Source organism: Oncorhynchus masou, chromosome 25 (genome assembly GCF_036934945.1).
Source record: "Oncorhynchus masou masou isolate Uvic2021 chromosome 25, UVic_Omas_1.1, whole genome shotgun sequence".
Taxonomy (NCBI): Eukaryota; Metazoa; Chordata; class Actinopteri; order Salmoniformes; family Salmonidae; genus Oncorhynchus; species Oncorhynchus masou.
This window is the reverse complement of record NC_088236.1, coordinates 38,267,167-38,409,675: the sequence shown is the minus strand read 5'-3', so window position 1 is coordinate 38,409,675 and position 142,509 is coordinate 38,267,167. Positions and strand designations below refer to the sequence as shown.

General features: G+C 42.8%; 7 protein-coding genes, 2 long non-coding RNA genes and 1 pseudogene across 13 annotated transcripts; 5 read left to right on the top strand and 5 right to left on the bottom strand.

Annotated features, from left to right (window-relative positions):
- Positions 1-3,908: 3,908 nt before the first annotated feature.
- On the bottom strand, positions 3,909-23,725 carry LOC135514287 (long-chain-fatty-acid--CoA ligase ACSBG2-like). 2 transcript variants are annotated; one of them, XM_064937655.1, is made up of 15 exons: positions 23,462-23,725; positions 18,991-19,065; positions 18,555-18,829; positions 14,159-14,430; positions 12,937-13,025; positions 12,396-12,516; positions 11,741-11,821; positions 11,240-11,389; positions 10,797-10,964; positions 10,419-10,600; positions 9,567-9,800; positions 9,122-9,339; positions 7,643-7,782; positions 7,208-7,451; positions 3,909-4,773 (listed from the first exon to the last, which is right to left on the bottom strand). In XM_064937655.1, the coding sequence occupies exons 2-15, from the start codon at positions 19,053-19,055 to the stop codon at positions 4,688-4,690; spliced, it is 2,325 nt and encodes a 774-aa protein (XP_064793727.1). In that variant the 5' UTR covers positions 19,056-19,065; positions 23,462-23,725; the 3' UTR covers positions 3,909-4,687. The 2 variants fall into 2 exon arrangements, with proteins under 2 accessions (XP_064793727.1, XP_064793728.1); XM_064937656.1 differs by having other exon boundaries at positions 18,555-18,765; positions 23,462-23,724.
- Positions 23,726-25,165: 1,440 nt separating this feature from the next.
- On the top strand, positions 25,166-31,826 carry LOC135514288 (uncharacterized). 2 transcript variants are annotated; one of them, XR_010451653.1, is made up of 4 exons: positions 25,166-25,406; positions 30,351-30,404; positions 30,616-30,745; positions 30,855-31,826. It is a non-coding gene; the product is annotated as an uncharacterized LOC135514288 (long non-coding RNA). The 2 variants fall into 2 exon arrangements; XR_010451654.1 differs by lacking the exon at positions 30,616-30,745.
- Positions 31,827-39,306: 7,480 nt separating this feature from the next.
- LOC135514286 (uncharacterized) lies at positions 39,307-42,186 on the top strand. The gene is made up of 3 exons (XR_010451652.1): positions 39,307-39,427; positions 40,677-40,853; positions 41,123-42,186. It is a non-coding gene; the product is annotated as an uncharacterized LOC135514286 (long non-coding RNA).
- A 149-nt stretch (positions 42,187-42,335) lies between these two features.
- emb (embigin) lies at positions 42,336-51,215 on the bottom strand. Of its 2 annotated transcripts, XM_064937654.1 has the most exons (9): positions 51,010-51,215; positions 46,312-46,380; positions 45,846-46,029; positions 44,847-44,932; positions 44,173-44,300; positions 43,686-43,971; positions 43,335-43,368; positions 43,120-43,200; positions 42,336-42,970 (listed from the first exon to the last, which is right to left on the bottom strand). In XM_064937654.1, the coding sequence occupies exons 1-8, from the start codon at positions 51,077-51,079 to the stop codon at positions 43,140-43,142; spliced, it is 918 nt and encodes a 305-aa protein (XP_064793726.1). In that variant the 5' UTR covers positions 51,080-51,215; the 3' UTR covers positions 42,336-42,970; positions 43,120-43,139. The 2 variants fall into 2 exon arrangements, with proteins under 2 accessions (XP_064793726.1, XP_064793725.1); XM_064937653.1 differs by having other exon boundaries at positions 42,336-43,200.
- Positions 51,216-52,146: 931 nt separating this feature from the next.
- LOC135513570 (complexin-4-like) lies at positions 52,147-54,904 on the top strand. Its single transcript, XM_064936459.1, has 3 exons — positions 52,147-52,316; positions 53,268-53,355; positions 54,049-54,904. Exons 1-3 carry the CDS (start codon positions 52,252-52,254, stop codon positions 54,274-54,276), a joined length of 381 nt encoding a protein of 126 aa, XP_064792531.1. The 5' UTR covers positions 52,147-52,251; the 3' UTR covers positions 54,277-54,904.
- A 1,510-nt stretch (positions 54,905-56,414) lies between these two features.
- On the bottom strand, positions 56,415-64,693 carry LOC135513636 (mucosa-associated lymphoid tissue lymphoma translocation protein 1-like; annotated as a pseudogene).
- Positions 64,694-85,231: 20,538 nt separating this feature from the next.
- On the bottom strand, positions 85,232-107,343 carry LOC135514283 (zinc finger protein 462-like). Its single transcript, XM_064937649.1, has 11 exons — positions 107,184-107,343; positions 96,342-96,410; positions 90,150-96,139; positions 89,727-90,007; positions 89,412-89,530; positions 88,666-88,818; positions 88,165-88,405; positions 87,747-87,883; positions 87,340-87,566; positions 85,812-86,772; positions 85,232-85,677 (listed from the first exon to the last, which is right to left on the bottom strand). Exons 2-11 carry the CDS (start codon positions 96,349-96,351, stop codon positions 85,526-85,528), a joined length of 8,271 nt encoding a protein of 2,756 aa, XP_064793721.1. The 5' UTR covers positions 96,352-96,410; positions 107,184-107,343; the 3' UTR covers positions 85,232-85,525.
- Positions 107,344-107,727: 384 nt separating this feature from the next.
- On the top strand, positions 107,728-115,028 carry coq2 (coenzyme Q2 4-hydroxybenzoate polyprenyltransferase). 2 transcript variants are annotated; one of them, XM_064937650.1, is made up of 8 exons: positions 107,728-107,835; positions 108,641-108,983; positions 110,467-110,633; positions 111,150-111,271; positions 111,442-111,527; positions 114,019-114,152; positions 114,326-114,514; positions 114,737-115,028. In XM_064937650.1, the coding sequence occupies exons 2-8, from the start codon at positions 108,692-108,694 to the stop codon at positions 114,878-114,880; spliced, it is 1,134 nt and encodes a 377-aa protein (XP_064793722.1). In that variant the 5' UTR covers positions 107,728-107,835; positions 108,641-108,691; the 3' UTR covers positions 114,881-115,028. The 2 variants fall into 2 exon arrangements, with proteins under 2 accessions (XP_064793722.1, XP_064793724.1); XM_064937652.1 differs by having other exon boundaries at positions 107,780-107,830.
- Positions 115,029-115,385: 357 nt separating this feature from the next.
- On the bottom strand, positions 115,386-117,196 carry mboat4 (membrane bound O-acyltransferase domain containing 4). The gene is made up of 3 exons (XM_064936502.1): positions 117,075-117,196; positions 116,599-116,823; positions 115,386-116,310 (listed from the first exon to the last, which is right to left on the bottom strand). Exons 1-3 carry the CDS (start codon positions 117,194-117,196, stop codon positions 115,386-115,388), a joined length of 1,272 nt encoding a protein of 423 aa, XP_064792574.1.
- A 3,437-nt stretch (positions 117,197-120,633) lies between these two features.
- gldc (glycine dehydrogenase (decarboxylating)) lies at positions 120,634-141,510 on the top strand. The gene is made up of 25 exons (XM_064937648.1): positions 120,634-121,055; positions 121,232-121,310; positions 125,127-125,262; positions 125,708-125,872; positions 126,053-126,130; positions 126,233-126,380; positions 131,021-131,217; positions 131,427-131,523; positions 132,271-132,376; positions 132,598-132,737; positions 133,165-133,245; positions 133,406-133,503; positions 133,853-133,937; positions 134,083-134,124; positions 134,610-134,752; positions 135,049-135,124; positions 136,522-136,647; positions 136,897-137,046; positions 138,696-138,808; positions 139,110-139,251; positions 139,457-139,568; positions 139,674-139,769; positions 140,046-140,218; positions 140,705-140,785; positions 140,959-141,510. Exons 1-25 carry the CDS (start codon positions 120,768-120,770, stop codon positions 141,097-141,099), a joined length of 3,093 nt encoding a protein of 1,030 aa, XP_064793720.1. The 5' UTR covers positions 120,634-120,767; the 3' UTR covers positions 141,100-141,510.
- The last annotated feature ends 999 nt before the right edge of the window (positions 141,511-142,509 follow it).

Genomic DNA, 142,509 nt, shown 5'->3' with positions numbered 1-142,509 from the left:
GCGTCGATTTGTCGCCGCTTGTTCGGTCTGCGCGCAGACTAAATCTGGGAACTCTCCTCCTGCCGGCCGTCTCAGACCGCTTCCCATTCCCTCTCGACCGTGGTCTCACATCGCTTTAGATTTTATCACCGGACTGCCTTCATCAGCGGGAAGACAGTTATTCTTACGGTTGTCGATAGATTCTCTAAGGCGGCTCATTTCATTCCTCTCGATAAGCTCCCTTCTGCTAAGGAGACGGCTCAGATCATTATCGAGAATGTTTTCCGAATTCATGGCCTTCCGTCTGACGTCGTTTCCGACAGAGGCCCGCAGTTCACGTCTCAATTTTGGAGGGAGTTTTGCCGTTTGATTGGGGCTTCCGTCAGTCTCTCGTCCGGCTTTCATCCCCAGTCTAACGGTCAAGCCGAACGGGCCAATCAGACTGTTGGTCGCATTTACGCAGTCTTTCTTTTCGTAACCCTGCGTCTTGGTCAGAACAGCTCCCCTGGGCAGAGTACGCCCACAACTCGCTTCCCTCGTCTGCTACCGGTCTATCCCCTTTTCAGTGTAGCCTCGGGTACCAGCCTCCGCTGTTCTCATCTCAGCTCGCCGAGTCCTGCGTCCCCTCCGCTCAGGCTTTTGTCCAGCGTTGCGAGCGCACCTGGAAGGGGGTCAGGTCGGCACTTTGCCGTAATAGGTCGCAGACTGTGAGGGCCGCTAATAAGCGTAGGACCAAGAGTCCTAGATATTGTTGCGGTCAGAGAGTATGGCTCTCCACTCAGAACCTTCCCCTTAAGACAGCTTCTCGCAAGTTGGCCCCGCGGTTCATTGGTCCGTTCCGTATTTCCCAGGTCATTAATCCTGTCGCAGTGCGACTTCTTCTCCCGCGCTATCTTCGTCGCGTTCACCCGGTCTTCCATGTCTCCTGTGTTAAGCCCGTTCTTCGCGCCCCGCTCGTCCCTCCCCCCCATCCTTGTCGAGGGCGCACCCATCTACAGGGTTCGTAAGATTTTGGACATGCGCCCTCGGGGCCGTGGTCATCAGTACCTAGTGGATTGGGAGGGGTACGGTCCTGAGGAGAGGAGTTGGGTTCCCTCTCGGGACGTGCTGGACCGTTCGCTGATCGATGATTTCCACCGTTGCCGCCAGGTTTCCTCCTCGAGTGCGCCAGGAGGCGCTCGGTGAGTGGGGGGGGGTACTGTCATGTCTTGTTATGTCTGTTCCTGTCCTTTCTCTTCATTCTCTCTCTCTGCTGGTCTTTTTAGGTTACCTTCTCTGTCTCTCATTCCTCAGCTGTTCTACATCTGCCCTAACTAGCTCATTCTCTCTTTCCCCACCTGTTCTCTCTTCCCCCTCTGATTAGGTCTCTATTTCTCTCTCTGTTCCTGCTACTTTCAGTGTCTGATTCTTGTTTGTGTTTTTTGATGCCAGAAGCAAGCTGTCGTCTCGTTTGCTTCCACCTTGTCCTGTCCTGTCGGAGTCTGCCTGGCAGGAGCAATCCTGCACTTTACTAACGTTCTTTTTGTTCCGCTGTCAACGTTGGAAGAGGATTTATGCCATTCCTGTATTTTCATTAAAGAACTCTGTTTTCTGTTAAAACCGCTTTTGGGTCTTCACTCAAGTTCATAACACAAGGACTGTCTCATGACGCCTGGTCCTGTCTGTGCCCCTGGGGGCGTGCCAAGGACTTAGTGAAACTTTTTAGGAAATTGGAGTTTCCTTCATTAAAGAGTTCGAAATCACATTACACAATTTTACAAACAGTATCATCCTCACTCATTCATCTTATACAACAATTAGATGTAAACCTCATATCTGAGGCTATTATATGAACAGAGTTATGGTAATGTCTCCCATGAGGTTCACAAAATTGTACCAAACGGACCAGTTCATGGCTGGATTCTTAACCAATCTTTTATACTTTCTCCAGAACATAAATGTTGTTCGGTTCTCCAGTTCTGTGAGGTGGAAGAAATTCCTTTGTTCTCTATGAAAATTCACTCCGTCTCTATACTGTGGCCATGAGGAGATAATCTCCTCCAGGAACTTACGACCTCTCTCTGACCACAGCAGCCTGGGTGTAGGAGACAGGGAGAGGGGGTGGGGCTTGCTGTACCCAAAGAGGGCAACGTCATGACAGCGCTCAGGACCTCAGACTGGGGGTGAAGGTTCACCACCCAACAGGACAATGACCTTAATCACACAGTCAAGACAACGCAGAAGTGACTTCAGGACAAGTCTCTGGATGTCCTTGAGTGGCCCAGCCAGAGCCCAGACTTGAACCCGATCGAACATCTCTGGAGAGACCTGAAAATAGTTGTGTAACGACACACCCCATCTAACCTGACAGAGCTTGAGAGGATCTGCAGAGAAGAATGGGAGAAACTCCCCAAATACAGGTGTGCCTAGCTTGTATTTAGCTTGTAATTTGATTTAACCTTTATTTAACTAGGCAAGTCAGTTAAAAAAAATCTTATTTAAATGACGGCCTAGGAACAGTGGGTTTACTGCCTTGTTAACAGTGGGTTAACTGCCTTGGCATAACAACATAATTTCACCTTGTCAGCTCAGGGATTCAATCTAGCAACCTTTTGGTTACTGGCCCAACGCTCTAACCACTATTCTACCTGCCACCCCAGGATCTCTCTGTACTTTGCTCCTTTCATCTTTCCCTCGATTCTGACTAGTCTCACAGTCCCTGCCGCTGAAAAAAAATCCCACAGCATGATGCTGCCACCACCGCCCTTCACCATGGTGCCAGGTTTCCTCCAGACCTGACGTTTGGCATTCAGGCCAAAGAGTTCAATCTTGGTTTCATCAGACCAGAGAATCTTGTTTCTCATGGTCTAAGAGTCTTTAGTTGCCTTTTAGCAAACTCCAAGTGGGCTGTCATATGCCTTTTGGTGAGGAGTGGCTTCCGTCTGGCCACTCTACCATAAAGGCCTGATTGGTAGAGTGCTGCAGGGATGGTTGTCCTTCTGGTTGGTTCTCACATCTTCACAGAGGAGCTCTGGAGCTCTGTCAGGGTGACCTCCAATGCCTTAGAATATATTTTTTGCTACCCTTCCCCAGATCTGTGCCTCGACACAATACTGTCTTGGAGCTCTGCTGACAATTTCTTCAACCTCATGGCTTGTTGTTTGCTCTGACATGCACTGTCAACTGTATAGACAAGTGTGTGCCTTTCCAAATCATGTCCAATCAATTGAATTGACCAAAAGTGGACTCCAATACAATTTTAGAAACATCTAAAGGATGATCAATGGAAACAGGATGCACCTGAGTTCAATTTTGTGTCTTATTGCAAAGGGTATAAATATGTATGTAGATAAGATATTTTTTTATTTTTTTAAACTTGCAACAATGTCTAAAAGCCTGTTTTCGCTTTGTCGTTATGGGGGTATTGTGTGTAGATGAATAAGGAATTATTTGTATTTAATCCATTTTAGAATAAGGCTGTAATGTAACAACATTTATTTATTTATTTTATTTTACCTTTTTTTAACCAGGCAAGTCAGTTAAGAACACTTTGTTATTTTCAATGACGGCCTGGGAACAGTGGGTTAACTGCCTGTTCAGGGGCAGAACTACAGATTTGTACCTTGTCAGCTCGGGGGGTTGAACTCGCAACCTTCCGGTTACCAGTCCAACGCTCTAACCACTAGGTTACCCTGCCGCCCAAAATGAAGAAAAAGGGAAGGGGTCTGAATACTCTACCAAAAGTGCTTCAACAAAGTACTGAGTAAAGGGTCTGAATACTTATGTAAATGAGATATTTCCCTTTTTTTTTAATCTAAATTTGCAAAAATGTATAAAAACCCAAATTTTGCTTTGTCATTATAGGGTATTGTGTGTAGATTGATGAGAGACAATTCAATCAATTTTCGAACAAGGCTGTAATGTAACAAAATGTGGAAAAACTCAAGGGGTCTGAATACTTTCCAAATTTACTGCATGTAGCTAGTATAAAGCCTCTTCACAAATGGTTTCTATCAAGTCATAGCTATCACATCACTGGCACCGTTCTCTGATGAGGAGATTTTTAATTGTTGTTCCAGTGAAAAAACAGACACTAACTTGGACAGCAGCAAGTAAGGTGTGTGTGAGATACTACCAAAGTTACTTTTTTTGTCCAGAAGAGCTTGTTGGCTTGAAATCGTTCCTGATTTTATTGATCAAGTTCATTTAACACATAAACATTTACATTTCAATATTTCTTCATGTACACAGAAAAGCATTGGGTAAAATTCCAAACAATTGTTGTGATTCATAGTATTTTTATGGAATCAAAAACATAACATTAATGATCAAATAATATGTTTCAGTATCATTGTCCTTTACTTAAAGTGATGTGTACTATATTGTCCTTGGTATGTCCTTAGAGTCGCATTGAGAGAAAATGAGTGTTTTTTTGCAAACATATATTTTACAAATAATAAAATAAAAGTCTATGACAGTGATACGACTTTGAAAGTATTGCTACGGTTGCAATTAGAGTTATTTATTTTTTTATACCATGCTTGCACAGTTGTGGACACTAGATTTGGCAATGATGATTATATGGTTTATTTACAAAAAAGTGCTAATATCGTTGCTGTGTAATCTTATGTGCATAAAAACAGCTTAAATATTGACATAGAGCAGATATATTTGATAGGTCAATAACTACAACAGTCCAATGTTCTCCAGTCCTGTTTGAGTGCCTCTGTTACTCTTGTGCCATTCCATAAATATCATTGATTTTCTCCTGGAACATTTTGACAACAACCCCCCTCTTTAGCTTCAAGGTAGGTCCTGGAGAGAATATTGAAGAAAGAAAGGATATTCAACCAGACTTATTGTGCTCTCAAAATGAGTGTCCCCTCTTTCCTGTGCTCCCAATCACATTTGATGTACTCAACAGCTTGGAAGAAAGATTATATAATGTAATGGTATTCAGAGGAATGTTGTTTAGTTTGAAACAGTCACACAACTGCCTTGTCAGATACAGTATGTGTTAAACATTACTGGTAAAACATTCATTTCAGATACTGTATGTGATTAACTTCAGATATTGTGCGTGTTAAACATTACTGGTAAAACATTCATTTCAGATACCGTATGTGATTAACTTCAGATATTGTGCGTGATAAACATTACTGGTAAAACATGCATTTCAGATACCGTATGTGATTAACTTCAGATATTGTGCGTGTTAAACATTACTGGTAAAACATTCATTTCAGATACCGTATGTGATTAACTTCAGATATTGTGCGTGTTAAACATTACTGGTAAAACATTCATTTCAGATACCGTATGTGATTAACTTCAGATATTGTGCGTGATAAACATTACTGGCAAAACATTTACTTCTCTCTCAACGTTCTTTGTAAAAGCGTGTCAAATTCTGAAAAAGCTAATTATCTATTAATTATCTATTGAAAATTACATACAGTAACATCACAAGAGTAGCTTTAGTTTAACAATCTAAGTTAGTTTAATATACAGTACTATCAAAAGTTTGGACACACCTACTCATTCAAGGGTTTATCTTTATTTTTAGTATCTTCTACATTGTAGAATAATAGTGAAGACATCAACACTATGAAATAAAACATATGGAATCATGTAATAACCAAAAACGTCTTAGACAAATCAAAATATATTTTATATTTGAAATACTTCAAAATAGCCACCCTTTGCCTTGATTACAGCTTGACACTCTTGGCATTCTCTCAACCAGCTTCATGAGGTAGCCACCTGGAATTCATTTCAATTAACAAGTAGCCTTGTTAAAAGTTCATCTTAATGTGTTTGAGCCAATCAGCCAATCAGCCAATCAACATCAACTGTTCAGAGGAGACTGTTTGAATCAGACCTTTATGTAATTAACCTTCATTTAACCAGGCAAGTCAGTTAAGAGCAAATTTGTATTTACAATGATGGCCTACCCAGGCCAGGACAATGCTAAGCCTATGGGACTCTCAATGACGGCCTGATGTAATACAGCCTGGAATAAAACCAGGGTCTGTAGTGATGCCTCTAGCACTGAGATGCAGTGCCTTAGACCACTGCGTCTGTCACGACTTCCGCCGAAGTCGGTCCCTCTCCTTGTTCGGACGGCGTTCGGCGGTTGACGTCACCGGCCTTCTCGCCATCGCCGATCCACTTTTCATTTTCCATTTGTTTTGTCTTTGACTTACACACCTGGTTTCAATCCCCCAATTACCTGTTCATTATTTAACCCTCTGTTCCCCCATGTTTGTGATTGTTTCTATGTAGGAAGGTCCGTTATTGTGGGCTCTGTTTTTGTATTGCATTTATTATATGTTGAGTAAAATACGTTTACACCAGTTACACACGGACTTCCTTACAGCGTCACTCGGGAGCCCGATGGTCGAATTGCTGCAAAGAAACCACAACTAAAGGACACCAATAAGAAGAGGAGACTTGCTTGGGCCAAGAAACATGAGCAATGGACATCAGACCGGTGGAAATCATTCCTTTGGTCTGATGAGTACAAATTTGAGATTTTTGGTTCCAACCGCAGTGTCTTTGTGAGACGCAGAATAGGTGAAGGGATGATCTCTGCATGTGTGGTTCCCACCGTGAAGCATGGATAGGGAGGTGTGATGGTGCTTTGCTGGTGACACTATCAGTGACTTATTTAGAATCCAAGGCACACTTAACCAGCATGGCTACCACATCATTCTGTAGCGATACGCCATCCCAGCTTGTTTGCGCTTAGCGGGACTATCATTCGTTTTTCAACAGGACATTGAGCCAAAACACACCTCCAGGCTGTGTAAGGGCTATTTGACCAATAAGGAGAGTGATGGAGTGCTGCATGAGATGACCTGGCCGCCACAATCACCCAACCTCAATCCAATTGAGATGAGTTGGACCACAGAGTGAAGAAAAAACAGCCAACAAGTGCTCAGCATATGTGGGAACTCCTTCAAGACGGTTGGAAAAGCATTCTTCATGAAGCTAGTTGAGAGAATGCCAAGAGTGTGCAAAGCTGTCATCAAAGCAAAGGGTGGCTACTTTGATGATTTTGAAGTGATTTGTTTAACACCTTTTTTGGTTACTACATGATTCCATATGTGTGATTTCATAGCTTTGATGTCTTCACTATTATTCTATAATGTAGAAAATAGCCCCAAAAAATACAAATCCTTGAATGAGTGGGTGTGTTCAAACTTTTGACTGGTACTGTATATATTTCTCACACTGACTGACTCACCCAGTTCTCCCCCGGATATGGAGAAGTCTCTGTCCAAAATGACCCACTTCTGGACCCTCTGGGCGTTGGAGTTGGCCTTAGCATTTACCCGGTCTATGCCCTCCTGGATGGCCTTGTAAATAGCTGGCTCCTCACTGGCTATAATCTCAGAGGCTTTGGTTGCCATGACGCCACGCTGCTGGCAGAACGCCAAGGCCTCTGGGGTCAACTCGTCCGTTGGATCGCCGTTGTCGTCGACTACACACTATGGAAGGAGAGTGGGGTCTAAGGTTAGGAGTGATCCAGGAGTCTTTCTGAACAGAGCCTGGTTCCAGATCTGTTTGTGCTGTATAATTCTATTTGAATTGCTTAATAATTCTAAAGCAATAATTCTAAAGTATGCCAATGAACATAGGAGTTGGCAATACAGTCCACATCTAATGTTTGAGGCCTTACTTTGAGTGTGAGCATCATAGAGAGGAATTTGAGCTTGTCTCCGAGCAACATGGCGTTGCTGATGATGGCGGTCTCTGCTTTCACTGCATCCTCAATGGGCACAGGTGGAATATTCTCTCCTCCTGCTGTTATGATCAGCTCTGCAGGATAAGATATGTCATACTTAGCTAGATATTTAGATCATAGATCTACATGATGTTCAATGATGATTATCTTGTATATCCAGGCTCAAGGTAGGAGATACCCTTCGGTACACAAAATCGACCTTAGATCAGTGTCTTGAGGAAACAGCATCTTACTCATATCAAAACAGAACACTGGCAGGGATGTTGTGTAATGGCTAAATACAGTACATCTAGAAAATAAACTATTTTATTTATTTATTTTTTATTTCACCTTTATTTAACCAGGTAGGCCAGTTGAGAACAAGTTCTCATTTACAACTGCAACCTGGCCAAGATAAAGCAAAGCAGTGCGACAAAAACAACAACACAGAGTTACACATGGAATAAACAAACGTACAGTCAATAACACAATAGAAAATCTGTAAACAGTGTGTGCAAAGGAAGTAATGAGGTAAGGCAATAAATAGGCCAAAGTAGCGAAGTAATTACAATGTATCAATTAACACTGGAGTGATAGATGTGCAGATGAGGATGTGCAAGTAGAAATACTGGTGTGCAAAAGAGTAGAAAAATAAATAAATATGAGGATGAGGTAGATAATTGGTTGGATGGGTTATTTACAGATGGGCTGTGTACAGCTGCAGCGATTGGTAAGCTGCTATGACAGCTGATGCTTAAAGTTAGTGAGGGAGATATAAGTCTCCAACTTCAGTGATTTTTACAATTTGTTCCAGTCATTGGCAGCAGAGAACTGGAAGGAAAGGTGGCAAAAGGAGGTGTTGACTTTGGGGATGACCAGTGAAATATACCTGCTGGAACGCGTGCTATGGGTGGGTGTTGTTATGGTGACCAGGGAGCTGAGATAAGGCGGAGATTTACCTAGCAAAGACTTATAGATGACCAGGAGCCAGTGGATTAGGGAACGAGTATGTAGCGAGGACCAGCCAACGAGAGCATGCAGTTCGCAATGGTGGATAGTATATGAGGCTTTGGTGACAAAACGGATGGCACTGTGATAGACTGCTTCCAATTTGCTGAGTAGAGTGTTGGAGGCTATTTTGGAAATTACATCGCCGAAGTCAAGGATCGGCAGGATAGTCAGTTTTACAAGGGTATGTTTGGCAGCATGAGTGAAGGAGGCTTTGTTTTGCGAAATAGGAAGCCGATTCTAGATTTAATTTTGGATTGGAGATGCTTAATATGAATCTGTAAGGAGAGTTTACAGTCTAGCCAGACACCTAGGTATTTATTGTTGTCCACATATTCTAAGTCAGAACCGTCCACAGTAGTGATTCTAGGCGGGCAGGTGCGGGCAGCACCCGCCCGCCTAGCATCACTTCTCTAAGTACTATACCCTTTATCCTCCCTGTGATGAACAGAAAGTTGTCCTTGTCGTGCTTGCCCAGGTCTCCAGAGTGCAGCCAGCCTTCCTGGTCCAAGGCCTCCTCAGTCTTTTCTGGCTCGTTCAGGTAGCCCATGAACACATGACGCCCCCAGAAACAGATCTCACCATTCCCATCCTCGTCTGGCTTGTCCAATTTTGTCTGGCAGCCATTTATCACCTTTCCACAGCTGAGGACAACATCAAGATATTCTTTGTTGTTGACAGTTTGCTGTCAACTCTTTCTACGGTGAGACCGCAAAGCAAGAGTGTTTTAAATGTCACTTTTATATCTGATGGCTTATCTGTATCAATTCATGTTTTGCTATCACAATGCTAGCTTTGTCAACTACAAAATAATGAATGTAAACAGTCATTAAATATTGTCAGTGGACATCCTAGTTTTCCAGTTGCTGACCTCATGATCTTGAAGTTATTCTCCCAGGAGATGGTGTGAGGGCCGGTGCTTTCACTCATCCCATACAGCTCATACAAGGGGAGGCGAAGGCTCATGAAATACTCCAGGGTCTCCATAGTGATGGGTGCGGCCCCTGTTAAGCAGTTCCTGCAGCGGTCCAGGCCCATGGCCCAGTGAACCTTCTTAAAAACCAGGTTGTTTGCCAGCATGAAGCCCCAGGGCAACAGGTTCTCACTGGAATCCACAACAAACAAGGAGGAATGCCACACATGGTGTAAAAGATTAAAGAGATTCTCTGTTACCTTTGTATACTTTTTAAGCAGTAGTTCTGATAATGACACTCACGAGCCAAAAGCGGTCCCCGAAAATTGTGCACCATGTCATTGCTTGCTGTCTCTCGTTTTGCTGTGTGTGCACCTTGCTAGCTGTCTCTCAAATGGTGAGCGGCTGATTGGCTGAAACTGAAATTGCTCGGGGCCTGGCCCACATGGTGGAAAATGTAGGGAAAATGGCGCTGCAAAGCTTCCAGTGAACAAACTAGGGGTTTTCTGGCTAATTGAGGTAAGACAGTAATTCTGCCAATAGATTATGAATGTATGAACAAAACAAATTGACATATCCAGCCCAAAGCGGGAGGAACAAAAAATATTTACTAGTCGCCAGACTTGGCTGGAATTTAATCTAGTTTAGAATACAAAAAAATGCTATTTGGGCATGAGTGAGGATGTATGTTTTTTTTAAATTGTTATTGATAAGATAATGTCTATGGGTGAAATTTGATGCACTGAAAATCTGCATTATTTCTGAAGTACGGGTTTGATTGAACAACAAGAACCCGAGCTAAATTCTTACCCATTCATGGCACTGTAGCTGGCTTGCAATCCGATGGATTTAGCCCAGTCTGCCACTCTTTTCCTCATACCAGAGGACTTGGCACCAATGGCTTTCATCTTCTCCTGCATCTTCTCCCACACACGGGGAACTCCCAGGAAACTGGTGGGGCGCACCTCTTTCAGAGTAGTCCCCAAAGAGCCCTATGAAATCATAAAGTTGCTGGTTATCAAGTCATATCAAGTTACTCCAGTCCATGTTACTCCAGTCCCACCCTTCCCAACCAAGTCAAAACCAAACTACCACAATTCAATCAATTGTTCCCAATGTAAATAGCATTTTGAATGGAAAGTAATGCACGTCATCAATTTCTGTAGTATAATAGTTATGTATTCTGACCTTCAGGGCGTCTGGTTCTGCGAAATACGTCACCGCTGCGAATCTCATGGCAATCCATATGTCGTTGACCTGGGCAGCTACATGGCTCAGGGGCAGGTAGCTCACCACCACCTCCTCACCATGTTTCAGATCTGGCATGATGCCCACCGCATTTGAAGTCCAGGTAATCTGAGGAGAGAGTCGGTCACCACTTAGAGGAAAAACTTATACGCTACTTTTTTGTTTGTCCTTACCGTGAACAATACATGGACAAAATTATGAATTTTTCACATACTGTATCCAGAGCACAGTGGCCACAGAGCTATCTCAACCATATAGTACTACTGTAATGTGTCTGAGGGAGCCACCACATTCTGTGAGGATGAAGGAAAGGCCAGCTGGTTACTGCAGTACAGTAAATGTAAATGTAAATATAGAGCTTTTTCCTCAATAGGAATACTCACATTGTCATGACTCAGCATGACCCCTTTGGGGTTGCCTGTGGTTCCAGAGGTGTAGATGAGCGTACAACACTGGTTAGCCCTCTGACTGTCCACCACAGCACTCAGCTGTTCATCAGACACCTCCTCACCCAGCTTCATAAACTCAGCCCACTGTAGGAGGACAGAGGTTGAGTCGGTAACACCTGATTCACATTATAGAGCCAATCCGAATCGTACTGTGCTGGCTTAGATATGTTCTATTCACATGATCCTTTTCAGAAGGGCTACTGTATACTATGGTGGTTGTGTTAACAAAGCCAGCCCAGTGCAGCTCGACATGGCTCTGTTTGCTCAGTAATGTGAATGGATTAACAGTCTCACAGTTACAGTGTAGGAAAGGAAATATTCTAGGAAATAATGTGTGCTACTAACAATTCTATCTATTAGGCAAAACATTTGTGTTTTTTTTCCAGCTGGCTAAACTTGATCTTGTTTATAGATATTCTTTTGATGCAAACTTACAGTGTACAAGTTTGGCAGCTTCTGTTGCAGTTCATCTTTGTACTGAACGATAGCTTTCAAGTGTGGAAGCTTGTCCTTAATCTGAAAGGTATGGACAAATTCGGAATTTTAGAACGAATCATTTTGGCACAAAAACAAAAAACATTTTCACTTGATCTACTTACAAATAAAACAGCACAGTAATGGATGAATTCTTTTTTTATGTGTATATTATTTGCATAATTCTGTGCATAGGTTTTATGGCTATTGGTATTTTTCAGTTTTCTCCATATATTATTGTAAACAAAATAATTGACACATTTGTCTCACCCGTTTTTTAAATATATTGCACACCTACTGTATATTACTTGACATGGATAAATAAAGCCAAAATGTATTTCTGTTTTCCTTATGTCTACTGTGTAATTTATTGTGATGTTAATGTGTCATATGTTTTCAACTGACCGGATGTACATGCCTCTAGAGGTTATTTAAGTAGGTGTGTTTCACAGTGGTGTATCACCTGACGAAGATCCAACTCAGATCGAAACATATTTTTTTCTGGGTTTAATAAAATCACAATGGGAGTATACCAGAGTTGTGTACATTTCTTTTTTTTTATTGGCAGACATGACCAGGGGAACCATATAGTTCAGTATGTGTTATGGGGTCTCACCTGGAGGATTTTGAGGAGCTGTTTGTGGTTCTCCACCACAAGGACATTGGCCTCACAGTTGTCTGCTACATACTGACATGCCTCGGGGGAGTTGGTGGTGTAGATGCCTGCAGCAAAACCCCTGGCACACAACACACATCAAACAACTTTCTTATTGAGGCGGTTTAGACTGTGAAGGCGGATTAGACTGCTGAAGCAGCTGGTTGTTCAAGTCACACAGCATTTACAGTATGAACAATAGTGCAGGGTAGTGCATGGTAAGATAGTGCATGCTAGATGTATAATAATAGGGGCGGCAGGTAGTTTACTGGTTAGAGAGGTGAGTTAGTAACCGGAGGTTTGCCAGTTCGAATTCCGGGTCTGACGGGAAAATATTTGGCCTACCGTTGTTCCCTTGAGCAAGGCACTTAACCCCCCACAACAACATCTCCCGGGCACCCAGTGTGGCAGCCCCCCCGCATCGCTCCAAAAACCTGTGTATGTACAGTATGTGTGTCTTTCAGAGGGGTTAAAAGCAGAAGTCAACTGTTGTTATTATTACCCAGCCAAGATACAGCCAACGTCTGAGATGAACCACTCTGGAGAGTTAAAGCCCAGAATACCGACACCATGGTAACGCTCCAGCCCCAACTACAGTAGAGAGAGGAAGAGAAAGAGTCCGAAAGAAACATTTATAATCAATAAGAATGTGGCACACTGCCTCATTTACTGTTGGCTTACGTGATGCTTTGAAAAGTACTCCAGTTTATAGCCTCTCCTTGACACTGGAGACATAACTTAAGCATTGAATCTAACACACCCAAGTGTTGGTTTTCACCAGCACCATTCTTACAAGGAGACAGACATGGCAATGAGAAAAAAAGGAAATTATTTCTGCTGTGTAAAGATTCATCATCCCCTTCCACTGGAGGTAAAATTCTAAATAGTCCATAGCCCAGGGATCATCAACTAGATTCAGCCTTGAGACAATTTTTAAATTAAGCAATAAGGCCCTTAGCCGTGGTATATTGGACATATAAAACAACCCCCTGAAGTGCCTTATGGCTATCATAAACTGGTTACCAACGTAATTAGAGCAGTAAAAATACATATTTTGTAACACCCGTGATATACCACGACTGTCAGCCAATCAGCATTCAGAGCTCAAACCACCCAGTTTATAATGAAAAGTATGACAATGTATGCACTCACTAACGTAAGTGGCTCTGGATAAGAGCGTCTGCTAAATGACTAAAATGTCAAATGTAAAAAATTTAAAATCACAAATAATTTGTAGACCTCAGATGGACTGCAAGAAGCCCAAAAATATATGTTTGACTAAAACATAATAATTTCAAACCTTGCTTACATTTGTATACGATCACGCATCTCTCTATTATCTGTGGGAGATTTCTTTAGTTAATTTCACTTAGGGCTTATTTCCAACAATGAAAAAAGACATATAATACTAATCTACATATATATTTTTTAGCTTAGAAAATGTTGGGGGCCAAATAAAACCACCCACTGGCCAAATTTGGCTCAAATTTGGCAGTTTTCAGTGATGTTAACAGATCTTCATTAGAATTCACTGGCAAAGTTCAAAAATACTCATATGCTCTGTATAGATACAGACACTAAAAAATGCAGAATACATCCTGGTAAAAGTACATCATAACATAGAACTTTGAGAGATTATTTTCCATTAAATTCCACGCAAGCATAGAACAGAGAGCAACTAAAGAGCACAGACACCGACACAACAACTACACCAATAAACAGACCTTGAGGAAGCTCTTGGCCGCCAGTTGGCACTGCTGGAAATACTCCCTCCAGGTCAGGGTGACCCACTGCCCCTCTTTCTTAGATGCCAGTGCAGGCAGGTCTCCGTAGTGCTCCACCGTCTCCAGGAACATCTGGTGGACGGTCATGGGGGCCTTGCAGCCCAGCCCTGTCTCAGTCATCCTCAGCTTGACCGCCTGATGCCTAACGGAGCACCAGAGCTGCTCCGCTGGGGCCAGAGACACATCCGACAGCTTCAGGGGTACCGAAGCACCTGTAGTGAAATCAAATCAAATCAAACGTAATTTGTCACATGCGTCGAATACAACAAGTGTAGACCTTAGCGTGAAATGCTTACTTACAAGCCCTTGCCCAACAGTACAGTTCAAGAAGTTAAGAAAAGATTTACTAAATAAACTAAGAAAAGATTTACTAAATAAACTAAAGTAAAAATAATAAAAAGTAACACAATAACATAAACGAGGCTATATACAAGGGGTACCAGTACCGAGTCAGTGTGCAGGGGTACAGGTTAGAGGTCATTTGTAAAAAAAAAAAAAAAAAAGTAAACCTTTATTTAACTAGGCAAGTCAGTTAAGAACAATTTATTATTTTCAATGACAGCCTAGGAACAGTGGGTTAACTGCCTGTTCAGGGGCAGAATGACAGATTTGTACCTTGTCAACTCAGGGGTTTGAACTTGCAACCTTCCGGGTTACTAGTCCAACACTCTAACCACTAGGCTACCCTGCCACCTGTAGGTAGGGGTGAAGTGACTATGCATAGACAATAAACAGCGAGTAGCAGCAGTGTACAAAACAAATGGAGGAGGGGCGGGGGGTCAATGTAATAGTCCGGTGGCCATTTGATTAATTGTTCAGCAGTCTTATGGCTTGGGGGTAGAAGCTGTAAAGGAGCCTTTTGGTCCTAGGCTTGGCGCTCCAGTACCGCTTGCCGTACGATAGCAGAGAAAACAGTCTATGACTTGGGTGACTGGAGTCTCTGACAATTTTATGGGCTTTCCTCTAACACCGCCTATTATATACAGTGGAGAGAACAAGTATTTGATACACTGCCGATTTTGCAGGTTTTCCTACTTACAAAGCATGTTACAGGTCTGTAATTTTTATCATAGGTACACTTCAAATTCCAGAAAATCACATTGTATGGTTTTTAAGTAATTATTTTGTGTTTTATTGCATGACATAAGTATTTGATACATCAGAAAAGCAGAACTTAATATTTGGTACAGAAACCTTTGTTTGCAATTACAGAGATCATATGTTTCCTGTAGTTCTTGACCAGGTTTGCACACACTGCAGCAGGGATTTTGGCTGTCGCTGGGCAATACGGACTTTCAGCTCCCTCCAAAGATTTTCTATTGGGTTCAGGTCTGGAGACTGGCTAGGCCACTCCAGGACCTTGAGATGCTTCTTACGGAGCCACTCCTTAGTTGCCCTGGCTGTGTGTTTCGGGTCGTTGTCATGCTGGAAGACCCAGCCACGACCCATCTTCAATGCTCTTACTGAGGGAAGGAGGTTGTTGGCCAAGATCTCGCGATACATGGCCCCATCCATCCTCCCCTCAATACGGTGCAGTCGTCCTGTCCCCTTTGCAGAAGAGCATCCCCAAAGAATGATGTTTCCACCTCCATGCTTCACGGTTGGGATGGTGTTCTTGGGGTTGTCTTCATCCTTCTTCTTCTTCCAAACACGGCGAGTGGAGTTTAGACCAAAAAGCTCTATTTTTGTCTTATCAGACCACATGACCTTCTCCCCTTCCTCCTCTGGATCATCCAGATGGTCATTGGCAAACTTCAGACGGGCCTGGACATGCGCTGGCTTGAGCAGGGGGACCTTTCGTGCGCTGCTGGATTTTAATCCATGACAGCGTAGTGTGTTACTCATGGTTTCTTTGAGACTGTGGTCCCAGCTCTCTTCAGGTCATTGACCAGGTCCTGCCGTGTCGTTCTGGGCTGATCCCTCACCTTCCTCATGATCATTGATGCCCCACGAGGTGAGATCTTGCATGGAGCCCCATACCGAGGGTGATTGACCGTCATCTTGAACTTCTTCCATTTTCTAATAATTGCGCCAACAGTTGTTGCCTTCTCACCAAGCTGCTTGCCTATTGTCCTGTAGCCCATCCCAGCCTTGTGCAGGTCTACAATTTTAGCCCTGATGTCCTTACACAGCTCTCTGGTCTTGGCCATTGTGGAGAGGTTGGAGTCTGTTTGATTGAGTGTGTGGACAGGTGTTTTTTATACAGGTAACGAGTTCAAACAGGTGCAGTTAATACAGGTAATGAGTGGAGAACAGGAGGGCTTCTTAAAGAAAAACTAACAGGTCTGTGAGAGACGGAATTCTAACTGGTTGGTAGGTGATCAAATACTTATTTCATGCAATAAAATGCTAATTAATTACTTAAAAATCATACAATGGGATTTTCTGGATTTTTGTTTTAGATTCCGTCTCTCACAGTTGAAGTGTACCTATGATAAGAAATTACAGACATCTGTATCAAATACTTGTTCTCCCCACTGTAGGTCCTGGACTGCAGGAAGCTTAGTCCCCTCTGTAGTGCCATAGGGTCAGATGCCGAGGAGTGCCATATCAAGCTGTGATGCAATCGGTCAAGATGCTCTCGATGATGCAGCTGTAGATCTTTTTGAGGATCTGGGGACCCATCCCAAATCTTTTCACTCTCCTGAGGGCGAAAAGGTTTTGTTGTGCTCTCTTCACGACTGTCTTGGTGTGTTCGGACCATAAATGATCTTTGGCTATGTTGTCACCAAGGTACTTGACACTCTCGGCCCACTCTACTACAGCCCCATTGATGTTAATAAGGGCCTGTTTGGCCCGCCTTTTCCTGTAGTCCACGATCAGCTCCTTTGTCTTGCTCACATTGAGGGAGAAGTTGTTGTCCTGGCACCACACTGCCAGTTCTCTGACCTCCTCCCTATAGGCTGTCTCATCGTTGCCGGTGATCAGGCCTACCACTGTTGTGTCATCAGCAAACTTAATGATGGTGTTGGAGTATTGTTTGGCCACACAGTCGTGGGTGAACAGGGAGTAAAGGAGGGGACTAAGTACACACCCCTGAGGGGCTCCTGTGTTGAGGATCAGCGTGGCAGACGTGCTGTTTCCTACCCTTACCACCTAGGGGTGGCCCATCAGGAAGTCCAGGATCCAGTTGCAGAGGGAGGTGTTTAGTCCTAGGGTCCTTAGCTTAGTGATGAGCTTCGTGGGCACTGTGGTGTTGAACGCTGAGCTGTAGTCAATGAATAGCATTCTCACATAGGTGTTCCTTAAGTCCAGGTGGGAAAGGGCAGTATGGAGTGTGATTGAGATTGTGTCATTTGTGGATCTGTTGGGGTGGTATGCGAATTGGAGTGGGTCTAGGGTATCCAGGAGGATGCTGTTGATGAGAGCCATGACCAGCCTTTCAAAGCACTTCATGGATACCGACGTGAGTGCTACGGGGCGGTAATATTTAGGCAGGTTACCTTTGCTTCCTTGGGCATAGGACAATGGTGGTTTGTTTGATGGTGGTTTGTTTGAAACATGTTGGTATTACAGACTCGTCGATGCACTTATTGATGAAGCCAATGACTGAGGTGGTATACTCTTCAATGCCATTGGATATATCCCGGAACATATTCCAGTCGGTGCTAGTATAACAGTCCTGTAGTGTAGCATCCATGTCATCTGACTTCTTGTAGTATGGGGACAGCAGGGGCAGCAGTTTCCTGCCATCAGTTGTAGTTTATGAAGTAATCTCAAAGACTAGTATTCCCCTGCCCTGTCCCCGGTGGACCACAGGCAGGTACAGAATGAGAATGTGTTCTCAGTGTAAAATAAGGGTTAAATAAAACAGAAGTCAGGGTGTGTGCCTATTTCTGAGAATCAGACTGGACTATCTATATCCCACCCTCCTTCGCTGTCTCAGTGTGAAGCATAACCATTTGAACCCTCTTAACTAGAGCTGGACTGCCTGTATCATATTGATTCAGAGAATAGAGGAAGCTATGGAATGTCCCTGCCTACCCACCAATCAGGTTTGATTGGTGAAACTGGCTCTGATTAAATAGAAAAGGTTGATTGATCAAAATCATGCAATGGGGGACAGGTAAATCATTTTCTTCCTCAAGAGATGAAATAACACATTTCCTCAAAGGTCAGAATAACTGCAACCTTGAACTGATTATGCTATTAGGCACATTTCTGTCAACCTGTTCCACACGTTTCTTTATAACTGCTGTATTATGAACTACAAAACACAATCATGTTTCTCTTATAGGTGATAAACATCTGATCTGCTTCAGTTAATTAAGTTGAGTCCATACCCTATTAAAAAAACATCTTAGCTCTACCTATGATCACCATAAACTGCTATTACCTGAGAGAGGATCCCTTTGAGGTCCCTCTAGTCCGGGTGATCTGGGTGGTTTGGCTGGTGCTTCAGGTATGCTTGCTGGGGTTATCATTGCAGGTTCTACAGCAGCTGTCTCCTGGCTGTCTTTGCCCTCTCCATCTGACTCGGACTCAGAGTTTGGCTGTGGATGGTCTACTACTCCTCCGTTGACAAGGGGACTGGAATGGTTTCTGTTCTGTTGGAGTTTGGAGACTGGTGGTAACTGTTCGGTTTCGCCAAGAGGAATGTCACTCACACAACTAGAATGAAGCACATGAAAATAAAATATGCTTTAAAGAAACACTCAGTCATAAAATACTGTACCATTATTTGGTTAATATTTCGCAACTATAAACTGGTACTTCAACTGTCCTGACAGAATTTGTTCTCCAGCATAGAAGATTACTATAAGTCCACATACCTCTCAGAACTCTTCTCTACGACAGGAACCCCATTGAGGACAATGGAATCCTCTTGTTCAGACATCTTGTAATTGCTTAAATAAAAGACGTAAATTATCTACATTGGACGTGCAGAAACCACTAGATCATGATGAACAAGCTTTACATATCAAATGAATAAAATCTCTAAATAGTTTGTGCAAAGGCTCCTGATATTCTACTGATTCAAGAGAAAAAGTGTAACCTCCTGGATCTTTATATGAGTGAGTATTGCAACATGACAGCGTCTGGGGCAGTGTGTCAATAGCTGCTTAGTTCAATTGATAACAAATGGCGAAATTAAAGGGTGTGTACCAAAAAACTGTAACCATTTGCAGAGCTTTTTCTGACCTTTCACTTAAATATAGCAGGTTACACCAAGACGGTTGATTTTTAAATTAGAAAGTGACTGAGAAAGAGCGGGTATTTCTGCCCGAAAACCCCTTATTTTGTCTTATCTTCAAAGGCAGATCTCAGTCAAGGTCCTGTACAGTAGTTATCTCCACAGGCACACATGGTAAATGTGTTGGTTTTTAACATGTCTCAAATACAACATAGGCCCAAAGCATGTAGTGCACATAGAGTAACATGTTGGGTTACTTGACCATGATACCTCATCATTATCTCCGACATGATGTCAATCAGCCTAAGATGAAAAATGTCAGTGAAATTATGCCATCTTGTGTTTTATCTTGAAATTGAAGACAATTTTCACACATATCTGCTCTAGATTAGCTATGACAATCATAATGATGACATGCCTTGAGTATACCATATTGCCAAGAAGCTGCTAAACATGTATGGAGAGAGAAAAATGGATGAGGTCACTTCAAATTCCAAACAAGTAGCTACAATATTGAGACAGAGCTCATAACAGTGACATAGCATTTTTCTCTGGTTCATGAAGACATTGTTTTGTTTCACCACTTCAACAAGAAAAGAACAGAAGATTCGTCCAGATAGATCAGATAACTATGGTCAAAATGTCTATCTGCAAAAGTTAATCATAATTGCAAAACAATTGCTTAAGTTATGTGGCAAAGTAAACACTGAACTTTTGCACAGAATGCTGCAAACATGAGTGCTTACTGACGTTTCTGCAAAAGAAAAACAATGGATAGAATCTCTATGCTCTCTTAAAGGATCAATGCACGCGTTTTTATCTCAATATCAAATCATTTCTGGGTAACAATTAAGCACCTTAACGTGATTGTTTTAAATTAGAAATGGTAAAACAAAATGAACAAAAATTGCTTCTTAGCAAGAGCAATTTCCCAAGCATGTCACGCCCTGGTCGAAATATATTGTGTTTTTCTTCTTTTATTTGGTCAGGCCAGGGTGTGACATGGGTTATTGTGGTGTGTTTTTGTCTTGGGGTTTTGTGGGGTGTCTAGCGTAGTCTATGGCTGCCTGAGGCGGTTCTCAATCAGAGTCAGGTGATTATCGTTGTCTCTGATTGGGAACCATATTTAGGCAGCCATATTCTTTGAGGTTTTCGTGGGTGATTGTTCCTGTCTCTGTGTTTGTAGTCACAAGATAGGCTGTATAGTTTTTCACGTTTCCGTCTGTTGTTTTTGTACATTTCAGTAGTTTCATGTCTAGTCATTTTTCATCAATAAACATGAGTAACCACCACGCTGCATTTTGGTCCGCTCCTCCTTCAACAGAAGAACGCCGTTACAAAATCACCCACCACAACAGGACCAAGCGGCGTGGTGACAAGCAGCGGTAGCAGGAGCAGCGAAAAGAGGAAGGGACATGGGAAGACGTTTTGGAAGGCAAGGGTTGTTACACTTGGGAGGAGATACTGGCTGGAAGAGATCGCCTCCCATGGGAACAGGTGGAGGCACTTAGGAGAGCAGAGGCAGCCGGAGAGAGGAGCCGGCGATACGAGGGAACACGGTTGGCTAGGAAGCCCGAGAGTCAGCCCCAAAAATTTCTTGGGGGGGGGGGGCTCAGGGAGAGTGTGGCAGAGTCAGGAGTCAGACCTGAGCCAACTCTCCCTGTTTATCGTGAGGAGCCAAGGAGGAGACCAGAACCAGAGCCGGTGTTGGAGGTGAGCGAAACAGAGACTGTGAAGGAGTTAATGGGGAAATTGGAGGAGAGAGCAATGAGGGAGTTGCTGTGTTGGTGCTTTAAATATGGAATTCGCCCAACGGAGCGTGTCGGGGATTTGATGGCACCTGGGTCAGCACTCCATACTCGTCCTGAGGTGCGTGTTAGTCGGCTGGTTAAGATGGTGCCAGCCTCACGCACCAGGCCTCCTGTGCACCTTCCTAGCCTTACACGTCCTGTGCCAGCACTGCTCTCAAGATCTCCAGTACGCCTTCACGGTCTAGCCCATCCTGTGCCACCTCCACACACCAGCCCTCCGGTGGCAGCTCCCCGCACCAGGCTTCCTGTGCGTGTCCTCGGCCCAGTACCACCAGTGCCAGCACCACGCATCAGGCCTACAGTGCGCCTCGCCTCTCCAGCGCAGCCAGAGCCTTCCTCCTCTACAGCGCTGCTGGAGTCTCCCGCCTGTTTAGCCCAGCCAGAGCCTTCCTCCTCTCCTGCGCTGATGGAGTCTCCTGCCTGTTTAGCGCAGCCCAAGCTGTCAGTCTGCATGGAGCAGCCAGAGCTGTCAGTCTGCATGGAGCAGCCAGAGCTGTCAGTCTGCATGGAGCAGCCAGAGCTGTCAGTCTTCATGGAACAGCCAGAGCTGTCAGTCTGCATGGAGCAGCCGGAGCTGCCAGTCTGCATGGAGCTGCCAGTCTGCAAGGAGCTGCAAGTCTGCAAGGAGGTGCCAGTCTGCAAGAAGCTGTCAGTCTGCAAGGAGCTGTCAGTCTGCAAGGAGCTGCCAGTCTGCAAGGAGCTGTCAGTCTGCATGGAGCAGCCAGAGCTGCCAGACTGCATGGAGCAGCCAGAGCTGCCAGACTGCATGGAGCAGCCAGAGCTGCCAGTCTGCAAGAAGCTGCCAGTCTGTAAGAAGCCGCCAGAGCTGTCAGTCTACCAGGATCCACCAGTCAACCAGACTCTTCCAGATCTGCCAGTCAGCCAGACTCTTCCAGATCCGCCAGTCAGCCAGACTCTTCCAGAACCGCCAGCCAGCCAGAACCGCCAGCCAGCCAAAGCAAGAAATTTGATAGGACTGTCTGAGAGTGGTCTCAGTGGGAGGAGGAAACTAAAAACTAGCTGTTATTAGCAGAGAGGATTGGAACTCTTTCTTATTGGTCTATGTATTGCCTGATGATGTCACCAGGGCAGGCAGGTCAACACTCTATCCCATCAAAACAGGCTGAAATTCCGGGCAGTCTTTTCAAACACTAAAATGGCATATCATCAATTACACAATTTCACTGTATTATTCCAAACTCATGGCGTGTAAATATATATAAAACACAGATAAATCACGTTTTTGACTGCACTGGGCCTTTAACAGATTACCTCTAAACAGGTAGCAAATTGACACAAATATACCATTCTGTATCTATGTTCCTACATGAGCAAGGCCTCAACCCATCAAGTAATGAGCTGTCCATTTCAAATATTGAAATATTTTTTAGTATGTGTGTATCTCTCCAGCAGCATCAGCTCTAGAGTGACCCAGGCTAGCACTGTTTGTGTTGGCTTTAACAAGACAATAAAGAATAAGCCTGAGCCTGTTGGCAAAACAATAAAACCAGAGGAACCTGCTTGGTTAAGTTTAGTTCAAACATGTTTTTTGCATGTATGTCCTAAGATGTAGGCCAGGTCATGTTTGTTTGTTTGCTTTGAACACATGTATATATCTATATATAGATTAGGCAACCAATACATGCAGCTATTATAGGTTACCGGTCAAATTCTTTTCACTCTGAACATGCCTCTGCCCCTGAAATTCAAACATTACATTGGATTTATACCGTGAAGGCTACTGTATCAGTACCAGAAAGCAATCTAAAAGTCAAAATCACAGTAACTCTTGGTTATAATGGTTAGACAATTACATGCAATTATAGGCAACTTAACACCTCCCAGTATCAGTCAATGCTTTGCTGTAGATACTGAATAAATAATCCAAAATATTCACCAAGGTTTATAATGCAATAACTGTCCAAATGTATACCAAGACAGACAGACAGACAGACAGACAGACAGACAGACAGACAGACAGACAGACAGACAGACAGACAGACAGACAGACAGACCAATGTATACCAAGACAGACGGGCGAACGGACGGACGAACAGACAGACAGACAATTGACCCTAGTTCTCCACTCTGACATGTGAGCAAGGACTGTAGGAACATGTTGCAAGAGCTGTCTGTGATTTGTAGATTGACGTGGTGGTCTGGCATATGTAAAAATAGCCTATCGTGAAAGAATTGTAAGCACACATAAACAAATGTATTAATTCATTCCAGAGTAGTAATATTCAGCAGAATATTATAATACCTTTCTATTGAATAAAGACAGAGCAGATATCCTACCTTGTTCAGAGACTTTGTTCAGACAGGGATAGACAGAGGCAGGTGCTATATGACATCACCTTGACAGGAGAGAGTGCAGGGAAAACTTGGATGTGCACAACGTGGGACTGTCACCCAGAACAGCAGCTGATAAGCCTGTAGAGGTATGTATGGGGAACAGTACTATCCAACTCAGGTCTGTATGCACTCTTACATAATTTCCCCCACACCCGAGGGTCAAATAGCTAGTTAACAATCCACCAGTAGACTTGAACAAAGGTTACCTTCTGCATCAGTAGGTGCTGGAAACTGACAAGGAGGTTGTGTGGGGGGTAGCAGACTACATTAGAGCCTATGGATCTAAGTTAAGCCTGTGTTGACATTGCTGGGCATGTTTACATCATTGTTAAACAGTTATAAGACACATTTCACGAGAAACATATTTCTGATTCTAAGAATATGAAGTGAAACCATCACTTTAGCTCAAGACACTGGACATTTTGACTGGACTAAAGCAAGCTATTGTGTCAGCCCTTATCAGTTCTAAATCATGGGGATGTAACATTAATCGATATAGTAAGATAACTTCTGAAGGTTTATGAGAAAAGAAGAGACTTTGACCCACATACACAGATCTTTAATCTGTGGAACAAACATTGTGCAACAACAACTTGTTGTAATGTGAAACACCTCTGCATTGAAATAAGTGTAACAAATTAATGTCAACTAACTTGTTTTCTAAGATTAATGTATATTGTTATTGACCCGTATTTAATTTCCAGTGGTTAAATTCTGTATTTTAGATCAAAGTATCAGTCTTATGTTGTGACTTGAGGGGTGTTGGATTGTATGAGGTGAGAACTGCAATAATCTGAAGCTGGACATGGTGTTTTGGTAAATGCAGGTGAGAGTTCAACCACGTGCTCCAGTTATTCTGGGCACCAAGGTCATTTAGTCATACCACCAGTCACACCACACCTGCCCTCACTTATCATTGCTGCAGCAAGTCTGGAGATATGCCAGAAATATTAACAAGGCTACAATATCAAAATTGTACATAGCAACAACTATATATAGGCCAGACTTGTCTATGAAATTGGGTCCTGCTTGTGACATCTAAAAAAAAAATGCTTTAATAAAAAATTCAAAAATAACATTCAAAATATTTGTGTTTATTTAAAAAAAAGTACATACAGGAAAACTGTACAATTACATTAATCAACAGCAGACTGAACACAGCAGTGCAGATCACCTCAAGATAAAAACGTAGTATTCAATATCTTTAAATATTAGCACTTCAAGTACTGGTGGGTAATAACATTCAATCTGGATAACGACACAAAACAAATCATATGGCTAGAGAAATGTATCGACAAAATATTACGAAAACAAGCAAAACCCCAAACATGACGGAAAGTAAACAAGGAGAACCAATCTCCAAAAGAAAACGTGAGTCCTCGATGGATACAGAGGACTTAAAATCAATAAGTTACAAACTGGGAATACTTGAACTAGTCAGTAAAGATATGAAATAATTGTAGGCGAGCCTACAAAACAAACAAAAATAAACAAACAAGCTAAAAGGGACAGTCAAGAAGATTGAAATGGACGTTAAATTAACTTAAAAAGGAGAACATATTTCTGAGAAAAGTCTAACGGCTCGTGTTCACTAACTAGCACGCGATATATTTCCCAGAGTTGCTCGGTTGTGGGTGTGCTGGCAGCATATGGCAGCATATAGCAGCACGTTTGATTGTGCGTCAAGAATTCAGCATAGCAAGTCGGTATGAAGGTCTGGGTATTAAATGGGTAAATAGTTGAATCCTTTCTCAATTTCAGGAATTTATTCACAGGTAAATAATAATATGCTTTAAAACGCTCTGGTGACAAACACACTTTGTTGCCCTGTTTCCAATCGTCCACATGGCTGAATCGTCCACATGGCTGGGAGAACCTATTCAAGCAAGTAAATATATTTTGAAAATGTAAAAAAAAAAAAATGCATTAAATATCACCAGCTGCCTAACTTCATATTAGCTAGGTATCTTGATGTATTTATCACTGTAAAAAATAAATAAATCCAAATGCATTTGTAGGTAGCTAGCTAGCTGTCAAAGTGAGAGAGTAGGCTATTCTGGATAGGGCAGTTACTGTGTGTAGTTTCAGTCCATAGAAGTGATGACGGAGAGAATAGTAACATAATATTCAGTGCGGTCTAATTTGAGTATGATGAAGTCATAAGTCATATTATAAGTCATATGATAAGTCATAAGTCATACATAAAAACATAGCTGATATGGCAGACTTGCTTAAACAAATATGGTTTCTAATGACAATTAAGATGTACAAACTATGGCAAAAGGGGACGACAAGCGGATAAGGGGCAATCCATCATTTCGATTAAGACATTCATGAGAAAGCGCCGACGGACGTAGTCAATAACTCTTTGTTCAGCACTTTTGAAACGTACAGCGTGTGATGAACACGATGGGAGACAGAGAGCAGGTTTCAAGCGCAGGGCGCAGCAGGTGTTTATTTGTAAAGGACCACAGGAGGAGGCAGGTAGCTGGGTCCAGGGGCAGGCAGAAGGTCATACACAGGGGGTCCAAAAAGGCAACAGCACAGGCAGGGAAAAGGCTAGTAACGTCGTCCAGGAGATCAGGCAATAGCTTAATAACAGGAAATACGAAAGGCTAAGGTACAGGCAGGGAATAGGCAAAAGGCGTCGTTAGTGAGACAGGCAAAAATGATCATGCAAGGGAGGATTACATTACAGGAAAAACAGCGCTCCGAATAGAAACAAACAATAGCTCACAATGATGTGGTGCAAAGAACTGAACTAAATAGTGTGTGATCATAACTATTCATCATGAACAGGTGATCGGAATTCAGGTAATTGGGATCTGGAGAGTGAGCTGTGTTCAGGGGATCCTATGTCTTTGAGAGTGTGAGCTGGAAAGTGAGCTGCGATCAGGGAATCTACTGTTTGAGAGTGGGAGTTGGAAGCAGATGTTACACAGCGACAGAATTCAGAACATTGGCCGTTATTACAGTGTGCTCCCTGTACAACAAGTCAAAATAAATGGGGCATATAAACAGACAATGAAAGCTCTTACAATATTCGATGATTACGTTTCTGTAAAACAGGTTATAGGCTATTTGAGCACCACCATATTAGAACAGTAGACGAAATTAAGAGGGGAAAATAGACCAAATTATTAGGGTGAGGCACATTGAATACCGTTTGGGTATTTGGGTGTCAAAAAAGATAACATCATATAACACTATTTGATGCATTAAATAAGCTGTTTTAATAACGCAATTATATTATAGAATGTTGTGTGTGCTGAATTTGCACGTGCAAGCCAAGCACCACAACTTCTCTCAGTAGCACTGTCAAAGTTGTACAAAAAAGTTGCCAAACAAGCACACCAAGTGCCACGAACAATGTGAAAATAGATCAAATTATTCAGGTGAGGCACATGGGCTACCAACAGCTTACTACACAACATGCACTTGGTATTACTTTCTTAGCTACAGTATACATTTCTCCCTTGCATAGCACATCATTTATGTAGCAGCATATGTAAGTGATGTGAAATGGCTAGCTAGTTAGTGCTGGTGCGCGCTAATAGCGTTTCAATCGGTGACGTCACTCCATCTGAGACCTTGAAGTAGTTGTTCCCCTTGCTCTTCAAGGGCCTGAGACCTTGAAGTAGTTGTTCCCCTTGCTCTTCAAGGGCCGTGGCTTTTGTAGTGCAATGGGTAACGATGCTTTGAGTGTAGCTGTTGTCGATGTGTGCAGAGGGTCCCTGGTTCCAGTCCAGGTAGGGGTGAGGAGAGGGACGGAAGCTATACTGTTGCATTGATGCTGTTGACCCGGATCACTGGTTGCTGCAGAAAAGGAGGAGGGCAAAAGGGGGCGAGTGTGGATTTGCAAGTAGATTGTCGACTAGATGACAACTGATAATGACTGCTAGCTTAGATTTTGAAAGTAAGATGTTGACATGATCAGTCCTTGTGATGTCACTGTATACGTCATTACCTTCTACGCTTCAGACCAAGCCCATGCATACACAGCTCCATAAACTTACAAGAGAGATACAATAGTTCCAGTGTTTCTAAGGCCTTGGCAATAAATGTCAACTTCCCAAACTTGATTTATTGTGGAATGTCTGACTAGTCTCTTACAGTGCCTTGCTAAAGTATTCGGCCCCCTTGAACTTTGCGACCTTTTGCCACATTTCAGGCTTCAAACATAAAGATATAAAACTGTATTTTTTTGTGAAGAATCAACAACAAGTGGGACACAATCATGAAGTGGAACGACATTTATTGGATATTTCAAACTTTTTTAACAAATCAAAAACTGAAAAATTGGGCGTGCAAAATTATTCAGCCCCCTTAAGTTAATACTTTGTAGCGCCACCTTTTGCTGCGATTACAGCTGTAAGTCGCTTGGGGTATGTCTCTATCAGTTTTGCACATCGAGAGACTGAATTTTTTTCCCATTCCTCCTTGCAAAACAGCTCGAGCTCAGTGAGGTTGGATGGAGAGCATTTGTGAACAGCAGTTTTCAGTTCTTTCCACAGATTCCCGATTGGATTCAGGTCTGGACTTTGACTTGGCCATTCTAACACCTAGATATGGTTATTTTTGAACCATTCCATTGTAGATTTTGCTTTATGTTTTGGGTCATTGTCTTGTTGGAAGACAAACCTCCTTCCCAGTCTCAGGTCTTTTGCAGACTCCATCAGGTTTTCTTCCAGAATGGTCCTGTATTTGGCTCCATCCATCTTCCCATCAATTTGAACCATCTTCCCTGTCCCTGCTGAAGAAAAGCAGGCCCAAACCATGATGCTGCCACCACCATGTTTGACAGTGGGTATGGTGTGGTCAGGGTGATGTGCTGTGTTGCTTTTACGCCAAACATAACATTTTGCATTGTTGCCAAAAAGTTCAATTTTGGTTTCATCTGACCAGAGCACCTTCTTCCACATGTTTGGTGTGTCTCCCAGGTGGCTTGTGGCAAACTTTAAACAACACTTTTTATGGATATCTTTAAGAAATGGCTTTCTTCTTGCCACTCTTCCATAAAGGCCAGATTTGTGCAATATACGACTGATTGTTGTCCTATGGACAGAGTCTCCCACCTCAGCTGTAGATCTCTGCAATTCATCCAGAGTGATCATGGGCCTCTTGGCTGCATCTCTGATCAGTCTTCTCCTTGTATGAGCTGAAAGTTTAGAGGGACTGCCAGGTCTTGGTAGATTTGCAGTGGTCTGATACTCCTTTCATTTCAATATTATCGCTTGCACAGTCCTCCTTGGGATGTTTAAAGCTTGGGAAATCTTTTTGTATCTAAATCCGGCTTTAAACTTCTTCACAACAGTATCTCGGACCTGCCTGGTGTGTTCCTTGTTCTTCATGATGCTCTCTGCGCTTTTAACGGACCTCTGAGACTATCACAGTGCAGGTGCATTTATACGGAGACTTGATTACACACAGGTGGATTGTATTTATCATCATTAGTCATTTAGGTCAACATTGGATCATTCAGAGATCCTCACTGAACATCTGGAGAGAGTTTGCTGCACTTAAAGTAAAGGGGCTGAATAATTTTGCACGCCCAATTTTTCAGTTTTTGATTTGTTAAAAAAGTTTGAAATATCCAATAAATGTCGTTCCACTTCATGATTGTGTCCCACTTGTTGTTGATTCTTCACAAAAAAATACAGTTTTATATCCTTATGTTTGAAGACTGAAATGTGGTAAAAGGTCGCTAAGTTCAAGGGGGCCGAATACTTTCGCAAGGCACTGTATCTCCTACACTCCCCTGCAGAGTTCTGTCTCAGTCACACATTTCTCAGAGGGGTCTCTTTATACGAGGCAGAGTCTAGAAAACAACTGTGGAATAATACTAAACCTCTATAATGAATATATATATATATATATATATATATATATATATATATATTGTTAATCTGTAGTCTAGGACCCAATAAATGTTAGGAGGTCTTATGACCCCTCCCCTTCTATTAATACAACTTAAGCATAATCAATTATTATAATACATCAAACATTTGGTACAGCCCCTATCATGACCCCTAGGTGAACCTCTTTCATTTCCCCCTTTGAGACTAATTAGTCTCACAGCTTTAATCATAATATTCTCCTCTGAAATCAAATAGATTAGGCAAATCCCCCGGATCCATTTGATCCCAGGGATGGCCTTCTAAAGGGAGAAACAACTCCTGAGGTTCCTGGAATGCTAGTGAGGGTGGGTGAGTCTGGTTCTACTCCCATTCCTCTTGAGTCCTGAAAAGAACCACACAAATTGAATTAACAATGGGATTAAGAGATACCAGAAATGCACCAGTATCACCTTCAGCACGATTTGTATCAGCTTTTCTTATAACCCATCCCCTTCTATTAATTTCCACATAAGCATAATTAATTATTATAATACATCAAACATTTGGTACAGCCCCTATCATTACCCCTAGGTGAACCCCTTTCATCACCCATATTGAAAAAATGTAGAACACTTAGACAACTTATAACCCACACCTACACAGTCATGTATCAATCTGATTGATGGATTGTGTTGTGCAGTAAGCAGGCTCAGGTGTATAAATGTGGCTCCTTCCACCTTCAAAGAATAGGCAAGAGGGCCAACCATGGAGAATATAAGACCCTTAATTATTTCTATAACTATGCTATATTGTTTGTCTTTATCTTTCTGCATGTCTTTCCGCATAAAGTACTCTGCAGCCACTTAGTGTAGACACCAGGTGAGGCCACACACATGGATTCCTGTTGAACAATGTCTCTTTAACTACCTTTTTTTTCTCAATAAGTCTCTCTCCTTCACTTCATCCCTCTCTCCTCTTCTCCCTAAATCCTCTAGGTGAACCCCTCCTGCATCTGAACTGGCTACATAGAGGGCACAGCATGATCAGAGGTGAGAGGTCACTTGGTCGGGTCAACAGGAAGTATTATTAAAGAGATGCTTTACATTGAAATACAGATAGAGATGTAGTAGTCCTGGAGTTAATGATCCAAGTTCAGTTTTGCATTTCACCTCCTGATAATTATGATGACTGACAGTGTCAGAATAAATTTAAAAAACAAGGCTTTAACATGCTATCTCTCTCTATCTGTCTTGTCAGCAGGTATGTTTTGATGTGAGAGAGGATGCCAACCCCCAGTCCTGTCATCGCCACCTTAACCGCTCTTAAGATAACCTTTGGACTGACTGGGAGCAAAAGGCTGGTTAGGAGACACCACTAGAGACACTATTATGTAATTGTGATGAACTGAGAGAATATTAGGGTAGCACTGTGATTCATTAATCATATTCTGCCTTCCCTGCTCCTCTGTTCATACCTCTTTCTCTTTCTGTCTTTTACAGCTCTATCACCACATCCTCTTTCTTCCTCTGTTTTTATAATGCAGACCAGATGTACATTGAAGTACAGATTGAACTTGTATTTATAATATTACAATTATAATATTTATAACACTTGAATAATTACAGTCTTTCAAGAAAGTGTTTCACTGTCACATTCTGACCTTTATTTCCTTCGTTTTGTCTTTATTTAGTATGGTCAGGGCGTGAGTTGGGTGGGCAGTCTATGTTTGTTTGTTCTATATTTTGGGTATTTCTATGTTCGGCCTAGTATGGTTCTCAATCAGAGGCAGGTGTCATTAGTTGTCTCTGATTGAGAATCATAATTAGGTAGCCTGGGTTTCAATGTGTGTTTGTGGGTGATTGTTCCTGTCTCTGTGTTTTGCACCAGATAGGACATTTCTTGTTTTTGTAAGTTTGTTCATGTGAAGTGATTTATTAAAACATTAATCAAAATAACCACGTTGCGCTTTGGTCCGCCTCTCCGTCAATGGAAGAAATCCCTTACAGAATCACCCACCACAACAGGACCAAGCGGCGTGGTAAACAGCAGCTGCAGCAAGAGCAGCAGCAGGAGAAGAACAGAGGCAGCAGCAGCAGGAACAGCAACAGCGAGGTCAGGTTTTCGGGACATGGGAGCAGAATCTCGACTACACAACTTGGGAGGAGATAGACAGGTGGGCGGTCGACCCAGGGAGAGTGCCGGAGCCCACCTGGGATTCAATGGAGCAGTGCAAGGAAGGTTACAGGAGAATGAGGTTGGCGAAGCCAGCACTGTAGTGCAACAGGTACGAGAGGCAGCCCCCCCAAAAAAACATTTTGGGGGGCACACGAGGTGTGGGGCACACGAGGTGTGGAGCTAAGCCAGGTAGCAGACCTGAGCTCACTCCTCGTGCTTATTATAAGCAGAGCGTTACTGGTCAGGCACCGTGTGATGCGGTTAAGCGCACGGTGTCGCCAGTACGTGTCCATAGCCCGGTAGGCTATGTGCCGGTCTAAAGTGGGAATTGAGCCAAATGGAGGTGCGAGTGGTAAGCACCAGATCTCCAGTGCTCCCCCACAGCCCGGTTCGACCTGTGCCTGCACTCTGGAGGGGCCGGGCTAAAGTGGAAATTCAGCCTGGAGGAGTGGCGCCAAGGCTGCGCACCAGAGCTCCAGTGCTCCCCCACAGCCCGGTCCTTCAGGTGCCTCCTCCTAACACCAAGCCTCCTGAGGGTCTCCCCAGCCTGGTGGTTCCGGTGGCAGCCCCACGCACCAGGCTGTCTCTCTGTCTCCTCCCTGCAGGTGGTCCTGTCTGTCCGGCACTGCTGGCGGAGTCTCCCGCCTGTCCGGCGCTGCTGCCGGAGTCTCCCGCCTGCCCGGCGCTGCTGCCGGAGTCTCCCGCCTGCCCGGCGCTGCTGCCGGGGTCTCCCGCCTGTCCGGCGCTGCTGCCGGAGTCTTCCGCCTGTCCGGCGCTGCTGCCGGAGTCTGAGGCGCCAGAGCCCCTCAGCCCAGAGGCGCCAGAGCGTCCGCCCCTCTGTCCCGAGCTGCCCCTCTGTCCAGTGTGGTCATTGAGAAGGGTGGCCATGGCCACCGAGGCGGACTATAAGGCGGACTAAGACAATGGTGAAGTGGGGTCCGCGTCCCGCGCCAGAGCCGCCACCGCGGACAGACGCCCACCCAGACCATCCCCTATAGGTCAAGGTTCTGCGGCCGGAATCCGCACCTTTGGGGGGGGGTACTGTCACGTTCTGACCTTTATTTCCTTCGTTTTGTCTTTATTTAGTATGGTCAGGGCGTGAGTTGGGTGGGCAGTCTATGTTTGTTTGTTCTATATTTTGGGTATTTCTATGTTCGGCCTAGTATGGTTCTCAATCAGAGGCAGGTGTCATTAGTTGTCTCTGATTGAGAATCATACTTAGGTAGCCTGGGTTTCACTGTGTGTTTGTGGGTGATTGTTCCTGTCTGTGTTTTGCACCAGATAGGACTGTTTAGGGTTTTCACATTTCTTGTTTTTGTAAGTTTGTTCATGTGAAGTTATTTATTAAAACATGAATCAAAATAACCACGTTGCGCTTTGGTCCGCCTGTTATGCACTTGAGTGAAGACCCAAAAGCGGTTTAACAGAAACAGAGTTCTTTTAATGAAAAAACAGGAATGGCATAGATCCTCTTCCGACGTTGTCAATGGCACAATAGACTACCCGCAGAGAGGGCGACAAATGAAACATAAAGTCCCTCTGATGAATAGCTGGGTTGCGGTGACAGGCTGCAGGTCGCTCGCGGTCGGTGCGGGTCACAGAGGAACGGTGGTACCTGATCACACGTAGCATATGATGAACTGGACACAGTGCAAACAAAAGATAGTTAGAAGTGTACAGGATGCACCTGCCAGGCAGACTCCGACAGGATAGGACTAGGAGGAAGCAAACGAGACGATAGCTTGCTTCTGGCATGAGAAACACAAACGAGAATCTGACACCGAAAGTAGCAGGAACAGAGAGAGAAATAGAGACCTAATCAGAGGGAAAAAAGGGAACAGGTGGGGAAAGGGTGAACGAGCTAGTTAGGGGAGATGAGGAACAGCTGGAGAAGGAGAGAAAGAGAAGGTAACCTAATAAGACCAGCAGAGAGAGACAGAGTGAAGAGAAAGGACAGGAACAGACATAATAAGACATGACACCGCCTCTCCGTCAATGGAAGAAATCCCTTACATTCACATTCTCTACTGATTGAAATTAAGTCTCTCATTTGATGAAATACTACACCTATCCTGTGTTTATCAGATCAATGCAAATGAAGGAAATTAGATATTGAGATACTGTTGAAGTGTAACGGGAGTCGTCGTCTGAAGAAGAGGAATCGGACCAAAGCGCAGCGTGGTAAGTTTTCATGCCTTTTTATTGTAACTGAACACTATAACAAAATAACAAAGAGAAATAAACGAAACCAAAACAGTCCTGTCAGGTGCAGAAAACACTAAACAGAAAATAACTACCCACAAAAACCATGTGGGAAAAAGCTACCTAAGTATTGTTCCCAATCAGAGACAACGATAGACACCTGTTCTGATTGAGAACCATACCCGGCTAAAACAAAGAAATACAAAAACATAGAAAAAAGAACATAGAATGCCCACCCAAATCACACCCGGACCAAACCATAATAGAGACATAAAAAGCTCTCTAAGGTCAGGGCGTGACAGTACCCCACCCCCAAAGGTGCGGACTCCGGCAGCAAAACCTGAACCTATAGGGGAGGGTCTGGGTGGGCATTTCTCCGCGGTGGCGGCTCTGGTGAGGGACGTAAGACCCTCTAGAGCGGGGACCCTCGCCGCCGACCCTGGACTGGGGACCCTCGTAGCGGGCCCCGGACTGGGCGCCCTTATTGTGGGCCCCGGACTGGGCACCCTCGTTGTGGGCCCCGGACTGGGAACCCTTGTTGGGAGCTCCGGACTGGAGAGCATCGCTGGAGGCTCCGGACTGGAGGGCGCCTCTGGAGGCTCTGGACTGGAGGGCGACACTGGAGGTTCCGGACTGGAGAGCGTCGCTGGAAGCTCCGGACAGAAGGGCGCCTCTGGAGGCCCCGGACTGAAGAGCGTCACTGGAAGCTCCAGACTGAAGGGCGCCTCTGGAGGCTCCGGACTGCAGGGCGACACTGGAGGCTCCGGACTGGAGAGCGTCACTGGAGGCTCCGGACTGGAGAGCGTCACTGGATGCTCCGGACTGAAGGGCGCCTCTGGAGGCTCCGGACTGAAGAGCGTCGCTGGAAGCTCCGGACTGAAGGGCGCCTCTGGAGGCTCCGGACTGGAGGGCGCCTCTGGAGGCTCTGGACTGGAGGGCGACACTGGAGGATCCGGACTGGAGAGCGTCGCTGGAAGCTCCGGACTGAAGGGCGCCTCTGGAGCCTCCGGACTGGAGGGCGACACTGGAGGCTCCGGACTGGAGAGCGTCACTGGAGGCTCCGGACTGGAGAGCGTCACTGGAAGCTCCGGACTGAAGGGCACCTCTGGAGGCTCCAGTCTGAAGAGCTTCGCTGGAAGCTCCGGACTGAAGGGCGCCTCTGGAGGTTCCGGACTGGAGGGCGCCTCTGGAGGCTCTGGACTGGAGGGCGACACTGCAGGATCCGGACTGGAGAGCGTCGCTGGAAGCTCCGGACTGAAGGGCGCCTCTGGAGGCTCCGGACTGAAGAGCGTTGCTGGAAGCTCCAGACTGAAGGGCGTCGCTGGCAGCTCCGGACTGAAGAGCATCGCTGGAAGCTCCGGACTGAAGGGCGCCTCTGGAGGCTCCGGACTGGAGGGAGGAGACGCAGAGACAGCCTGGTGCGTGGGGCGACCTACAGGAGGGAGACCTACAGGAGGCCTGGTGCGTAGAGGAGGCACCGGATGAACCAGGCTGTGGGGGAGCACTGGAGCTCTGGTGCGCAGCCTTGGCACCACTCCTCCAGGCTGAATTCCCACTTTAGCCCGGCCCCTCCAGAGTGCAGGCATAGGTCGAACCGGGCTGTGAGGGAGCACTGGAGATCTGGTGCTTACCACTCGCACCTCTCCATTTGGCTCAATGCCCACTTTAGACCGGCACGGGCGGAGCGCAGGCATAGGACGAACTAACCAATCCCAGCGCACCAGAGACCAAGCGCGCTGAGCTGCCACAATCTGCCCAATCCAAGGGTACACATACTTTTTCCAACCGGCACTGTGAATGTTTCCACGGTGTGTTCAATAAAGACATGAAAAAATTATAATTGTTTGTGTGTTATTAGTTTAAGCAGACTGTGTTTGCCTATTGTTGTGACTTAGATGAAGACCAGATAACATTTTTTTGACCAATTTATGCAGAAATCCAGGTAATTCTAAAGGGTTCACATACTTTTCTTCCCACTGTACATCAGTATTCAGACCCTTTACTCAGTACTTTGTTGAAGCACCTTTGGCAGCGATTACAGCCTCGAGTCTTCTTGGGCATGGCACTACAAACTCGGCACACTTGTATTTGGGGAGTTTCTCACATTCTTCTCTGCAGATCCTCTCAATCTTTGTCAGGTGGGATGGGGAGAGTCGATGCACAGCTATTTTCAGGTCTCTACAGAGATGTTAGATTGGGTTCAAGTCCGGGATCTGGCTGGGCCTCTCAAGGACATTCAGAGACTTGTCCTGAAGCCACTCCAGTGTTGTCTTGGCTGTGTGTTTAGGGTTGTTATCCTGTTGGAAGGTGAACCATCACCCCAGTCTGAAGTCCTGAGCGCTCTGGAGCAGGTTTCATCAAGGATCACTCTGTACTTTGCTACTTTCATCTTTCCCTCAATCCTAACTAGTCTCCCAGTCCCTGCCGCTGAAAAACATCCCCACAGCATGATGCTGCCACCACCATGCTTCACCGTAGGGATGGTCCAAGTTTCCTCCAAACGTAACATTTGGCATTCAGGTTTCATCAGCCCAGAGAATATTGTTTCTCATGGTCTGAGAGTCTTTAGATGCCTTTTGGCAAACTTCAAGAGGGCAGTCGTACCTTTTACTGAGGAGTGGCTTCCGTCTGGCTGCTCTACCATAAGGCCTGATTGGTGGGATCTGAAGAGATGGTTGTCCTTCTGGAAGGTTCTCCAATCTCCACAGAGGAACTCTGGAGCTCTGTCAGAGTGACCATCTGGTTCTTTCCCTGTGATTTCTCAGTTTGTTCTGGCGGCCAGCTATGGAAAGAGTCTTGGTGGTTCCACATTTCTTCCATTTAAGAATGATGGAGGCCACTGTGTGCTGCAGACATTTTTTGGTACCCTTTCCCAGATCTGTAGCTCGACACAATTCTGTCTCAGAGCTCTACGGACAATTCCTTCAACCTCATAGCTTGGTTTTTGCTCTGAAATGCACTGTCAGCTGTAGGACATTATACAGATAGGTGTGTGCATTTCCAAATCATGTTCAATCAATTGAATTTACCACAGGTGGACTCCAATAAAGTTGTAGAAACATCTCAAGGATTATCAACGGAAACAGGATACACCTGAGCTCAATTTAGAGTCTCATAGCAAAGGGTCTGAATACTTATGTAAATACATTTGCAAACATTTCTAAAAACCTGTTTTTGCTTTGTAATTATGTGGTATTGTGTTTAGATTGATGAAAAAAAAGAATGTAATCCATTTTAGAATAATGTAACAAAATGTGGAAAAAGTAAATGGGTCTGAATACTTTCCGAATGATAGATGGCTAGCTACATTTTTAAAAGACAGCTTTTCAATTGGCATCTCTCCCCATTTTCAGTCACAGGTGGGGACTGGATTGGGTGTGAGCAGTGCAGGAGGTGGGCTGATTAGTTGTGCTCCAATTTTCCTGGGGATAGCTTTATTTGTGTCCTATGTACAAATTAGAATTGTGTAATAGTGTAGCTTCCGCCCCTCTGCTTCTAGGTCTTAGAGCGAGTGACGTCACCAACTGAAACACTATTAGCGCGCACCACCGCTAACTAGCTAGCCATTTCACATCGGCCACACTCACTCCCCTTTTGACCTCCTCCTTTTCCGCAGCAACCAGTGATCCGGGTCAACAGCATCATTGTAACAGTATAACTTTCATCTATCCCCTCGCCCTGACCCGGGCTCGAACCTGGGACTCTCTGCACACATCAACCACAGTCACTCACGAAGCATCATTACCCATCGCTCCACAAAAGCCACGGCCCTTGCAGAGCAAGGGGAACAACTACTTCTAGGTCTCAGAGCGAGTGACGTCACCGACTGAAACACTATTAGCATACACCACACCGCTAACTAGCTAGCCATTTCACATTGGCCACAATAGCAGAGCATAAGAGTTGAGTTAATTAGTTAAGTTATTCTTAATAGATGTTATTTCTGATGTTATTTAATGTTATTAGTTATATTCTATTCCAATATTATAGTCAAAAAAATGTTTTTATGGGAATAAAAAACAACTATTGAAAACCTCCTGAATGTCACCTTATAGACTGCTGGGATGTAAAATCTTGCATTATACAAATAATAAATACATTTGAACATCTTGGCCATGTTCTGTTATAATCTCCACCCGGCACAGCCGGAAGAGGACTGGCCACCCCACATATGCTCTCTCTAATTCTCTTTCTTTCTCTCTCTCGGAGGACCTGAGCCCTAGGACCATGCCCCAGGACTACCTGACATGATGACTCCTTGCTGTCCCCAGTACACCTGGCCGTGCTGCTGCTCCAGTTTCAACTGTTCTGCCTTATTATTATTCGACCATGCTGGTCATTTATGAACATTTGAACATCTTGGCCATGTTCTGTTATAATCTCTACCCGGCACAGCCAGAAGAGGACTGGCCACCCCACATAGCCTGGTTCCTCTCTAGGTTTCTTCCTAGGTTTTGGCCTTTCTAGGGAGTTTTTCATAACCACCGTGCTTCTACACCTGCATTGCTTGCTGTTTGGGGTTTTAGGCTGGGTTTCTGTACAGCACTTTGAGATATCAGCTGATGTACGAAGGGCTATATAAATAAATTTGATTTGAAATTTGATTTGAAATAATATTTTGTGTAATTGTACATAATGTATTGTTTGGAAAAGGAACAACAAAGAAAATTCATGTGCAGGTGAGTTAAAAAGAGGGACTTTACATGGAATCTCCTCATAGTGCAGATATTAATGGTGACATTTCAAATCAAATCAAATTGTATTTGTCACATACACATGGTTAGCAGATGTTAATGTGAGTGTAGCAAATTTATTTCCCTTTATAATTTATTTACCTATGCATGACCTTCATCCATATACCATTTTTTTTTTGCCAAACGTTGCTTGTTTTGTCTCAGCAATTAGACATTGTTCCTCGTGGGGATAGTTACCCCTACTACCCTATTGTTTGTCCATGTTGAGACACTGTAGCCAGTAATCAGCATACCACCCTGCATACCACTGCTGGCTTGCTTCTGAAGCTAAGCAGGGTTGGTCCTGGTTTGTTCCTGGATGGGAGGCCAGATACTACAGGAAGTGGTGTTGGAGGGCCATTAGGAGGCACTCTTTCCTCTGGTCTAAAAAAATATCCCAATGCCCCATGGGGACTCTCTGAGGTCATTAAAGATCCCATGGCACTTATCGTAAGAGTAGGTGTGTTAACCCCGGTGTCCTGGCTAAATTCCCAATCTGGCCCTCAAAGTCACCAAATAATCCCCAGTTTACAATTGGCTCATTTATCCGCCTCCTCTCCCCTGTAATTATTCCCCAGGTCGTTGCTGGAAATGAGAACGTGTTCTCAGTCAGTTTACCTTGAAAAATAACGGAAATAGTCAGAATTAATCTAAAATAACTAAAGAATGTGTCAATATTGAAGTTTTTGCCGAGTAGATTTTAGGCGCGCAATTATACATTTAACTAAGATGTTTGGTGCATTATTTCTATATGGGAAACGTGCATGAAAACGAATCGTCTTTCGTTGAATGACAACAAAGACTCCCTACACTTGACCAATCACGGACGAAGGGGTGTAGACTTCGGCTTCCGAACTGGCCTTGATAAAAATGTCTGCCTAACAGCGCAAACACTGCTGTGCCAGTGCAGCACTGTCAACTGGAAAACGTCAATGAACCATTCTAACAATGCCAACCACTTGGTGAGTAGGCACTACTGTGCCGCTTGGAGGACACATTTGCCCATGATCATCTCCGTCATTAAACAAATGCTGACGACTAAGATTAAAACAATTAGGTTTATTCACAGAATAGCTACATCAGTTCGGTATGCAGGGCGTGAATGGCAAACACTTGTCCGGAAACATTGTGCCTGCGAAAATGCATAGCTATACATTAGTGCACGCTGTGCAAATTCAGTTTGGAGAATAGCAGTCTAGCCTGATATGAAGTATGCTTTGCCCCTGAGGACAAAGTTGTATTGAAGAATCGAAACGTTATTTCAAAACGGTTCGATTTTCAGAATCGTGCGTTACATGATTGGTGTAAAATGTTGTAAACATAACCTTTTAGATTAGAATAACCATTCCATTTATAGCATACAGTTTCCAGTGGCCCAGACATTATTTTCACTCGAATAGTATTTCAACCTCCACATAGATGCGATATTCCGCGTTTGAGGATGTTGGACGAGACGCACAGAAGAAGAACCTACTGTCATTAGCAACAACCGTGGCGGCGCCCGCAATGTTGACTTTACAGTCATTAATTCATTTTAAAAAATGACTTGTGTTTAGAAGCGACCATATCGTTAATACTAAGACCGAATTTCAATAACCTGCATGGATCTGTGCAAAACTACTTCAATAAGTGTATAATGTTATTTGAAGGATTCTTTCTCGCTGACGAAAGATAAGGTCCATAAGGTTTCGAAAGCCGCGTCGCAAGCGATAGTTTGTGGGCGAAGATAATGGCTGGGATTCTAGGGAGAAGGCAGAATGCCGCCCAGGGTTTTCGAGAGCTAGCTATTATCATATGTCAAACATTGATGTCAAGCTGGGTTTTGGCTAACTGTTTTTTGGGCATGGAATTAGACCTACATTTGAGTGCGAATAGTTTCCAAATGAAAGTTTACCCCAGACCTGCTTCATATATTCAGGAGACAGTATGAGAACAGCATCTTAACAGGTAATAATGGAGTTGGAGCTGGATGTTAAGTGAGTGTCACAAAGTTTTGGTTGTTAATCTAGTAATGTTGATCAATATGTTTGCGCCAGCCTGCAACCGTTCTGTTTCTGCTTTAGTCATTTACTTTGTTATTCTCATAGGGGGTGGGGGGGGGGCTTCAACCAAACACACATTGTTTCCACTAGTGTTGGTGGTAGTAGTATCAAAGTATTTTGTGTCGGTATCTATTTCAACATGGTTATTTTTCTCTCTTTGCTTTCCCAGGAGCCAAGTTTCCTGACCCAGGCTGTTATGGCCACACCCAGTTCCACCTGGTCCCTGATAGGTATCGCAGGGACAAAATGGCTTAACTGAATCTGACTGACCAGATTGAGGTCTACCTGAGAGCTCATGGCATTGCCAGTCTATTCACATGGACAGGAGCACAAGCCATGTATCATGGTGTGTAGTCATTACTTGAATATCAGATGTTATTCTCCTCACCACCCTAAGCATCAGTAACTTTGAATTCATTTTACCATTCAGCTGTCTTCTGCCTGCTCTTGAATACATTTATTCATGATACATTTTAGTTGTGAATACCATCAATTGTTGATAAAAGACATTTTGTAAACTTGAACAAAACATCATCAGGTTTCTGGAGCATGAGGATGTGGCCAGGTCCTTTGTGTCCCACTAATGGCCAGTACTTTTCTTTCTTCTGTTACCAGCTCAACTCCCTGGCCCTGGCAATGAGACGGATGCTGTGAACCCCAGGAATAACTTATGCTGGGGGACAGACAGTATTCATCTGTATGAAATGAAGCATGGTGTTGTGGTTCGGCTGGATGACAGGGTCCTCAAGCTCCTGGTCTGGTTCCTAATGGGCAGGTCAGGTGGACATGGAGAGATGGTGTATGCAGGGTGAAATACGTGTTTTTGTTGAATTGTTTCCATCTGGATTCAACAGTGGCAAATGTCAATTCATGTACACTGAACATGTGTGTGTATCTCTGGTATGATCTGGCAGAATGTATTCATGTGGAAAGTAAAAACAGTTGCATACAGGGTTGATTGGTGTCCATACCACTAAGGACCTATCATGGTTCAAACACACCAACATAGTTGTGAAGTGGCCACAACAATGCCTCTTCCCCCTCAGGAGGCTGAAAAGATTTGGCATGGGCCCCTCAGTTATTCAAAAAGTTATACAGCAGCACCATGGTGAGCATCTTGACTGGCTGCATCACCTCTTGGTATGGCAACTGCTTGGCATCTGACCGCAAGGCGCTGTGGGGGGTTGTGCGTGCCTACGGCCCAGTACATCACGGGTTGAGCTCCCTGCCATCCAGGACCTCTATACCAGGCTGTTTCAATGGGGAAAGATTGGCTCGTACCCCGCTTCAGTAATTATTGTTGAAAACCCTGCTTCCGGTGTTCTGCTGTTTTGCCACGAGGTGTCGCTTAGTCAATGTGGACAAACGGCACAACCACAGATGGAACAAGGAGACTGATGTTTCACCGGATGTATAAATCTGAAGCATCCGGTTGGAATTTCCACCCCTCACCAAATATGGTGAGGAGAGGAAGCCCAGTGGGAGAGTATGGAGCGAGATGGAACTGGGCTGGCGTTCTGCGGATTTTTCTCATAGAAGAAGAAAAGCCCGATCTCAATTAGTTATCTTTTCCCAAAACTAGAATCTGTTACAGAGTGCAATAAGTTTTGTAGATGTGACCCTTTGCCAAAGTTCCCTAATGGAAATATGCAAATAAATGCTAGAACGCACCAATAGGATCTCGGTAGCTTGTCCTTGGCTCTGCCCACCTCCTTGCTTGTTCTGCCCACTCTGCTTAATTTTCTCCTATGAAAAACTGCACAGATGAATGATCTTGTTAGTTATAAATATATTTGGCACAACCATTTATCAGGGATACTGACAAAGATTATTCATCATTAGGGTTTTTATTTACCATTCACATACAACAGGAAAGTTTCATCTGAGTTCGGACAACAATAATATAGCATTTTAAAATGTATATTACAGGCACACTGCTTTAACACTGACAGATAATGTAAAATAAACATCATATGGGGACTTCAAGGGATTAATTATATCAGCAAAGCAGAGAATTGACTTGTTTGTCAAAGTACAAGGCACTGCACACCAACTACCATATGTAATTGATAAGTGAAGTTAGGCTAGAAGAGTGCAAGAATAAGAATACTTTTCAAACAAGAAGACATTGGCATTTTTGTCAAACCATAGGCACGCACATCATGTTAGGCAAAAGTGAAGGCCTCTCAAGCGATCTCACCAACCGAACCAAGCAACACACTGTGCTCAGATATCACTGCTATTTTCACAACCTCATAGGTACTGGTAGTATGATGTTGACTGAAACATGGACAAATATAAAGACCAATTATGTCAAAATGCAGAAAAATATATTGTTGCATTATAATTATTGACCCAAAAATAAAACAAATATTTTACTAATATGTCTTAGTTGACACATTCAGAAAGGGGGACATTTTGTCTTCGGTAGAGGATGTCCTTGTTTTTGTGGAAAAGGTGTTCCTGCAACAGTTTGCCATAAGACATTTTCTTGTTGAGTAAGGTTATGAAACTACTTAGAATTGTGCTATTGATTTATGAATAAGAAATGGTTTCAGCGACACTCAGAAGACAAAACTTAGCACTAGGAACATTTCTTATAGTTTATTTACCCTGTTGATGCTGTATCGGTTTAAATCTTTCGTTGTCTCGTTGTGGTATTCTCATCCATTCCATTATTACCTTCCCTTGTCCTAAAATAGCAGAAGTTAAAAAGAACATCATAGTCTTGAAAAGAAACCGCATGTGCAAAGTAATGTCACTGTAAGAATCAGTCAAACAATACAATTCCCTTGTGTAAGTTATGATTAGCTTAAAAAATACTCACAATTTATGTGTTGGTTCAGCATGCACCCCATTTTCTGAGAATAAGAAAATGTGAGTTTAGTTTTATACAAAGGATGACCTTCACGTTATAAAGAACACATTGTACATGGAGGATAAAACAATGGCCCTGAAAGCTACTGCAAAGCTGTATACACAGCTGCTTGCTTAGCGAGTACCGCTCCCTCCTGATTCGACTTACATGTGACACGTGACCGCCTCCCAAAGTGTCTCACCAGTCGCACAAAACACGAAAAGCTAGCTGTTCGCTGGCACGCTTCAGGCCTAGTAGTAAGTTCCCCACATCCCGATGTGCTACACAGAGCTGTATGCAACGCAGTGTGTATGTTATTACCTGTGGGCGAGTGACTGCTCCTCTGTGAGCTCCACCTCTCATAGAGCAGAATGAGGAGGACCAGGATGATCACCTCAGCCACGATGGCTATGAAGGGTTTCAGAGGCTCCATGAAGGTGATGACCCGAACTTCCACCCGGCTCACACTGGCCTTGATGTTATAGATGGCACTGCAGACATAGACACCAGAGTCCTCCTCTGTCAGGTTCATCACCGTGAGCTTGGTTGTGTTTCCATCCACACTGATCTTGTAACGAAGGGGGTCAGTAGTTGCATTAATGAGTTCCTGAAAAAGAAAACAATGGCACGAAGTGGTACTATTGATAATTGTCATAACTGTCAAATGAAATAACATATGATTTATTAATGGTCAACTGTAAGTTGAATGAAATAAAAACATCTTAGGTTACAATATGTAGTTAATAACTAATGTAGATGGCGTCTCCCTTTACACATTGATTGATACACATTTGGGCAACCTTCTCACCTGCTCGGTTCCGTTTGCTCTGTACCAAAGCCAAGTGTTAGGGGGAAGCTTGGTTTTACAGGCCATCGCAACAGAGTCACCCACATACGCAACAATCGGCTTGTCCTTCTTATCATCCATCTCTGGGGCTGGAGGAAAAGAAAGGGACCAGTATCAAGATCAAAATGCTATCTATAGGCACACTTCATTATTCAATACAAATTGCCAGGGCCTTGCACAGATGGGTTTTTTCTCAATTTCTGTGTGTAACAGTATAACTTTAGACTGTCCCCTCGCCCATACCCGGGAGCAAACCAGGGACCCTCACACATCAACAACAGTCACCCACGAAGCATTGTTACCCATCGCTCCACAAATGCCGCGGCCCTTGCAGACCAAGGGGAACTACTACTTCAAGGTCTCAGAGCAAGTGACATCACCGATTGAAATGCTATTTAGCGCACACCACCGCTAACTAAGCTAGTTGTTTCACATCCGTTACATGTGCATCCTTGTAATGTTGTGAATGATCACGTCACTATACTTTTTATTTAATAAAAACATATGTGTAATATTGGATGACAGAGGACATGTAGCCTAACTTGACATGCCTGTAGCAATACATGGCTATGCATGAGACTAGAGAATGTGAAATATGGTGTATGCATTGACTTATGTCATATAACATACTGTACCTGCCACATTGAAATCAATTTTTGCCTCGTCGGTATCACTAAAGATGCATGAGTAGTTCCCAAGGGTATCCCCAGTAATTCTGAATCTGTAAAATATATAGTCATAGCTTAATTTTCACTTACACATGTCTTGGGAAAATATATCTAAAATATAATTGTTTTGTCAGTCTAAGAAACATTCACTGTCAAATGTCAATTAGGCACATCATTAGAAGATGTTGGCAAAGCATGGCCTCTGACCTCTGGCCATGGGCCAGAATTGGTTACACTCAAGGAACCAACTACTCTGGGATACAATATAACAGAGGCTAAGTGTATAATATTAACTGCTTCTGTAGTGAAATATAACCAAGTCCTGACGTACCAAAAGTGTATTTGCACAAAGTAATACATAGTAGAGGTCTTCACGGGTCCACCCGAACCTGAATAGGCGAGACCTGACCCGGGACCCAAACTTTTCCCTCTGGTCCGGGTCATGCCCTGTTTGATTGTCATCGGGTCCCAGACCTAATCTTGGGTCTATGTAACTACAGCTGATAAACTCGAGTGGACCTGAATGGACCCGCTCTGCATAGCCTATAGCATATTTATTTTACGCTAATAAGCTAAATGTATTGACTTATAGAAGGCCTCGCCAACATATAAAGACCTATTCGTTAACCTGAAGAGCAGTTTAGCTGATAAACATGTTTTTTTTTGTCACTCTGGTCCAATTGGGTTTGGTCTAGACCTGGTCCATTCGAGTTCAGGTCTGAGTGTTCTCGGGTCCAGATCAGATTGTCTTCGGGTAAGTTAAGGTCAAAGTCCAAGTTTTTGGACCCGAGAAGACCTCTAATACATAGCTGCCTAATTTGGAGAGTAGATACTGAAGATATTCTCCCAACCTCTATAATTAACATTTGTGTCCATAGACCATTGTATATTTACATGTAGATGACATATTGTTACATTTCAGATTTACATTCTCTATCCCTGATGGAATAATGAATACATACTTACACTCTTTTGAGATTATATTGTTCATTCTCCAATTGTACAGTAAGCCGAGAGTTAGTAATTTCCCTCCCATCTTTTCGCCAGTACCCGGTAATGTTTGGTAATTTGTTTGGATTACCGGTCCAGGTACATGCTAGCTCTAAATCGATGGGTTTCAAGATTTCAACTTTTTCAACCAGACTGTCACCTGTGTTTAGAATTTTGGTGGGATTTCAAACAGATAGAAAGAAAGAAGCTAAAATGAGACATCTGTTCAACCCTATAATACAGCTAAAATAGATATGTAAACTTTACACAAAACATACAGATGAACATATACCAGAATTTCAGACAAAACATTTTCTAAAGTATCACAAGATGACTGAGTGAAGAATGAATTAAGCATGTAACACTACACTACTGTACACAAATACATTGTGTACAGCAACGACACAAACTTGTGACTAAACAAGAACACTCTAGTAGTTACCTTTCAGGACTGCACTCTTAAAGACTGTTGTGACTGGAACCGTCAAAGCCAACGGAGGATTTGTTTCTGCTATAAGGGAAATGAACATAAACATTATGTTGTTTGATATGACGAGTGTTACTGAGTGATGTGTTGTGTTGGATTTGTCCCAAACATAAAGCTTTCTATTCAGGACATAAAATTAGGTTTTACTTTAGTGCTTTATTGCAAACAGGATGCATGTTTTGGAATATGTTTTATTCTGTACAGGCTTCCTTCTTTTCACTCTGTGGTATCTTTCCTCTCCAGCAACTAAATTATGAAGGACGCCTGTATCTTTGTAGTGACTGGGTGTACAGATACACCATCCAAGGTGCAATAACTTTACCATGCTCAGAGTGATATTCAATGTCTGCTTTTCATGTTTTATTAATTTATAAAAACAACTCCACTTTGACATTATTGGGTATTGTGTGTAGGCCAGAGACACACATTTGAAAGGCAGGCTGTAACACAAATGTTTATTTTTTTTACCTATATTTAACCAGGCAAGTCAGTTAAGAACAAATTCTTATTTTCAATGACATCCTGGGAGCAGCGTGTTAACTGCCTGTTCAGGGAAGATTTGTACCTTGTCAGCTTGGGGGTTTTGAACTTGCAACCTACTGGTTACTAGTCCAACACTCTAACCACTAGGCTACCCTGTGGAAATAGTTAAGGTGTGTGAATACTCTCTGAAGGCACTGTATGTACATATTCTTTCAAAGCTCAGTCGTCTAAACACTTAAGGGTAGGGTTGATCCACGAAAAGAGTACATTTTGCATCCCTTTGATATTTCAAGTAGAAATTCTGCACCAATATTGCATTATAAAAGCCTGTTATAATTCTGCCATTTTAATATAGACCACATATAAAATTCAATAATTCACATTTTTTAATATGAACAAATGCTCGCTAAATTGCCAAAAATTCTGTATTTTGATATGTCCCTCTGTGCACCCTCTGTGACTTCTTGGAAGATTTTAACCCACTTAACCTCAACATTTCTCCAAGTTTTCACCATCATTTTAAAGCGCTAGTTATGCCATTAGTTATTTTGTTGCTTTTACAGAGTCCTTTCTGAAGATTATTACTTATTTATTAGTGATTCATTTACACTCACCAGCCAATTTATTAGTTACACCACCCTATTCACGAAAATAGATCGCTCCTACAGGCAGTGAGTCACATGGCCGTGGATTGCTATATAAAGCAGGCAGACATGCATCAAGGCATTCAGTTACTGTCCAATTGAACATTAGAATGGCCAAAGCTAGTGACCTAAGCGACTTTGAGCGTGTTATGATCGTCTGTGCCAGGCATGCTTGATTCAGTATCTCAGAAACGACCGCCCTCCTGGGCTTTTCAAACACGACTGTGTCTTAGTGTTTCCCGAAAATGATGTGATAATAACATGCAGTCAGCGGCAGTCCTGTGGGCAAAAACAGCTTGTTGATGAAAGAGGTCGAAGGAGAATGGCAAGAATCTTGCAAGCTAATAGGTGGGCCACAAACAAACAAATAGCGGCGCAGTACAACAATGGTGTGCAGAACGGCATCTCGGAACGCACATCTATCCTTGTCATAAATGGGCTATTGCAGCAGACGACCACACAGGGTTCCACTCCTATCAGCTAAAAACAAGAAGAAGCGGCTTCAGTGGGCCCACGATCACCAACCCTGGACAACTGAGGAGTGGAAAAACATTGCCTGGTCCGATGAATCCTGCTTCCTGTTGTGTCATGCTGATGGCAGAGTCAGGATTTGGCATGAGCAGCATGTGTCCATGACCTCATCCTACCTGGTGTCAACGGTACATCCTGGTAGTGTTGGTGTACTGATGTCCAATCTGGAGCAACTTTGTGATGCCATCACGTCGGCTTTGACCAACATGCCTGTCGAGCGTCTCCGACTAGTAGAATCCACCCCCCATAAGAATTCAGGCTGTTCTGGTGGCAAAGCGTGGTCCGACCCGGAACCAGATGGGTGTACCTAATAAACTGACCGGTGAATGTACGCCTGTCCCTCATAATATTTTGAAACTATTCCATTAGTTAAAGACAATTCTAAAGAAACATTCAAATAGTGAAATAATGTTTAAAGAAATCACTTTTTGGCCATTTTGTGGAGGAAAACTGAGCGGGTTGAGCATAACACGACAACCCTATTACATATAGAAAAACAGGCTAGATATGTTTTAGCAATTTAAAATGTTTTTGTGAAGCTTATATTCCATTGTCATTCACTGTTGCACACATTACATTTACATTTAAGTCATTTGGCAGACGCTCTTATCCAGAGCGACTTACAAACACAACAAGCTTCCATTACCCCTATCACAAGGTGATTCATGGCTGATTTAAGATTCAATCGTCAACCCTGTTACGGTCACCGTTTATTTGGCATTTTATAGGCACATACTATAGTCATTTTTAATTTAACCTGAAGAGTTTATTAATTGTGTTTTTTATTAAGTTGAACATGTGGTATTTCTTTTTACTAAGTTACACTACCCAAAATGTACTCAATTTGGTGGAATGACCCAGTAATGTACAGTGGCCCCAGAATTGCTGGCACCCCTGACTGGCAATGCACAAACAAATATAAACAATATAATTATAGAGATAAACTCAAAATACCAACAAGTGAGAAATACTGTACTTTATTAATGTTTCAATGGAACCAACCAAAATAATTTATTGATTTATTTCAAAATCAATGTCCTCCAAACCCAGGTTTCACAATTATTGAGCTGACAAGGTACAAATCTGTCGTTCTGCCCCTGAACAGGAAGTTAACCCACTGTTCCTAGGCCGTCATTGAAAGTAAGAATTTGATCTTAACTGACTTGCCTAGTTAAATAAAGGTAAAAAAAAATAAAAAATTAATGACACCCTTAAAGATTATTGTAAATAACATCTACCAAAATTAAACCACAAATTAAATTCCCCTTATTTAAGTTTATCTAAGTCTTATTGAGCCATTACATCACTTCCAGTTTCACTAGGGTATAAAAATGAGGTAACACACATGCAGTATCCCGCTATCAACCAACATCATGAAGAAAACAAAAGAACTAGCAGTTCAAAAAGAGACAGATGGTCGTAGACCTTCATAAATCTGGTAATGGCTACAAGAAGATCCACGATTGAATATACCACTGAGCACTGAAGGGGAATTATTAGAAAATTCAAAAGATATGGAACAGTTGAAAACTTCACGGGTAGAGGATGCAAATGCATTTTGCCCCCCAGGATCGGGAGGAGGATCGTGAGAGAAGCAACAAAATCCCCAAGAATCACTGTGAAAGAATGTCAGGCTTTGGTGGTGTCTTGGGGTCACCAGGTTTCAAAACGCACCATCAGACGCCACCTCCACAGGCTCTTTGGATCGGTTGCGAGAAGAAAGCCATTTCTGACCCCAAGACGTAGACACAAGTGCTTGGAGTCAAATGTAATTTAAATTATGACTGGAAGAAGGTGCTCAGGTCAGATGAGACCAAAATGTAATGTTTTGGTTAGATACAGCATCGGCATGTTTGGTGTTGAAACAGAGATGCATACAAGGAGAGGCACCTCATACCCACGGTGAAATATGGAGGTGGGTCAGTGATGTTTTGGGGCTGTTTTAATTCCAGAGGTTCAGGGGCACTGGTTAAGATTGATGGCACAATGAATTCTACCAAGTATCAGGCAATTTTGGCTGACAATCTGGTGGCCTCTGTCAGAGGGCTGGGACTTGGCCGTAGGTGGACTTTCCAACAAGACAATGACCCGAAACATACCTCAAGATCCACACAGAAATGGTTCTGTGACAAAATCAATGTTCTGCCATGGCCATCTCAGCCGGACCTCAGTCCAATCGAAAACCTGTGGGCTGAGTGGAAGAGGGCAGTTGATAAGCGCAAACCCAAGAATGTGAATGCTCTAGAAAGGATCTGCATAGAGGAATGGTCCAAAATCCCTCCAAATGTGTTACTTAACCTTGTCAAACATTACAGGAAAAGACTCCATGCTGTTATCCTTGCCAGAGGTGTTTGTAATAAGTACTAAATGAGGAGTGCCAATAATTATGAAACCTTGATTTTGGTGAAATTTATTTTGTATTAAATAATTGAATGATTTTGGTTGGTTCCATTGAAACATTAATAAAGTACTGTATTTCTCACATGTTGATATTTTGAGTTTATCTCTATAATTATATTGTTTATATTTTTTAAAGTGTTGTTTGTGTATTGCCAGATATGGTACTAGTAATTTTGGAGCCCACTGTATATGACATACAACTGACATTTAAGCAGTTAACTGCCACGAAGGGTAGTCATGTAAAGCACAGGGTGCTTACAATACACACTTCAAAGTCATTGCCAGCAGCACACCACCAGTAACGAAAAATTATCTCAGTAACGAAAAAAAATGGCATCTCTGGTGATCCATACAACAGACCCAATTATTGGTCCAATGTCCTCCTGATACACAATACTGAAGAATTAGAAGCATATTGAATACACCACCCCAATGCAGTTACTGTGGAAATCTAATGCACATTTGCAGATGTACTGCTGCAGCTATGACTCTCAGCCACACTTGTTCCACTGGCTACAAGGTCACATCACAAACAGCCAAGCAGAAAGACCTGTCTACAAAGCTGATACATATAAAATCCAGAATCTGTATTTACTTGTATAGATGCCTCTCCAGAAGAGAGGAAACAGGATGAGCTGAAGGGAAAGGATCCAGGGTGAAAACATGGTTGTTTCAGTCAGTCAGCTAGTCCCGCGTTATCTGCTGCATGGAGTTTTTCTATAAGATCTCTCTCTCATCAGCTGCCTGCTGCTCCTCTCTCTCATCCCCTTCCCTCCCCTCCTTGTTCCTCCCCTCAGCATCGGTGACGCAGCAAAGATATCAGCCTGCTGGTGTTCCTCTATTATTCATACAGACACAGACCGAGGGTACAGACAGTCCTGTCCCATAGTGCAACAGCCACCTTGTCATGGAAGGTGCAAAAAAAAAGGGGGGGGGGGGTAAAAGAGATATACAGGTCATGTAAGATGTGATGTAGGACGGCTGTAAGTCACATGGTACAGAATGCCTGTCATCTTGGAGATCACTGTCCAAAGTCCTTGTCCATTATTCCCCTCAAATTATATGTGCAATATCGGATTTATACCATAAACATCACCTATGCTAATATTAGCAACGGTTGAGTTTACTTCTGTATTCATTACTATTTCTGTATTCACAGTTGCTATATTCTAATGAAATGTATATCTTTAAAGTTGTTTACCTCGGACAAGACAGTATAGTTTAATGTATTGAGTGTAGATCTGGTGATTTACTCAGGGGTATACAGATTCCACTCTGTTGGCAACAGGGCACTCAGGCTATGGTTGGTGATGTAAGGGGATTAAAGTCAAATTCACACACGTAGCATGAGACGAGTAGTGAGTATAGCACCACGCCCTGTCTGTAGAATATAACACTGTCCCAGTCTAAACCACAATTAGTACCCATCTCAAAAGCAGTCCCTGTGAACTTTCACTTTCATTACTTATATTAAATGTTTAAATTTATACCATCTTTCCCCAAAAGGATTAATCCAGATTATGGCATTGGCAGAAATTCCTCAGATTTTAGTCACCCGGGCCATCAGTGATCAGCCATGCCCTTCACAGCGCCATCCACCAGTCGGAGGCTTCTCTTGGCTTAGCCCGCTTGGAGACCAATCGAATCCAGGGACTCAGTGACCAAAACTTGACAGAAAAAAACAAAAGTGCTGTCTGCAAATCCCCTGGTAGGATATTCACCCTGCTGAGGCTGATAGTGAGTAGTCGAGCAGTTTGGTGAAGAGCTACAGTAGTAGAGCACTGTCCAGTCCAGCTCTCTACTGCAGTGTTCTACCAGAGGAAAAGGAGACGTCACCATGTCCACCGAGGGGATGTCTAGAGAGGAGGCAGAGGAGTACCAGAAACAGGTGGTGGAGGAAAAGTAAGTCACTACTACTAGCCCTTATTTTACAGTACTGTAAAAGTCATACAAAGTGATAATCAAACAACTGCAAAGGAATGCTTCAAGGTTGGGGTCAATTCCATTTCAATTCAGCCAAATACAAGAAGTAGAGATTCAATTCTTATTCAATTGAAATTAAATGTAAATTAAATGATGCTCCTGATCTGAGGCCAACCTCATTGGTATGATTAAAATTGACATTTTGGATTAGATGTATTCAATAGCAAGCAAGAGCAGAGCATTTAGTTTGAAACTTTCCCTTTTTTGAAAAATGTTAGCAATTTTATATTATCCTAGCTATGTGAAGTAAAAAAGCCAAACAGATGTAAGGGAGATACAACTGCAATTTACACCTGTAAATGTACCTCTAGTCAAGAGAATTACACTGATGAAAATACAATGAAACATATTTTACCATTTTTATGAAGAATGCTTTACCAAATAGTAGGGGAGTCAAACTGGTAGGCAGACTAACCTCCATGCAGTCCTATATTACTTCACATCCAGATTATTTCAGAATTACTGTCTGTCTCCAATTGCTGAGAGTGGTGGGATTGGCAATGCTGCCATAATCTGGAGATTAATAAAATATATATATATATATTACTCTGCTGCCCCAGAAACTGAGTCATTTATATTGTTTTGTTTTCCTACATTATCTTATTTAGAGCTGACGCCTATAACATGTGATTGATTGATATGGAAACTGCAATGGCCATGAATAATTATCATTGCACAGAAGCATAGAAACAGATTTATATCTCTGAAAACAAATAATGCACTTTTTTACACAACCAGCATCACGCAGTGAAAATACAAGCTGTTTACCTTTTAAGAATTTTGTAAGAGTTATATGATCAACTGCCGGACAATATATTAATACACTTTTATAGGTTTGGTAACATGGTTTCTTTTCTTGTCTGAAAACAGGATGGAGAGAGATTCCGAGTTCTTGGTAAAGAAAGCTGAGAGGGCCACACTGAGAACGTGCTTAAGAGACAAATACAGACTACCAAAGGTAAGACAGTCTCCTGTCATTCTCCTCCATTCTCATGTCATATGAAACAAGAGGAGAAATGCTCATAAATACTTTGATAAAAATGCCCTCAATAGCAAAATGACCCACATTTGTAATTTCCTGTGAATTACGTATGGTGATAATCTTATGCAATTTCTCAGTAAACGAGAACACATTATCACAAATGAGTAACATGATGAGACAGAGGCTGTGTCGGTCAGTGTCAGAGTGCGTGACTGAGTACATTTACAGGAGCACATGGCCTGCTAGTCAGATAGGCCTGAGTAGAGCCAAGAGATTAAGGCATAATAAAAGCCCAGTGACCGCAGCTATCCTGCGTTTGAGCCCCAGGCCTGAAATGCCCTGTGTGTGTGTATGCCATCTATCTCAGAGGCCCTGTCAGGGTCATAGAGGGTCACATGTGATGCTAAGCTGTTTTCTTTAGCTGTTGGACCTAGAGACAGCAATGTTTTAGGACCACGTGCCTGGATCAGGTGCCTTCCAACCCAAAATCTTACCTGGTCAGGAAATACCTATAATATGTTTTTTGTAAATGGACCAGGAAGAAAAAATATAGAATTTAAACATGATAATATTTATACTGTGCCTGGGCATAATAATGTCCTCCTCAGCCAGTCTGAACAGTGATTCCTCTTCAGCCAATCTGACCAGTGCATTGCTTGCTGTGTTTAGAGTGAACAGGACGCAAACCTGATGGAGTTGGCAGGGGACGACATTGACGTGCCTGAAGAATTACTCAAAATGGTGGACGAGGACGCCACAGAGGAGGAGGAGAAGGACTCTATCCTGGGCCAGATACAGAACCTCCAGAACATGGACATGGACCAGATCAAGGAGAAAGCCTCAGCCACCATGGTTGAGATGAAATCTAAAGCAGAGGAGAAGTGCTCTGTAATGTGATGTGATGAGAGGAAACACTGGTTCAGTTGATCTGAGATTAGTTCCTAAGCTCCAAGTTTGACCAAGGATAGGACTTCCAAGGTTGGACTTCCCTGAAATATTCTAGCTTTCAAGTATTCTAATCTAGACTGTGGGCTTGGATTTATCCGAAACACATACAGTAGTCCTACTACACAATCTAAATTTAACCAGTCTTAAATTGGTTAATCTGTCAATAGAGGGCCCTCTCTCCTGAAGAGATGACTCTTAATCTGTCTTTCTCAGAAAGCTGTGGGGAGGAGGTCAGGAAAAACATCACAGGGATGGCAGTAAAAGTATTTTTGTTGTTGTGGTTAATACGGTTTTATTTTATTTTATATACAGTAAACCTCATGTCTTCTTTGCAAGAAGGTACAATTAAGAGGATGTCATGTCATCACGGTTATAAATGATCTGAATTGTTTCATGTTAAAAAATACGTTCCTCTGAATCTTTGGTAAAGCCTTTGTAAAACGGACCGTATACAATTGGATTTTGTACTTGAACACGTTTGTAATAAATATAGAGATGTTTCATAAGAACCCCATGAAAAACAATCCATGTTCAGAGCTGTGGTTTATATAATGAGAGACAATGCCTCCATGTGGATAAAATCATTACATTTTACATGAAACTGCTCTTAAAGTTTCCAGATATATATCTCTTTATAGAATATATATATATAAATATATATCCCATTTAGCAGACGCTTTTGTCCAAAGCGACTTACAAGTCGGCTGGGGCCACTACTTTTTACATATGGGTGGCCCCAGCGGGAATCGAACCCACGACGCTTGGCGTTGCAAGCGCCATGCTCTACCGACTGAGCCACACAGGACCCTATGAAAGAGGCTGGTTCACAGGCTGACTACATAGCATGCGTCGCGTGCGTGCACGAGAGTTGCAAAATAAATTTAGAAAACTATATTATTCAATTATTGCACCCACACTGCTCGCACGCTCCAACGAACGTCTGCATTGCCAAGGTCTAAAGTAGAAGTCAGTTCTATTTGTGACGCAGATCGCGCTGCAAGTCCTGCCTCTCCCATCTCCCCATTGGTTTATAGAAGCAGGTACCCACGTACCATCTCCTCCTTGGTTATACCCACATGGGTGACTGAAAGACGAATCAGGTCAGTGGCGGTATTGCACCTAATTTATGAAAGTTGCCAATCGCAATATAAAGTCAAGAGAAGATAAAGCCTAGAAGGAGGAGCGATGACTGGGAACGATTCGGTTGACCGTTTTATGTGTGGATTAATTGTCGGAGTAGAGGACCTTGTGCATTTCAGGTAAAATAACAACTCAATGTTTATATCCCAGAACAAATTAGCTAGCAACAGCAAGCTAGCTAAATAGGACAAATTAGCTAGCAAGTGCAAGCTAGCTAGCTAAATTGCCATAAATGTTTAATGGTTTTTGACCTGTCCCCAAATTAATGGAATTAGTTCAGAGTTTGTTTTGATATTTTAACATGCGTGTCGTGATTGCGTTTGGTGTGGGGGGACAAAATACATTTATGCACGATGGCGCATGCGCGCAGCCGTTTTGGGTTCCGTGTAAGACCGATTTAGCTATTCAAAGCTCAATAGTACACATTATATGAGAATTATCTAATAAAATGAAAGATATTAGCAAAACCCACAAACTTTTCAAGAGATATGTAACAGTTTGACATTATTAAGACGTATTCCTGCAGCAACAGGAAATGTGGATCATAATGAATAGAAGTTCGTTGTAGGGGTTGATACATTTTTCATTAGGGCAAATCAAGTCTGACATTTTAAAATCGAATGTACTAACTTTCGAAGCCTTTTAAAACCTTGAATACCCTACAAGTTTGCATTTCCTGTAGTGCAGAAAAATTCTCAGCAATAAAAGTGCTCAGGTTAAGATCCTACATATGTAGTCAAAAGTACAAAATACATATAATATCCATTTAAGCCAGGCCCATAGAATACAACAGGATTTACAGAGCAGGACTACACTAGGTAATGTCAGTTTCCTCCCCAAAATCCCCCAATGCCATATCCTGGTACCAGATCTGTTGACCAACGGAGTTGGCTAGACAGCACAAATAGATCCTGCAACAGGCGACCAATGTCCCAGAGAGGGCCTCGTCACTTGTGGTGAAGCTGCAGGCTATTCATGAAGACCGTCTGCAGCTCTTGATGTCATCCGTGGCCTCTATGGGAATGCTGGCCGTGTTAGTGGAGTTCAGTAACACTGAGTCACTAGTAGTAAAGCAAGAGGAGCTACAGTTGTCATACAGCTTGGAGCTCACACAGCATGAGCCTCCCACAGCTCCCTGTAGATGCTCGTACACATCCAGGTAAAGGTTGGAGCAGTGTGGGGAGAGAAGGCCATGGTCTTGGGGGTGAGGGTGGTGGATGAGGAGGTGCTTGGCTCTGGGGCTGTGTTAGGGGCTGTGGGGCAGGTCTGCAGACAGCTGTTCGTCATGGTGCACTGTAGGTCTATGGCGATCAGGGGCTTGCCGATGTTGACGTCCGTGGTCCAGTCCACCAGCTCATTCACAGCTTTGAAAGAGTACTGTAGACACCCTGTGAACCCCAGCAGATTCTACAGAGATGAAGGAGTAGAATAACATTTTTTTGACCTGATGTATTTATACTAGAGCTACAATGGAGATCAAAACTCTTGTCCAAGGTGAATACTGCCCTAAGATGACACCAGCTGCTCCTACAGGAATGTAGTTTTAAAATGTTTTTTTTTTTTCAAGAGATCAAACAAAAGGGGAAAATACAGTTTAATAAAGTAGTAGTAATGTGAGAATGTAGAGAGTGGTGATTATATTGTAAGCTTCTGTAGAGAGGTGAGACGTGTGTATAGGCAGTGCTGGGGCAGACTGCTGGAGAGCAGGAAGATGTGAGTCTCCTCTGGTGCCTTCCTCTTCATCGGTTTGGGGTCAACATATAGGAAAAGATTATAGAAAGTATTCACACCCCTTAACCTTTTCAACATTGTGTTGTGTTAGAGCGTGAATTTAAAATGTATTAAATTGAGATTTTGTCACTGGCCTCCACACAATACCCCATAATGTGAAAGTGGAATTACGCTTTTAAATTAAAATTGTTTTACAAATGGATTAAAAATGAAAAGCTAAAGTGTCTTGAGACAATATGTATTCAATCCCTTTGTTATGGCCTAAATAAGTTCAGGAGTAAAAATTTGCTTAACAAGTTCCATAATAAGTGGCAAGGAATGACTGTGCAATAATAGTGTTTTAATAGTTTTGAATGACTACCTCATTACTATACCCCACACATACCAATCATCTGTAAGGTCCTACAATCGAGCAGTGAATTTCAAACACAGATTCAGCCAAAGACCAGAGAGGTTTTCAAATGCCTCGCAAAGAAGTGCACCCATTGGCTAATGGTTAAAAAAGCAGACATTGAATATCCCTTGAGAATGGAGAAGTTATTAATTACACTTTGGATGGTGTATCAATACACCCAGTGACTAAAAAGATGCAGGTGTTCTTCCTAACTCAGTTGCCAAAGATGAAGGAAACCTCTCAGGGATTTCACCATGAAGAAAACTGAGGATGGATCAACAACATTGTAGGTAGTCCACAATACTAACCTAGTTGACTGAGTGAAAAGAAGGAAGGCTGTACAGAATATAAATATTCCATAGCGTGCATTCTGCTTGCTACAAGACACTAAAGTAATGTGGCAAAACAATTCACTTTTTTTGTCCTGAATACAACGTGTTATGTTTGGGGCAAATCCAATACAACATATTACTGAGTACCACTCTTCATATCAGCAAGCATAGTGGTGGCTGCATCATGTTATGAGTTTGCTTGTAACTGTTAAGGACTGTGGAGTTTTTCAGTATAAAAAAAGAAACAAAATGGAGCTAAGCACAGGCAAAATCCTAGAGGAAAACCTGGTACAGTTTGTTTTCCACCAGACACTGGAAAACTAATTCACATTTCGGCAGGACAATAACCTAAAACACAAGGCCAAATCTACACTGGAGTTGCTTACCAAGAAGACCGTGAAGGGTGTATCCAAGTTATAGTTTTGACTTAAATCTACTTGAAAATCTATGGCAAGACCTGAAAATTTGACAGTGCCTGAAGAATTAAAAAAGAATAATAATGGTCAAATATTGTACAATCTAGGTGTGCAAAGCTCTTAGAGACTTACCCAGATAGCCTCACAGTTGTAAATCACTGCCAAAGGTGATTCTAGCATGTATTGATTCAAGGGTGTGAATACTTATGTAAATTAGATATTTCTGTATTTAATTTTCAATAAATTGGCAAACATTTCAAAAAATGTGTTTCCACTCTGTCATTATGGGGTATTGTGTGTAGATGGGTGAGGAAATACAACATATTGAATCCATATTGAATTCAGGCTTTAACACAACAATATGGAATAAGTCAAAAGGTATGAATACTTTCTGAAGGCACTGTAGAGTCTGTAAAGATAGACACTGCAGTCTGCACAATGCCACCTATGCTCCTAATGTTGTTTCAGCAAACCCCAAGAAAGGAAAATACTCTCATTGGTATTGAACAGAGCTGGGAAGAAACATTATGGCATCAGTGGCATATTGCATTTAAATTCCTTTCCCTATCCTCCTATCCCTTTGGTGTTCACGGATCTGAAATGCTTCGATGGATGGATTGGATTAGGCTATTGGATTAGTTACACCTTTTCAGATCTGTGAACACTTGAAGGGGTAGGGGATAGGAAAGAAACAGTGAGAAATTGGTGACAGGAGCTTGGGGAAGGAACAAGTTTGCATAATTGAACTGGGTGAAAGACTGTAGCATCTCACCAGGGAGAAGTTGGTGACGTGGGCCTGGCAGAAGGACATGTCCTGTGGTTTCTTCATGATGTGGGTGTAGATGACCAAAACGTTGGAGAACTCTGCAGCAAAGCCCAGTTTGGATACAATGTAAAAAATAAAATAATTGAGTTCATAAAGCTGCATTCAAACATGAGCTGTGTTTGAATACTCATACTAACCACACTAACTATACTATTTGTGATTTAAATTGGGTATGTAGTATGCTTATTGGTTATAGTATGGATATGGTTAGTATGCCAAAAGTTCCCGGGTATCGTATAAAATTTGCCAAAATACGAAGTATACAAGCAGTGGGCACCATTTCCGTACTTTTAGGGCAGTTGTTCAGAAAATGGGCATGGGTTCAGAACGTTTTCATATTTGAAGAAAATGGGGGAAAATATACAGCCGAAGTCCAACGAGAGTGGATACAAACTCATTGCTTTATCTAATTATGACAAATGTTAAGAAAATGTAGAGCAATTTAGCATTTAGCATTTAATAAAGTAATAACTTTTCAAATAAGTTATGTTGCACACTATGTTGGTTGACAATTTGTTAACTACGCTATCCTTATGAACCACATACCATTACAGCAGTATGTACCGCTAACAAGCTATCAAGAGGTTGCATAGCAACAGCATCAACTTCCGGTAGACAGGCGAAGCTGTAACAATACTGTTAGTTTTTTAAAGTTTTTTATTTCACCTTTATTTAACCAGGTAGGCTAGTTGAGAACAAGTTCTCATTTACAACTGCGACCTGGCCAAGATAAGGCATAGCAGTGTGAACAGACAACACAGAGTTACACATGGAGTAAACAATAAACAAGTCAATAACACAGTAGAAAAAAAGAGAGTCTATATACATTGTGTGCAAAAGGCATGAGGAGGTAGGCAAATAATTACAATTTTGCAGATTAACACTGGAGTGATAAATGATCAGATGGTCATGTACAGGTAGAGATATTGGTGTGCAAAAGAGCAGAAAAGTAAATAAATAAAAACAGTATGGGGATGAGGTAGGTAAAATTGGGTGGTCTATTTACCGATAGACTATGTACAGCTGCAGCGATCCGTTAGCTGCTCAGATAGCAGATGTTTGAAGTTGGTGAGGGAGATAAAAGTCTCCAACTTCAGCGATTTTTGCAATTCGTTCCAGTCACAGGCAGCAGAGAACTGGAACGAAAGGCTGCCAAATGAGGTGTTGGCTTTAGGGATGATCAGTGAGATACACCTGCTGGAGCGCGTGCTACGGGTGGGTGTTGCCATCGTGACCAGTGAACTGAGATAAGGCGGAGATTTAACTAGCATGGACTTGTAGATGACCTGGAAACAGTGGGTCTGGCGACGAATATGTAGCGAGGGCCAGCCGACTAGAGCATACAGGTTGCAGTGGTGGGTGGTATAAGGTGCTTTAGTGACAAAATGGATGGCACTGTGATAAACTGCATCCAGTTTGCTGAGTAGAGTGTTGGAAACTATTTTGTAGATGAAGTCGCCGAAGTCGAGGATCGGTAGGATAGTCAGTTTTACTAGGGTAAGTTTGGCGGCGTGAGTGAAGGAGGCTTTGTTGCGGAATAGAAAGCCGACTCTAGATTTGATTTTTGATTGGAGATGTTTGATATGAGTCTGGAAGGAGAGTTTACAGTCGAGCCAGACACCTAGGTACTTATAGATGTCCACATATTCAAGGTCGGAACCATCCAGGGTGGTGATACTAGTCAGGCGTGCGGGTGCAGGCAGCGAACGGTTGAAAAGCATGCATCTGGTTTTACTAGCGTTTAAGAGCAGTTGGAGGCCACGGAAGGAGTGTTGTATGGCATTGAAGCTCGTTTGGAGGTTAGATAGCACAGTGTCCAAGGACGGGCCGGAAGTATATAGAATGGTGTCGTCTGCGTAGAGGTGGATCAGGGAATCGCCCGCAGCAAGAGCAACATCATTGATATATACAGAGAAAAAAGTCGGCCCGAGAATTGAACCCTGTGGCACCCTCATAGAGACTGCCAGAGGACCGGACAGCATGCCCTCCGATTTGACACACTGAACTCTGTCTGCAAAGTAGTTGGTGAACCAGGCAAGGCAGTCATCAGAAAAACCGAGACTACTGAGTCTGCCGATAAGAATATGGTGATTGACAGAGTCGAAAGCCTTGGCAAGGTCGATGAAGACGGCTGCACAGTACTGTCTTTTATTGATGGCCATTATGATATCGTTTAGTACCTTGAGCGTGGCTGAGGTGCACCCGTGACCGGCTCAGAAACCAGATTGCACAGCGGAGAAGGTACGGTGTGATTCGAGATGGTCAGTGCCCTATTTGTTGACTTGGCTTTCGAAGACCTTAGATAGGCAGGGCAGGATGGATATAGGTCTGTAACAGTTTGGGTCCAGGGTGTCTCCCCCTTTGAAGAGGGGATGACTGCGGCAGCTTTCCAATCCTTGGGGATCTCAGACGATATGAAAGAGAGGTTGAACAGGCTGGTAATAGGGGTTGTGACAATGGCGGCGGATAGTTTCAGAAATAGAGGGTCCAGATTGTCAAGCCCAGCTGATTTGTACGGGTCCAGGTTTTGCAGCTCTTTCAGAACATCTGCTATCTGGATTTGGGTAAAGGAGAACCTGGAGAGGCTTGGGCGAGTAGCTGCGGGGGGGGGGCGGAGCTGTTGGTCGAGGTTGGAGTAGCCAGGCGGAAGGCATGGCCAGCCATTGAGAAATGCTTGCTGAAGTTTTAGATAATCATGGATTTATCGGTGGTGACCGTGTTACCTAGCCTCAGTGCAGTGGGCAGTTGGGAGGAGGTGCTCTTGTTCTCCATGGACTTCACAGTGTCCCAGAACGTTTTGGAGTTGGAGCTACAGGATGCAAATTTCTGCCTGAAGAAGCTGGCCTGACTGACTGCGTGTATTGGTTCTTGACTTCCCTGAACAGTTGCATATCGCAGAGACTATTCGATGCTATTGCAGTCCGCCACAGGATGTTTTTGTGCTGGTCAAGGGCAGTCAGGTCTGGAGTGAACCAAGGGCTATATCTGTTCTTCGTTCTGCATTTTTTGAACGGAGCATGCTTATCTAAAATGGTGAGGAAGTTACTTTCAAAGAATGACCAGGCATCCTCAACTGACAGTATACTAAAATGAACTAATAGTATGTAGTATATACTCATTAAGTATGTAGTATACAGTATGTTAGTATGGGTATTCGAAAACAGTTATGGTCTCTTTTTTGCTTTCATGAGTAAGACAGCTGCAAAATGCAGGTGCTTCAGCCTAGCTCAGTGCTTTCTGTAGTGGTGGGGCTGCCAGTGGAAAATACAAAGCGTAAGGGTTGGTAATGTTCTCTAGTTGCGCCGTGATTGGCTCATATTTCTGTCACTCATGGGGACACTACGTCTCCACCAAATCTAAGGGTAGAGCTAAAAAATTCAACCTCCTTGGGTGCCGCCATAGAGTTATATTAGAAGTGCCTATCCAAGAAGGCTCAAGGCTAAAATGACGTCAAACTACGTTATATCTACAGTGGCTTTGATTGTACTAATCATGTCAACATTATACTTTCAAAATCTTAGCTAGCAGTCATCCTCATGAATCAAGTCGACAATCTACTGGCAAACTCGGAACTGGGAAATCTGACTTCAGTGAGTTCAAGACAACTGGGAACTCAGGAAAAAGCACCATAAAAAAGCACCATAAATCCAGAGAATGTTTGATGACAAAATTTGCCCACGGAGGACCGCCGCTCAACCTTCTTGTTCAAGTGAGCACAGCACAACAAGGTGAGTCCAAAAATGTATTGTATGCTGCTGCATAAATGATGTAATATGCCAGGGAAATATGTATATTGTAGCTAAGAAAGTAATACTAAGTGTTTGTTGCGTAGTAAGATGTTAGTAGCCCATGTGCTTCAACATAATAATTTGGTCTATTTTCCCCTCTTAATTTGCCTACTGTTCTGACTTGGTGGTGCACATGTAGCCTATAACCTGTTTTAGAGAAATTTAATCATTGAATATTTGTGAGGGATTTCCTCCTCTTCTTCCGAAGAGGAGAGGCGAAAAGGATCGGAGGACCAATATGCGGCGTGGTAAGTGTCCATGGTTCTTTTAATAAGAAATAGTACACATGAACAACTGAATACAAAAATGATAAACGTGGAGTGAACGAAACCCAAAACAGTACCGTGTGGTGAAAAACACAGACACGGAAACAAACACCCACAAACACACAGTGAAACCCAGGCTACCTAAGTATGATTCTCAATCAGAGACAACTAATGACACCTGCCTCTGATTGAGAACCATACATTGTCTGCTTATATGCCACTGCTTATATGCTACCTTTATTTATCCTATGATTCTGACTTGGTGTACAGGGAGAACACTGTAAGAATGGCCCATGTTATGAATTCTGTCGCTGTCCATTTCAAAAGTGCTCAACAAATAGTTATATTAACTACGTTCGTCCTAGCTCGCTCATTAATGTCTTAATCGAAAATACGGATTGCCCTTTATCCGCTTGTCGTCCCCTTATGCCACAGTTTGTACATCTCAATTGTCAGTAGAAACCACATTTGTTTAAGCAAATCAGCCATATCAGTCATGTTTTTCGAAAATGCAGTAAATTAAGCTGAAATAACTGTTTTGCTGCCAGACAAGGCTCTGCTGATAGCCAGGTGTAGCAGTGGTAAGGTGTTGGGACTGCTGTTGGGATGTAGGCCCTAACAGTTTGTGTGCACCATTAATGTATTGTTTAGTGTTGTGTTGTGCTATTTTGTGTAGTGGCTTTGCTGGCATGCATCCCCCACCCCCCCAAAATGGTTTGCCCCTCCAAGATTTAAATGCTGAAATCCCCACTGACTGTGAGCCTTGGCCCACTGACGGTTGTGAGCCAGGTCCATGTCAAAGCTGTCATCAGGCACAATAGGGTCAGTCAAGAGCCCTGAGCTCTGATAGGCTGCTGCGGATCTCCAGAGCCTGCTTCCCCTTAGTGGCGTCGAACTGGCCCATGTCTGGATAAAACAACACCACAATAACATTATCTCAGGCTCTCACTTAAGAGATTTGTCAGGCAAGGTATTATTGCCATGATAATCAATTCATGGAGGTACTGTATACAGGGTAGGAAAGGATATATGTTTTTGTTTGTTTCGCTTTTACTTACTTTGCATGGTACTGCACTACAGCAAATCTGTGTATTTCATTATTAATTGACTTGCAGACTCCATGAACACAAATAGTGACATTTGCAAAATGATGATTATTTTACCAATACATAATTGGTCCATTACTCCATACCCTCAGCCACTTTGTCCAGCAACACAGTGATCTTCTCATCCTCCAGAAGACGTTCCTTCAGAAACTTGATGAAGACACCGTTGGTGAACCTGCTAGAACTCAGCCCATAAGCTTCTGCATCTTGGCAGCTGCACAATAGAAGAATGGAACCACATAGAGGAATATATAATTTCATCTGTTCCTACAAAGTAACATGCTACAAATAGAAGTTTAGATAGATTTTTGAGTAATCAGATTACTTACGTTGCATATCCAAAAACAATGTTAGCTGTGACCCTCAATAGTATGAATATTTATAAAAAGAACAATTAAATAGTCTAACAATATAACAACAACAGTAATGGTGAGGGGCTTTATATCCCATGTTAGTAACAGGGAGTGGACACTGAATATTAGTGAAAATCAAATGAACATACTGTAGCATAAGCACACACCTAGCATACCTCCTTGGCACAGACATAAGTTCAACTCTGATTTACATTTGTTTAAGATGTCAATTCAACGTGAATCCCCCCCAAAAAAAAATCCACCATGTTATTGGATTTAGATGACATTTGGGGTGAAAAAAGACTACATTCACTTATGTATCATTCTGGGGCGGCAGCTTAGTGGTTAGAACGTTGGACGAGTAACTGAAACGTGGCAATATTGAATCCCTGAGCTGACCAGGTAAAAATCTGTTATTCTGCCCCTGAACAAGGCAGTTAACCCACTGTTCCTAGGCCATCATTGAAAATAAGAATTTGTTCTTAGCTGACTTGCCTGGTTAAATAAAGGTTAAATAAAAATTCTCTGCAACCTGGCTTGAGGTGAGTAAAGGACTCCCTCTGCTGGAATCAGAGTTTTCAGAAGCTACACTGCCCGACCAAAAATATGTGGACACCTGCTTGATGAACATCTCATTCTGAAATCATGTGCATTAATATGAAGTTGATCCCCCCTTTGCTGCGATAACAGCCTCCACTCTTCTGGGAAGCTTTCCCACTATATGTTGGAACATTGCTGCGGGAACTTGCTTCCATTCTGCCACAAGAGCATTAGTGAGGTCATTCACTGATGTTGGGCTCGCAGTCGGCATTCCAATTCATCCCAAAGGGGTTCGATGGGGTTGAGGTTAGGGTTCTGTGCAGGCCAGTGAAGTTCTTACGCAGCAATTTCGACAAACCATTTCTGTATGGACCCTTTATGGGCCCTTTCTTTGTGTATTGTCGTTGTGTATTGTCATTCTGAAACAGGAAATGGCTATTTTTGATTTAATTTAAGACATTATCCCCAATTAATAACAAAAATAATGACATCCTCTTTAATCGTTATTAAGAGATTTAAAATTGCACTTTATTTTTCTTTTTTGTGTGTATTTCAACTCTCTTCTTGTTTTTACCTGTCTGTTTTGTTTCGCGTTAGATGTGTTTGATGTAGTAATGTAAGATGTTGATTGCTGATAATTTGTATAATTGTGCTTGATATTTGTAATTTGCACTTGGAATAAAAAATGTATTCATAAATTTACATAAAAACATTTAAAAAAGGCCTACCAATTTTGTTCACTGGGTAGGCACATTTGCCTACAGAAAACATTTTGCTCCTCTCTAGAGCATTTCTGACAGGAATTTAGGCTGTGAAGTATGCCTACATGCACATACACAGTAATTCTCAGGGATAATGTTTTGCACCAGCCTCAGAAATAGCAGCTCAAATAAATGCTTCACAAAGTTCAAGTAACAAACACTTCTCAACATCAACTGTTCAGAGGAGTCTGAGTGAATCAGGCCTTCATGGTCGAATTGCTGCAAAGAAACCACTACTAAAGGACACAAATAAGAAAAATAGACTTGCTTGGGCCAAGAAATATGAGCACATTAGACCTTAAATTTGTCCTTTGGTCTGGGGTCCAAATTGGAGGTTTTTGGTTTCAACTGCTGTGTCTTTGTGAGACGCAGTGTGGGTGAATGGATGATCTCCGCATGCGTATTTCCCACCATAAAGCATGGAGGAGGAAGTGTTATGGTGTGGGGGTGCTTTGCTGGTGATACTGTCTGTGATTTATTTAGCATTCAATGCACACTTAACAAGCATGGCTGCAACAGCATTCTGCAGCGATACGCCATCCTATCTGGTTTGGGCTTAGTGGGACAATCATTTTAGACCCAAGCCACCCCCTGTACCCAGAATTTGAATTACTCCCCTCTGGGCGCAGGTATAGGGCACCCCTCAGCAGGAAAAACAGAACTAGACAATCATTTGTGGCAGGTGCGTCCTTACTAAGTAGCTCGGGCGAATGTTCCTATCGACTCAGCAGGCTAGTCTTCAAAAAAAAATGTTTTTAATGGATTGGTATGTAACCGTTATGAAAGTTGTATTGTCAATTTTGTTTTGTATTTAAACGCCACATTAATCGACACTGCAACAAAATTTCCCCGTGGGGGACAATAAAGTCAGTAAGTAATGACCCAACACACCTCAAGGCTGTGTAAGGGCTATTTTACCAAGAAGGAGAGTGATGGAGTGCTGTATCAGATGACCTGGCCTCCACAACCCCCGATCCCTGTTACTTAAATTGTTTTGTTCATCCCCCTCAAAATAAAAACTACTTCCGGTAGGGGCGCTGAGAAGTTACTGGCCTGGTCGGTGCTGCTTCTTTGGTTGCACACCAGATTGAAAGGTACTGGGGCAAACGTTGTCTCACCACACGTTTTCCGGCAGCTCTTCCCTTTTCCCTGTTTTCTCCAAACTATATTTTCTATTGAACTCCAAGAGCAAATTCCGTACCTTTCCATGAGGTCACACTCCCAGCTCACCACAACCCACCTCAGTGTTGCCCTGAGCAACCAACGCCACACAACCTTGTAAATGAACTGTGTTTGTCTGCCCTGTATTGACATTTTTCGTATTTCCGATGACCCACAGTTCATAGCGATTGTTTGTGGTGACAGTGGTTACGAGTGCAGCGATCACATTGTTAGCCACATCTCTCTTCTATCAACTGTTTTGGGTCATTGGTTTTTGGTCTTTCAGTTGTTTCTGTCCGGGAGAGATTCTGGGTAAAAGTGCTAAACACTAAATATGTTTCAGTAAGTGAATAAAGCTGTTATTAATAATTTGTCAAATCATACCAATTGTACAGAGTAGGCTCCCTCCTCCTTATCAATACTGATCTTAGCCCCCCATGACTATACTCAATGGTCCCTAAAACTCTGATTTAATTTGACTTTGCACTCTCACGTACTATAGTAGTGAAACTCCTTAGATCACTTAAAGGGGAAATATAGCCCTGCAGAATATGGTTGCAAAGTTTGTGTCCAATATATTGCCACATTTACTCACACACATAAGATTACATACAGAGAAGCATAGTATGTATGTCAAGCCTGGGGGATTTCTTAGATTTATGGTTAATGGTATTTCATTGATGTTAATATCTAATTCATTTGATATACAGTGGGGCAAAAAGTATTTAGTCAGCCACCAATTGTGCAAGTTCTCCCACTTAAAAAGATGAGAGAGGCCTGTAATTTTCATCATAGGTACACTTCAACTATGACAGACAAAATGAGGGAAAAAAATCCAGAAAATCACATTGTAGGATTTTTAATGAATTTATTTGCAAATTATGGTGGAAAATAAGTATTTGGTCACCTACAAACAAGCAAGATTTTGTGGCTCTCACAGACCTGTAACTTCTTCTTTAAGAGGCTCCTCCGTCCTCCACTCGTTTCCTGTATTAATGGCACCTGTTTGAACTTGTTATCAGTATAAAAGACACCTGTCCACAACCTCAAACAGTCACACTCCAAACTCCACTATGGTCAAGACCATCATTTGTGTAATTTGGGGGCCAATGGTGTATGTAAATGTATGTTATTATTAAATATAACTTGATTTGTCTCATGAATTCCACATCTTCAATGGGATTGCATTGTATTAATCTAAGTTGCCATTGTTGTATAATTATGGTGTGTTTATATGTTTTCATACATTTGTAATGTTCCACAACATGTTATGTCCAGGTACAAGTTGTCATGTCTTGTTATGTCTGTTCCTGTCCTTTCTCTTCACTCTGTCTCTCTCTGCTGGTCTTTTTAGGTTACCTTCTCTGTCTCTCATTCCTCAGCTGTTCTACATCTCCCCTAACTAGCTCATTCACTCGTTCCCACCTGTTCTCTCTTCCCCCTCTGATTAGGTCTCTATTTCTCTCTCTGTTCCTGCTACTTTCAGTGTCTGATTCTTGTTTGTGTTTTTTGATGCCAGAAGCAAGCTGTCGTCTCGTTTGCTTCCACCTTGTCCTGTCCTGTCGGAGTCTGCCTGGCAGGTGCATCCTGCACTATACTAACGTTCTTTTTGTTCCGCTGACAGCGTTGGAAGAGGATTTATGCCATTCCTGTTTTTTCATTAAAGAACTCTGTTTTCTGTTAAAACCGCTTTTGGGTCTTCACTCAAGTTCATAACAGAAGAATCAGACCAAGAATGGACCCAGCGGCTCCGGACCCTTTTCACTCCGCCGTCGAGATCCAGGGAGCGATGCTAGGCAGACACGAGGAGGAATTGTCTGCTGCTCAACATGCCGTTGAGACCCTGGCCGTCCAAGTCTCCGACCTCACAAGACAGGTTCACCAACTCCACCTCGATCCACCGCCCACTTCCAGGGTTTCCGAGTCTCCGGAGCCCAGGATCAACAACCCGCCGTGTTACTCTGGGAGCCCACTGAGTGCCGCTCATTCCTCACTCAGTGTGATGTGGTGTTCTCTCTCCAGCCCAACACTTACTCCAGGAGCGCAGCCCGCATCGCCTACGTCATTTCTCTCCTTACCGGACGGGCGCGTGAGTGGGGCACGGCAGTCTGGGAGGCGAGGGCTGAGTGTATTAACCAGTATCAGGACTTTAAGGAGGAGATGATACGGGTTTTTGACCGTTCTGTTTTTGGCGAGGAGGCTTCCAGGGCCCTGTCTTCCCTATGTCAGGGGAATCGATCCATAACGGATTATTCTATTGAGTTTCGCACTCTCGCTGCCTCTAGTGACTGGAACGAGCCGGCTTTGCTCGCTCGTTTTCTGGAGGGTCTCCTCGTCGAGGTTAAGGATGAGATCCTCTCCCGGGAGGTTCCTTCCAGTCTGGACTCCTTAATAGCTCTCGCTATTCGCATAGAGCGACGGTTTGATCTTCGTCGCCGAGCTCGTGGAAAGGAGCTCGCGTTCTCCGTTGCTCCCTCTCCACATCACTGCCACCTGCCGCATCACTGCCACCCTCCTCCGCCGGCTCGGATGCTGAGCCTATGCAGCTGGGGGTATCCGCATCTCGGCCAAGGAGAGGGAACGGAGAATCACCAATCGCCTCTGTCTCTACTGCGGCTCCGCTGGTCATTTTGTCACCTCATGTCCAGTAAAAGCCAGAGCTCATCAGTAAGAGGAGGGCTACTGGTGAGCGCAACTACTCAGGCCTCTCCTTCTGGATCACGCACTACCTTTCCGGTCCATCTCCGCTGGCCCGGTTCATCTGCTTCCTGCAGTGCCTTGATAGACTCTGGGGCGGAGGGCTGTTTTATGGACGAGACCTGGGCTCGGGAACATGACATTCCTCTCAGACTGTTAGGGGAGCCCACGGCCTTGTTCGCTTTAGATGGTAGTTCTCTCCCCAAGATTCAGCGTGAGACGCTGCCTTTAACCCTCACTGTCTCTGGTAATCATAGCGAAACCATTTCTTTTTTAATTTTTCGTTCACCTTTTACACCTGTTGTTTTGGGTCATCCCTGGCTAGTGCGCCATAACCCTTCTATTAATTGGTCTAGTAATACTATCCTATCCTGGAATGTTTCTTGTCATGTGACCTGTTTAATGTCTGCTATCCCTCCTGTTTCCTCTGTCTCTTCTTCACAGGAGGAGCCTGGCGATTTGACAGGGGTGCCGGAGGAGTATCACGATCTGCGCACGGTGTTCAGTCGTTCCAAGGCCACTTCTCTCCCTCCACACCGGTCGTATGACTGTAGTATTGATCTCCTTCCGGGAACTACTCCCCCGGGGTAGATTATACTCTCTGTCGGCTCCCGAACGTAAGGCTCTCGAGGATTATTTGTCGGTTTCGCTCGACGCCGGTACCATAGTCTCCTCCTCCTCTCCCGCCGGAGCGGGGTTTTTTTTTGTTCAGAAGAAGGACGGGTCCCTGCGCCCATGCGTGGATTATCGAGGCTGAATGACATAACAGTTAAGAATCGTTATCCGCTTCCTCTTATGTCTTCAGCCTTCGAGATCCTGCAGGGAGCCAGGTTTTTCACCAAATTGGACCTTCGTAACGCCTACCATCTCGTGCGCATCAGGGAGGGGGACGAGTGGAAGACGGCGTTTAACACTCCGTTAGGGCACTTTGAATACCGGGTTCTTCCTTTCGGCCTCGTTAACGCTCCAGCTGTCTTTCAGGCACTAGTTAACGACGTCCTGAGAGACATGCTGAACATTTTTGTTTTCGTTTACATGGACGATATCCTGATTTTTTCACCGTCTCTCTCGATTCATGTTCAGCACGTGCGACGCGTCCTCCAGCGCCTTTTGGAGAACTGTCTTTATGTGAAGGCTGAGAAGTGCACTTTTCATGCCGCCTCTGTCCCTTTTCTCGGTTCCGTTATTTCCGCTGAGGGCATTAAGATGGATCCCGCTAAGGTCCAGGCTGTCATTGATTGGCCCGTTCCTAAGTCACGCGTCGAGCTGCAGCGCTTTCTGGGCTTCGCTAATTTCTATCGTCGTTTCATCCGTAATTTCGGTCAGGTGGCAGCTCCTCTCACAGCCCTTACTTCTGTTAAGACGTGCTTTAAGTGGTCCGTTTCCGCCCAGGGAGCTTCTTGATCTTCTTAAGAATCGTTTTACATCCGCACCTATTCTTGTTACACCTGACATCTCTAGACAGTTTGTTGTTGAGGTTGACGCGTCAGAGGTGGGCGTGGGAGCCATTCTTTCTCAGCGCTCTCTCTCTGACGGCAAGGTCCATCCTTGCGTTTTTCTCTCATCGCTTATCGCCGTCAGAACGTAACTATGATGTTGGTAATCGCGAACTGCTCGCCATCCGCCTTGCCCTAGGCGAATGGCGACAGTGGTTGGAGGGGGCGACCGTTCCTTTTGTCGTTTGGACTGACCATAGGAACCTTGAGTACATCCGTTCAGCCAAACGACTTAATGCGCGTCAGGCTCGTTGGGCTCTGTTTTTCGCTCGTTTCGAGTTTGTTATTTCTTATCGTCCGGGCTCAAAAAACACCAAACCTGATGCTTTATCTCGTCTCTTCAGTTCTTCTGAGGTCTCCACCGACCCCGATGGGATTCTCCCTGAGGGCGTGTTGTCGGGTTGACTGTCTGGGGAATTGAGAGGCAGGTAAAGCAAGCACTCGCTCACACTCCGTCGCCGCGAGCTTGTCCTAGGAACCTTCTGTTCGTTCCCGTTCCTTCTCGTCCGGCCGTTCTTCAGTGGGCCCACTCTGCCAAGTTAGCCGGCCACCCCGGCGTTCGGGTACGCTCGCTTCCATTCGCCAGCGTTTCTGGTGGCCCACTCGGGAACGTGACGCGCGTCGATTTGTCGCCGCTTGTTCGGTCTGCGCGCAGACTAAATCTGGGAACTCTCCTCCTGCCGGCCGCCTCAGACCGCTTCCCATTCCCTCTCGACCGTGGTCTCACATCGCTTTAGATTTTATCACCGGACTGCCTTCATCAGCGGGGAAGACAGTTATTCTTACGGTTGTCGATAGATTCTCTAAGGCGGCTCATTTCATTCCTCTCGATAAGCTCCCTTCTGCTAAGGAGACGGCTCAGATCATTATCGAGAATGTTTTCCGAATTCATGGCCTTCCGTCTGACGTCGTTTCCGACAGAGGCCCGCAGTTCACGTCTCAATTTTGGAGGGAGTTTTGCCGTTTGATTGGGGCTTCCGTCAGTCTCTCGTCCGGCTTTCATCCCCAGTCTAACGGTCAAGCCGAACGGGCCAATCAGACTGTTGGTCGCATTTTACGCAGTCTTTCTTTTCGTAACCCTGCGTCTTGGTCAGAACAGCTCCCCTGGGCAGAGTACGCCCACAACTCGCTTCCCTCGTCTGCTACCGGTCTTTCTCCTTTTCAGAGTAGCCTCGGGTACCAGCCTCCGCTGTTCTCATCTCAGCTCGCCGAGTCCTGCGTCCCCTCCGCTCAGGCTTTTGTCCAGCGTTGCGAGCGCACCTGGAAGGGGGTCAGGTCGGCACTTTGCCGTAATAGGGCGCAGACTGTGAGGGCCGCTAATAAGCGTAGGACTAAGAGTCCTAGATATTGTTGCGGTCAGAGAGTATGGCTCTCCACTCAGAACCTTCCCCTTAAGACAGCTTCTCGCAAGTTGGCCCCGCGGTTCATTGGTCCGTTCCGTATTTCTCAGGTCGTTAATCCTGTCGCAGTGCGACTTATTCTCCGCGCTATCTTCGTCGCGTTCACCCGGTCTTCCATGTCTCCTGTGTTAAGCCCGTTCTTCGCGCCCCGCTCGTCCCTCCCCCCCCATCCTTGTCGAGGGCGCACCCATCTACAGGGTTCGTAAGATTTTGGACATGCGCCTCGGGGCCGTGGTCATCAGTACCTAGTGGATTGGGAGGGGTACGGTCCTGAGGAGAGGAGTTAGGTTCCCTCTCGGGACGTGCTGGACCGTTCGCTGATCGATGATTTCCTCCGTTGCCGCCAGGTTTCCTCCTCGAGTGCGCCAGGAGGCGCTCGGTGAGTGGGGGGTACTGTCATGTCTTGTTATGTCTGTTCCTGTCCTTTCTCTTCACTCTGTCTCTCTCTGCTGGTCTTTTTAGGTTACCTTCTCTGTCTCTCATTCCTCAGCTGTTCTACATCTCCCCTAACTAGCTCATTCACTCGTTCCCACCTGTTCTCTCTTCCCCCTCTGATTAGGTCTCTATTTCTCTCTCTGTTCCTGCTACTTTCAGTGTCTGATTCTTGTTTGTGTTTTTTGATGCCAGAAGCAAGCTGTCGTCTCGTTTGCTTCCACCTTGTCCTGTCCTGTCGGAGTCTGCCTGGCAGGTGCATCCTGCACTATACTAACGTTCTTTTTGTTCCGCTGACAGCGTTGGAAGAGGATTTATGCCATTCCTGTTTTTTCATTAAAGAACTCTGTTTTCTGTTAAAACCGCTTTTGGGTCTTCACTCAAGTTCATAACACAAGTAGACTGTCATGGGCTAATCAAAGATGGTGGATAAATGAATAGTTCACTCAGGTTGTTTACTATTGGAAAAACATTTAAATTCCTGTCTACTTAATTCCTGTCTACTTCCTGTCTCTCCCATGGTGATAGCAGCTAGGTCTGGTCTTCTTAGTTCATTGACTTCCATTGAAACATAAAAAAATGAGGGAGTGGGATGCCTGCTTTCTCTTCAGTCTCTAGGCTAATGTTCGTCTGTGACCTGTGTGTGCGCCCAGGGATCTCTCCCCCGTGAGAAGGAAACCTTTACATGCTGGTGGGAGCCTGGTTTTGATTATCCACCACCCACCAAATCAAATAAAGTTTAATTGTCACGTGTGCCGAATACAGCAGGTGAAATGCTTACAGTGAAATGCTTACTTACTGGCTCTAAACAATAGTGTGAAAAAAAACGTATTTGTGTGTGTATGCGTGTGTGTAGGTAAGTAAAGAAATAAAACAACAGTAAAAAGACATTTGAAAATAACAGTAGCAAGGCTATATACAGACACCGGTTAGTCAGGCTTATTGAGGTAGTATGTACATGTAGGTACGGTTAAAGTGACTATGTATATGTGATGAACAGAGAGTAGCAGTAGCGTAAAAGAGGAGTTGGTGGGTGGTGGACACAATGCAGATAGCCCGGTTAGCCAATGTGCGGGAGCACTGGTTGGTTGGGCCAATTGAGGTAGTATGTACATGAATGTAAATAGTCCTGGTAACCATTTGGTTACCTGTTCAGGAGTCTTATGGCTTGGGGCTAAAAACGGTTGAGAAGCCTTTTGTTCTAGACTTGGCACTCTGGTACCGCTTGCCATGCGGTAGTAGAGAGAACAGTCTATGACTAGGGTGGCTGTGGTCTTTGCCAATTTTCAGGGCCTTCCTCTGACACCGCCTGGTGTAGAGATCCTGGACGGCAGGCAGCTTTGCCCCAGTGATGTACTGGGCCATACGCACTACCCTTTGAAGTGCCTTGCGGTCGGAGGCCGAGCAAATGCCGTACCAGGCAGTGATGCAACCGGCCAGGATGCTCTCGATGTTGCAGCTGTAGAACCTTTTGAGGATCTCAGGACCCATGCCAAATCTTTTTAGTTTCCTGAGGGGGAATAGGCTTTGTCGTGCCCTCTTCATGACTGTCTTGGTGTGTTTAGACCATTCTAGTTTGTTGTTGATGTTGACACCAAGGAACATGAAGCTCTCAACCTGCTCCACTACAGCCCCATCAATGAGAATGGGGGCGTGCTCGGTGCTCCTTTTCCTGTAATCCACAATCATCTCCTTAGTCTTGGTTACGCTAAGGGATAGGTTGTTATTCTGGCACCACCCGGCCAGGTCTCTGACCTCCTCCCTATAGGCTGTCTTGTCATTGTCGGTGATCAGGCCTACCACTGTTGTGCCGTCTGCAAACTTAATGATGGTGTTGGAGTGTTGCCTGGCCATGCAGTCGTGGGTGAACAGAGAGTACAGGAGGGGACTGAGAACGTACCCCTGGGGAGCTCCAGTGTTGAGGATCAGCGTGGCTGATGTGTTACTACCTACCCTCACAACCTGGAGGCGGCCCGTCAGGAAGTCCAGGATCCAGTTGCAGAGGGAGGTGTTTTGTCCCAGGTTCCTTAGCTTAGTGATGAGCTTTGAGGGTACTATGGTGTTGAACGCTGAGCTGTACTCAATTAATAGCATTCTCACATAGGTGTTCCTTTTGTCTAGGTGGGAAAGGACAGTGTGGAGTGCAATGGAGATCATCTGTGGATCTGTTTGGGCGTTATGCAAATTGGAGTGGGTCTAGGGCTTCTGGGATAATGGTGTTGATGTGAGCCATTACCAGCCTTTCAAAGCACTTCATGGCTATGGATGTGAGTGCTACGGGTCTGTAGTCATTTAGGCAGGTTGCCTTTGTGTTCTTGGGCATAGGGACTATGGTGGTCTGCTTGAAACATGTTGATATTACAGACTTAATCAGGGACATGTTGAAAATGTCAGTGAAGACACCTGCCAGTTGGTCAGCACATGCCCGTAGCACACGTCCGGAGCACACGTCCTGGTAATCCGTCTGGCCCCGCAGCCTTGTGTATGTTGACCTGTTTAAAGGTCTTACTCACGTCAGCTACAGAGAGCGTGATCCTCTGATGACAGCTGATGCTCTCATGCATGAATCAGTGTTGCCTGCCTCGAAGCGAGCAAAGAAGTTATTTAGCTCATCTGGTAGGCTCGTGTCACTGGGCAGCTCGCAGCTGTGCTTCCCTTTGTAGTCTGTAATAGTTTGCGAGCCCTGCCACATCAGACGAGCGTCGGAGCCGATGTTGTATGATTCAAACGCTTTGCCTGTTTGATGGTTCGTCGCAGGGCGTAGCGGGTGTAAGCTTCGGGGTTAGAGTCCCGCACCTTGAAAGCGGTAGTTTTTGATGTTCCGTTGGAAGGATATTCGTGATCGTACCTTGTCTAATTTATTGTCCAATGATTGCACGTTGGCGAGTAATATTGACGGTAATGGCAGCTTTCCTACTCGCCTTCTTCGGGTCCTGATGAGGCATCCGGCTCTTCGTCCTCCGGCTCTTCGTACCTGCATCGCTTCCTCTTGCGAATAACTGGGATATCGGCCCTACCGGCTGTTTGGAGAATATCTTGTGAGTCTTGCTTGTTGTTGAAAAAGTCTTTGTCTAATCCGAGGTGAGTGATCGCTGTCCTGATATCCAGAAGCTCTTTTCTGCCGTAAGATATGGTTGCAACGAGCCCAGGCTCTGTCGCAGCCGGCCGCGACAGGGAGGTCCATGGGGCGACGCACAATTGGCCTAGTGTCATCCGGGATAGGGAGGGTTTGGCCGGTAGGGATATCCTTGTCTCATCGCGTACTAGTCACTCCTGTGGCGGGCCGGGCGCAGTGCACGCTAACCAGGTGCACAATGTTTTCTCCGACACATTGGTGCGGCTGGCTTCCGGGTTGGATGTGCGCTGTGTTACGAAGCAGTATGCCTTGGTTGGGTTGTGTTTCGGGGACCCATGGCTTTCGACCTTCGTCTCTCCCGAGCCCGTACGGGAGTTGTAGTGATGAGACAAGCTAGTAACTACTAACAATTGGATACCACGAAATTGGGGAGAAAAGGGTGTAAAATGTAATTTAAAAGATAAAAAAAGATACGGTTGCAGAAACATTATGTACAAAATAATTTTAAAATATTCCGAACCCCCCCCCCACATAATAGCACAATTGGTTGGGCGCCCGTAAAACTGCTGCCTCTTCTTCCATCACCACCTCTACTAACAGAAAGAAGAGATAGTAGCACGCAGTTGTGTCCACTGTTGATTTGTAAGTCTCGTGTCAAGATCACTCTTCATTTAATTAAATTTGGTGGATGCTTATATGTGTCCTATTTCATGTACAATTGTGTATTAATACAAGTGTGAATTTGGAAATGTGTTTTTTGCATATCCCGACTCCACATGAGACACACTCCGAGAGTGATTATATGGTGGTAGTCCTTGTTACCCAGCTTCAACAATATTGATATGTGTACTTGAAGCTCTCCTGTGTCAGTATTAGCTCAGTCTCCATACTTAACATGTGCAAGATCAGTCCACTGACTCTCAAATAAAATCAATTAAAATGTTATCTGTCACACACTTTGTAAACAACAGGTGTAGACTAACAGCAAAAAAAAAAAAATAAAATAACAGTAAAAAAATATAACACAAGGAATAAATACACAATGAGTAACAATAACTTATACACAGGTTACCAGTACCGAGTCAATGTGCAGGGGTATGAGATAATTAAGGTAAATATGTACATAAAGGTATGGGTAAAGTGTCTAGGCAACAGGATAGATAATACACACAGCAGCAGCAGCATATGTGATGAATCAAATGAGTTTGTGCAAAAAGGGTCAATACAGATAGTCCAGGTAGCTAATCGGTGAACTATTCAGCAGTTTTATGGCTTGTGGGTTTGCTGTGCAGTATCAGAGACAACAGTCTTATGGCTTGTGGGTTTGCTGTGCAGTATTAGAGACAACAGTCTTATGACTTGGGTGGCTGGAGTCCTTGACCATTTTTAGGGCCTTCCTCTGACACCGCCTGGTATAGAGGTTGTGGATGACAGAAACTCGGCCTCAGTGATATTCTAGGCCATACGCACTACCCTCAGTTGCCAAGAGGTGATGCAGCCAGTCAAGATGCTCTCAATGGTGCAGTTATATAACTTTTTGAGGATCTGAGGGCCCACGACAAATCTTTTCAGCCTCCTGAGGCGGAAGAGGCATTGTTGTGCCTGCTCCACGACTGTGTTGATGTATGTGGGCCATGTTAAAACCTTAGTGAAGTGGACAACGAGGAACTTGATGCTCTTAACCCGCTCTACTACAGCACAGTCGATGTGGATGGGGGCGTGCTCGGCCCTCTGTTTCCTGAAGTCCATGATCCGCTCCTTTGTCTTCCTGATGTTGAGGGAGAGGTTGTTGTCCTAGCACCACACTGCCAGGTCACTGACCTCCTCCCTATAGGTTGTCTCATCGTTGTCGATGATCAAGCCTACCACTGTCGTATCAACAGCAAACTTAATGATGGTTGTTGGTGAACAGGGAGTACAGTAGGGGACTAAGCATGCACCCCTGATGGGCCCCATGTTGAGGGTTATCATAGCATATGTTGATGCCTACATACCACCTGGGGGGGGGGGCATCAGTGTGTTGTTATGTGTTAATAATAACACTGAGAATATGTTACCCAGCAAGCTATGCGTGGGTGGAGGGTGTTAAGTATGCATTGCATGGCTACACAAGGATATTGCTAGCTGACGTATCTGTTTATTAAAAGTATGCATACAGTGGCTTGCGAAAGTATTCACCACCCTCTGCATTTTTCCTATTTTGTTGCCTTACAACTTGGAATTCAAATGGATTTCTTGGGGGTTTGTATCATTTGATTTACACAACATGCCTACCACTTTGAAGATGCAAAATATTTTTTATTGTTTTATTGTGAAACAAACAAGAAATAATAAAAGAAAAACAGACCTTCTACCTTCTTCCATGTGTTTGGGGATTATCCCACATGTCTTTTGGCAAACACCAAACAGGTTTGCTTATTTTTTTCTTCAAGCAATGTCTTTTTTTCTGGCCACTCTTTCATAAAGCCCTGCTCTGTGGACTGTACGGCTTAAAGTGGTCCTATGGACATATACTCCAATCTCCGCTGTGGAGCTTTGCAGCTCCTTCAGAGTTATCTTTGGTCTTATTGTTGCCTCTCTGATTAATGCCCTCCTTGCCTGGTCCATGAGTTTTGGTGGGCGGCCCTCTCTTGGCAGGCTTGTTTTGGTGCCATATTCTTTCAGTTTTTTAATAATGAATTTAATGGTGCTCCGTGGGATGTTCAAAGTTTCAGATATTTTTTTATTTAAAAAACCCTGAACTGTACTTCTCCATAACTTTGTCCCTGACCTGTTTGGAGAGCTCCTTGGTTTTCATGGTGCCGTTTGCTTGGTGGTGCCACTTGCTTAGTGGTGTTTCAGACTCTGGGGCCTTTTAGAACAGGTGTTTATATACTGAGATCATGTGGCAGATCATGTGACACAGGTGGACTTTATTTAACTAATTATGTGACTTCTGAAGGTAATTGGTTGCACCAGATCTTATTTAGGGAGTTCATAGCAAAGGGTTTGAACAAATATGCACTCACCACTTTTCCGTTTTTTTATTTTATTTTTTTAAACAAGTCATTTTTAAAATTTCACTTCACCAATTTGGACTATTTTGTACATTACATGAAATCCAAATAAAAATCTATATGAATTACAGGTTGTAATGCAACAAAATAGGAAAAACGCCACAAACACAACACTATGCCACAGATGTCGCAGGTTGATGGAGTGTGCAATTGGCATGCTGACTGCAGGAATGTACACCAGAGCTGTTGCCAGAAAATGGAATGTTAGTTTCTCTATCATAAGCCGCCTCCTAACGTCATTTTAGAGAATCTGGCAGTCCATCCACCCGGCCTCACAACCGCAGACCACATATATGGCATTGTGTGGGTGAGCAGGATGCTGATGTTAATGTTGTGAACAGAGTGTGCCATGCTGGCGGTGGGGTTATGGTATGGACAGGTATAAGCTACGGCCAACGAACACAATTGTACTTTATCGATGGCAATTTGAATGCAGAGATACTGTGACGAGATCATGAGGCCTATTGTCGTGCCATTCACGACAATTCATCTGCCATCATGTTTCAGCATGATTATGCATGGCCCCATGTCGCAATTCCTGGAAGCTGAAAATGTCCCAGTTCCTCCATGGCCTGCATACTCACCAGACACCAATTGAGCATTTTCGGGATGCTCTGGATCGACATGTACGACAGTGTGTTCCAGTTCCCTCCAATATCCATCAACTTCGCATAGCCATTGAAGAGGAGTGATACAACATTGTGTAGGCTACAATCAACAGCCTGATAAAATCAAATTAAATCAAATGTTATTGGCCACGTACACATGGTTAGCAGATGTTAATGCGAGTGTAGTGAAATGCTTGTGCTTCTAGTTCTGACCATGCAGTAATATCTAACAAGTAACCTAACAATTTCACAACAACTACCTTATACACACAAGTGTAAAGGAATGCTTAAAAATATGTACATAGAAAAATATGGATGAGTGATGGCCGTGTGGCATAGGCAAGAGGCAGTAGATAATATAGAGTACAGTATATCCATATGAGATGAGTAATGTAGGGCATGTAAACATTATATAAAGTGGCACTGTTTAAAGTGACTAGTGATACATTTATTACATCAAATGTTTAATTATTAAAGTGGCTAGAGATTTGAGTCAGTATGTTGGCAGCAGCCACTCAATGTTAGTGATGGCTGTTTAACGGTCTGATGGCCTTGAGATAGAAGCTGTTTTTCAGTCTCTCGGTCCCAGCTTTGATGCACCTGTACTGACCTCGCCTTCTGGATGACAGCGGGGTGAACAGATAGTGGTTCGGGTGGTTGTTGTCCTTGATGATATTTTTGGCCTTCCTGTGACATCGGGTGGTGTAGGTGTCCTGGAGGGCAGGTAGTTTGCCCCCCGTGATGCTCTTGAGAGCCTTGCGGTTGTGGGTGGAGCAATTGCCGTATCAGGCAATGATGCAGCCCAACAGGATGCTCTCAATTGTGCATCTGTAAAAGTTTGTGAGTGTTTTCGGTGACAAGCCTAATTTCTTCAGCCTCCTGAGGTTGAAGAGGCACTTGTGTACCTTCTTCACCACTCTGTCTGTGTGTGTGGACCATTTCAGTTTGTCCGTGATGTGTACGCCGAGGAACTTAAAACGTTCCACCTTCTCCACCACTATCCCATCTATGTGGATAGGGAGGTGGTCCCTCTGCTGTTTCCTGAAGTCCACAATCATCTCCTTTGTTTTATTGACTTTGAGTGTGAGGTTATTCTCCTGACACCATACTCCGAGGGCCCTCACCTCCTCCCTGTTGGCCGTCTCGTTGTTGTTGGTAATTAAGCCTACCACTGTGGTGTTGTCTGCAAACTTGATGATTGAGTTGGAGGCGTGCATGGCCACGCAGTCATGGGTGAACAGGGAGTACAGGAGAGTGCTGAGACCGCACCCTTGTGAGGCCCCAGTGTTGAGGCTCAGCGAGGTGGAGATGTTGTTTCCTACACTCACCACCTGGGGGCGGCCCGTCAGAAAGTCCAGGACCCAGTTGCACAGGGCGGGGTCGAGACCCAGGTTCTCGAGCTTAATGACGAGTTTGGAGAGTACTATGGTGTTAAATTCTGAGCTGTAATCGATGACCAGCATTCTTAAATAGGTATTCCTCTTGTCCAGATAGGTTAGTGCAGTGTGATTGCAATTGCGTGGTCTGCGGACTTTTTGGGACGGTAAGCAAATTGGAGTGGATTTAGTGTGTCAGGTAGGGTGGAGGTGATATGATCCTTGACTAGTCTCTCAAAGCACTTTATGATGACGGAAGTGAGTGCTACGGGACGATAGTCATTCTTGGGAACAGGAACAATGGTGGCCCTCTTGAAGCATGTGGGAACAGCAGACTGGGATAGAGATTGATTGAATATGTACGTAAACACACCAGCGTTGAACAGACCTGAGCACGGGCGTTTCCTGTTTTAGTTTTTGTCTATAGGCTTGGAGCAACAAAATTGAGTCATAGTTAGATTTGCCTGTATGTGAAGGAGATGGGTTGTGCTGCATGAGGCAAATAGTGGTCACACCAGATACTGACTGGTTCTGATCCAAACCCCTACACTTTTATTTAAGGTATCTGAGACCAACGGATGCCTGTCTGTATTCCCAGTCATGTGAGATCTATAGATTAGGGCCGATTGAATTTACTTCAATTGACTGATTTCCTTATATGAACTGTAACTTAGTAAAATCTTTGACATTTTTTGCACATTTTGTTTATATTTTTGTTCAGTGTGTATATACAGTGCATTCGGAATGTATTCAGTCCCAGTGACTTTTACCACATTTTATTTTTTTAAATGCATTAAATCGTTTTTTTCCTTAATCAACCTACAAAAAATACCCTATAATGACAAATCAAAAACAATGTTTGCAAAATCTGTAAAACTTAAATATCACATTTACATAAGTATTCAGACCCTTTCCTTAGTACTTTGTTGAAGCACCTTTGGCAATGATTACAGCCTCGAGTCTTCTTACAGTGCCTTGCGAAAGTATTCGGCCCCCTTGAACTTTGCGACCTTTTGCCACATTTCAGGTTTCAAACATAAAGATATAAAACTGTATTTTTGTGTGAAGAATCAACAACAAGTGGGACACAATCATGAAGTGGAACGACATTTATTGGATATTTCAAACTTTTTTAACAAATCAAAAACTGAAAAATTGGGCGTGCAAAATTATTCCCCAATCCCCCCTCACCTACCATGCATCAAACACCTCAAGGTAAGACACCCATGCATGCCCCACAAGTCAACAGACTATGGGAGGCTACATTGGGGGAACTACACACATTGGGGAGACTTGGGGAAACTACATACATAGATTGGAGAAACTACATACATAGAGCCATGACTACATGGAACTCTATTCCATATCAGGTAACTTATGCAAGCAGTAGAATCAGATTTTAAAAAAGACACATTATGGAACAGCAGGGACTGTGAAGCAACACAAATATAGGCAGACACATGCACACACACACATGATCAAATACGCACACATGCACATTTTGTGTAGATATGTGGTAGTGGAGTATGGAACTGAGTTGTGAATTCTGTAACAAATGTATTGTAATGTTTTGTAAAATATTATAACTGCCTTAATTTTTTCAGAACCCAGGAAGAGTAGCTGCTACCTTGGCAGCAGCTAATGGGGATCCATAATAAATACAAAAAATACAATACAGAGTTTTCAATACATTTTACAATTACATGTCCTGGGAAAAAAGCGGTCTGCAGCATGGAGTCAGTGGTCCAGTCGTTTTTGAGAGCCTCCCTTTTACGCCAAGGGCAGTCTTCTTTTTCCAGTTCATGAGCATACTTGCAAACAAATATGCATATTTAGTAGGCTAAAGGCATTCTGGATGTGGATACATTTGAAGAGAGCCTTGGGTTTTTCTCTAATATGATAATGAGCATACCTGTTGGTTTCCTGCACCACACTCTCCACCAACTCCTCATCATGGAACATTTTAAAACCCCTCTGAGGGGGTAGGCAGGGTGCTTGTACACCAGACAGGGCATCATTGAAGTCTGTCTCCAATTGTGTGAAGTGACAGGATTTTAAATATGCTGAAAAGTGGCAATGGGCGCAGCAATTCTTGACTGTTTATTTGCGATTTATAGTGAAAGGAATTCTGTGATTAGGGAGTTTTCGCTTGTCAAACACATTTACTTATTAGCGTTTTTATAGTGAATGGCATTTTTGGAACAAACATAAAGAGAAATGGCTGCCATCACAAAGAACTTAAACAATATTATATTTCTCCCTTGTGCTCACCAGAGATGTGGTACATTGTAAACAAGTCTAGCTGTTAGGTCGTTAAATTGTTTTGTTTTGTTGTCAGCGCAACCTGTTATTTAGACTGGTTTATGGAATGAGTTTGGCTGTGGATGTGTTCCGTGTGATGCTTGGATGAGGAAGTTTGCATTTATCTTTTAGAATGAAAGGAATAAGGAATAAAGTTGTGAATGCCTTTTATTTTCCGACTGTACAAAACATTGTTTCGATGCTTTAAAAACAATGCTATTTAGACTTGTTTGTTGCGTCATATGTAGTTCTGTTGATACAGTTCTAATCACATATTTGTGATGGTATGCTGCAGTGACCACTCAACAATGATCACTAATATGTAATTGTATGCATCAAAAGGCTATTAAGTAATCGTCTGTCTTATGTAACCATACCAAACGTAACATATATTAATTTATGTGTCCTGGATTGTATTTTACTATGTTATGTCTAGTCTATGAGACCAGGCTGATTGAATACAAACTGGCTACTTGTATGAGAAAAACACTGAGTGAATGAGTGTGAAGAAATGTATTAAATAAAGGTTGAGTGTGATGTCAATGCAGATTTACAGCTGTTTCCCCTCTCCTCAATATTCCCCCATCCATTGTACATACAGTTGGGCTAACAAGTAATGTTATTTCTCTGAAAAGGGTAGGAGTAAAAATAATTGACTAATTTTCAAAACGTCACCTTGCAAGGATAACGCCACTGAGCCTTTTTCTAAAATGTTTTTTTTTTTTTTGAGTTGAGAGGGATCTTATACCATTCTTCCTTTCAGAATCCTTCCAGATCCTTGATATCCTTTGTCTGCGCTTATGGACGGCCCTCTTCAATTCAAACCACAGCTTTCAATGGTCAAGTCCGGACACAGATGGCCATTGCAAAATGTGGATTTTGATGTGTGCTTGCAGTTGTCGTCTTGCTGGACGATCCACGTGGCCAAGTTTCAGCCTCCTAGCAGAGGCAACCAGATTATTGGCAGAGGCAATCCTGGTACTGGTTAAAGTTCATGATGCTGTTGACCTTAACATGGGCCCCAGGATCAGCCCAATAACATCAAAGATCCACCTCCATATTTTACAGTAGGTATAGGGTTATATTCCGCTCATGCATTCTAATTGGACACCAAACCCACCACTGGGGTGTGTGGCCAAAGAACTCTATTTTCATGTCATCAAACAAATGTAAATGCCTGGAAGTGGCTAAACAGCTGTCATTGAGATTGGAGCCGGTGGTTTGGTCCGATGAGAATACATGAGCAGAAAATAACCCCATACCTACTGTAAAATATGATGGTATATCATTGCTGTTATGGGACGGGCTATTTTGCTTCCACTGGTCAATTTTGACCCCTACCTTTGAGAGAAAAAAATATTGACTTGTTTCTGAGCAATTGTACTGTATTAAAATATACATTTCCCTTTTTTTTAGCATACAATATTGCTCAGTATTTAAATTATTTATTTTATACACATTTTTGATAATCCTTAACAAGGGTGTCAATTATTTCAGACCCCATTGTATTTACAAAAAAACACCACCTCTTTCTCTAGATGAGACTAGGATTTTTTTCATTGCTTCGTCCTCAGGAACAGTTCAGGAACAGCTAATATCCTTAAAACAAGGAAGTGTTTTCACAAATGAAATATCTATAAAACAATAGTTCTAGGATAGTCATTTATTACAAAAATGTTAAAAGACAACAGGATGAAAATATTAAGAAAGCACCAAAACTAATTAGTTGGAAATGTGAACCGCTGTCATTCTGGGATAAGACTTTTTGTCCTTTACAACAATAGCTGCAGTGTCTCCTCAGTCAAGACTAGTTACAGGTGGAAACAATATGCAACCGTTTCAATGGAAATCTACATAATCTCCTTGCTGTTAAAATGAGCATTTCTAAGCAGCAACACCCTCAAAGTCTGTACACCCTTATCAGTTGCACCGACACACTGAGTTACAAGCCATGGCGCATCACATGCCGTTCCAGGTCAGTGCTGTTCATGAGAGTTCGGCCACAGAGCTTGCAAGAAAGCGCATTTTCATTTCTGGTCGATGGAATTATCCTCAGGGTAGGGGAGGCATCTATACTCAGGGCAGTGGAGGTATCTATATTCAGGGTAGTGGAGGCATAGAATAGGAATGATAATAGAATGAGTAGCAGAGTTAAACACCTGACAGGGAACCAGAAACAGTTTGATCAATTGGATGTCAATAGTTTCATCATGTCAAAATGTACATACCTTTTGGTGCAGATGTGTTACCATTTTCATGATCTTGCTTATCGTCACTCATGGGGTTTTCTTCAGACTTTTCGTCCTCTACAAACCCTTGCTCCTGTTTCGTATTGCACTCAGGTTTCAGACTGTCATTCTTCACCACCACCTCCTCATGTTCCGGTTTCTCACTAGGATTCCTATGTGTTTCCTCTTTGCCCTCTTCATTTTCAAGCACTGGCATTTCATGATAGTGGCAGGCTTCATTTTTAAGCACTGGCATCTCATGATATTGGTCGTTTTGTTCTCCTATGTCCATCTCTCCAGGTTCTCGGTTCTCTTCCTCAAAGTCCATAAATTGTTCCTCTACCGTCTCCTTATCCTCATGCTCGAGCTCCCCATGGCATTCTTCATATTGTTCCTCCTTGTTCTCCTCATAACTAAAATCATGGCTCTCGTGGAATTCACTGCTTTGGGCACTGTTCTCTGACACCTCATTATCTCCACCTTTGTTCACCTGATCTTGTTGCCCATGGTTCTCTTCACAGTCCATGGATTTTTCTACTACGTACCCTTTGTTCTCATATTTTTGTGGGGCAATGTTCTCCCCATTTTTCTCCAACCCTTTTTCCTCAACGGTATCCCCTTCTTTGAGCCCTTGAGTTTCTTTAAGTCTTCTGTTAGTTTCTTCCTGGTCTTTCTCTTCTTCTTTTCCTAGCTTCTCTATGTTCTCTCCCTCCTCCAGCACCTGCTGCTTCTCACTATGTCTGTGGTTGGTTTCTTCCTTCTCTTTGTTTCTTAGCTTGTCAGCGTTCTCCCCCTCTTCCTCCAGCCCTTGTTTCTCACCATGTTTATTTCTTTCTTCTTTGTCTTCTTCATTTTCTAATTCCTGGTCACATTTCTTTTCCTTTTCTCGGTTGACTCTGTCCAGTCTGGTCTCCAGTTCCTCCAGATGGACCTGTCCCACCAGCTCATGGTTCCTCACGACCTACAAGAAAGAGCAACACAAGTCAGAAGACATTTACATCAGATATAGAAGGTCAAACGACTCAACAGAGAAGAGTTGACTATAGAACAAACTTTCAGAATTAGCATTAATAAAACAACGTGTAAGAATACTACTAGTTGTGACCTTTGATTGGCTATTTGTCAACATAACCACTGTCCATGTGTAGAGACAGGCTCATCCAGAAACATCCCTGATCACAAAGGTACTGTGCAGCTCTGATGGGAGTACAGGTGTAAGCAGTACAACAGAAATCCCCTCTAGTCTTTCAGAGGAAAAGTTGCGCAGCGGTCTAATGCACTGCATCTCAGTGCAAGAGGTGTCACTACAGTCCCTGGTTCGAGTCCAGACTGTATCACATCCGGCCGTGACTGGGAGTCCCATAGGGCGGCGCACAATTAGCCCAGCATCGTACGGGTTTGGCCATCATTGTAAATAAGAATTTGTTCTTAATTGACCTGCCTAGTTAAACAAAAAAAACAAGTGGATACACAATCATATTGCTTACACCTATGCAGGCCTCTCAGATCCTAAGGGTAGAACACTAACCTGGTGCTTATCGCATAGGTGTGCCTCCAACTCGCTCAGCTGTGTGAAGTCAAAGTAGCACAGTCTGCATTTGTACGGCTTGATATCATCGTGCTTAATGAGCATGTGCAGATGCAGCTTCTCGTCACTGGAACTAGTGAAGGTGCACTTGTGGCAGCGGAACACGAGGCCCTGGAGATATCGCGATAGCCTTGAACGACGCACCTCTATCGGGGCCACCGGCTCCTCTGTTGTAACATGATAAAAACCAGGATCAGCAGCATAGTCAGGTAAGACACCGATAAGTATCCGACAGAATAAACGGTAGACAGCCAGATTAAGTGTCTAGTGAGCGTCATGGATGTATAAAGCATAATTGTGTATAGTCATAATGTAATTTATTGTATTAATACCACAAAAATACCTACCACGATGGAGGACGATGTGGTCGATCATGCAGTTTTTGTTTTTGGTGTGGTAAAGACAGAGAGGGCAGCGTAGGTCCTTAGGAGCTTCTGTTGCGCTACTGGCATGTGCCGTCTCTATGTGTATATCCAAATTCTTCCTAATGTAAGCATTCAGAGAAAAACGTGTTACACTCATTTGGCAATACAGCATATTGAGGCTTAATAGTTAGAAACAATTATGACCACGAAGTAATCATTTAAAGAGGGAGTTAATTTAGCAACCCTTGTCGTCACAGGTGCTAATTGTTCAATCACTTCAATTAGTTTCTATATTCTTAGATATCCATAGCAGGAATGTGTATACTAAAGCCCCAACTATGACCCAGCAAAGTCAACATTGGCATTTGAGCAGATTCTACCACTGAAAATAATATATTACCTGAAGCCCGTGAAAAAGGAGCAGTCCTTGCACCTCACCAGCCTTTTCCCATTGTGCCGATTTATGTAGTGCCGGCGCATACTCTTGATGTGTGTTGAGGTGTAGATACAAAACTCACAGATGAATAACGCATCTTGAGTGGTCGCGGTGGCCTGTTGGCCAGGATGTCTGGAGGCCTGAGCCACCTGCCTGTAGTGGTTGAGCTGCCGCTGGACATCTGGGGGCTCCAAGTACACTGGTTCTGTAATGGAAAGTACACTGGATATTAGAACCACATTACATTCAGTCACTCAGCAGATGCCTTCTCTCTTAAAGAAAATGTAGGGGAGGTGTGCTATTGACAAAATACTTGAGGGGTCAATACGCAAAACGTTATGCGTTTTTCAAAAATATTGATTGTCTATATGCTGCACAACACATTTGATCATTTATAGGAAAGGTTCTTAATCATGAAGTTTAATCAGTAAAATTCAAATAATGAATGTAAAGGGGAGCACTTGCTTTCAGTAAGGTCTGTTTCCTCAGAATCGTCAGACATGTGATTGCCTTCCTGAGGTTCTGGCAGGTTAGGGGCCTCTTCATTGGCCTCCCGGGTGTGTTCCCTGTCCTGGCTACCGGTCACGGGGGAAGGAAGGTTCTTGAATGGGTACTCAGCTACTCCAGCAAGACAGATTAAAAAAGGAAACAGGTTTTAAAATGTTTTCCACAGCTTTTGCCATTTCAATTGACATTTTATACAGTATCAAATTCTGCAAAATTAACAGATATTTTTTTTTTATCTTTAAAATGTGGTGACATGACAAATCAAATCAAATTTTATTGGTCACATGCACATATTTAGCAGATGTTATTGCGGGTGTAGTGAAATGCTTGTGTTCCTAGCTCCAACAGTGCAGTAGTATCTAACAATACACAAATCTAAAAGTAAAATAATGGAATTAAGAAATACATAAATATTAGGACAAGCAATGTCGGAGTGGCATTGACTAAATACAGTAGAATAGAATACAGTAGAATATAATACAGTATATTATATTATATATATATATATATATATATATATATATATATATATATATATATGAGATGAGTAAAGCAGTATGTAAACAGTATTAATGTGACTAGTGTTCCATTATTACAGTGGCTAGTGATTCTATGTCTATGTATATAGGGCAGCAGTCTCTAAGGTGAGTAGCCGGGTTGTAGCCGGCTAGAGACAGTGTGCTATATTAATAAGGCTGCCTCACCACCATGTACTTTGAGCAGGTGGTTCTTCAAAAGGCTCAAGATGGTAGTTCTGTACCGACAGAGCCCACAATGGAAGGGTTTGATGGTCCCGGGGCGATGTCTAATATGGCGGTCAAACCTGAGGAGACATTTGCAGACAAGCAGTCATTTCACAAATTGATTTATTCAGATGTTTAAGCAAATCTTTATGGTTATATAGAAGCAAGAAAGAATGTTGTATTGTGGTACCTAAGAAGGTAACATTACAAGATTGATTCTATCACATACTATCAATACTCTCCTCTGATGTAAATATACAATATATTTCCTCTTACATCTGCTTCTGTTGATGTGGTACGCTGTCCAGCCGTTTGAGCGCTGCCGTAGCTGCATGGCTCCGCTCATGTGAGCGTAAACCTTTCAAAGACATGAAAGTTCGCCCGCAGTGCATGCACTCCTCTCCTGCTGACCCCCCCTCTGGTTCTGTTGTCGACGGGACAGGGGAAGGGGACCCCATTGGACCCATCCCTGTTGCAACAGATTCCACCTTTGTCACAATCCAATGACTGTCCGATTCCGCTGCCGTCAGAACATCGGGCAGTTCTAGTCTTTCATGCTGAAAGACAAATAAATGATTACGGTTGAGAATCACATATGGGAAAATACAGATGTCATTTTCCAATGTTGTACAGTACTACCATCTGTCAAACAATCACAAGCCCGTAGGTTTGCAGTTTACTGCATTATGTGCCACTTACCTTAACAGACTTGGTCTTTATAGGTGGCTCACTAAGGTGTTGTTTCCTCTTCTGTCCATTTTCCAGCGTCTGAAACTCCTCATTATGATGGTCGAGATGGGAGCCGAGGTCCACACTGCCCTGGATTTGGAGGTTACAGTATCCACATCTGTAGAACTCTGTGCCAATCTCTGAAGTCTTTGAAAGTATAGTGAAGTCCCGTTTGAAATCTTCGTTGTGGAAATTGGTGTAGTGGATACTTAGCAGGAGATTTGAATTGAAGAATAATTTCACACATTTCTTGCATTCAACTGGACGCAATGCGCTGCCTTTCTCACATTCTGGATCAAATAACTTGCAGACAGGTTTCTGCTGCCTGTGGCGATTTCTGGGCTTTGGGGGAGAGTGCAGTGTGTTAATCGGTCGGTGTTCGCTAGATTTGTGCATGCTGTTAGAGACTCCTGGATGGCAAATCACATAATGGGAGACCATGCCTTTTTCACTAAGACATTGGAAAAAACAGAGAGAACAGTTTCTCTTCTCACCAGGTGATTTGGTTTCGGGAATCAAAGAAGCCTTATGGTGTGGTGAGGTTGGAGGAATGCGGTGAGGTCTGAATGCTGGAACAAAGTGGTTGTTGAAAGCGGCATTGTCATGTTGCCTCCTATAGTGGGCTGCAAGGTACTTACGAATCAAAGTCGTATACGAGCACAGTGCACACTTGTAGGAAAACTCTTTGTCCTCAATTGGAGCCACTGTACTGTGGTTAATGCGAAGATGGCGGGCAAGACCCTTTTTAGTGGTGCAAAAGTACTTGCAAAGGTGGCATTTGACTATGATGGATTTCCTATTTTTTAAAATGGCAGCTTGGGCAATTGAGGTCTGGGAGCCTCTATATTTGGAGAGAAGATGTTTTTTAATGGCAGCGGATTTTTTCAAGGCCGGTTTGAACATATTGGGGGCAGATCGTTTGTGATCCATCTCATAGTGAGCTTTCAACTTCTTGAATTTTGCATGGATGACTGGACACATATTGCACTGGAAGCCTGCCAATCCTATCCTCTTACCCGATCGGACTTTCACACATTCATCGGGGTCACTGAAGTGTACAATTTCTTGTTCAAGTCTCTCAGTTCTGGCTTTGGTGGCTGGATGCCTCATCTGGCAGTGAGTTAGAACACCATGAGGGCGAGAGTTCACATACGGACAGATTGAACACTTGAATACCAGAGTCCCATCACCTGTACTAGATTTAGGTTCCTTTTCACAAGTTGATGGATCATATTCCGGATGTTTCTTTCCACAATGAGTTAACATACCATGGAGGGTGTTGAAATCTCCGGAACAGACAGGGCACCTCCATCGCTGGCTTGGCTTTGAGGTTTCATGAACATCAGACTGTTCATGGACCTTCATATCATATTCTGGATGTTTCTTTCCACAATGAGTAAACATACCATGGAGGGTGCTGAACTCTCCGGAACAGACAGGGCACATATGTGTCTCGCTTGACCTCAAGGTTTCATGAACAGCTTGCTCTTCATGGACCCCTGGCTCTTCATGGACCCCTGGCTCTTCATGGACCCCTGGCTCTTGGGTCTGCCTACTACTAATGACATCTATCACAGATCCATCTTCCTTGACAGACCATGGATGAACTACACGGTAGTGGCTGCCGATACCTCCCATTGAAGTAGCCTTAAAGGAACATGCTCTGCATGGATAGACTTTTGTGTCACCTTCTCCGGACTGAAAAGATGGGGAGGTCTTCGGAACTTCCCCAAACCTGAGGGTAATATTTTCATGTTTAACATTGCGCTCTGTGTTAGGCTTAATTGTTTCAGATAGAGAAGTCTTAGGGCCAACATGTAACCTCAGGATGATGGACTCAAGTCCAGTATTTTTATCTGGATGACGTTGCCGGTAGTGCCGGAGGAGTCCCTTCGCTTCAGTGTGTGAACAAACACACCACTCGCAATGATAACCTGCTTGTAAATGGCCATCTTGGTAAGCCCAACGCATAATCGTTGTGATTGGGGCTTTCTCTTGGTGGTTATTCCTCAGATGCCTTTTCAAAAGATATATATGGGGAGTTATATAAGAGCATTTGCGGCATTTTAAGGACCTGAGTGGTGCAGCTTTCGACGTGCGAGATTGTGAAGCTTTCATGGGGGACTTTTTAGGTTGTTGGGTTATTAATTTCTTGGGGGGGGTGCGAACAATGGTAGTATACCGGACAACTTGATCCGCAGTAGCCGGCAGATCACTATGTCTTAATTTCTGATGATTCAAAACACCCCTAACTGTGGCATTGTCATAGTCACAATGCTGGCAGTAAAACAACTTCCCCTCTTCTTCTTGGGATGAGTTAAGTGTGTCTTCTTGTACTGGCTGCGATTTGCCCATAACCGTAGCAGTATATTCAAGGATTTGCTTAGCAGTTAGTTTCATATCAAGGTGTCTTTTCCTTTGATGATTCAAAACCCCTATCACTGTTGGATTGCTATAGTTGCAAAGCTGACAGAAAAACATGTCTGCAACCTCGTCCTTCAAAAGAGGACGAGACAAGATGTGAGGAGAGTTGGGTGAGTGGACTGCTTTTGACTGAGATGGTTTGGTTTGCCCTTGAACCACAACAGTATGCCTTAAGATCTGCGCAGCGTTTGTTTCGAGATCACCATGCATTTTATTTTGATGATTCAAAATCCCCCTTACTGTAGAATTGCTATAGTCACAATACTGGCAGAAGAACTTCTCTAATTCTTCTTGGAAAATCTCAGATGTTAAGAATGATGAGTGAGGTGATTTGCCAGATTGGGCCAAAATCATAGCAGCAGTATATTCAAGGATTTGTTTATGAGTTGCCTTAAGATCAGGGTGTCTTTTCCTTTGATGATCCATAACCCCACTCATGGTTGGATTGCTATAGTTGCAAAGCTGACAGAATAACACAGCCTCTTCCGTCACAAGAGGAAGAGGTAAGATGTGAGAAGAGTTCATTGAGTTGACTCTTTTAGACTCTTCTGATGTTTTCATTTGCCCTCGAACCTCAGTAGTATGCCTGAAGATGTCATCAGGAGTTGTTTTGAGTTGACCGTGTCTTCTCTTCTGATGATTAAAAATCCCGCTCATTGAGGGATCTCCATAGTTGCAAAACTGACAGAAAAACAAGTTACCTGCCTCATTCCCAACATCAGATCTGAGGAGAGAGGAGTTAGGGGCCCCAAATCCAGCAGACTGAGATGTAGATTTTTGACTAAGAAGCTCAGATGTATATTGAAGAATCTGATTAGTGGATATCTGAAGACGGCGATGTCTTAATTTCTGATGATTCAAAACCCCTGCAACACTTGGGTTGCCATAGTTGCAGTACTGGCAAAAAAACAAGTCAGCTACCTCATTCTCAACAGTGGATTTTAAAGAGGAATTAGATGAGTCAAATCCAGTAAACTGAGGCTTTTCACATTGACCATGAACCTCAGCAGTATGTTTGACGACATTATCAGCAGTCACCTTGAGATGACTACGAGACGACATCTGATGATTCAAAACCCCTCTCACATTGGGGCTGCTACGAATCATAGCAGTATGTTTGATTATACTTTCAGCAGTTGACTTACGAGTACTGTGTCTTAACTTCTGATGATTCATAATGCCTCTCACTGTGGGGTTGCAATAGTCACAAAACTGGCAGAAATATGGACTCTCAACATCTGCCTGTGAAACACTGGATATGGGAGGGGATGTGTTTGGAGACTTAACTTCTGGAAGTTTGAATGGCTTTAAAACGTCTTCCTGTGCAACATCATTTTGAGGGGGAGTGCTAGGTGAGACTATTGCGATGCTCTGTGATTTTTTACATTGACTACGAACCTCAGCAGTATGGATGTGTATCTGCTCAACAGAAGCCTTGAGATCACGGTGTCTTGACCTTTGGTGATTCAACACCCCCCTCACTGTGAGGTTGTCATAGTTGCAATGCTGGCAGAAAAACATGTTCTCTGCATCTTCCTGTGCAACATCTGGTCTGGAGAGGGAAATGTTGGGGGACTTAACTTCTAGGAGTTTAAATGGCTCCAAAACCATATTTTCAGGAGACACCTGTGTTTCGTCCTTAGGTTTCCTGGAAGTGGCAAGAGAAGCTTGCTTTATGCTGTCAATTGTCAATCCTGCCTTCGGGTGGCTTTTTTGGTAGTGGACAAGCATGACAATCACTGACTTATTGCTGAATACACAATGTTTGCAGTGGTACAGTTCCACATCCACTCCCATGGAAGCAGAACATGCTAATGAGGGTGTATGGGTGATATTAACAGTTTCTTTATGTGGGGTCGGAGACATCCCAGGAGAGACAACCTCTGCATTCTTTAGGCTGGAGGTTTGCCCTAAATGTTGTGATGTAGGGGGTTCATGTTCAGTGGGCTTGGTAGTAAAACTGCAGTACATTAAGGGATTGCTCATTTTCAGTTTTGGATGCTTGTTTTTGTAATGGGGTTTCAAGTACTTGCCATTAGAAATGGTGAATGGGCAGGCAAAGCACTTATACACCAAATCAAGCTGATCTGATCGCATCATGAACACATTTGGGGCTTCTGGGTGATGATCCCTATAGTGCTGCTTAAGCTCATCAGGGGCGGCAAAATCAACCGGACACTCCAAGCAACGGAAGGTGGCAGTCCAATCATCTGGATTCATGATGTACTGAAAGTCATACCTGATGTAAGGGTGCATTCTCTGGTAATGGGTGCTCACACTGCGAGAAGACTTGTGACTGTAGTCACAGTGTTTGCAATGATAAAGATTTTTTGGGTTGTCCCTGCTTTCCCCATTTGCCAACTGATCTTCTATTTCATTTCCTGAGGCATCTCGTTCAGTTCTCCAGGCATTTCCTTCCTCTTCATCCTCGCTAACCTCAAAGGTGAAAGCAGTGCCCCCTGATAGCTTACTTTGGATGACTGTACTTTCGGGGCTTGTTTTGACATTTTTCTTAGCAGGACTTAAAGGAGTGTCATCATGCGTTCTCTTCTTGGTGGTTTTAGCTAATGGCTCTGTCAGTGACATTCCATTATATGTTACAGGTTTGAGATTCTGCTGTTCTGTCACTGTTTTGTCCAGCAGACTTGACCCCATGCTGTAAAAAAGGTAACTGTGCTTACTTCGCTGGTGAGTGTGAAGATCTTCCAACCAAGTCGCAGAAAAGTTGCAGAGCGAGCAGCAGTGAGAGCCCATCTGTTCACTTTCTGAATGAAATCTCTCGTCAGTTACTTTAGAAACACCTTTACCATTGTCTTGGTCATAGCTATGGAAAGGTGCATCTGACATGACAGTCACATCACACGCACCTGATGGCCTTGGGAGGGTGGACATCTTCATTGGCAAGGAATTTAAAGATGACTCATGCGCTGAACTTCCAGGTACGACTCTGAATTTAGAACAATTTCCTGAGGATCCCACTTGAGTCCGCAGGTTCTTCAACAATAAGCTAGAGCTAGGAATGTTTATGGTTTTCAGTGTAGACTTGGAATTCACTCTCCCTACGTCCCCTTTTTTGCGTTTGAGTGCCGACACATTTTTGTGATTCTTCTTACCTGGCAGTGACACTTTTGCATTGAGAATCTTGCCCCTCAAATACCGTTTCTGTGTTTTCAAAGTCCCGCCCTTACCAGGACCCCTTACCGGCACCTTGTGATATGTTTTTTCATGTTTGATAATAACTGTCCAAATGGAAGACGTAAACACACAATGCCGGCAAGAGAAAAACTTTTTTGAACTGTTGTAGCGAGTGCTACTGTGAGGTGGCGTGGAACTCTCTGAGGGAGTAGAACTCCCTGCATTTTGTGAAGGATCCACATCAACGCCATGCACCTTCTTCATGTGTTCAAGGAGGAAATACTTTGATTTGAAGAGGAGGACACAATGGTTACACTGGAATGACTGACTTGGAGACACGGATTGTTGAGAGCCTGGTTGACCTTGGGTCATCTGGTCAGACTTGTTGAGGCGCCCGGAATCTGTGGGAGTATAAAATATCTTAATAATGAATGAAAATAATATACAACTACAGAATAAAAATGTGTATCATCAGATATTAATGACTAAATGTGCCATGCACCTAAGCATTTCCAGACCGACTAAGCAGTTAAAAACATCAGGTGATAAAGTTCACCATTCTCCTGTTTACAACTTGTATTATGGTATAAGAACAGGTCATACCTTCCTCCATCTCCCCTGGCTCTGTGAGATTCTTGATCCCAGAAATTCACTGACAAACAGGAGAGAAACCTGTTGGGCAGCATAATAATTTAATGACAGTAACCAGGTTCCCATCCAAACATTTTTAAATTAATTACGCGAGAAATGGTGGTGAAAACGCCTTTATGCGCAAATATTATACGACTCGGGAAAGCATGCAGTTTATTAGGATACAGATTAAATACATTTAGATGAAAGTGCACTATGATGAGATTGATGCTCCTTTCCAATTAATAGTGAGGGTCTTATTCTGGTGACATGATGATAAGATGCTTGGCTGCTGTTTGACAAATAAAAATAATCTCACTCTCATCTATAATAATCTCATGTACAGGATAAAATAAAAAAGATTCCGCTCATCAAGCTACACAGAAGACCCAATCATGACAAAGCAAAAACAGGTTATTTAAAATGTTTTCAAATTTACTTTAAAAAATGTTCTTCACATAAGTATTCAGGCCCTTTACTCAAATCAAACTTTATTTGCCACATGCGCCAAATACAACAAATGTAGACTTTATTGTGAAATGCTTACTTACAAGCCCTTAACCAACAGTGCAGATTAAGAAGAAGAAAATACTTACCAAGTAGGCTAAAATAAAGAGTAACACAATAAGAATAACAATAACGAGGCTATATACTGGGGGCACCGGTACAGAGTCTGTGTGCAGGGGTAGTTGAGTCTTAAAATGGTATCCATGAGTTCATCTGACTCTGGGTGAATAAAACAAACGCCAGAATCTAGCAGTTTTATCCCTTTAAAGCTTACTTTGTGGACTGCACCACCAATCAGTGATAGTAGCAGGGATAAAAATAGCCATTTGACAAGACCATCATTGTCAACCCACCCCCTCAGTGTAACTACAAATATAAATGTATAATCCATGTTTTTTTGTTTTTTTTAAAAGCACATGGATGCAAGTGAAACGGTAAGCAAAAACATGGAATTTGGTCATATGTGAAAACGTGCCTTTTGGATTTTGTGTAAGGTCACCTGCATTACGCAATGTCGGCACTCCACTTGTTAGAACAAGGAAGTAAACCTTGAAGGTTTTAGAAGCTCCCTCTGGTGGACAAGTTGACCTGTTTAACAAATGTGATTGGATGGTTGCTTAACATAATGGATCATTTTGCCAGGGTTATCTGAGAAAAGCTATCAGCTAGCCATTTTAGACCAAAGGTCTAAACAATGGGTCTGTCCAAAAGTTTGTGAGTATGGAATCCGCAGTAAGGGAAACAGCACCACTGTCTGTATCCCCACCTATTGTTTCGTTGATGAAGCAGAGGTAAGGAGTGTTGCGCAAGGTTGTCATTTTTTTTTGCAGTACACATTATGCTGTTCTATGCTGTTCTACAAAGATGACCAAAGGACAAAAAAAAACAACTGTTCATTATTTGCAGTAATATCTTTGTAATATCGCAAACAAGACGTAGTAGTTTCAGCATTAAGGGTTCCAGCTTTAAAGTTGGTAAACCAGTCTAAATACGCTATAAAAGTCCTGGCGTATTTCTCTCAAATTTGTGCACTAATTTGTTTGCATCCCTGTTAGGGAACATTTCTCCTTTGCCAAGATAATCTATCCACCTGACCGGTGTGGCATATCAAGAAGCTGATTAAGCAGCATGATCATTACACAGGTGCACCGTGTGCAATAAAAGGCAGCTCTAACAACTATTGAGGGTAGTGTGTATGGCCCAGTACATCACTGGGGCCAAGCTTCCTGCCATCCCAACCTGACAGTCAAAGACTCCAGTCACCCAAGTCATAGACTGTTCTCTCTGCTACCGCACAGCAAGCGGTACCAGAGCACCAAGTCTAGGTCAAAAAGGCTCCTTAACAGCATCTACACCCATGCCATAAGACTGCTGAACAATTAATCCCCCCCGGCTACTCACTGTTTATTATCTATGCAGTCACTTTACCCCTACATACGTGTTAAAATTACCTCAACTAACCTGTACCCCTGCACATTGACTCGGTACCCCCCATTGTTATTTTGTGTTAGTTTTATTTTATTTTTTACTTTATTTAGTAAATATTTTCTTAACGGCATTGTTGGTTAAGGGCTTGCAAGTAAGCATTTCACGGTAAAGTCTACACGTGTTGTATTTGGAGCATTTGACAAATAAAATTTGATTTGACAATGCCACAAGTTGAAGGAGTGTTCATGTAATAAAGCCCTTTTGTGGAGAAAAACAAATTCTGATTGGCTGGGCCTGGCTCCCCAGTAGCCTGGCTCCCCAGTGGGTGGGTATGATTTTAAGCAAGAGACATTTAAGCCTCCCCTAACACGGATGACGCTGGGCCAATTGTGCGCCGCCCCATGGGGCTCCTGGTCATGGCCGGCGGTGCCACAGCCTGGGACCGAACAAGAGACATAGTGGCGCCTTAGACCACTGTGCCACTCGGAAGGCTTAGATGTCTCAAGTTGAGGGAGAGTGCAATTGGCATTCAGGAATGTTCGCCAGAGCTGTTGCCAGAAAATGACATTTTAATTTCTCTACCATAACTTGCCTCCAACATTGTTTTAGAGAATTTGGCAGTACGTCCAGTCGGCCTGACAACCGCAGACCACGTGTATGGAGTCGTGTGGACGAGCGGTTTAATGATGTCTACATTGTGAACAGAATGCCCCATGGTGGCAGTGGGGTTATGGTATGGGCAGGCATAAACTACGGACAACGAACACAATTGCATTTTATCGATGGCAATTTGAATGCAGAAGAGATACCTTGACAAGATCCTAAGGTATCTGTGACCAACAGATGCATATCTGTATTCTGTCATGTGAAATCCATAGGTTAGTGAATTAATTTCAATTGACTGATTTCCTTATATGAACTGTACTCAGTAAAATCTGAAACTGTTGCGTTTATATTTTGGTTTAGTATATTTGTCCTACATTACTTCTCACATGTATTATACACACCTCAACCTAACGTAGCAGGCGGAAAAGAAACACCTGAAACTAGATCCCTTAGATACTGGTCTTGACGAGAAGGGGGGGGGGGGTTCTCTTCTGCACTGTTCAACCAATCCAGTAAATGTGGAGGAGTTGTTAAGATGGAGTGTCACCTTGTTAACATCCAAAAGCGGAAGTTGTGTCACAGCCTCTCTTTCCATGTCCCCTGAAAACCGGAACACCCGGATGCTGGGGAATTGGCGAGGCTTTACACGCCCTGAGACACCCTCGGAGAGTGGGCGAATGAGATTTAAACATGAACACACATTGAAAACCTATTTAGCTTCAGCTATTCAAGCACAGAGGCATGGCAGTGACTAATAACAAAATAAACAAGGGAAACTTATAGGCAGGTGTAATCGTCATGTTGGACATTTTGGATTCAGAATGGGCATAATTGCTGTAACCTTCAAATGGCAGCCATATTGGATTTGAGGCAAAATCCGTGGTGAACCCAGAGAGAATCTGTGGTGGCCCCGGACATAATTACAAGAGTAGGGCCTAAAGATACAAAATCCTTCAAGGAACCTTGGACCCCCCAAAAAATGTAATTCCAAAGCCTGAGCCCACTTGTTTTCCATCGAGCTGGTTAAAAATGGACTCAACATTTAAAAAAAAACATGCCATCGTGAGCATGTTGAGGTTGTCTATCCCGACCAGACGCGATCAGGATATGCAGGTTGAAATATCAAAATGAATTCTGAACCAACTATATACATTTGGGGACAAGTCAAAACACATATGTAACATTCACTCATGGACATTTAGCTAGCTAGCTTGCTGTTGCTAGCTAATTTGTCCTGGAATATAAACATTGGGCTGTTATTTTACTTAATGTACAAGGTCCTATTTTTTTCTGGATCTTTGTAGAATACCGACCCATTTTGAGTCACACAAAATCGTGTGTTTTCTACAATTAATCCACAAATTAAAAGGGAGAAACCTTATTGCTTTATAGTAATCTCTCTTCCTTCAGTCTTTTTCCTCTGTGGATTTTATATGGTGTTTGGCAATCAACTTTAAGGTGCATTACTGCAACCAACTGGACTGGAGTGTGGACCTTGTTCATCTCTCAATCACCCCCGTGGGTATATGCTTCTAAAAACCAATGAGGAGATGGGAGAGGCGGGACTTGCAGTGCTTCAAGCATCTAAAATAGAGCCAAGTTTTATTTTAGTCCCCGGCGGCTACGCAGGCCAGGGATGCCAACTGGTGAGAGCCTAAAAACGTGACACTTTTTTGTTGTTGCCGAAACACACACGAAAAAAATCCCTGCAAGGGGGAAATGCAGGTTTTAACTAATTAAACAACAAAGAATATGATCTACATGATCAGTCTGCGTGTGTAAAATAAAGTGGTTAATGTGAACCTAACAGCTAAAAAATGTAAAGAAAGTTATCCAATGTTACTTGTTGCCTAGACTTTACTGCAAATGACACTCTTGAGAAAAAACATTACACTAATATTGCTGTTAGCCATGACAGCCTTTACAATAGAACGCTTGTGACCACACACATCTAAATATTGCACTTAAAATAGAAATAGGCATTCTATTTTTGCTCTATTATAGTGGCCGCTATAGTAGACATTGATCAAGCGCACAAGGCTACATGTGTGCAAAAATAACATTCACAGAGTAAAACACTTTATAATCCCCCCTCACGAGTGTTTCTGTCAAATTCACGATACTGTTTGTTGGCATAATTGATCTCTTTCAGGCAGAGTACACCTGGCATACCCCTTTTAATCTAGTGAGAAAGAAGGAACGTGTGTTGTGTTCCTTTCACCTCTATAGTGGCATCCAGCTTAAGCCAGGCCCAGCTCCAGCTACACTTGTTAAACAAGCAACACCTAATTTCACTTAATTCTCTCATTCTGAAAATGAACCACATACTGTAAAGGGAAAACATTAGTTAACAGATAGTGGTTTGCTAGTTAACATTTCACAGATTACCAGGGTCCAGTAAGCAACCAAAGTGTTATAACTTGAGGAACGGCAAGGAGTTGTATACCAGTTAACACTATCGCAAATTGGTTAGGTTACTAATGTTAGCTCATCTGATGTTGTAGTGTTAGCTGTCGGCCTTTAATAGCCAGCTAATTTTTTAAAAACTCAATAATTTGATCAGACTAGTTGGCTAATTTTGCTCAACATTTCTCTGGCTAGCTAAAGGAGAATTCGATCCAGCGAGCAAGATTCTTAACAATGCTAACCATACTTGTTCCTCCACACTTTCTCCCTCACCTCAAACTTTCCAAATGCCAGTTGTTTTTCAGTTACAGCTCATGAAGTTCGTTCAGGGGACGCGCTGCTGTAAGTTAAATGGCAAGCTGCCTTTCCAGAGCGCATGCTGATGCTGTAAGCAAGTTGGTTGTCTCGTCTCTCTTCAGTCGCGTGCTGCATTCTGTTGTTATGTGAAGGATTGGAGCCTTGATACAGCCAGTATTGCGCCAACGCCCCCCCCCCCCCCTCTCCTCGGATCTACACAAATCACGTAGTTCACCTATTTTGGATTCAAAACAGCACATTTTGCCAAAAGGTGACTAGTTTGCATGCCTGTCAGACGTCCGTTGACGCGCGCAAGACGTTTGGATGTTATGATTGAATAACATGTAGGGGTACATTTATTTCGCTATGCTCGTGCACGCAATGTGGACGGTGTGTTGTGCATGTAACAGTATGCATTTTTTGTCAGGGAGGCTCATACAGCACGGAATAAGAGCACATTTGACTTGGAAAGTTGTCTATTAATCAGCTACCAAAAAGTAAAGCTTACATTCATAAATATTCATAGTTTAATGTCTTCCTATTGTATCTCTGTGTTTACAGGTATGCATTAAAACATCCAAATGCTGTTTGTTTATGTATGTAGGGCAGACAACCGACTACTTTTATTCCACATTTTTGCTACAGTATATCAGAGCTTCCACTATTGGGTTACATGAGCTTATGCAGCCCATCCCCTTTCCAGCCAGGCATTATTCTGCATGTTGAGAATCTCTTGTGGCTAGGAGACAGAATTTTCACTTTTGGATAAATAGCGCGCCCAATTTCAACTTCCTGCTACTCATGCCAAGAATAAAATATATGCATATTATTCATAGATATGGATAGAAAACACTCTGAAGTTTCTAAAACTGTTTGAATCATGTCTGTGAGTATAACAGAACTTATGTAGCAGGCAAAACCCTGAGAACTAACTGTTCAGAATCCCCCCCCCCCCTCTCTGTTCCCTGAATTGTCTTTGCCAAGGAATATTTCATAGGAACTTGTTTTCAGTTCCTACTGCTTCCACGGGATGTCATCAGTCTTTGGAATTTGGTTGAGGTTATTCCTTTGAGCAATGAAAAAGTAGGCCAACTAGGAACTGAGGACACTTTTGTGAGTTGCGCAAGACGTGAAAAGCAGCACTGGTTTATTTTCTTTCCTGTATTGAATAGATTGCCCAGTCTACAATTTGATCGATTATTAACATTTAAAAATACCTGAAGTTGTATTACAAAAGTAGTTTGAAATATTTTGGCAAAGTTTATAGGCAACTTTTGAAAATTTTTGTAGTGACGTTGCATTTTTTGTAAGCTGTTTTCTTCGGGATCAAACGCGCTTTACAAATGGACATTTTGGATATATATGGACGGAATTAATCGAACAAAAGGCCCAATTGTGATGTTTATAGGACATATTGGAGTGCCAACAAAAGAAGCTCGTCAAAGGTAATGTATGTTTTATATTTTATTTCAGCGTTTTGTGTAGCGCCTGCAGGGTTGAAATATGCTAGCTCCTTTGTTCACTGCTGGTGCAGGCTATCAGATATTAGCTTCTTATGCTTCTTATGCTTTCACCGAAAAGCATCTGACATGTTGGCTGGATTCACAACGAGTGTAGCTTTAATTGAGTATCTTACATGTTTGATTTAATGAAAGTTCAAATTTGATTTGAATCTGGCGCTCTGCATTTCCCCTGGTAATTGGTCAGTGGAGACATTTGCGTCCCGCCTATCCCGAAGAGGTTTTTAATGGGTGTGCCACAATATCTTTAAATGTAGCCATGTTTGCAGTAAACTATTTTTACCCAACCATCCATTTCATAAAACGGGGACATTAGGGATGTGAAAAAACATATTTTGCTTGTCCATTCCCAGCGCGCCTCTACAGGGTGCTGTTGGAGAGATGCATCGCTGAGGCGCTCCACCAATGTTCAATCAAATAAATCATGTATCAGATATAGGATATGGTAGAAAGAGTGTGTGGCCTTTTTCTGTAGCCTACAGGCTGGAGATAAAATGGATGACAATGTAATGAGATGGACACCTAGTGATGCACCGATATGACATTTTTGGCCGATAATGATATCTGAAATTTTCCTTGCCAGAAAAAACAATAACCGATGTTTAAAATGTTTAGCGGCCTTTTAAACATTCTAGTACAGTTAAACAGTTAGCACACACGCAGCGGTCTAAGAGGTGTCACTATAGTCCCTGGTTCGAATCCAAGCTGTATCACATCCAGCCGTGATTGGGAGTCTCATAGGGCGGCGCACAATTGGCCCAGTGTCGTTCGAATTTGGCCGGGGTAGGCCATCATTGTAAATAAGAATTTGTTCTTAACTGACTTGCCTAGTTAAATAAAGGTTACACACACAAACACCACACTGACCAAAAAGTTATTTTGTTGGCATTTACGTATGTCTCCATTACCAGTAAAACAATCAAAACCTGTTTCTTTCACTTACTTGCTATGTTGTTTCGTTGTTCAGACGTTCCATTCTCAACCAGGATTTCTATGGAACGCTGTTTGGGTCTTTGCATGTCAAAAAAATATACCAAATAACACTATTTGACGTGTCAAATAAGCTTGTTGACAAAACAGGACCTGAATATGACTGCACGTAACATAATACTTAAATGCGTTTATTAATTTTAAAAGTAGTTATTACACTAGCACTCGTATTTCATATGTCACAACGATTCATCGATACGTATGCTATGATGCTGGTAAAGTTGTCTCGCGGACCTACGGTGCTGGTCATAAAAAAAGCTAGCTATCTCATGGATGCAAACAATGTTCTCCCCAAAAACATAGCAAAACAATCTGTTTCAGTAGCTATAGTTAGCTAGCTAACTATATAGCTAGGTGTCATCATCTAAAAATATCCATAATTTATAAGACAGTTTTAATTACAATAATGGTGGTTGGAACCATCTTTCTGAAGCTAGCCACAATAACGATGAGTCACAATAGTGGACTTTGCGGTTTGCCTTCAAAATAAAGGCATGTCATTGACAGTGATGCAAATGCATACAAATAGTATAACTATGCCTTAATTTAATAGATCACGCTAAATGAGGTTGGAATGTTATATAGAATCAACAAAAGACTATTTGTTAATTTGACAAATCTGTTAATCACAGTGGATGTATTATACTTTAGAATTGCATTGGGGGATACTTATTTCACTGTACAGCCTTACATATGGATTGTGGATCAATTACATGGTGTTTCAGTCTACTCAGTGACACCCAGAAAACATTAGCATTGTAGCTCTTATTGCGGGACTCAAACAACTGAATTGAGACATTTATTGTCAACCTATGTGTATTGAACAGTATTCCAGAGATAAACAATACTGCGTGGATGTTAACTCTGAGCAGGATGTTCTGAAAAATATATTGGGTATTGAGTTTACCGCATTTCATTAACTGTTACCGCATTTCATTAACTGTTACCACATTTCATTAATGCCCAATCCTTAGGTAAAGCTTTACAGTGCAATATGAATGTCAATACACACAATAGGCTGGGGAGGTGATTTCACAGTCACAGTCCAGCAATAAGAGCTACAATGCTAATATTTGTGCAAACTCTTCAGTTGTGTTCTGTGGGTGTCACTGAGTAGACTGGTACTCCATTTCATTGCTTCACATTCCAACCTTGTTTAACATTATCTAGTCTAAATATGACATGATTCCACCAATTGTAACCTTCTGCATCACTTTCAAATAGGTACTTTTATTTTGAAGTCAACTGCAAATTCCACTATTGTGCCTAATAGTCAGATAGAGCTTCACAGTGCTACTGATAGTAGTGGTGGCGCCTGCCTTGCAAGTGCAAATACAGAACACACAACATTCTATAATAGAGCTGTGTTATTTGACTTGTCAAATAGTGTTATTTGACATGTTTTTTCTGACACGCAAAGATCCAAACGGCGTTCCATAGTATGCCATGAAGCTAATAGCAGTGGCGCTATTACTGTGTAACTCCGGTTGGGCAACATCTGAACAATAGCGCACTTGGTAACGTTAGTGTGTACCGGTGCTCGACCAGTCGGCGAAAGCCAACATCACCCACGACAGAGAACGGTTGATTGTCAAGGGCAATGAATTCCATTATCTTGGCGTTAATGGATTTCGCATTTGAGTTGTCTCGCTGAAATGTTGTTACTATTTCAAATGACTGCTCGACTTGTTGACTGCTTGATCCACACAGCAGACATTGTGGGCTAGGTAAGGAATGCTGTGTTGCAGGTGAACCGCAAAATTGTACATGGTGTCACTTACCTACGTTGTATAGGTATGCGCGTCAGCTTTGACATTGGTTTATCACATCAGCGTTAAACTAGACATCGGGCCGATACCGATGTTGCCATTTTTTTAGCTAATATCGTTTGATTCCGATATGTTCACTGATATATTGTGCATCCCTAATGGACACTTTTTAAACCATGCAGGTTTCTCTGACCAAACAGCCTAACCTAAAATGGTGCCCAATCCAACAAAAACAAATGTCTTGTCATGTAACAAACGATCCTAAAAAATGCATCCTAAAAGCAGGCCAGGTCAAAGTAAAATGGACAATCACAACTGCTTTCCGGGAGTTTCGCCCCATTGTCATAATCAGTGGTTTAAAGTTGGTCAATTTTTGACAAGTTGTCATAGCAAAAAATAAAATAATTCTGCACTTCCTGCTGTGTAAACATGTTGTAACTAGAGTCAAGATAATTCCTGATAAAGATGGGTAGTTGACATTCAGAGCTTAAATAGCCAAACTGATTAGTCACAGGAATCTGGACTAATAAAGCCAATGCAACAGCCTGTTTTACAAATGGTGGGCCTACCACATGGATGGGCATTCATACAATTCTATTGTGGGCTGATATGGTAGGCTACACCCCAGTAAGCACGGGCCGACGTCTTTTTTTGGTACAGTCCGGTCACCTTGATTTCCACATCCACAGACATTCGTTTTTGGTCCGGTCCAAATCTGAACCAATCATATCCATCCATGTTTGGTTCAGATTTTTTAGCGGCCTGGACCAGCCTTGATTTGACCCAAACATAGACGTCTATAAATTACGCCTTTCAATTTACAGTCAACCCAAAAATGAGCCTGATATCAACATTAGGAAAATACGTATTTTTCAACGTCCTGGAAAATATGTACACTGGCCTTAACAGTCATCCAGACGATAGTGTATCCGTTAAGTAAACAGCGACCATTAGCGGCTGGCTGGGAAACAACATATTGCAAACTCCGATAACTCACTGCAGAGATTGACCAAAAATCACTTGCTGCATTTGTTATTAGAATCAAATTTGTGAACAAAATTAAGATGATCCGACTAACTGTTTGGCCACTCAATTAAATTGACAACATTTTCGTCCAAACCCTAACGTTAGGTCTTGTCGAAGAAGAATTAACAAGGGGCGTGGAATCTGAACCCCTCTCTATTTGATCCACCATAGAAATCTGAAATGGTTTAGCATGCAAATAGTTAACGTTACAAAACGTGGCATAATTTACCAAAACGTTAACGAAAAATATTGAATAGCCTACTTACACGTTCATACAGAGAAAAGGGGCGCCTCATACAATGTTCTAAGTCCTCAATGTGCTAGCTAGCTTCGTAGATGTTCGTCGCCATGTTTTTCCCGCTCCTACAACAACATGTATCTTCTTACGTCTGCGGACCAAGCTACACTGGTGACCAGTAGCTAGAGCTAGAGACTACAAAGAACTCTGCAGTCAAGCAAGAAACGGGGTGGCGGTGCAATGCAAAAAAAAAAAATCTGGCAATTGCCGCTAAAGCTCATCCCATACTGTCTCTGTTGGGCCCTCGTGCACACTGATTTATTTTGAAAGAAAGTCTACTGAACATACACTGTACCTATAAATTGTAGCCACTTTAACTAAGACTTGCATGTGATAATGTCATCTTTCGTATTTTCAAAAATAAAGTTGAATTTATGTAAACACCCTAAAATCTACTAGCGACAAATGTATTCGTTTCCACCTGGTTTTTAAAAGTGTCAACCACGAATATGACCATAAAACATTTAGCTGCGCCAAAATTGGCGGTGTTTTGACATCCCACGTGGAATATCGTCCCACAAGCAGAACAACAACCGACCAGGCGAGTGTTTCTTGCGGAACATTTAACATGTCGTACCAAACATTCCGCGAGAAAAAAAACGGGAAGCCATTTTAGTAAGGTAACTTTGCATGTTTTGTAAAAATATGACCGTTCAGTGAAAAATATTAAATGTAACACATTTCGTCCTACAATCGGAAATAATATAGCAAGTGAATATAGCAAGTAACCTCAATGCGTTCAGCGTTATGAATCCATAGATTACTTAGACCGATAGTGCAGATCTAGCGCCCATGCACTAAGCTTGATGTGCATTCCCGGCGGTTGTGTCCCCGGCGGACCTGCTCATACATAAAGTATTCACCATTTAGCCTGCGAAGGCAACATGTTTCTCTAACTAGCTTCAATGGCGAGAAGGCGAAAAAACGGGGACATATACGTATTTTATTAAACATAATTGTTCTATTTTCGGACAATTTAGGATTTTGCACATCACGTTCTGCAAAGGGTACAACCTAAATGGTCTGAAATCGGACATTTGGTGCCTAAACTATAGGCTGCCTAGGCTATTAAGAGTAATTCATTCACGGCAGGATTTATATTGTGGATTGCAAATGTCACAAAACACTTGGTTAGCTTGTTTTGAATTTAGAAAATGCTCCTTTTAGCCGTTACAGTATCTAACCTGGAACGGCGAATGGAGCACCACATTAGCCCGTTACAATCAGCTGTATATTACATTATATTTTAGGTTTTCCACAGTCTGATGGTGTGTCAGTCATGTAAAGCCATTCAGCTATTGCACACAATAAAACACTAGACTGTAAAGGCAAAGAGTGCAACCCTATTGTGTGTGGTTGGCCCTTCGTGACAAAGGACATAATTTGCATATAGATGACAACGTGTCATGTTTCCTCTCTCTCCAGATGTGACAAGTGTCAGGGAGGATAATGTGCATTTGACTGCAGAGAGAGGAGATGATGCTCCCTGCCAGATTAACTTCTCAAATCATTCTGAACACCTGGAGGCTGCGTCACCATGGGACCTGCTACTCCAACCTCCCTAGCCTCTCCAGCAATTACCTGAGAAAAAACACAGCCTCTACCCACCACCCAGAAAATAGCCCGCAATCATGGTTGTTAAATCCACCAACCAGACTTGATGCCACCAGTAAAAGACTGTTTAGCCTGTCAGCGGCTGGGATCGTCAACTCTGCCCCAGCGCCCATGCAACCCTACCTCAGATTAATGAGACTTGACAAACCAATCGGTTAGTAGCTTTAATGTTGACCTAGGGTTTGAATGTTATATTATGTGGTAGGTGGATAACTGATGGACTATAGATTTAACAGTCTGGAATCATATTATAATTTTGTATTTTTAATGGAAGCCCTTTACACTCATACCTGTATACGGGTTGAAAATGGCTAGATCTGGACAGTAATAAACACCTACATTGGAACCTAGTGTCTGTACAGTAACATGATATACATGTCAGAGTTCTGACTACGCTTCACAGCCCTGTATAGATTTTTACTGACAGCCATTCTGAAATTGAGCACCACGCACAACAAGAAGTTGCCATCAGCCCTCCTGGTATTTGGGAAACTTTCTCATATTTATTGTTGTCTGAGTGAGGGAAATTATGTAAATTAAGATTACTCAATGTATTTTGAAAGACAAGATGTTGTGGATTATAATAAATACCGCTTTGATGTCATACAAGCAAGTCAAACCCCCGTGAGTCCAAATGTGCACTTCACATTTCCAAATCATAAAACTTGTCATATACAGTGTCAATGTTGATTATCACTATGTTTGATGTACAGTTTCAAGATGACATGGCATCATAACCTGAGTTGTTCTAACCCTATGTTTGTTTTATTGTGAAAACAATTTGTCGCAGAATACGCACCTAAATGCACTCGTGACTCCTTTTTATGCATTCCAAAATTACCAACCGTTTTTCTGATTTGCCCTGTGACAGCCTAACACTGTAAGATCTTCTTCTTTTTTCACTTCCCTAGTCAGGTTGGCAAAAGAACAAGCTTTCAAATCATTCCCACCTGACCCAGATTGTGATTTATAATGGACTGATTTTAGATTAGGTTAACAACAACAGTAATTCAGGGATGCAGGGTGGTTTAGTTATTCAATGGCACAGCTAGGAGAGCGCCAAAAAGTACCTTATAGTTGGACTCTTCTTTGAGCCATAAAAGTGCATTGAAATTGCTTAGGAACTGCACACTTTGTAGAGGTGTGTGCCGACTTGGAGACATCAATTAGTCCTCTCACATAAACCCTTGTCATTTTTTGTTGTTGTCTTATGTTGTACCTACCCCACATTTTCCAGGAATACTCTTATCATGTTACTGAATGTATCCAGAGTATTTTCAGATGTACTTAACAACAAATATGCCGAAAGTACAGAATGTAAAATGCACATAAAATCAACAGTGTAATGTTGGGATTCAGTCTTGTGTCAGGTGAACTCTTGTGCACTCACCTTTGATCTAATTGTTTTCCCATGATTTCCAAACTGTTCACTTTCAATTGCTACCATGGTCATGCATATGCTTTTCATAGTTATTTTTTAAGAACTATTTAAATTCAGCCCTCTCCATATAGGCCAATTCCCATGAATGTAAAGGGTTAAGAGGTGTACGTATGTATGAGGTGTCTGAAACGCCATCCGTTGTTCTTCATTTAATGTTTTGAAACATTGATCTGATTGCCTGTTCTTTGTGACATAGGAACATGGTTGTTGTACCTGCCTTGCACTTGGAGCATCGGCCTGGCTGCAGACCCAGGCTGCCTCCCACATCTGGGCATGCTCACGTTATTCGGCACGGGGGCCCTGCTGATGAGAGGGGCTGGCTGCACCATCAATGACATGTGGGACAAGGACTTTGACAAGAAGGTAATCTACTAGTTGTCACTTTTTTATAGTATAGGCCTACTCATCGTTTTTGTTGAAGTCCTACCCCAGTCTCCTTTTCACCTCATCTGATTTACTTTTTTTTAAAAGGCATATCTCAATAGGTGGTCCAGGTGCCTCATGACATAGCACATGGGGAGGGGGGACTTTCCTCTTTTGTTCTCTGTTTTCCCTCAAGCGAGGGAGGAGACTGAGGAAATCAGCGGGGCACCATCAGACTAACTACTACTTGAATTTTGATCAAAAAATACTTTTGTTTTGTCCTTTACTGTATTTTGACATGGGATATTGTTTTTCTCATCAGGAAAAGTAAAAAAATATATATATCGCCGGAGGGTGTCTTTTTAAATCACACTTGTCACAGTTTATGGCCAAAAGTAATTCATCTTTACTCAAAGCAGCACAAAATGGAACAAACTGTCATGGAAATGATACAATCAGAGGACTTAATTGAAAGGCTTTTGACTGTTTATTTTGCCTCATCTTTGTACTTTGCAGGTTGCCAGGACAGCTACTCGGCCAATTGCTGCAGGGGAGATCACTCAGATGCAGGCCCTAGTCTTCTTGGGGGGTCAGCTTTCTCTGGCATTGGGGGTCCTGCTTTGTCTCAATTATTACAGGTACATGCCCCATTCAAACCAAAGAACACATTAGCCAGCTGTAAAATACTTTTCTAAAATTAAATTAAGGCTAGATTGTGAAAGTGCACAAGATTGTGACCGGAATACTGTCTTGTCCACGGGCAGTCCACTTGGACAGATGTGATGACATTTCACTTTCCCGTTCACAGTATAGCTCTTGGAGCTGCTTCCCTATCTTTGGTAGTCACATATCCACTAATGAAGAGGATCACCTACTGGCCACAGCTTGTATTGGGTATGTTTTTGTAAATACTTTTTAATCCGCATTGTTTCAATTGTCACAAATAGTAGCTTCCCCTTTGCAATAGATAGTTAGAGAAGTAATTAACCTTGCATGATCCTTGGCTTGTAGGAGCCAGAACGTCTCAGGGCGATCTGGACAGAAATCCATATCGCGATAAATGTATCCATTTTTTACGATAACTATGAATCAGCGCTTAAATTACAATAAAATATTTTGGGGGGGAAGGTGCTAGAGCTGGGCGTTATGGTAAAAAGTCATATTGCAATAAATGTAACTATTTCTCTCGATAACAACCAACACAATGATAAAGACATTTTTGATGGACAGTTACTTTACATTAGCGTCATGGCTCCAGACCTAAACATTTTCAGTGCCAAGTAAGACAATGGCGATGGTGTAGCCTATGATTAAAAAAGTAAGCTATTGCATCTAACATATCCAGGAAATGCATGATTGATTTTTTTTTTAAATTGCCACCTGGCAGAATAGGATCCAGAATTATAAGATTTCTTTTGGGCTTTTCAGAGAATTATCCAACATATTTGGGCATATTTTCCGTGGTTATATTATTCACCACCTGAGGAAGTGGGAACTCAAAACACTTAGCTAGATTTCTAAATGGGGTATTGTTGCTTGGTAGCCATGTAGGCTAATTGATTAATCTTTAAGTAAATGTAATGTCCTACAAAAACTTTCCAGTGCTACGGCTAGGCCTATTCATTGCAAATGGCGTGCCCCGCGGGCGCACCAAAACCATCCTAACTACATCCTACTTCGGTTGTAAAGTGGTGCCATGAATTTTAATATTAAGAGGTGAGAAATATATTATATACTCACAGAAAAGCTGTGACTGTTGCTTTGAAAACTGTATTTTTCCCGCAATAGCATTTTGAGCAACAGTTTGTGCTTCAGTAGTCGACAGTGAAACAGGGACATTCAGATACTTTCATAACAGGAATCGACATAATGCATTACTGTTTTTTAATATTTTTTTAATATATAGATTTTTTTTTAAATTAAATTTTTACCCCTTTTTCTCCCCAATTTCGTGGTATCCAATTGTTGTAGTAGCTACTATCTTGTCTCATCACTACAACTCCCGTACGGGCTCGGGAGAGACGAAGGTTGAAAGTCATGCGTCCTCTGATACACAACCCAACCAGCCGTACTGCTTCTTAACACAGCGCGCATCCAACCCGGAAGCCAGCCGCACCAATGTGTTGGAGGGTACACCGTGCACCTGGCAACCTTGGTTAGCGCGCACTGCGCCCGGCCCGCCACAGGAGTCGCTGGTGCGCGATGAGACAAGGACATCCCTACCGACCAAGCCCTCCCTAACCCGGACGACGCTAGGCCAATTGTGCGTCGCCCCACGGACCTCCCGGTCGCGGCCGGTTACGACAGAGCCTGGGCGCGAACCCAGGGACTCTGATGGCACAGCTGCCGCTGCAGTACAGCGCCCTTAACCACTACGCCACCCGGGAGGCCCTATAATGCATTACTGTTGACCAAATAATGGTTTTAGAACAATCTACAGGAATGTTGTGTGGCAAAATGACTCTGGTAAGAGGAACTGAAATCTCGGTGTCAGTAATTTTTGGTATATCGTCCCAGCTCTAAGCAGGAACCCATCTCCTTTTTCTGTAGCGTGAGGCAGGTGTATAAGTACACCCCTTGGACAGGACGTTAGTTTGTTGCAGGGCCTTACCCCCAATATGTCTCCTTAATGCTGAGTGCCAAGCAGAGACTCATCTGGTCCCATTTTTACAGTCTGATATTACTTGGCCAGGGTTCGAACTCCCAACCTTCCAATCTTAGGGAGGACACTAACCACAAGGCCACTGAGTTGGTCTTTGCAATAGAGCTGCCATATGCAGTGCATTTGGAAAGTATTCGGACCCCTTGACTTTTTCCACATTTTGTTATGTTACAGCCTTATTCTAAAATGGATTAAAGAAACAAATGTGCTCATCAAAAAAAAACTGGTTTTAAGAAATTTTTGCAAATTTATTTAAAATAAAAAGTATTCAGACTCTTTGCTATCAAACTTGACATTTAGCTCAGGTGCATCCTGTTTCCATCATCCTTGAGATGTTTTTACATCTTGATTGGAGTCCACCTGTGGTAAATACAATTTATTGGACATGATTTGAAAAGGCACACACCTGTCTGTATAAGGTCCCACATGACAGTGCATGTTAGAGCTTCAACAAGAATTTGCTTCAACAAAGCACTGAGCAAAGGGTCTGAATACTTATGTAAATAAGGTATTTCTGTTTTATATTTGTAATGAATTTGCAATAATAAAAAGTATTTATTTGCTTTGTCATTATGGGGTATTGTGTGTAGACTGATGAGTAAAAAAAGCAAGTGAAGCAATTTTAGAATAAGGCTGTAACATAAAAGAATGTGAAAAAGGTCAAGGGGTCTGAATACTTTCTGAATGCTCTGTAAACAAAATAAAACACTTGTTTCTCCTCAGGACTGACCTTCAATTGGGGAGCACTGCTTGGTTGGTCAGCGGTCATAGGCTCCTGTGAGTGGTCGGTGTGCCTACCTCTGTATTTCTCAGGAGTGATGTGGACATTAATTTATGACACCATCTATGCCCATCAGGTATTAAGTGTACACATGTGCTATGACTGTCATTTTGTGACAATTTAAAGTTGCTGTTGCAAATGTTGGTGCTTCCTCAGTTCATGCTCTTTGTTGGAGAACATTCTAGATTGTTCTATGAATGACGACTCTGTTTATAATGTGTGAACTATATTCCTTCCTATTGTCACCAGGACAAAGATGACGACATCAGGGTAGGAGTCAAGTCTACAGCATTGAGGTTCCAGGAGCAGACCAAGCCTTGGCTCAGTGGGTTCATGGTGGCCATGATGTCAGGGCTGATTGTGGCTGGGGTCAACGCGGAACAGACTCTGCCTTACTATGCAACACTGTCAACTGTGGCTATTCACCTCACACATCAGGTGAGGGTATATTTGATATACTGTGTGCTAACATTTTAGTTTGAGATGATTCAATAATGATTTAGCCTTGGTTATGCAGAAAAATATAATTATATGTGGTTATGTTAATGTTTTACACAGAACCCTCAACTGTGTATCATTCCTTAATAATCGAGACATGCATCCCAACAACTATTTTCAATGGATGTAACTGATTGTGATGCCTTTCTCTTTATTGGGTAGATCTACACATTGGACATCAACAAACCAGAGGACTGCTGGAAGAAATTTGTTTCAAACAGAAACCTTGGACTACTCCTTTTCTTAGGAATAGTCTGTGGAAACTTGTGGAAAGAACGAAGAGACACTTCATTGCAAAATGATTAACTAGCGGTACAATGAACTTCTCAGAACACAAGATTTACATTCTAGTGTGCAGAGGACATTCTAGTTATATAGTAGTACACAACCCATTACTTCGTAAGTCTTGACCGTATTGGGTGTTGTCTCCTAATAAAGCACATGTTAAGCTCTGGCTTCTATGAAAATCTATGTCAAGAACAGCTAATCAACTATAATTCAAACAGCCCTAAAAAAAAAAGATGCAACAGCCATACAATTAGGATAAAATCATTAAGTTTCTACAAATCTACACTGACCCTCAGCTGGTAGATGCATTCAACAAGGTATACTGTTCTGTAAATAAGATAACAATTGCTCCAAAATAATCAGATGGTTGAACTCTCTCAGAACACGATACCTTCCCCTTCAGTCCTCCAAAACAAGCAAGAATAGAAGTGTGCTTTTTGTGTCAATGACTATGAATAACGTCAACTAATTGATTTTACAGCAACATTTAAAACCCCAGATGATACGATTATTCTTGATCTTATCATACAATGAAGATAAAGAGAACATTAAGAAGAGGAAAAACGCCAGTGTATGTCAGACCCAATATTTTCAAAGAGGAAGTGCTTCGAAGCTCGATTGCAATAACAACACACGCCATTACCATTTGAGTGTTTAACCAACACAGACAGGTGCGCACCAATCTCCTCCTAGTAGACGTGAGCTTTGGCTTCAAGTACTTGTATATCTGGTAGTCTGCTCTCACAGCTGCAGCCCAAACAAGAAACCCTACAAACTGACCCAGGTGTATGCCATGCCACCAGATGGAAAACCCAAATGTCATTACCAGCGGAGCGGTTTTGCATCTTTGGAAAACCAGCCTACGTAGCCATGTAGCTGTCGTACCATTCCACCGACGGGCAAATTCGGACACCTGGCAGGACATCTCTGTGGTCCAAAGATCTCCGTCAGACAGGCCACTCCAGTTTGGGCTGTCCTCCTCCCTGACCATCCCCCTGAACCCAAGCCCAGCAGCATTATTCAGACATTCACTGATCTTCCAGTGAGAGTAGTATCTGATCCTCAACACCACAGCAAGGCCCCATATCCACAAGACATCGGTGAGGGCGTTGTTGGAGACGGACAAACTGGAGGCATTGTCTCTGAGGAGACGAGTGAGATAGTTCCTAGCCCACTCCAGAGATAACACCTGAAAGCCCTTGTAGGATATAACGGACAGAGGCTGGGGAGGAGGGCTGATGGTAATCTGCTCTACAAAATATACAAATTGGTCAAACGAGGACAGGGGTCCGCCGAGCAAGGCAGTGAAGTTTAGTGCATAGCTGATGAGTGGGAGAAAGACCCGGCATTGGGTCATTAATGTCACCCTGCCCCCGTCCTGTAGATCCATTGACACGGAGGTGACTCTCTGGGTGAGTAGCATCAAGGATGACATTGATAGGAGAAGCCTGACAGAAAATAAAAGTAAGACAGTCAGTCTGAGATTAAGTTCTGTACTTTACACATTTTATTGGTGGATTGGGACTGGGAGAAGACTATTTTATTTCAAATGTACTTATTGTGGAGCTGATGTTATGTTTTCCAATGTGAACTCATTGATCCCCCCAAGCCCCAGATTATAGTTTGCTCATGAGGTCTACTGCACAGACAACCAACACAAACATTTAAGTCACAAGGACATGTAGGAAACTAACATCCTTTTGAAAGTATTGACTGAATTAAGAACAGTGCTGTACCTGGAATCAGTGGGCTCATTGAGGTAGTATTCTCTGTACTGTATGAGCAGGTGCCAGAATGTTTGCCAACCCATCTGCAGTCCAAAGACCCATGGATGGACACGCTCTGGGCTTAGTGAACACACCAGCAGCACAAAGATCACAGTGGAGATGAGCAGAAGCAAGCTGTATACACCCATGGTGATTATCGCTAGGATACAGCCTCCGGATGCCAAGAAGAGGTACCTGTTAAGACCAGTATTATACCCCCTACCTCTCAAACAAAATAAGCAGTTTGATTGAAATCCTTTGTTAATTCCAAATGGAGGTTCCAACAAGTGTGACTTAACCAGTGGATAAACAATTTGTATAAACAAGTGTGTGTGTATACTAAAAGTTAATTATAATTGGTCTGACCTTAGTTGAAATTTTCTTTTTTAAATGCCCTGATTTTCAACTTAATACTACAATAGATGTATAAAATATATAATACAGACCTGTATGTCAAAGAGAGACATCCCTGTTTAGCCAAGACGTAGAATAGAAAAGCAAAGGGAATGGAAAAACATTGGTACGTCAGAAATGGATGCTGCTCACACAGCCACTGGATTGGCTCCATTTTAAATCCTTCCTGTGAAATATCAACACTATTATGAGTAGAGAATGGTGGGACTTCAGGCCTATATATAGTGTTGACTGTCTTGATAGACAATTCCACCTGTGTCTGGCATGAACATAATTATCATTATTTAATGATAAGCAAGCAGTACATTTGAGCCAACTGCAAACCACTTTGTTTTCTCTTTGTCTATAGCAACCATGAAATCTCTATACTTTACAGTCCACTGTTGATAATGTAAAATGGCCTGAATATACTGTAGTTGTCTCCACCCTGATATATTGGATGGATAAATAAATTGTATTCTACTTTTTTTAAAGAGCCATCCACAATGAGCAGCAGTAATCTATTATTTTAATGCAAAACAGTTGAGCACATATGAGCCAATATTTCTCTTAAAAAACAAGGCCATAATGTGTTTTGAAAAGCTTTTACAACCGGCTGCAGGGGCAAATTCAGTGACATCTATTGTACAACATGTTTTGGTCAGGGTAATGAGGAGAAGCACTATGGAAACTGCCTCCATTCTCATCTGTGCTCAAAGCATTTTAAAAGTAATTGTTTAGTAGACAAACATTATTGCAAAGATTGCAACAATACAGATTGACAAAAAGACAGTAGGCTTGGCTTCAGTTTGACCTCCATTCACAAAAAAGAAACAGTCTGTCATTGTTTTTAACCTTTACAATTTCCGTGGTGCATGGGAGGCACTGTTAATGCTTTATATACTAAACAAAAATATAAACTCAACATGTAAAATGTTGGTCCCTTGTTTCATGAGCTGAAATTAAAGGTCCCAGAAATTTTCCAGACGCTCAAAAAGCTTATTTCTCTCAAATTGTGTGTACAAATTTGTTTACATACCTGTTAGTGAGCATTTATCCTTTGCCAAGATAATCCATCCACCTAACAGGTGTGTAAATAAAATGCCACTCTAAAATGTACAGTTTTGTCACACAACACAATGACGCAGATATGTCAAGTTTTTAGGGAGCGTGCAATTGGCATGCTGACTACAGGAATTATGAGGTTGGTCACTTTACATGGTGTGACAGCTACTTTAGTCTACCAAAACATTAAGAACGCCTGATCTTTCCATGACAGACTGACCAGGTGAATCCAGGTGTAGAGGAAGGGGAGGAAACCAGTCAAAGAAGGATTTATTGGCCTTGTGTTTTAGGTTATTGTCCTGCTTAAAGATGAATTTGTCTCCCAGTGTGTATTGGAAAGCAGACTGAACCAGGTTTTCCTCTAAAATGTTGCCTATTCTTAGCTCTATTCAGTTTATTTTATCCCTAAAAAAAAAAACTAGTCCTTGCCAATGACAAGCATACCCATAACATGATGCAGCCACCATCATACTTTAAAATATGAAAATATGAAGTGTTGTGTTGGATTTGTGTTGGATTTGCCCCAAACATAACACTTTGTATTCAGGACATAAAGTTAATTTATTTGCTACATTATTTGCAGTTTTATGTTAGTGCCTTATTGCAAACCGGATGCAAGTTTTGGAATATTTTTATTCTGTAAAGGCTTTCTTCTTTTCACTCTGTAATTTAGATTAGTATTGTGGAGTAACTACAATGTTGTTGATCCATCCTCAGTTTTCTCTTACCCCAGCCATTAAAATCTGTAACGGTTTTAAAGTCACCATTGGCCTCATGGTGAAATCCCTGAGCGGTTTCCTTCCTCTCCGGAAACTGAGTTCGGAAGGACGCCTGCATCTTTGTAGTGACTGGGTGTATTGATACACCATCCAAAGTGTAATTAATAACTTCACCATGCTCAAAGGGATATTCAATGTCTGCTTATTTTACCCATCTACCAATAGGGGCCCTTTTTGCGGTGCATTGAAAAACCTCTCTGGTCTTTGTGGTTGACTCTGTGTTTGAAATTCACTGTTCGATTGAGTGACCTTACAGATGGTTGTGTGGGAACAGAGATGATGTAGTCATTAAAAAAGCATGTCAAACACTTAATGCACACATACTTATGTGACTTGTTAAGTAAAATTTTACTCAATTTATACTGAACAAAAATATTAATGCAACATCTGAAGTGTTGGTCCCATTTTTCATGAGTTTAAATAAGATCACAGAAATGTTCCATATGCACAAAAAAGCTCATTTGTCTCAAATTTTGTGCACACATTTGTTTACATCCCTGTTAGTGAGCAATTCTCCTTTAGCAAGATAATCCATCCACCTGACAGGTGTGGCATATCAAGAAGCTGATTAAACAGCATGATCGTTACACAGGTGCATCTTGTGCTGGGGACAATAAAAGGACACTCTAAAATGTGCCATTTTGTCACATAACACACGGCCACAGATGTTTTGAGGGAGCATGGAATTGGCATGCTGACTGCAGGTATGTCCATCATAACAGATAATTTAATGTTAGTTTCTCTACCAGAAGCCGCCTCCAACGTTGTTTTAGAGAATTTGGCAGTACGTCCAACCAGCGTAACAACCACAGACAACGTGTAACCACGCCAGCTCAGGACATCCACATCTGGCTTCTTCACCTGCGGGATCGTCTGAGACCAATCACCCGGACAGCTGATAAAACTGAGGAGTATTTCTATCTGTAATAAAGTCCTTTTGTTGGGAACAACTAATTCTGATTGGCTGGTCCTGGCTCCACAGTGGGTGAGCCTATGCCCACTCAGGCCCACCTATGGCTGTGTCACTGCCCAGTCATGTGAAATCCATGGAATTAATTTACTTCAATTGACTGATTTCATAATATGAACTGTAACTCGGTAAAATCGTTACAATTGTTGCATGTTACATTTATATTTTTGTTCAGTATATTTAAACACTTCAACCATTAAAATTGCTCTTCGGCTAGCTTTTGCTAAAGCCGATATCAATGATCATTAGCATTCTAGCTAACAACGGCTGCATCCAAAATTAGCCATTTTGCAAAGATCACAACCAAATATAATCTTAGCACCACCGTTGAAGCAAGAATCAAAACATAATTGTAAGTGTATGAGCACCCCAAAAAGTTATTTTATTTAGAAGTAATAAAAAGGTACATCTAGGCTACGTTGAATGGGTGCAGATGGCGATGGCTTTTTTTACTGCCGCCAAAAGTCGCGCGAATCTCTCAACTGCGCGATATACGTCATTAATTTCCAGTGTAAACGCAGGTTGCAACCTGAGAGCCACAAAGTTGGTATAAGCATAGATGGTGGATATATGTCCCGTTTACGATTGGGGAAAAATGTGTCTACTAAACGGGGTGGCTCTCCCATAGGCACCAATGCATTGGCAACTGGGTCTTGTTGGCTTTCATTGACTGTATATAAACCTGATGTCTCGCTTCCGTATCTGGGCTCAGTGCAGCCTGGCATATTCAGCGACCGTTCTCTTAGCGATTGGTTAGTTCTTGTGGAATGGGCAGGCGTATAAATTAAACAGTTTCAAGTAGTTTGCAGATACTTTGGGAGAAAGCAGAGCAGTGTCTAAGGGATTCAATTGAGGTCGGCCGCTTGGAAGATTTATTTAATCTCTCTCTCTCTATATATATTTTTTTACATTATCGTTTTAGTGAGTTAAAAATGCAAAGCTGTGCAAAGTCATGGGGGATCCTATTCGCCAAGTCTGTGAATCCCCATGCACCTTGCAGACACATTCATGGTAAAAGCCGTATATTTGGGAAACAACAGAATAGAATCCAGACACTTAATAATGCTTGTATAACTGTACGGGGTCTACGGACTTCTGCGGTCTATGCTGCTTCTAGACAGATAGACAGAATACTGCCGAGACACGATGATTTTGCAGAGAGGCACATTGGCCCAGGTGAAAGGGACAAAAGGGAGATGCTGGATGTGCTTGGACTTGAGGTAAGTTTGAAATACATTTTGGATAAAGAGATAAATTATAGGACGAAAAGTAAGCTAATGTGTCGGTCCAATGCTTGGAAGGAACTCTTGCATGTTTCTTATCATATACCGTGAACTTGCAACTATTTATACAAGTTCAGTTGGTTTTGACTTGTATCGCATTTATTGCTTTTCAGTCGATCGCCCAGTTGATAGAAGATACAGTTCCAGAATCCATCCGTATTCAAAGAAGTATGAAAATGGATGATCCTCTCTGTAAGTGTTTCTTCTTTCCAACATCTTTGACAGCACGTGTTATTGTTGATGTTTGTCTTCTCGATAGATATATTGCCTCGTCAATGTTATAAAATGCTGAATTTGCTAGCCGGTGATTTTTCTTTACAAGTGTGTTATAATGTATTTCTGTTGATATCCCTGACAAATTCATCGTGAATTGATTGATTAATAAATCATCTTGCATATGTCACTTTTTATGTTTTGTCAATATATTTTACTGATCTCTGAATTGTATTCTACAATGGGTGTAAATCAAGCCAAACGAGTGGCTGAAATGTAGATTGCACTCCTTTTGTGTGCCATTGGGTGAAGCGCTCTTCACCCTTAAGTCTTCCTTTGAACATATTTGGAGTTGTTTTTGCGAAACTCAATGACCAGCACCAATCTCCAGTTGGGGAGCCGATGCTAATAGGATGGCAATTGGAGTGTAAAGTTCAGCCTTGAGCTCCTGTCCCAACTCCAGTTCAATCTGGTTATAACATTACATCACAGTTGAATGAAATGTACAAAGGAACTTCATGAGATTCCTTGATGGGTTAGGCATTTATTTTTCTTACTTGAATACATATTTTTCACATTTAATAATATACTGATTTCAGTTGATTGAGCGAATAGTGAGACCTTTTGAAACGTGTTTCTATCAATAATGGTTTGTCTACAACAGACCTACATCTACGAGGTGTATTTCATTAGCAAACCCATGCTGCATAATTCCATTAGAGACAGACATATCAGATCACTTGCTAGAGATTTACAAGGCTACATACACATACTATTCTGGACAAGTGCAGTACATTGTATTACTACTTTACCTTGTTTTGTATAATAAATTACATTTATTTAAACAATAGTTCTGAAGCAACTGACAATATGGCCATAATACAATGAATTAAACATAAGTCAATTAAACAGACAAGCATTGCATGCAAAGTAAATAAACACAATAGTATTGCTTAAGACAATTATTTGTAATAACATAGATGCATATTTTTTGCCAATATTTTCACTACTGTACATTGATGCTCTAATGCACTCTTTCCATTTGATAGTGATCCATAACCTATGTCATACAAACTACTGCATTGTTTTCAGAGGTCAATAGTGAAACTGGCTCAGCTGTCAAAATTCCTAGTATTATTGTTACGTAATTTTCTATTTTACATTAGATACATTAGTCATTGTTTTCAATATCCTGATACACTATATATTATATACAAACGTGTGTGAACACCCCGTCAAATGAGGGGATTGGGCTATTTCAGCCATACCCGTTGCTGACAGGTTTATAAGAGAGCACACAGCCATGCAATCTCCACAGTTAAACATTGTCAGTAGAATGGCCTTACTGAAGAGCTCAGTGACTTTCAACGTTGCACCGTCATAGGATGCCACCTTTCCAACAAGTCAAATTTCTGCCCTGCTAGAGCTGCCCCGGTCAACTGTAAGTGATGTTATTGTGAAGTGGAACATCTGGAAGCAACAACGGCTCAGCCGCGAAGTGGTAGGCCTCACAAGCTCACAGAACGGGACCGCCGAGTGCTGAAGCGCGTTGCAAAACTTACTACTGAGTTCCAAACTGACTCTGGAAGCAATGTCAGCGTAATAACTTCGTGGGGAGCATCACATGACATGGGTTTCCATGGCCGAGCAGCCCCACAAAAGCCTAAGATCACCATGCGCAATGCCAAATGTTGGCTGGAGGGGTGTAAAGCTCAACGCCATTGGACACTGGAGTAGTGGAAATGCGTTCTGGCAGTCAGACAGAAGTTCATCTGGCAGTCAGACAGACGAAGCTGGGTTTGGCGGATGCCAAGAGAACGCTACCTGCCCTAATGCATTGTGCCGATTGTAAAGTTTGGTGGAGGAGGAATAATGGTCAGGGGCTGTTTTTTTTCATGATTCGGGATAGGCCCTTTAGTTCCAGTGAAGGGAAATCTTAATGCTACAGTATTCAATGACACTCTAGACTATTCTGTGCTTCCGATTTTGTGGCAACTGTTTTAGGAAGGCCCTTTCCTTTTTCAGCATGACAATGCCACCATGCACAAAGTGAGGTCCACAAAGAAATGGTTTGTCGAGATCGGTGTGGAAGAACCTGACTGGCCTGCACAGAGCCCTGACCTCAACCCCGTCAAACACCTTTGGCATGAATTGGAACGTCGACTACGAGCCAGGCCTAATCGCCCAACATCAGTGCCCAACCTCACTAATGCACTTGTGGGTGAATGGAAGCAAGAGCCCACAGCAATGTTCCAACACTGAGTGGAAAGCCTTCTCAGGAGAGTAGAGGCTGTTACAGCAGCAAAGAGGGGACCAACTCTATATTAATGCCCATGATTTTGCAGTGAGATGTTCGACGAGCAGGTGTCCACATACTTTTGGTCATGTAGTATATTTCAGAAGTGCTCAACTTGGGGGAGAGGAATACGTCCTTCAATTGGTAATGAAGACTTTGCCTAGTGTACTCTGAAATAACACTGTACTACTAGTCACATGTTAGAACAGAACACAGTATCTGCCACTTGCTATTTGCAGAATGGTTGACTGAATATCGCTTGGACCTTATTCTAGGTTGGGTAATAAGGTCCGTGGATCGGGGGGTTTAATACCACTTTCTGTCACTCCTTTCTGTCGCGTTCCGTTATGTAGCAAGCCATGCATGAAGGAACAAACTGATGGCCATACTGGTTTTTGCTTGTTCAGGTTGGAGGAGATTGGTTTGCAAAGCCAGGAAGGGATTCTCTCCTCAACAATGGTTCTGAATCAGGCTTTTCTGTTGCTTTGAGGATCTTTGCGACCATAGTGAAACTCCCCTTTGATGAAATGTGCAAATCCACAGTACGGCCCCCCACACTAAACCACTGGCCTCTACTACTAATGATGCTTCCACTTGTTTTGTTATTAATGTTAGATATTTCCAAACACCATCTTGTGCTGCTGTGTCCTAAAGTATCACATTTTTAAATGCAGGATGGATTTACAGTAAAATGTCTTGTGCCACCTAAATTCAAACCACAAATGTTCACATCTTTGTATGGTGTATAACAGGAGAAGTGCTCATCCTGAATATGAGTGTAGTTTGGGCACTCGGTTCAGAAGGGTCGTGTTGTCCATTCTTTACTGAGGGAGTTGCTAAGCAGCAATGGAATGCCTGAGGAATTCCAGTGTCTCTGTGTGTATTGGCTGATCTCTGCCACAGCACTGAGGAATTAGGCTAGATAACTAGCCATCGGGAAAGGGACCATATGTTGCACATAATTGTCCCCGCCAATGCATAGAAATATGATGACCAAATGGAAATGCATTCGACATGTACCAAAATGTTGTGTACAGTTCACACACTAACATGACACGCAGAGATGGATTACTCATCCATGGATTACTCATTACAGAGGTGGATTACTCATCCAATCACATAAAGCTGTTTAGTTTAAATTCCTATCCACTCCATTTTGAAAGCAAATCTGATGCTATATGATGTCACTGCCCATTTTGTTTTGGTGGGTTGTTCAGAAAATGGATGTGTAAAATAATTTTTAAATTGGCTTCATGCAAGCCTCATCCCCATCCTGACTGAGTCAGGATGATCCGGAATCATAATGCAGATACCTGCCTAGATGGGAGAGAAGATGCCATCAATCTTGTGCTGTTTTGCAGTTGAAATGAAGATACATTTTTATTCATTTAAATCAAACCAATAAGGAAACATACACATCAGAAATTCCTTTTTATTGAAATGCATTTTTTTTTTGTCTCAAATGCATGTGATATCAATTGTGATGGCTATTTCTCCAGGCGAGAATGAAGTCTTGGAGCGTCTCCAAAAGATTGCATCAAAGAACAAGGTGTGGAGGTCTTACATCGGAATGGGCTACTACAACTGCTCCGTGCCTCCAGTTATACAAAGAAACCTTCTAGAGAATTCGGGATGGTATGGGCCACTTTGACACACACACAGAGTGATATGTTTGTCTTGCAGCCATGTTGTCCCCATTTAGTAGGGCATTCTATATGTGATTGTGTACTCAAGGTGTGTATATGTATGGGCTTCTGTTAGTCATTAAAACACTAATTGCTACGTTGCAGAAGAACTTGCCCCTAATCAGAAATCTTGTGACTTGATGCTCAAGTTTCCAGTTTAGGTTTGCACTGGATTAAATTACATGCTCACATGTGGAATCTTGTGATCCATATTTGTTCAACTTAAAACGAGACAACACTCTCAATCATAACACTTTATTTTACATTTTACAAATGCATTCTCTCTTTATCTTCGTAAACTTCCACTCACGTCAGCCTAGTGTCTTGATTCCTTGACAACCAGCTTGTTTTTCTGTGTATCTTTTAATGATTTCTCTGTATCCTCTTCTCGTCAGGGTGACTCAGTACACCCCCTATCAGCCCGAGGTGGCTCAAGGTCGCCTGGAGAGTCTGCTCAACTACCAGACCATGATCTGTGACATCACGGGCATGGCTGTAGCCAACGCCTCCCTGCTGGACGAGGCAACAGCTGCCGCCGAGGCCATGCAACTCTGCCACAGGTAAGGCGAGAATAAACACAAGTGAGAGATAGTGGTTGACCATTAAAGGATAGTTAATTTAGTAAAGTTCATGTATAGGGTCTAGTTGTAGTCTATAAATTGGGCCCAGGCCACTTAGTCAGGAAAAACTCCTGGTCCTACAGGTGTGTTCATCATTTTATTGTTACATGCTCCCTACAGACAGAACAAGAGAAGGATGTTCTACATTGACCCACGTTGCCATCCTCAGACGGTCGCTGTAGTGCAAACAAGAGCCAAGTATGGGCATCCTTTCAATACTTCAGGAACAAGGTTAGAACTGTGTACCAAAAGCAGCATCCTCACTATTGGGTGCTCTGCTCTGTGATTGTTGACTAACAGCTACATCGGGGTGAAGACAGTGCTGAAGCTGCCTCATGAGATGGACTTCAGTGGGAAGGATGTGAGCGGGGTGCTGTTCCAGTACCCAGACACCGACGGCAGAGTGGAGGACTTAACCGCGCTGGTGGACCGTGCTCACAAGGGAGGGGTAAGAGAGCCACCACGTCTCACGTTATTGTTAGTAATGGTTTATTAACCTAGGATGATATGGGGTGGCAGGTAGCCTAGTGGTTAGAGCGTTGGACTAATAACCGAACGGTTGCAAGATCAAATCCCTGAGCAGACAAGGTTAAAATCTGTCGTTCTACCCCTGAACAAAGCAGTTAACCCACTGTTCCTAAGCCGTCATTGAAAATAAGAATTTGTTCTGACTTGCCTACTTAAATAAAGGTAAAATAAAATACATCTTCAAGTAAATTGGGGTGAGGGTTTGGTAGACTTATTTGGATTTGTCGCTCCTGGTTTGGAAGGAAAGGATTCCTTCTTGCTACGCCACATAGCTTGCCCCGGCCTGCTAACTGCTAGCTTGCCTGCCTGGTCTGTAACTGCTAGCCCCTGCTTACTGCTTGCTTGCTAAGCCGGCCTGCAGTTAACCCACTGTTCCTAGGCCGTCATTGAAAATAAGAATTGGTTTTTTAACTGACTTGCCTAGTAAAATAAAGGTAAAATAAAAAATGTTAAAAATGTAAAAAATTAAAAAACTGCTAGCTTGCCCCGGCCTACTAACTGTTAGCTTGTTAGCATCGGCCTGCTAACTGTCTGAATCGCCGTGTCTCCAGTCAGCCCAACCACTCACTGGACCCATATGTTCACTTGGCTGCGCATGCCTCTCTCTAATATCAATATGCCTCGTCCATTACTGTCCTGGTTAGTGATTACGGTCTTATTTCACTGTAGAGCCTCTAGCCCTGCTCAATATGCCTGAACCAACCATGTTGTTCCACCTCCTACATATGCGATGACATCACCTGGTTTAAACATCTCTAGAGACTATATCTCTCTCATCATTACTCAATGCCTAGGTTTACCTCCAATGTACTCACATCCTACCTTACCTTTGTCTGTACACTATGCCTTGAATCTATGCTATCGTGCCCAGAAACTTGCTCCTTTTACTCTCTGTTCCGAACGTGCTAGACGGCCAGTTCGTATAGCCTTTAGCCGTACCCTTATCCTACTTCTCCTCTTTTCCTCTGGTGATGTGGAGGTTAATCCAGGTCCTGCAGTGCCTAGCTCCACTCCCCAGGTGCTCTCATTTGTTGACTTCTGTAACCGTAAAAGCCTTGGTTTCATGCATGTTAACATTAGAAGCCTACTCCCTACGTTTGTTTTACTCACTGCATTAGCACACTCTGCCAGCCCAGATGTCTTAGCCATGTCTGAATCCTGGCTTAGGAAAACCACCAAAAACCCTGAAATCTCCATCGCTAACTATAACGTTTTCCACCAAGATAGAATTGCCAAAGGGGGCGGTGTTGCAATCTACTGCAAAGATATTAATACAGAACTCTGCAGGATATCTAAGTCTGTACCCAAACAATTTGAGCTTCTATTTCTAAAAATTCACCTTTCCAGAAACAAGTCTCTCACTGTTGCCGCTTGCTATAGATCTCCCTCTGCCCCCAGCTGTGCCCTCGATACCATATGTGAATTGATTGCACCCCATCTATCTTCTGAGCTCGTGCAACTAGGTGACCTAAACTGGGACATGCTTAACACCCCGGCCATCCTACAATCTAAGCTTGATGCCCTCAATCTCACACAAATGATCAATGAACCTACCAGGTACAACCCCAAATCAGTAAACACGGGCACCCTCATAGATGTCATCCTAACTAACTCGCCCTCCAAATACACCTCTGCTGTTTTCAATCAAGATCTCAGCGATCATTGTCTCATTGCCTGCATCCGTAATGGGTCTGCGACCAAACGACCACCCCTCATCACTGTCAAATGCTCCCTGAAACACTTCTGCGAGCAGGCCTTTCTAATCGACCTGGCCGGGGTATCCTGGAATGACATTGACCTCATCCCGTCAGTAGATGATGCCTGGCTATTCTTTAAAAGTGCCTTCCTCACCATCTTAAATAAGCATGCCCCTCTCAAAAATGTAGAACTAGGAATAGATATAGTCCTTGGTTCACTCCAGACCTGTCTGCCCTTGACCAGCACAAAAATATCCTGTGGCGTTCTGCATTAGCATCGAATAGCCCCCGTGATATGCAACTTTTCAGGGAAGTTAGGAACAAATATACACAGGCAGTTAGAAATGCTAAGGCTAGCTTTTTCAAACAGAAATTTGCACCCTGTAGTACTAACTCAAAAAAGTTCTGGGACACTGTAAAGTCCATGGAGAATAAGAGCACCTCCTCCCAGCTGCCGAGGCTAGGAAACACTGTCACCATCGATAAATCCACTATAATTGAGAATTTCAATAAGCATTTCTCTACGGCTGGCCATGCTTTCCACATGGCTACCCCTATCAACTGCCCGGCACCCTCCACAGCAACCCGCCAAAGCCCCCACCATTTCTCCTTTAACCAAATCCAGATAGCTGATGTTCTGAAAGAACTGCAAAATCTGGACCCCTACAAATCAGCCGGGCTAGACAATCTGGAGCGTCTCTTTCTAAAATTATCTGCCGAAATTGTTGCAACTCCTATTACTAGCCTGTTCAAACTCTCTTTTGTATCTTCTGAGATTCCCAAAGATTGGAAATCTGCCGCGGTCATCCCCCTCTTCAAAGTTGGTGACACTCCAGACCCAAACTGCTACAGACCTATATCTATCCTACCCTAAGGTCTTCGAAAGCCAAGTTAACAAACAGATTACTGACCATTTTTGAATCCCACCATACCTTCTCCGCTATGCAATCTGGTTTCAGAGCTGGTCATGGGTGCACTTCAGCCACGCTCAAGGTTCTAAACGACATCATAACCGCCATCGTCAAGAGACATTACTGTGCAGCCGTATTCATCGACCTGGCCAAGGCTTTCGACTCTGTCAATCACAACATTCTTATTGGCAGACTCAACAGCCTTGGTTTCTCAAATGATCGCCTCGCCTGGTTTACCAACTACTTTGCTGATAGAGTTCAGTGTGTCAAATCGGAGGGCCTGTTGTCCGTACCTCTGACAGTCTCTGGGTGTGCCACAGGGTTCAATTCTCGGGCCGACTCTCTTTTCTGTATACATCAATGATGCTGCTCTTGCTGCTGGTGATTCTCTGATCCACCTCTACGCAGACGACACCATTCTGTATACTTCTGGCCCCTCTTTGGACACTGTTAACTAACCTCCAGACGAGCTTCAATGCCATACAACTCTCCTCCCGTGGCCTCCAACTGCTCTTAAACGCAAGCAAAGCTAAATGCATGCTATTCAATCGATCACTGCCCGCAACTGCTCGCCCGTCCAGCATCACTACTCTGGACAGCTCTGACTTAGAATACGTGGACAACTACAAATACCTGGTTGTCTGGTTAGACTGTAAACTCTCCTTCCAGACTCACATTAAGCATCTCCAATCCAAAATTAAATCTAGAATCAACTTCCTATATCGCAACAAAGCATCCTTCACTCATGCTGCCAAACATACCCTCGTAAAACTGACCATCCTACCGATCCTCGACTTTGGTGATGTCATCTATAAAATAGCCTCCAGCAAACTGCCTCAACAAACAAACTGGATGCAGTCTATCACAGTGCCATCTGTTTTGTCACCAAAGCCCCATACACTACCCACCATTGCGACCTGTACGCTCTCGTTGGTTGTCCCTCGCTTCATACTCGTCGCCAAACCCACTGGCTACAGGTTATCTACAAGTCTCTGCTCGGTAAAGCCCCGCCTTATCTCAGCTCACTGGTCACCATAGCAGCACCCACTCGTAGCACGTGCTCCAGCAGGTATATCTCACTGGTCACCCCCAAAGCCAATTCCTCCTTTGGTAGTCTTTCCTTCCAGTTCTCTGCTGCTCATGACTGGAACAAATTGCAAAAATCTCTGAAACTGGAGACTCACATCTCCCTCACTAGCTTTAAGCACCAGCTGTCAGAGCAGCTCACAGATCACTGCACCTGTACATAGCCCATCTATCTACCTACCTCATCCCCATACTGGTATTTATTTATTTAATTTGCTCCTTTGCACCCCAGTATCTCTACTTGCACGTTCATCTTCTGCCGATCTACCATTCCAGTATTTAATTGCTATATTGTAATTACTTCGCCACCATGGCCTATTTATTTCCTTAACTTACCTAATTTGCACTCACTGTATATAGACTTTTTGTTGTCTTTTGTTCTACTGTATTATTGACTGTATGTTTTGTTTATTCTATGTGTAACTCTGTGTTGTTGTATGTGTCGAATTGCTACGCTTTATCTTGGCCAGGTCGCAGTTGCAAATGAGAACTTGTTCTCAACTAGCTTACCTGGTTAAATAAAGGTGATTTTTTTTTATATATATATATTCACAGTGATTCCTTTTGATGCAGATCTTTGGTTGAACAGTGGGCACGGGGAAAGTGTAGGATGTGGTGACTCCAGTGTGGTACCTAAGTGCTGTGTATTTATTTAGATTTTTTTGATTTTACCTTTATTTAACTAGGCAAGTCAGTTAAGAACAAATTCTTATGTTCAATGACGGCCTAGGAACAGTGGGTTCAGGGGCAGAACGACAGATTTGTACCTTGTCAGCTCAGGATTTGAACTTGCAACTTTCCGGTTACAAGTCCACCGCTCTAACCACTAGGCTACCCTGCTGCCTCACTGTCTCTCATCCCTGTAGGCTCTGGCTTGCTGTGCCACTGACCTGCTGGCCCTGTGTGTGCTACGCCCCCCTGGAGAATTTGGGGTGGACATTGCCCTGGGCAGCTCCCAGAGGTTCGGGGTACCTCTCTGCTATGGTGGTCCCCACGCTGCCTTCTTCTCTGTCAAAGAAAACCTGGTCAGGATGATGCCTGGCAGGATGGTGGGAGTGACAAGGTGAGAGCCCTTGAGATTCACATTGGTCCTGTTCAGAATGGAAGTCAGATCTCTTGAAGTTGTTAAATTTTGGGCAATATAAGCAGCATATTGAGATTTACTTTATATCATACTTGCTCATAGTCTAAAAGACTGAAGTATGTGGAACACATACATGAAGACAATATCTTGATTTACATTTGTTTTAAATGTCCCTTTTTCACCTGCAGGGATGCCGCTGGTAAGGAGGTGTACCGCCTGGCCCTGCAGACCAGAGAGCAGCACATCCGCAGAGACAAGGCCACAAGTAACATCTGCACTGCGCAGGTACTGTACACCCGACACACTGAGCCTCCATCCAATATTGACACACTGAGCCTCCATCCAATATTGACACACTGAGCCTCCATCCAAGATTGACACACTGAGCCTACATCCAATATTGACTGTTGGAATCGGCTAAACTTTGAACATTGAAATATGAAATAAATGATAGAGAAGAAGCCTTGAGTAGAAAGAGAGAATGGGGCTGGGTTTTATGTCAGAAGTTCTCTGTAGGAAGAGAGATAGCTTCAGAATGTGTTGGGTGGAAGGGAGGAAAGCAACGTGTTGAGATAGAGATGACAGATGCACATCTGTGGATTAGGTGAAGGAGGGGTTGAGGTCAGTAGGTGAGGACAGAGTCCCTTAAGGGAGTAATAAGGGTTTGGTATTCTGTTACCCTTTTCCTGTTGAACCATAAAATGTAAGGATTGGAGAGAAGGAGGAGTTTCTTAAGTGGGATGTATATAACTGATGGTGAGAAATGTTTTGCTGTCTGAATTACAGCTGTACAGATCCTTTGGGAAGAATTAAACTTGGTTAAAGCTTCTCTAGTGTCTGTGAGTTACTTACTCTGAAAAATTAGAACCTAACATGACACACTGAGCCTCCATCCAATACCGACACACTTTGCCCCAGAGCAGTTTTTTTGTGTAAATTTAAAATAAACTAGGTGTAGTGGTTGTCTGCGTTTTTCTAAGTATATTTTTAAAGAACTTTCTCTCACCTTCAAACTGTATATGTCTCTTTCAGGCTCTGCTGGCCAACATGGCAGCCATGTTTGGAGTGTATCATGGACCCCAGGGCTTAAAGCACATTGCTGAGAGGACACATAATGCTGCACTGATCCTGGCTGAGGGTATGTCCTCCAACACTCTCACTGCACATGTGCATTGCTTTATTATCTGCCAACTCTTCTTCTCTTACATCACAACACTTAGGGCTTATGTCAATCAACCGTGACCTAATTCAATCACAAGCGTGTATTGAGAAAGAAATAGTAACATTGCTTTTCTTTAGATAAATTATGAATGATACTGGGTTTTTAGAAATGCCTTTCTCTCCCTCCCTTTGTATCAGGTCTGAAGCGGGCCGGACACAGGCTGCACAGTGAGATGTTCTTTGACACACTGAAGGTTGGCTGCAGTGTGGCAGCCAAGGACATTCTGGCGAGGGCTGTCCAGAGAGAGATCAACCTGCGTGTTTATGGCGAGGGAGTGGTGAGTAGTACCAGATACGTTTTAGGAACAGATTACATACGCGTCCATCCAGTGTTCCTACTGTAAGCAGGGCAACAAAGGTACAACAAAACACATCACACTACAGTCCATGCTCCCATGTGCTTTATTGACAATGTTTGACCCTTAGAATACGTTGTCAAATCATTTTGTAAATGAAGCATAGATACTCTTACGTTGAGTCCCCCCAAATAGATAAAACCAGGGGCTAGTTCCGGATGGTGAAGTGTTACAGAACGTTCAGATAGAAATGTAATTGTAGAGTCATTTGAGCTCTACTCATTAAATATCTATCTGCAGCATTGTAGAATTAGAACCCCTGTGAATAAGCCACGTGTGGCCATGTTCATTTATGCTTTACATACACACACATTTATTTCACTCTGAAATGATTACTGTGTTTCCCTAGTTAGGTGTGTCTCTGGATGAGACGGTGAAAGAGAGGGACTTGGACGATCTGCTCTGGGTCTTTGGATGTGAATCCTCAGCGGTACGTTTTGATTTCAATATTCCATATAGGAGTATGCATGAACTCTGCGTTGACCCGATTGCTATCTTGAGAGTGAGTGCAAAAGATGCATCTTGAAGCCATGGGACAAACACTGATTTCAGCTATCCCATATATAATTCCATTAAATCTCAATTGACAGGAGCTCATTGCTGAAAAGATGGGTGAAAGGGTGAAAGGCATTTTGGGTAGTCCTTTCAAGAGGACCAGCAAGTACCTCACCCACGCAGTCTTCAACAGGTTGGTCTGTTTGTAACGAACTCAAATTCCAGTACTGGCCTGGGCGTGATGAGGATGACGCTTGATATGCCATAATTGTTATTATAACTTGTGTTCTCAGCGACAATAGTATTATCAGTATGATACCAGAATGGTGAGAGACATTAGCTGACCTTCCATATTGATTAGTTCTTTCTGTTGTCCCAAATTGCACTTGATGTCTGATAGAATCATTCCTTACACTGGTAACATAAGGTTGTTTACACATGTACTGTAAGTGATAATACAACGTTTTAGAAGTGAAATAACATATTAGGCCTAAAACGTGTCTTATAATCTTAATTCACTCTGATTCTTCGTCCCCGTGCAGTTACCACTCCGAGACCAACATTGTGCGCTACATGAAACGCCTGGAGAACAAGGACATCTCTCTGGTTCACAGCATGATCCCACTGGTTAGTCTCATGGGAAAGCAAATAAGACATGTTTTAGACATGGTGCTGTTCACATGATTTGAATACTACACAAAAAAACTACAAACCACTGTAAAGATTAGTGGGCTATCACCATTTTTAATATCCATTTTGTTTTCCATGTCAGGGTTCCTGTACAATGAAGCTGAACAGTTCTTCAGAGCTCATGGTGAGTTAATTAGTTAACAGGTTAACAGGTCAATTTGAATTAAAGGCAGTCAATTCAGGACATAAACTGAAATTCCAGTTCAATAATTTAAAAAAGGACATGTATTTTCAATGATTTCTCAATAAACTTAAAAGTAAAAGCTATTTATTTAAAAAGTTTTTTCTCCTTCATTTTAAAATCCAATCAGTTCCTGAATTGACTTTTTCAATTTGAATTGAACCCAACCCTGGTTAATATCTCTCCTTGGACAAAACATTAATACACCTCCCTAGTATTGAGTGGGAAAAAAATCCTTCTTTAACCTCTCCTCCCCTTCATCTACACTGACTGAATTGGATTTAACAGGTGACATCAATAAGGGATCATAGCTTTCATGTTTTGTACACTCAGTGTATGTCCCCTTTTTACCCTGATTACTGCAGTCCTTTTTTTATGGTGGTGTTCTGACTATTTCTCACATTGTTCCCTCTTTCCAACTGTTTTAGCCCATCACCTGGAATGAGTTTGCCAACCTTCACCCCTTTTGTCCCCTGGACCAGGCTGAGGGTTACCAGCAGCTCTTCAGGCAGCTGGAGAAGGACCTCTGTGAGGTGACTGGCTATGACAAGATCTCCTTCCAACCCAACAGGTACCCCACTGTCAAAGGATCCTTGGATTTAGTTCAGGTCATTTTACTTGATCATTTAACTATCAAAGCTAGCTTTGTGGCTGATATCTCTATGGTTCCAAGCACCCCCCCCCCCACACACACTTATTCAGTATTATCTGGGCTGATGTATAGCAATGATGTATAGATGTAAAGCCCATTGACCAACCTTAGAACTTGGCACGTTTGATGATTATGCTGAGACAGGACTTCACTGGGAGCATGTTTCTGAACATGTGGCTGGTACATTAACAAACCGAATGCCCTGGTCTTTTTAGTGGTGCTCAGGGAGAATACGCTGGTCTCGCTGCTATCAAAGCCTACCTGAACTCTAAAGGAGATGCCCATAGAACGGTAAGTATTGTTCTAATGAAACGAAACACACTCATTTTTGCTAGCACACGTACTAGGCAAGGCAGAGTCATGCAGTATGGGAAAGGGGGATACCTAGTCAGTTGTACAACTGAAATGTGTCTTCCGCATTTAACCCAACCCCCCCCCGAATCCGAGAGGTGCAGGGGGCTGCCACAATCGACATCCACATCTTCTGCGCCCGGGGAACAGTGGGTTAACTGCCTTGCTCAGTGGCAGAACGACCTTGTCAGCTTTCGGTTACTGGCTCAATGCTCTAACCTCTAGGCTAGTATGTCCACCCTTTGTTAATTGTTAATGAAATAAAATGTAGATTATAAAATTACAGTATTATTTTTGGGAGTATATTGTCAGAAATGTGGGGGTGTATGTACTATAAATGATAACCCTAATAAATGTTCAGCCTGAATGTTTGCTGTAGGCAGCCTGTAATAAGCGTGTCACATGGTATTGCACATGGGACACTTAGACCTGCCTACAATCATTTGTTTATCAGCGCATGTAAAGCCACCAAGAGACTTGTTTTAGGTACAGACCGCTTATAGGTGTGATGATGGCAAAGATAATCATCCACTCGTTTGCCGACAGACATTGTATTGGAAAAGCCTTCTGAAGAATATTGCGTTTTGGATACTTAAACAGGAACTGTTTGAAAGTCCTCAAGTAGACTAGCAGTTAAGAGAGTTGAGCCAGTAACTGAAAGGTTGCTGGTTCGAATCCCTGAGAGTGACTAGGTGGAAAATCTGCCGATGTGCCCTTGAGCAAGGTACTTACCCCTAATTGCTTCTGTAAATCGCTCTGGATAAGATCGTCTGCTAAATTACTCAAATGTAAATCTAAGTATCACAACTGTGACTGCGTGTTCAAGTAGAGTTCCCGTTTTGTAATTTGACATTTGTCTCAAGAGCTCTCAGCACTATCAGAAATAACAACTCCCTTATAAGCACATCTTAGATAGTGGTGTGAGCTTTTCAAACAGTCAATGTCCACAGTTGTGCAAATAAAGGACAGAAAACCCAACACTACCCGGAGGTTACTTGATTTCAAGATCCCATATTTGGTGATTTTAAGACTTTGGGATCAGCAAGTCATGGGCAAAACTGATTGAGCGCGGCTGTTTTTCCCGTCAGGGGGAATGTAAATGTTACCCAACAAACACACAGGTATTCGTGTCCCTGTGACATGGTTGAAAATGTATAAATAAGTTGCCTAATAAGGGATAAAATCAGCTGATTACCTATTTTGCATTGGTCACGGAGATTTGCACAAAGAAATGTTAGGACTGTTAGGACTGGTTGACTTACTTAGGCCTAGTTGGATCTCTTTTACTTTGTGATGTTCTGATTGTAACTGTCTTTGATGTTTTCTATTTTGCTCAGGTTTGTCTGATCCCCAAGTCAGCCCATGGTACCAACCCAGCCAGTGCCCAGATGGCTGGCATGAAGGTGCAGGTGGTGGAGGTGGACAAGGATGGCAACATTGACATGGCAAACCTCAAGGCACTGGTAATAGCTGGTTGGAGTGATTCTGATAATAAGCTCGCTGTTACAGAAGAGCCTTTCAATATAACCAATGATCTTGAGTATCCCCTCAAATGCTTTTAAATCTAGGCACAAAGAATAATTGAGAAACATGGTGGCCAGAGAGTCGGTGGTCACTATCTACCGGTCGTGTAACCAGCAGTGAATTAGCCCCCTTAAAGTGGCCTCTCACATTGCAGAGTCACACGGACTAACCCATTATTCCTCACTTAGGTGGACAAACACAAGGCTAACCTGGCAGCCATGATGATAACGTACCCCTCCACCTTTGGTGTGTTTGAGGAGAGCATTGATGATGTGTGCAATCTCATCCACCAGAATGGTGGACAGGTCTACCTGGACGGTGCTAATATGAACGCACAGGTGAGAGAAGAGTATATGTTTGTCACCTTGCTGATAAAGTATGTTTTTGTGTGGACATACTGCATAGATACTTTTTTAAGTTTAACAGTGTGTTTATATAAACAATTTTTTATAGTAAAACTTTGACCCTTTTGCCAAAATAATTAAAATAACACATTGGGTTGCTTATCCAGGTGTTAACTGAATCATGGACCCATCAATCACAAGACTATTTTGAATAAATTTTGTGTGTGTGTGTGTGTGTGTGCGCACACACAAGAATGTGGACACCCCTTCAAATGAGTGGATTTGGCTATTTCAGCCACACCCGTTACATACATAAAATCGAGCACGCAGCCATGCAATTTCCATAGACAAACATTGGCAGTAGAATGGACTTACTGAAGAGCTCAGTCACTTTCAACGTGGCACCGCCACCTTTCCAACAAGTCAGTTCGTCAAACTGCTAGAGTTGCCCCGGTCAACTGTAAGTGCTGTTATTGTGAAGTGGAAATGTCTAGTGGCTGGGGCTGTTGTTCATGGTTTGGGCTTAGTTCCAGTGAAGGGAAATCTTAATGCTACAGCATACAATGACATTCTAGACGATTCTGTGCTTCCTACTTTTTGGCAACAGTTTGGGGAAGTTCCTTTTCTGTTTCAGCATGATAATGCCCCCGTGCACAAAGCGAGGTGCATACAGAAATGGTTTGTCGAGATTGGTGTGACCTCAACCCCATCGAACACCTTTGGGATGAATTGGAATGCCGACTGTGAGCCAGGCCTAATCGCCCAACATCAGTCCCCGACCTCACTAATGCTCTTTTGGCTGAATAAAAGTAAGTCCTCAAAGCAATGTTCCAACATCTAGTGGAAGACTTCCCAGAAGAGTGGAGGCTGTTCTAGCAGCAAAGGGGAGACCAACTCCATATTAATGCCCAAGATTTTGAAAAGAGGTGTTCGACGAGCAGTTGTCCACATACCTTTTGACACTACTTTTTGTCATGTAGTGTATATTATTTAGTTATTTATTTGTAGCATTTGAACATAGCATTTTTACAAGGCTCCCAGGGAGTGCATGGGTGTGCTATTCCACAGCGTACAGAGTGACCTTTGACCACAAGTCTGTGAAAAATACAAATTTCTTCAAACCTCTTTGCACCAATAGCCATCGGTCTGAGCACCCCAAAATTCCTTCTTGAGCAGAGGTCAACTTTCTCATTATTTTCCTCCCCTGTCAGCAGTGGCCTCTTGCATAGTCAGTCTACACAGAATCCTAAGGGCAGGGATATTTGGATGTGGAGTGGTGGGGGAAAACCCTCTTTCATATGAATAACGTGTTTCACTAACTCGTGCATTGCAGGCATGGATTCAAATAGTATTTCAAATCATTAAAATACTTAGGCTGTGTTTCATAGAGCTTGCCTGGGGCAACAGAAGCAATGCAATAGTCCCAAACGTGCAAATAAACAAACATTTGGTACTCCAGGCAGGATCAAGTATTTGAGCAATTATATTTGAAAGATTATTTTTAAACTCAAGTCTGATGCATTTTACTCTCCACCAGTACAGTAGCACCTGCTTCTGCAGATAAGAGGAAATGTAATTTTGGAGAATTGCCTTTCTATCACCCTGTAATCTCCTCTCTCTCCTGCCTGCTCTGCTCTCTACAGGTGGGCTTGTGTCGTCCTGGTGACTACGGATCTGACGTGTCTCACTTGAACCTACACAAGACCTTCTGTATCCCCCACGGGGGCGGGGGACCAGGGATGGGACCTATCGGAGTGTAAGTGACCATAACGGGATTGTTTCCATCAAATGCACAGTAATGGACTAAGTACAAAAAACTGAACCTGCCCAAAGGAATATAACTGGCCAAATCCATTATAAATGGGGAGTTCTATCCTGGTCAGGTCACATAATACATGTATGCCATTTGGTAGACACTTTTATCTGAAGTGACTCAGTAATGCGTGCATACATGGTAAGGAAACACTCCTGGCACTATTTTTTTTGTGCAAAACATGACTTAAAAGTGGATCATTAATTACTTTTGATGACTTAATGGAGTTGTGCATGTTTAACAGGAAGGAGCACCTCGCCCCGTTCCTGCCCTGCCACCCAGTGGTCAGCATGTCAGCAGGCAACATGTCCAGCTCCCTGGGCACCATCAGTGCTGCCCCCTGGGGCTCCAGTGCCATTCTGCCCATCTCTTGGGCTTACATCAAGGTCAGTACCTTGATGTAACGATCCTATGGTTCAGTGCCATGAAATGTAAATGGAGATAATGATAGATTTGTTAGAATAGTGATACTTTATTGGTGATACCTAAAGGTCTTTATAGGCAAATGCATGGGAGAAAAACATGCAACTGAAGTGGGGACGTACCAGTTTAGTACATGCCTTGATACCCTTTTTGGATCCTACTGTGTAGATGATGGGAGCCAAGGGACTGGTTCATGCCACAGAGGTGGCTATCCTTAATGCCAATTACATGGCCAAGAGATTAGAGAGCCACTACAAGATCCTCTTCAAAGGCAGGAAAGGTGAGTGGTGTTGGTCCTATTCACCCAAGTATGATGTCCATCAGTAATCGGCCAACACTAGCAAATGTTGATTTTCTTAACACAGATTTTTTGGGGGGTCCACAGGTTTTTGTGCCCACGAGTTTATTTTGGATGTGAGGCCATTCAAGAAGACCGCCAACATTGAAGCCGTGGATGTGGCAAAAAGGCTACAGGATTATGGTGAGCTGGAACATGGATATTCACAACATTGTATTTACGGATAGTTTGGTACTGCTTAAAAGTCAACAGGGTCTATTTCTGTCTCTTTCTGTATATTATGTAAAAGATAATTGCAAATAAATAAATAAATAAATAAATAAATATATATATATATGCAAATGTATTCCACACACAGGACCTGCTTACTTAAGTACATATTTAAAGTAATGTTTTTTACTTTTTTATTTATTTAACTGGACCCTCTCCTCATCCCCCTCTGTGTCTGACCCTGGCCAGGTTTCCATGCACCCACCATGTCGTGGCCCGTGGCAGGAACCCTGATGATCGAGCCCACGGAGTCGGAGGACAAGGCAGAGATGGACCGCTTCTGTGATGCGTTGATGGGAATCAGACAGGAAATAGCAGACATTGAGGAAGGCAGGATGGATGCCCGCATTAACCCACTGAAGGTGCACTGCACTGGCCTGACTCATAGACACAATTTACACTCTGTGTGTATTAAGCCATGCAATCAGCAACATACAATGGTCTATAAACTCATAGTTATTTTCCTCAATTAAATGTGTGTGTGTGTGTGTGTGTGTGTGTGTGTGTGTGTGTGTGTGTGTGTGTGTGTGTGTGTGTGTGTGTGTGTGTGTGTGTGTGTGTGTGTGTGTGTGTGTGTGTGTGTGTGTGTGTGTGTGTGTGTGTGTGTGTGTGTGTGTGTGTGTGTGTGTGTGTGTGTGTGTGTGTGTGTGTGTGTGTGTGTGTGTGTGTGTGTGTGATAGCATCCTATATTTCAACCTAAGTTACAACAACTGATTGTGATAAGACATACCACTCTGGTGTTATAAAAAATGTGTGCTTTATTGATATGACCTAAATGTAGCAAGAGTTGAGGTATGTTGCCAGAGCAACTAAAATAGGTGTTCACTTGGGTCTGTCTGTGTCCACAGATGGCCCCTCACTCCCTGGCGAGCATCACCTCCTCCACCTGGGACAGGCCATACTCCAGGGAGCATGCTGCTTTCCCCCTGGTGAGTCTTCTCTCTGGAAAACATCACTACCAACTCCACTTCCCCAGAGGAAATTATGGCTCTGTTTACAATTTGATTTACCAAAATCGTTAGACACAGATTATTTTACTCTCTGTGTATTAATGTTAACAAATTGGAAGCATGGTAAACTCAAATGTTTCTCAAACTTCCAGCCATTTGTGAGGCCAGAGACCAAGTTCTGGCCATCCATCTCCAGGATCGATGACATATACGGTGACCAGCACCTGGTCTGCACTTGCCCCCCTATGGATGTGTACGAGTCACCGTATGAGGAGAAGAGAGCTTCCTCATGACACTAACGCCTCTGTTATACCAGCCCTCATCATTCATCACACTTCCAAATTCTGAAAGTCCAAGAGTTGTGTATCTTTTTTCTGTATTTCCGTGATGTACCCTTGGTGCCTCAACTCTGTCTCTATTCTATGTTGTACAAATAGTTGCCTTGACTCTCCCTTCACGCTGTTTTATTCTCTAAAGTCCAGGATCGGCCCAAGAAACGTATATCTCAACTTGTGTAGGGTTGTTGTTTATTTGCCATCTGTTTCGTGTATGAATATTTTTAAATGTGTATTTTGACACTTGTTTGCCTAATTACTTATACTAACGTTAGTCTTGATGTTAATACTTTATGGGGATAAAGAAAGTTCATCATCTTTAAATGACCTGTTAGGAAAAATAGTTGTAATAAACATTGATTGTCTGGATCTTTTCTTGTTCAGTTTTGGAAGTAGACTAGACTTCAGTAAAAATCACATTTGAGGTAATACTGCCAGCTAGATGTGACTGTTGGAATATCGGCACTTGTTTTGTCTCCCATGGTTTGCCACATGATTTATTCTGCGGGACACAACACTAATACATTTGGACATTCAGAGGTTTTTATTTAATCACCAAACGACATTATATAATTGGGTGAAAAAGAGTAGGTGACGATTACAGTTCTCGTAACTGTCCTGTGTTCAGTCTTTGATGCTAATTAATTGGGCTTTTAAAGTATTACAGTTCAAAATATGAGCATGAGAACCTAAGGGAAGTTCCTTCATTTAATTAATATGGTTAATCCTATTGGGTGATAATCATTTTGCTTTGCCTCAAATCTAGTTTGTGTGGTTTATGACTGAAAGCACAATCAAAGGAACTGTTGTGGGTGCATGCCTAGTTTAAAGTAATACATACACTTACTGTATGCAAGAAGCTATGGCATTTTTCCATTTCTTAAGACACACGCCCTATTTTTACCTCGTCTGCTTTTCAACTCCCACACGGTGCTAAAGTTTTGGGGATTGACATTAAGGATTTCCCTATTCCCTGGGGCAAGTGAGCAGTCCTGCTCTGAGGTTGCCCCATTGGGCAGGTTGTATTTTTTTTTTATGTGAAAACAATAAAACTGCTAAGAATTCCAGTTGCCTAGAATTGATCATCTGGGGCCAGATTCCCAAAACCTTATTAAGAAGAAATTTCTTCTTAACTGACATTTTTTCCTTAACTATAGACTTAAGAAGAAAGAACATGTTTTAGAACAGCAATCTCAGTATGAAATATGCTAACATGACTGCCATTGCTAACTAGATAGCTAGCTAAATTGGTTACCCAGCAACAGACATCTTAAGAAGATTTGTTGAGGAAATGCACTTACAAACTATCTTAAGAAGTTCTTAAGTTTTTGTATAAGAAGTGTTTTGTGAATCCAGCCCCTGGTTCCT

Excerpts from the sequence above, each read along its gene's own strand:
- LOC135514287 (XM_064937655.1), bottom strand. The coding sequence starts at position 19,055 with ATGTCTGAACAAGAGGATTCCATTGTCCTCAATGGGGTTCCTGTCGTA. Across the intron at positions 12,517-12,936 it reads GTTGGCTGTATCTTGGCTGG|GGGTTTTGCTGCAGGCATCT; the intron begins GTAATAATAACA and ends GTTGTGTGCCAG. Across the intron at positions 11,822-12,395 it reads AGCTCCTCAAAATCCTCCAG|ATTAAGGACAAGCTTCCACA; the intron begins GTGAGACCCCAT and ends CATACCTTTCAG.
- emb (XM_064937653.1), bottom strand. The coding sequence starts at position 51,079 with ATGTTTTCACCCTGGATCCTTTCCCTTCAGCTCATCCTGTTTCCTCTC. Across the intron at positions 44,301-44,846 it reads AATTGATTTCAATGTGGCAG|CCCCAGAGATGGATGATAAG; the intron begins GTACAGTATGTT and ends CTTTTCCTCCAG. Across the intron at positions 43,972-44,172 it reads GAGCAAACGGAACCGAGCAG|GAACTCATTAATGCAACTAC; the intron begins GTGAGAAGGTTG and ends TTTCTTTTTCAG.
- LOC135514283 (XM_064937649.1), bottom strand. Across the intron at positions 90,008-90,149 it reads TAAAGACCAAGTCTGTTAAG|CATGAAAGACTAGAACTGCC; the intron begins GTAAGTGGCACA and ends TTTGTCTTTCAG. Across the intron at positions 88,819-89,411 it reads CCTGCTCAAAGTACATGGTG|CTGAGTACCCATTCAAGAAC; the intron begins GTGAGGCAGCCT and ends TTGCTGGAGTAG.
- gldc (XM_064937648.1), top strand. The coding sequence starts at position 120,768 with ATGCAAAGCTGTGCAAAGTCATGGGGGATCCTATTCGCCAAGTCTGTG. Across the intron at positions 133,246-133,405 it reads TTGGATGTGAATCCTCAGCG|GAGCTCATTGCTGAAAAGAT; the intron begins GTACGTTTTGAT and ends CTCAATTGACAG. Across the intron at positions 140,219-140,704 it reads CCCGCATTAACCCACTGAAG|ATGGCCCCTCACTCCCTGGC; the intron begins GTGCACTGCACT and ends CTGTGTCCACAG.
- coq2 (XM_064937650.1), top strand. The coding sequence starts at position 108,692 with ATGATGCTCCCTGCCAGATTAACTTCTCAAATCATTCTGAACACCTGG. Across the intron at positions 110,634-111,149 it reads ACAAGGACTTTGACAAGAAG|GTTGCCAGGACAGCTACTCG; the intron begins GTAATCTACTAG and ends TGTACTTTGCAG. Across the intron at positions 111,272-111,441 it reads CTTTGTCTCAATTATTACAG|TATAGCTCTTGGAGCTGCTT; the intron begins GTACATGCCCCA and ends TCCCGTTCACAG.
- mboat4 (XM_064936502.1), bottom strand. The coding sequence starts at position 117,196 with ATGGAGCCAATCCAGTGGCTGTGTGAGCAGCATCCATTTCTGACGTAC. Across the intron at positions 116,824-117,074 it reads TGTCTCTCTTTGACATACAG|GTACCTCTTCTTGGCATCCG; the intron begins GTCTGTATTATA and ends TGGTCTTAACAG. Across the intron at positions 116,311-116,598 it reads AATGAGCCCACTGATTCCAG|GCTTCTCCTATCAATGTCAT; the intron begins GTACAGCACTGT and ends ATTTTCTGTCAG.
- LOC135513570 (XM_064936459.1), top strand. The coding sequence starts at position 52,252 with ATGTCCACCGAGGGGATGTCTAGAGAGGAGGCAGAGGAGTACCAGAAA. Across the intron at positions 52,317-53,267 it reads AAACAGGTGGTGGAGGAAAA|GATGGAGAGAGATTCCGAGT; the intron begins GTAAGTCACTAC and ends GTCTGAAAACAG. Across the intron at positions 53,356-54,048 it reads ACAAATACAGACTACCAAAG|AGTGAACAGGACGCAAACCT; the intron begins GTAAGACAGTCT and ends TGCTGTGTTTAG.